This window comes from Anopheles cruzii, chromosome 3, assembly GCF_943734635.1.
Source record: "Anopheles cruzii chromosome 3, idAnoCruzAS_RS32_06, whole genome shotgun sequence".
Classification (NCBI taxonomy): domain Eukaryota; kingdom Metazoa; phylum Arthropoda; class Insecta; order Diptera; family Culicidae; genus Anopheles; species Anopheles cruzii.
In genome coordinates, this window is record NC_069145.1 from 47,103,537 (window position 1) to 47,247,715 (window position 144,179).

General features: G+C 47.5%; 2 protein-coding genes across 2 annotated transcripts; one reads left to right on the forward strand and one right to left on the reverse strand.

Moving 5' to 3' along the window:
* Positions 1–19,430: 19,430 nt before the first annotated feature.
* Positions 19,431–109,354, reverse strand: LOC128270493 (B-cell receptor CD22). The gene is made up of 11 exons (XM_053007898.1): positions 109,285–109,354; positions 33,053–33,385; positions 32,721–32,864; positions 30,145–30,339; positions 28,700–28,960; positions 28,492–28,612; positions 26,888–27,228; positions 26,525–26,698; positions 25,672–25,788; positions 25,488–25,521; positions 19,431–19,653 (listed from the first exon to the last, which is right to left on the reverse strand). Exons 1-11 carry the CDS (start codon positions 109,352–109,354, stop codon positions 19,431–19,433), a joined length of 2,013 nt encoding a protein of 670 aa, XP_052863858.1.
* A 400-nt stretch (positions 109,355–109,754) lies between these two features.
* Positions 109,755–110,613, forward strand: LOC128270494 (uncharacterized). The gene is made up of 4 exons (XM_053007899.1): positions 109,755–109,805; positions 109,896–110,042; positions 110,111–110,281; positions 110,437–110,613. Exons 1-4 carry the CDS (start codon positions 109,755–109,757, stop codon positions 110,611–110,613), a joined length of 546 nt encoding a protein of 181 aa, XP_052863859.1.
* The last annotated feature ends 33,566 nt before the right edge of the window (positions 110,614–144,179 follow it).

Genomic DNA, 144,179 nt, shown 5'->3' on the forward strand with positions numbered 1-144,179 from the left:
AGCAGAGAGCAGCACGCAAGCAGCGCAAGTAAACGCAAAATCGCTATACAGGACACAACCGTCGCAAGCAGGCAAAAGGCAGCCGGAACGGCCAACACGGTTGGGGTGCAGCTAGACTTAGAAACTAGGCTTAGAAAATGGATGTGGAACGGAACAGAAACGGGTGCAAAAGGTATCAAACAGATGAACTAATAAATGCTAGTGTGTGTGTGTGGAGAGCAAAAACGTGCACCAATTGCTCACGTGCGTGTGTGTGTGTGTGGAAATAGTATCATCCTCCGCCCGGGTGGAGCCATATCTTGAATATCTGAACGTGACCCGTGATGTAATGGCTATCAAATTCCGACCCAATTTGATTGGCCACCATAGCCTGTCAAAAACCCGAACCCGTTTCACGAGAGAAGAGTTGGCGCCCCGCACGGCAAATGCAGCACTTTGTTACATACTAGGTTGTTTACTAAGTTTTGCGGGTCGATAAGAAGGACACATTTTTATGGTTTGAGACACACTTTTTTTATTCAGTATGACGTCCCTGAACATCAATACTCTTGTTTCAACGAGTCTCCAATTTATAAATTCCATCCCTGAAGTGAAAAACTGGAAAGGCTTCAAAATACGCTTCCGCAGCTGTTATGACGTCATCATTTGATGGAAAACGTTTTTCGCGCATGATTTTTTGGGTCTAAAAACAGATGGAAGTCGCTAGGGGCTAAATCTGGTAAATATATTGGTGGATACTCCAAAAATTCATGGATTTTTTCCATTTTCAAAATGCTCTTGTGACGGTGTTCATTTCCCTGATGAAAGAGGATGTTTTTCTTCTTTAAACAGGGTCTTTTTTCACGAATTTTCTCTTTCAGTAAGTTTAAAATGTTATAACAATAATTAAAATTTATTGTTTTACTAGTTTGCAAGTAATCTGCTAACAAAATTCCATTCGCATCGCACAAAACGGATGCTAACATCTTTTAAGGCGATTTCTGGACGAATTCGTCACGGAACCAAAGTAAACGGTTCGAGAGCTGGTTACTCTTTAGCCTCTTGTTTTGATTTAGGATCATGGTGATAGACCCAAAACTCATCCACAGTGATGATTCGAGGCAAAAGATCCACTTACCCTTTCCAAAAAGCTCAAAATGTTGCCGAGAAACTTGCTTTCGAATTCGGTTTTGTTCTATTTTTAGCGAATGCGGCATCCATTTTGCACAAAGCTTTCTGAAATCCAATACTTTAGTCAAAATATTGGTTATACTGCTCCATGAGATGGCTAGGCCTTATATTAAATCTCTTTCAGTGATTCGATGATTTTCCAATTCGGGTACGTTTGGGTTGGGTACGTTTTTTGACGTTTTTGACATGGATCGTCTTGAAGGCTACTACGATCACGTTTAAACTCAGAAACCCCCCTTTCTGAATTTTCTAATTGAAGGTGTAGAGTTCTCATAGACTTTCAACATTCGTTCATAAATTTCTTTTGCTTTTGAACCATTCAAAAATAAAACTCTGACCAAAACCTAAAAAAATAAATCACTGCACGATACATGATTTTTTCGATTGTAAAAAATACCGTAACACGTCGATACTAAATGGTTTGTAAAAAAAAATTAAGTGATCGATTGAAATGAAACTTCACATACGTTCATATGAAGAATGTACCAATACCAGAAAAAACTTAGGCTCGCAGCAGCGCCCTCTGGTGTAGACCCGCAAAACTTAGTAAACAACCTAGTATTTCAAGCTATGCGCCCGCTACGTGGCCAAATCGCGTCACTTTATCGCCACGTTCACACCATCGGTTGGTGCGCCGGCATCTCAGTTGCCACCGATTATGGCCCCGTCAGTCAGTGTGAAGCGCCGACACGTTCACCGGATGTGACGTGTGCCCGTTATTTTCGCCGCCGACGACGGAACACGGAACTGCGACTACTAGTGTCGGCCCGTAATGCATTCAGCATTGACGTGAGCGTACAGTGGCATCGTCATCCTCATCACCATCGTCATCATTCCCCCCCCGCGAGGACACGGCTCCGTCGAGGGGTTCTCGATCAACGTCTTCGGTACCGACAGTCGTACGCCGACCGATCGGAGCGTACGATTCCTTCATGGCGTCTATTTGAAAACCGATTTCAACCGGAGGTCCTGGTGCTGCCGAAACCCTTCCCCGGGGCGGCTAACTGCGAAACAATATCGCCTTCGCATTCGGCCACCGGAGGAACGCAACATCTGGTAAGTTGTTTAGCAATTTCGTTATTCCACCGAGCATCGAGTGTGGCCACCACGAGGCACGATGGAACGGTGCTTTTAAGAATATTGACTTCCGTTTCGATCGCCCCGCCCCGGGCGGTGTTGGGGGGTCGAGAGGCTGCCCCGATGCTCGAAACTTTTTTGCACCACACTCTGCGCCCGAACGCACACAACTCAATTTGTGGCCCACCCACCGCCGCCGGTGGGTGGGTGGTGTACATTCTTTTCAATTGCCAGTTTGATCGTTTACGGTAAAGTTTCCCACGGCCCCGGCTCTCGAGCTTCCCGGAACTTCCGGGTCCGTGCCACCAAAATTTTAACGATTCCATCTGTGCGCCACGCGTGCGCCCTGAGTGTGTGTGTTATTGCGTTCGATTTCCTTGCTTTCGATCCTGTCTCACCGAATTCCGAATTTCTGCTAGATGCTCTCACTTTAACGTACTCTTTCTTCGAATCACCTCGCCAGTGCCGGAAGTTGCCTTCGATCTGGGGCTGGGGCTTCCGGAAAAGAGAAGGACCCAAACCCATACGGCGTACGATCATTTCATTTTTCATCCTTCACTCACAGTCAGCTTTTCCCCGTCCGCCGTATCAAATCTCCAACACACACGGACACGACGACGGCGGTGAAAAGTGAATTAAATCTGATGACGGCCCCGTTTGCACGCCTGCCACGTCGAGCCCGAGCCCCGGGATTCGATACATGATGCTTATGATTATTGGGGCGGAAATTATGCCCAAGCCACCACGTCGAGCGCCGCGACGGTCAAACAATGCGACAGGATGTCCGTGAAACAAACGGGACTCGGTCCCGAAAGAGGGACCCGGAAAAAAGTGTGTCCGGAAATGGACTTTTTTATCGATCTCTCGGGCGGTTCCGGGCACATGACGCATGTAGGTGGGAAAAGGTTATTAAATTCATCTGTTTTATTGCCATCGGCACGCTAAATGGAACCGTTGCGGACGATTTAACTTCCAATTCGTCCCGGCCCGGGGGGTCGGGATCTTAGGGATGCTGCGAACCGTAGCGTCCGGAGCCATTTAGCCGTAGCGGTTGTGCTTAGTTCTCGTGCGTGGCAACCTTTTCGGTTCGGATTGGACTCGCTCGCTGGCTTCTTTTGCGCCATTATTATTTACCATTAATTTTCAGGGCTACTACGCGGATACTGGGGCGTGGGTCTCAACCGTCAAAACCGAAACCGGAGGCCGAGTTGAGTTGAATGTTGGAATATTGCACAAGTGATTGTTTCTGTTTCGCATTCTCAAGACATTGCAAATGTCGAGAATGGGATTAAAGTGAAACAATATAGCAATGGCCAAACAAACAAACTTTGTTACAAATGATTGAGGATTCCTCATTGTCAGTACAAGTGTTTCCAGCCTATTGAACACTGTTAAGCCCATTAGGCACCTCTAAAGCGGATTAGTGCCTAATAAAACACTCTCTCCTTCTGTGGTTCATCTTGCTCGGCACACAGAAAATAACACACACAACTGAGCTACTTTAAAAACGCTATAAACGAAAGATTTGTGAGCTGTGGAGTATGGAGGACCTCCCATCCATTTCGACCAAACGCGCGGGAGGCTCGCGGCAACCCGGCCGAGCCTCGCACTGTCTCGCACACTGTCAAAAAGTTAATTCAAAAATAATTGCTTAATTTACACGACGCCCTTCGCCGTCTTCGACCGAGCTCGACGCCGGGGCAGAGCTTATGGCCAAATAAGATTATGGTTTATCTGGAAGCCCTCCTTAACGATGGCGGCAAACATTAGCTGCCGCTCCGGAGAAAAACGAACGCCACGTCCTCCCCGGCTCCGGAGGACAGCGCAGCATAATGGGGCGGCCGAGTGGCGTGAAACACGATTATAAAACGCGCACCGTTTACATGTGTACGTTAAAAACCCTGTAACCCCACGCTCAAGGGGCATGTTTTTCTCAACGTCGGTTTTTTTTGCTACACAACGAACGAAGAAACAGACGGAAAAAAAATTCAAAAGAAAATGCGATGTTTTGGAGCATTGACTTTGTCTGAACGGGGGGGAACCATAAAATTAAAAAAGAAAACCCACTTGTCCAAAGTGTGCTGTAGTGGGGCCACACAAACAGCGGCCCAAACCACGAACCACGGGTGAGGAAACAAAACCGAATCATTTCCAGCATAAAAAAACATGAACACACACACGCGGCGCGGTGGTCCAATTGTGATAATAATCGTAAAGGAGCAAGAATCCGATGCAAACTCTTTCGCGCTCGTTTTCTGTAATGTGTTTTTAAATAGCAATTCATCTTCAGCGCGAAAGTGGTAAATCTATCGCAAACGTGATTGCAGTCGGGAGGTTTTTTTTTATTGTCTCGGTTTCTGCTGGGTAAGCCTTATAAATTGTGGCCACAGCATTACGGCGAATACAACGACCGTGACGTTTGCCATTTTTTGTGGGTTCGGTGTGTGGTTCACGCGGTGTGAGGATTCCGGCTGAGGACGATCCACTGGACGTTCCGTTCGGACCAGTTGTGCTTAGTTTCGCAGTAAAACTTTACTTTTATTGTTTACTCTAACCCGTTTTGCTGTACAGCATAATTCGAAGACTGCCCAACCCAATGGTGTAAAGGAATGAATTGCTAAAGTGCGTGTTCTACGTAATGCATTAGCAAATAACTACAATGTGAGAAGAAAAGATGTAAGTTAAGGTTTTTAGATAGGACACATACAACAGTTTCAGCCCGTTTTGTTGTGAGTGACGAGTTACAACTAAAAACCGAAACTAAAATCACACAAAGATTCGAAATCGAACACTCTAGATTGTGATAGGAGCTTAAATCACCGTTTAACAAACGCATAAACTAATAAGGCTTGTGCTTACGGACAACGTGAATGTTTGAAAAAAGTACAACCGAAATTCGAAGGAAACTCGTCATGTAAGGTGTCGTGCGTTTCTCCTTAGTCCCCGTTTATCTGAAGCCCGAGAAGCGAGTGGTTTTGTTCGAACGCGCGTTTGTGACGAGTGACGAGCTATTCTTTGGTCGGTTTTGGTCTCAATAGTCCTTTTACAACATGATTTTGCTATTCGCCTTAGGGCTCGCCGTTGTACTCCCTCTCGGCTGGGGAGATGCAATTCTTTTCCAGTGCGTTCATTTCGTGCTATCATGAGTATGGCTTGGTGTTTTGAGGTGGAAAACGGTGCACTGTTAAACACATACAGCAATATGGGTCTATGGTAGCAAAACCGGAAACAAGAAACAGAAATGTGTAACGAAACGACAGCAAGATGCAAACATGTGTATGTTCTGTAATGCTATATGATGTGTGTAGCAATAGAATGTGTGGATGTGAAAAGAAAGTACGTTCACTAGGTATAAGGAGAGTAATAAACAATACCTTCAGCATCACTCATCAAGACCGTTAGCCAAAAGATGGGGAATATAGAAATGAGAACGTTTCGAAAGTAAACGAAAATCGAACAAAAGTATGCGAAAGGGGCTTGAGCATTAGCTTTTTTGTTTGTTATCTGGAAAGCTAGAAAGTTCATTCGCTATATAAAACAAAAAAGTTGGAAACATTTTAGAGCACCAGAGAAAAGAAAACCAATCACGTTCACCAATCCAATGCCAACAGGAAGGAAGGATAAAGAATATTATTGTTCACATTTCACCAGCTACGCTGTTACGCACACGAAAACATAAATTAACGGATTAATAGTGTATGCGTCACCGAAATAGTAGTAAACGACCTATCCAGGTAATCAACCCGTCCGATGCAGAACAAAATCAAATCGTACTCATATAAGAAGGTGCAAAGTGGTGCAGTCAAACGGTTTACAGACATTCAAATCATTTCCAACGAACCCGTTCAATGTGATTGCGCGCTTTGTCGGCGGCAGTGTGGTTGAAAGCGGGCTTTCAACTGCGCGCGTAACCAACATTTTCCGTACCATAACAGCATGATGCATCGTTCGACATATAAGTGTAAATCAAAAGTATCTCAACAACTCAAAAAAAGATTAAACAGTGAAACAGAACAGAGCAACAGGAACAAGACAAAACTCATCGAGCAGCAGCATTTCCATCATCAATCACCAATAACCAATAAGTAAACATCAGCATCACCATTACCAGCGCCAGAATCATCATCATCACCATCGTCATTAGTAGTCACTTTTGTCGGTCAGCATCGCACGATCAGGTGAAATTTGTTGCAATTTGAAACACACCGCTAAATCAAAGACAACCACAGCATGTCACAGAACTCGGACTAAACCGAAACGAAACGAAACGAAACGGAAGAGAAATGTTGAAAGAAAAACGGGCAATCAACCAAACGGAACAGAAAACAGAATGCAACCATTAGGGGGCAACCGTTTGAAGAGATGCATTGCGCTAGAAGATCAAAATAAACTTCATTCAAAAGTAAAATGCTGGTGTTTGCAGACTATTGAAACAAACAAACGAATCGAAAAAAAATCGAATCAATCGCAGCCCATATGAATGGTAGAACACAGTCCAGTAACGGAATCGTAACAGAAAAGAGTGTAGAGCTAAACCAAAGTGACGGGCAACATTCTAGTGGTGACAGTGGCGGGACCGAAAACCATCCCGCCCCTTTTTCAAGGATCAACGGAATTGCCAGGTGGGTGATGGTGGACAACAAAAGAATGTAGAAAGAAGAGAGTACGGGACAGTTGGTTAGATGAGGGAATAAGTACCAAACCAAACACGAAAGAGGCTCATATCATGTGACAAAGAAAAAACTAAAATGCTATCAATCAATCAATCAATCAATCAGTCAGATATCATAACAAACGGATGCTCGGCAGCAGGATGCGGTTTTCATATCATACCATGTATATATATATAGAGACTCAAACCCTGAACAATCCATTCACATGAACAATTACGTATATGTAGGTATATAGAGGTATACGTAGAATCACAAACGTAAACAGAGGACTTTGAAGGGGGTTTGAACGTCAAGCCAACTTGTAGAGGAAAACGGTAGAAATGAGGAATTAAAAGGCCATTCTAATACAGTTCGCAATCATGTTGTCACAGTCTTTAATTATTCAACTATATATTATATAGATGTGTTTGTATATATATACGTATAAATTTGATATACTTCCATACTCAAATAAATTCATCAGATTTGTTCGTTTGTTTGTTGTTGGGTTTCTTGTTTGGTTGTTTTGTCTGCGCTAATCATCAACTTTTCATCCCGTTTCGTTTCGTCAGCTTTACAGCGTTACAGCGTAATGTCGATCTTGTCAGCGTGAACTAGTTCTAGTTTCGTTGTAGTGGCTCGATCGTGGGTGATAGGAATATAGTTACGTGTTGGTGCCTTGTAGCCTATGATGCTACAACATGCATGTTGTAAGATATGTTACCTTTTACGTGTACGTGTATATTCGAATATTCTATGTTGAAAAATGTCAGTGTAACAGAGGGGAAGAGAAAAACTAAAAGAAAAAGGGCGTTGTTCGTGTAAATTCGTAATGATTTGCTATGCATTTGAACCATTCATCAGGCCAGACGGGAGCTCAAAATAACAAACGTTCAGAAGTACGAGATGCTTTGGAAAACACATAAAAATGTTTGGAAAAAATATGAAAGAAGAACAAATACAGTATAGTTTCTTCGGGCTACTAAAAAAATAAAGACACAAGAACCGTTGCGACACGTTTCATCAAAGCCGTTTAACTATGAAAGTATCGTACCATACATGTAAAAAAGATCGATAAAGTGTCCGTCTATGATAAAGGATGCGTGAATAGTAGAGTCGAAAACTGTGGATCAAACATAACGGACGGTATGCGCCATAAAGTATCTCTCAAAATGCTAAAAACTCATCGAAATAAAGAATTGAATTGAGAGTCAGCCAGCACACCAGACGCGAGGGAATGAACGAATATATTAGTTGTTTTTACAGACAGACAACGGATTGCTAGCCATTGCCAGTGCTAGCAATTGGAAAAATTAAATCCCTTGATTTCTGCTTCGAAAATGCATTCCCTTTCCAGATTGTTTTTCAAAAGATGCAGCGCAGAGTACGAACTCAAAACTATTGCACTATTCAACGCGTTGAACCAAGCCCATACTGATACTACACACGTTAGGAAGCTACTCGCTGTGCTATATGAAAGTGCCGTAATCACCATTCACAGTGTCACGACCATTCACAGTCAAGCACACCCAAGGTCATGATGGTTTCCTTTTTATCGCTTCTGCTCTTTCACCGTCAGCTCACACTTTCTGCACAACATCAATGGAAAAGTAATCGTTTTGCGGTGGACGTCCTTGTTGCACGCTTCTCTTGGCTCACTGATTTATGTGAACCTAAGCCATGGGGTGTCAGCTTTTGAAGGCGGAACAGGGAAATATGCCTGGAGTTTACATATTGAAAAGTTAATCAGGTTTTAACTTCTACGCTGCCAGACCCGACCGCCAGACGCGGTCAAATCCTGCGAAAGACACGCGAAACACTGGGACATGAAAATTCATTTCCTGCAATCCTGTTTGCCTGGACGCATCTCCAGAGCATCGCTCCGGGGAATGCTCGTGAGTGCAGGCCCATGTGGCCCGCTAGGCTCTTGCAAACGCAGTGACACCACGGCCACCACCAACGAAAACGGAAAAGAGGAAGAAGTTAACAGCGTGTCGATGGGCGTTGGGCCCGGGGCTAACTTTTGCCCACCAGCGTAGTCCGTTGGCCGAGAGACGTGTACATACGCGCGCGTTATAATCTCGCTTTATTTATGCTGACACTCGATGTCATAAATTTAAGTCTTAGCACGCGAGAGCTCAGCCACGGCCACGGCTACGGTTCGGTTTCGGTCGGGGAGTTGATGGGTTCTTTCACCGGTACGACTCTATTCATTTCCTCTGCCCTCTTTGCAATCGACCAAAGTCGACCAAATCAACTCCTACCCGTCGGCGGCCTACAGATGGTGAGCACGGATGCCGCTAGAGAGGAAGCGGCATCTAAAGTGTTGAAGATTGGCTTTTTTTTATTTCTAGCGTATGCTTATGGACCAAGTGACTCGCCGAGCGTCGAAAACCAGCCCGTCGCGGAAGTTTATTGCCATGGAACGGGTAAAACACACAGCGCAGTAGGATTGATGCCGTGGAACTGACGCTGGAAGGAGCGGAAATCGAAACACAGTGTCCCGAATGTTGTGAATATGTGTTTTCCTTTTTATAGGTTATGTGGCGGCAGTTACAACCGTTTTCCGTGCGCCTGTTTCACTCGCAGTTTGGCAACATCTGGCCGATGGGTCTACCCTCCTGGTCTTCTCCGTCTTCAAAGCTGTTTTCCCCCCCGTATACATTGCATCACGGTTTACGGTTAACATCTGTCATGCAAAGCAATAAAAATTTAAATCTGTCAAAGTTCCATTTTTCCTGTTCTCTGATCTTGCCCCTCTTTCTACCTCATTCTTGGTGACGCATGAACTGCCACTCGAATCGCCCGCTGGCCAATGTGTTAAGGTGACGCATCGGGAAACTCCGATAGCGGTGGAGACGCCTGGTGCCTGACGCCGAAGGAGGCGCTTGGTCGCTTGTGTCGTGGCCTTCAAACGGACCACTCGCACGGCCGGCACTGCTCGTAGCATAGCGTAGCATGCTAAGGTACAAAACTTTTTCCATCACATCAGCAGAATGACGTGCATAAACGGTGCTGCGACGCCCAAGACGGGAGGGAATATTGATCGCAACGTCGCTCGGATTGTAGAATTTAAGAGCAGCGGCGAGAGCGATGAATAGTAAGTTCAAATATGCCGCACCCGCAGCTCGGTGTTCATGTAAAATTGGTCGAAGAAAGTAATTTGAATAATCTCGTTAGCGGGGCGCGTTGTTGAGTTTTTCGTGCTGTCCCAACCAAGTTTTGGCAGCGACAGCTTGTACTCGCAATTATGGATGCTGTTCGCTCGCTGTTTACTGGTTTGCCATCGACAAACGTGCTACAACGACGCTATTTTGCTCAACAAGGATCGATTGCTGCGCGCCACTGAAGCGTGGGTTTAAAAATGTGTTCTACCCATATCCTCTACCCATATCAGACGTTCCACCGAAATCAGACGTTCCACCGGTCGACGCGTACAATTTCCTTAGCGCCTACTAGCCTACAACGGGTATCGCCTGAATCGCCAGCTGTCCGTCATGCGCGGTTCCCCTCGACGACTCCTCTAGCCTGGCGATTCGGCTAGAAGGGGAGTAATGTAGCGACCTCGTCGTAGCAACATCTTTTCGAAAAAGTACGCGTATACGAATTCGAGCAGTCGAGTAACATTGTCGAGCAGTGTTTACAAAAAATCGTCAAGTATTCATTGACAAAGTTTTCTCCGCACAATCGGAGATTACTCAAGTTAGTTCATGTGTGACACTCAACGCAATCAGAAGCACGAAACGATATCTCCCGATCACAAATATTAAAAATAAAGAAATATACTAGATTTCTACATATCTATCCTTTCGCTTCCGATATTAATGTTGTTCCCGAAATGCTGCTTTGCTACAAACGCACGATGCGTGAATGCTGGCTGGCTGAACACAAACAGATTAATCGATGGAAGGGCGGCAACAAGGTGAGGAAACGAACCAACTTCTAATCATTCCACCTCTCGCCGGTGTGCGCGGTCTCATTGAAAGCACGGGTACGGGTGGTGCAACAAACCGGTATGCAACGAGATGAGAAAAGGAAACAAAACGGGCACGCAACGCAACTAAATAGAAGAAAATAAAACAAACCGATCGGCTAAGTTCCGGAACAGGACAGGCACAGAAATGTGGGTGCTGACTACCGGATCAGGAGGGTAGGGTGGGACGCAAAACGGGACAAACACAACACTCACACACACATACACGCACTCGCACAAATGCACATGAACCGACGAAACAAACAAACAGTGAAACAATACGTAACAGGAGCCAAGGTAGATACCGTTGTTAGTGGGCGATGATGGTGGTAGAGTAGTGGGATGTTGTGGCGGATTGTGGGTGATTGGGTTGCGTTGCGTTGGTTGCTAGTCATTGTTGTAGTCCTTCGTGGTGTTGTTGGTGGTTTCTATTGATGGCTAGAGCCGCCGGAGCTAGAGCCAGCCACCGTCAGCCATCGGTCGTGATTGGTAATGAGAGTCTTCGTGGTGGTTCGCCATCGGTTGGATTATCGGGTCTGATTGAGAAACGGGCATTGTGCAGACGGACGGTTTCGTGGGCCACAGCCACAGCAGGTTGCAATCACGGCGTTGATTGCAATGTTGTCATTTGACGAACGGATTCAAGGCGGGGAAAGAAAAGACAATCGTTTCGGTTCGGTCAGAAACAAACAAACAGAGAGGCGGAGGGGAGAGAATGTGGAAATATGGCAGTTTTGTTATCGACGGCGCAATAGACGGTCCCGCAACAATGGAGTGGTTTACAGACATGCAATGGACGACCGACGGATCCAGTACGGATGCCGGAAGTTTCCACCAAAACCTCCATTCGGGGTTAGCGCAAAAGAGAAAGAGAGAGAGAGAGAAACCGAGCGAGGAATAGGATGAAGAGTGATCTAAAATGGACCATTCGGATAGGAAACAAAAGGCCAACCGGCAAAGAACAATGGAGCTTCCGATCCGTAATTGGAACCCCGACAAACGAACCGAAAGAAGATCGTTTAATTTTCTTCCCAAGTACCAAGCCCGAAGGCCGTTTCTTTGGACCTCGAACCTCGCTGTGTCCCTCTCTGTCCCTCTCTTTCACCCGCCCGCCAAAATGGGTGTATCATTGTCGGCGATGCGCGCTCAACGACCGTCCGTATTCCAATCTTCCAATCACTATCGGCGGCGGGGGGGTGGCCCACCATTTTATTAGTCTGATTGCAATCCGATTGCACAAGCAGCCATTATCGGTGCGAGGAGCAAGAAACAAAAAAAGCAGGGCAAGAATGAGGAAAACGAAAAGGTTTTTCCGGCTGTTAGTGTGAACGCTTAATTGCATTAGCTGACGCGATCGGCGCGGGGTCACCAGGCTTTCCGTCCTCCCCCTGACCCGGGTTTGCAATCTCGTGGCCGAATACATACACGTCCCGTGAAGTTTTGGTCCGTTCAAACAACTGGTCGTGAACTGGTCGAAACACAAACAAGGGTAAAAAAAACCTAGGGATAGTATTAAGAGAAAATGGGGAAACAAACAAACCAAAAAAGAGAAAACAAAACGCTCACAAACACACACACACACACACACACACACACACACACACACAGATGGCTCGAGAACACTGTAAAAGATGATTAACATGAATGTACCCGGGCTTCCGGAGGATACTCGATCTCACATACAGTACAGTGCATGTGTGTGTGTGTGGGTGTGTGTGCGTCTGTGTGTGTGCGAAACAGGGCGGATGAGGTACTCGTGCTGGTTGGTTTCGAATGTATAACAGAAGAACAAAAAAACGAAAACGAAACGTAATAGTGTAGTCAGTGATTCAGTACGGGATGAAGTGGATCGCACTCTGTGGTGTGTGTGTGTGTGTGTGTGAAATGAAAACGTTCAACGTGGTGGTGTGTGTTCTGTTTATTCGTATTTTCCGTCAAACTTCGATCACTCCGCATTTCAACGGCTCAGCGCCTTCAAATGATAAGCCCGTGAAACTCTAACCTAAAACCCATACAGAAGACCTTCGGTAAGCACTCGTTAAAAACTAAATCTACGATTAGCTTATCAACCAAAAAAACACGCAAAGAACGTAAAACGTAATGCATATGTGTGTGTTAGATTAAAATCGGCAACCTCGGGGGCCGGTCTAGCAAACGAAAGCGCGCACTAAAACTGATTAATAAATAGACTAAGTGGTTTGGGGCTTTGAATGGGACAAAGTACAACTAAATACCACGTAAGATGAAACCAAACGAAACAAAATGGCGAACGAAATTTAGGGTCGAGTATCAAAACGGCAGGAGCACAGCTAGTAACAGGATCAGGAAGCAAGAAGTGTAGATTATTCGTGTATATGTGTGTGTGGTTCGATAGTTGATAGTAACGGTTGGCTAGTTTCTGCTGCTCGGTGTATGGTTTGTGTGTGTTCGAGTTTCGTTTGTTTCCGTTTGTCCGTTCGGTTGGTTGTTTGATTCGGTTTCTTTTTTTTTGGTATTGCTTAAGTACTAAAGAAGGGTGTGAAATCTGTTATCATGTCTTTGATTTTTTTGTTTTGCGTTGTTGATTTTCGAGGCGTTTCAAGTATCGGTCGGCAACGCGTCGGTGAAATCTTTCGAAACGAGGAGCAAAAACGGAAAACGGAGCTCGATTCAAGGGCCCTAGTATCGCCCGTGGTGTGGCTCCTGCTGCCGCTGGTTTCCTTCGCCGGAGCTAGCAGGCAGATCGATCGGACGAGGACGAGTGATTATGGTTTGAAGTACAGATTACCGGCCGGTACCGTGGACTCCCGTGGTAGCTTTCGTTACGGCCCAACGAAAGTGTCCCGAAACAGAAACGATTTGCAAGCCGCACTACCGCGCCGATGTGTGTTTGGTTTGGAAGCTCAAATTTTTTCGCTTGCTGATGTGCGTTTATGCTACATTCTCGACTTCTCTCGAGCTACACTCACGGCATGACGGTGCTAATTGATGAGATTGGTTACTGTCTAGCTAAATCCTTCGCCGAGGGCAACAACAATAAACGTAACCTTTGGTCGCAAAGCGCAAACAGTCAAATTTACAGCTTACGACAAACTTTATGTATGCGCTTTTTACAGCCTTTACGCCCCTAACAAGAGTTCTGCGCGTATTAATCCTAAACTAGACTTCGTTACCCTAGCAGCCCCTAGTTACAATATTTCATATGCTCAGTGTTTTCGTTTAATTGCGATAGCTTGCGTCTTTCGAAAGGTTTCGTGTTTCGACTGCGAGGCTTTCTTTGCCTTCCTGTGGAGTAGTTTAGCAGCTTAGCTAATCGTATGTGTGTTTTGTCTAACGAATGATCTCCCTTGTCCGTGGCCAAGGCTCGTATTCTACTCTCAAATCTTCGATATTTTCTCCTTCGATAACTGCAACGTGATACTTTCTGGGCTTTGGTCTGTTTACCACCACTTCAATTGACTGCTATGGATCCGAACGGAAAGAAAACTAACAATCGAGACGGCGAGCTCCACCAGGCGATCTGCCGAATGTCCTATCTACACATACATACACACACACACATACTTGAACACGCACATACAGTGGATGGCGAAAAGAAGTTTAGCTCCTGAACATTTGAATAATATGTGAAAATATGAATGCCTCTTCCTTTTGAATCGCTCTTTTGAGACGTTGTATGTTAGTTTGACGTTCTATGAGCAAAATTTGAGCGATAAAATGAGGTTTAGATGTAGTGTAGTAGACTGATGCGGCCATTTGTGGCCAAAGGTCAATTTGAGCACGGCGAAAACAAGTTTGGTTTAAGTTGGAAGCTTGAAGTTTTCAGTTTTTCATATCAATTTTCTTTTGTTTTGCTCGGTAATAAAGCAACTAGAGAACATTTTTTAATTTATGAGCAATAAAAACGTGTTTTTTACATGTTTCATATTCAAAATGCAGAATTAAGGCTGAGAAACGCATGGTGCAGAATCACAAGACATTATGCTGTTTCTCAGCGTCTACGATGGCAGAAACATCGAAATATTGTAAACTAACCAATGAAAAACGTTAAATGATCGAAAATATGAGTTTTAGTGGTGAAACAAACAATTAAATTTGGCAAAATAGTCGACCAAAGGTTAAATAATCGAGGTTTATGAAAACGAAGCATGGCGCAAGAAATTAATACCCAAACGGGTTGATAAACGTATACTGAACATCTTCTCCACAAACCCTTTTCAATCCGCCTAAAGTATTGGCCAAAAACAAACGGCAATCTTTGAAACCTCGCTTATTTTGAGGAAAGCTGGCCTGGAGTGATGAATTTTGGTTGTGACTCAACTATCATTGTGAGGACTTGAAATTTTCTGCTATATGCGATCTAAATCATCATTAGGAAACAAATTTCAACGGCATTCCAGGGATGCATTATTTACATGAATCCTACAAGTTGGTGAACTTTCCTGGTGATGGTGACTCGAAAGCTGGCCAAAACTTGATGAAAGCAAAAAACATTCATGAATGAACAAGTCTTATTGGTGAAGATTTCCCCGCACCACAGGATAGTGCCGCAATCTACATGTCATTTCGTGCAATATCTCGTGGACAATAATATCAAAGATTTAGACTATTAACATCTTTGTCCAGATCAGCAAACTATTCAGAACATATTACCATTCATGAACCTTGGAGTATGCGAAAAGATCCCACTAAATTCAACAGAATTGACAAAATTAATCAAACCAATCTGTACCAAAATAATATGTGAGGACTTTAGAAAAGGCCACATAACAAAACCAGGATGTTTGGCTACACTGCCTGGGCGGAATGGTATATATTGCGGATACTAAACTTGTTTTCGCCTAAGTGGAATTTGCCTTGTTCTAAATATGTTTGGCCTAAAATTTGTCTCTTGTATCACTCATCTTTTACAATGTTTTTGATTGATTTTAAGTTGATTAAAGCAAATCTCGCATCCTCGTATTCGCTAAAATCTTTTGTGTTCTTCAACTAAACTTCTTTTCGCCATCCACTGTATCTCAGACTCCGGTGTCCCTCCCTCAGCCGGCATCGGACGAACACCCCAGCGCTGCCGCTGATCGGAGTTCGGGCGAGTGAGCTAAATCGGCTTAAATCGGCGCCTACATGTCTACATATGATCCTTACGTGGCTATTTATTGTCGGTATCACGAAGATTTACATTTTACACGCAACGGACAAAACAAAAGAGCACGAGGGACGGGGGGTGGTGAACCAGCGGCGGGCCTCTAGAGCATCAGCATCTTGACTCCTGCTGCCTTCGGCCGGAGTCCGAAGTCGGAGTCCGGGCCCTGCTAACACTCGTACTCGAGTACCAGCTCGCCGTGATCCTTGCGCGACTGGGACACGATAACACGGTGGGGTCCATAGTTCAGGTAGTTGTTGGGCGGTGTCGGTTTGGGCACCGCGGACACCTTCACCTTCTGCTTGCGCACCCGCTGAGTCCCCTGGGCATCGTTCGGGAAGCGAAGTCCGGAGCCGACGTTGTGGATGCTCTTCCGGTCCGCGGCAGTCTCATTATCGGCCCGGCGAGCTATCGCAAGGCGGGCCGGACCATCGTCCTCGGAGTTGTCGGACGTTAGCTCGTTAGGTGACGCATTGTTGCCGTGGTACGGTGGCGGCCCACTGCCACTTCGGCTGCGGCCAGGCAGATAGGAGGACATCAGGGTGGTCGGGTCGGCCGCGTCCAGTCGGCCACAATCGCCCACCACCAGGGCCGCCACCTGCTGATAGTGCTCCAGATAGTTCTCCTGCTGCAAGCTGACGTCGACCGCCACCACGGGTGGTGCTGCCATCTGGCGGTGCGGTTTCGCCTGCACCCGATAATCGTACCGGTCCGAAGCGGGGCGCCCCCCTACCATCCGCAGGCGCTGATTCTTTTCGCCAAGCACGGGCCCAGGACCCGGGGGACCGTCGAGAAAATTGTTATAGATCCGTGTGTGCAGTTTCGCTCGCAGCGCCCTCTGTCCACTGGTGCTGGCCGTTGTTGGTGCAACCACAGGACCTCCTCCGCTGGGTGTCCGGCCACCGTTGTTTCCACCGCTCGAGGTGGCACTGTAGACGGACGCGTAATCGCTGCTACTCAGCGAACTGGACGTGGCGTTATTTTTGCCGCTCCGCTCCACCAGCGCCTCGGGCCCCCGGGTGAACTCGTGGATTGGACCATTGCCCGTTGCCACGGCGTACAGCAGCATCCGGTCGTCGTCCGTGCCGGGCTCGTCGTCCTCGTCGTACCGTATGTCCTCCTCCTCCTCCTCGTCCTCCTCTTCATCCTCATCATCATCATCATCGTCGTCGACGGGATATGCGTCGGCATCGAGCAGCAGGAAGTCCTTCAATTTGCCCACCGAGCCGGTCGGGGCGACGTGGTTATTGCGCAGCGCTTCGCTCGAACTGGAACTGGTGTTGTTGTTGGTGGTCCACGTGCGGGGCTCCCCTCCGTTCGTGTCCCGGGACGCCCATACATCCTCCAGCTGGATCAGATTCACCGGGACCGCCGGGTGGTGCCTACGATGGTTGCTGGGCGCAAACTCGGCCGTACTGTCCGTGGTAGCGTCCTCGTCAGGACCGACCGCGGACAAGGGTTTCGAGCAGGATTTGGCCCGCTTGTGACGCACCGCCGGAGGCGCTTGATCCCGTCGTTGGCCGCCATCGAACGCTTCGTTCAGGAAGCTATCCAGGTAGGCCAAGTTCTTCGTTAGGTCCAACTCCGACTGGTAGCTCTTGTAGAGCAGCTTCTGACTGGCCATCAGATTGGCCACCTCGTTCCGCTCGTACCGGTGCGTGGCCTTGATCAGATCGTCCAGATTGTAGGAGCTGATGCCGGTCTCCATCGCCGCCGCCGCCGCCTCGGTTCCCTCACCTCTAGGACTTCGACTACGGGGCCGCTTCGCCGAACCGCCCAAAAGACGACACTTTTGGCCGAGCCGCACGAAGTGGGATTTCGCCTTCGTCAAGTACGTCCGTTCGCCGTCAGGACGTGGTCCGAGCGGCACCAGTTGCTGGTACGTCTCGGCTACGGCCGCCGCCCCGCCCTGAGTCTTGTTGGGGAAATGAAGATTCATGTTTTTCAACTGCGGCGGCAACTTCTCCGCGTCTTCGCCGCCATCCGGGAAGAATCCGGGTGCCGGGACGTTCGGCGTGGGTTGGCTTGCTTTCCGGTGACCTCCACTCAGCCAGCGTCGCTTACCGTGCGGCCGTTTGCTGCTCCGGACGTCCTCCACTGCGGGGAAATCAGTTCCCGGCGGCAGAGCGTAGTCCTGGCGCTGGAAGAAGCGTGTCGGAACGGCACCCGGAGCCCGCTGCCAGTGCAACGGAGCGGCCTCGGACTGCGGCAAACTAACGCTCAACCGATGCGCCACTTCGTCGCTCCAATCTCCGGCTTCGTCCCGGTTCGATTTCCGCCGACCGCTCGATGGCTTCCGGTAGGAGTGGCCCAGTGTCCGGCTGCCGGCCACCGCCGCCGATGGTCGCCGGATGTTTTCGTAATTGTTCGGCGTGGGGGAAGTGAACTTCCGGGGACTCCGGGTCCGGTCTCCGGGGACCAGCAGCTGTTTACCGGGTCCGCCGCCGCCGCCACCGCCGGAACCGGAATCGGTATCGAACACTTCCGGCGCCCGATCGGCAGCATTTCCGTCGCTCGGTTTCGCATCCTCGCCGCCGCCCGCCAGATCCGGGTCTGCCGATGCACCGGTGCCGCTCGTTGGCTCCTTTTTCCCCACATCCCCGGCCTCGTCCTGGCTCGCCAACTGATAGATGCCGGTGCTGGAGTTGGCCTTTACGATGATGCCTCCCCGCGCACGCCCCGGATTTCCAGCGCGCAGTGAGCCACCCATCGGCCCATCCGTTCCAGGAGTTCCCGTGCGCCGCCAGTCCAACCCCCCAGCGGTGGAGGAGGGAGCGGTGCCACTGCTGTGGCTGCTGTTACTGTTGCTACCACTTCCCTGGCCGACCTTCGGTCGCTCGTTCGGGACGCTCGTGCTTGCCGTGCTCGTCGTGCCGCTGCCCTCCGCCTCGATCCCCCCGCCCCCGGACGCTGGCGACCGGCCACCGGAACCGGTCGAAGCGCGCGACATCAGGATCAGCGAGTAGGACTTCTTAAAGCTAGATCGGATCAAAAAGTGCCCCCTATCGAGCCGGTCCAGCAACCGGTTGAACCGTTCCAAACCATAATCACTCGCCTTCGCCGCCGTGGCCGCCATTTTGCTTGACGCTTGCTCCTGCCCCTGCCCCTGCCCCTTTTCCTGCTCCTGCTGCTGCTCCTGTTGTTGTTGTTGCTGTGGGTTCGGCCGGGCCGACTGCTGCTGCTGCTGCTGACCCGGAGATTGCTCCGGTTCAGACGCGCCCGATAACCTAGACGCCTGACCCTGGGTGCGGTCGAGCGACCGCCTGAGACCGCCGACGGGCGACTCTGCGGAGGCGTCGGAGCCCGGCTCGCGGACGATGGCCCCGACGGTCGACGAGCGATCCGAGCGCGGGCACGGATCGGCCGCCGACGCGTCCTCGTCGTCGTCCGTGAGCGACTCCTTCACCGTGCCGTCGGTCTCACTGTTTGGCGTCTGCTAAACCCTTGTCGGTGGCTGCAATATCATCGCAGCCATGCGTACCTTCATTGCTTCCGGCGAACCGGGCGTCCCGTTCGGTTGCTGCGCGTGATGGTGCGCGGCGTGGTGCGGATGGTGCGGGTGGTGCTGGTGGTGATGGAACCCGGTCGGTGTCGTGTAGATCGAGTCCAGCGGCGGCCCGCTCAAGCTGTCCGAGCGTGACTTCAGGTCGGCTTTTTCGCTGCAAGAAAAACAACAACGCGGCCCATTAGCAGAGAGTCGTCAGAGAGAAATCTTGACCGCCCCCGGGAGTGGCCGTCGATGGCACAGAAGGATGTCCACAGCAGCACATTTACCGGTTGCCGGGCGAAGAGCGTCTGAGGATCGATCTGAGCGTTCAACTTTAAGTTGCTGCTAATGCGGCTCTAATAGTTCGAATAATAATAGATGGTGGGGATCTGGCAACTAGGACGAATTGAGGTCTGGTTCGACCAGGAGTGATTTACTGCATTAACTGCACGTTCCCAAAATAAGTGCATCTTGTCCGGGGACTTTCATAATCTCTCGAGAGAGTTCTGAGGGTTCTTTCCAAAGTCCACAGATCGGTTTTGTTGGATGGATTAATTGTAAAATCGTTCTTTTTCGCGGATGTGAGAGATTTTTAAATAGTCTTAACTGATGATTGCCTTAGAAGGAGAAATAAATCACACACAGCTACGGCAGGATGCCAGGACGGGCATGCTTCTCGACGCTTTCCAAGAACGCACCGAGGTACACCGAGCGGAATCGAAACGAACCGGGCAACAATGGTGGGTATTATTTATGATAACGATTAAGGAAACATTTCATTCCACTTAAACCGCATTCACTTTATTTTCTCCAGAAGTCGGCATTTTTCTTCAGCCGGCATCTCGGTCGAAGGTACTCTGTTCGCAGGGTATTCTCGCGGCCAAAGCTTTGACCTGTGGTGTTTGGCCAAATTTTATGTTGTCGATGACGTACCTCACCTTAAAAAATACTACGTGGCAGAAACGTCATGCGGCTTCCTGACCAAGCGAGAGCAGAAGCGTCACAAGTCCCATTATTTTGTTTGCCACCCGAAAATACGCACCCTCGGAGCGGTGGGTGCGCCAGTTCCGTGGGACGGGAAAACATGAACCAAAGCGTCGGCTTTATGCAGCACAAGAAAATTTTGCCTCCCTTTTCAAACGTCCAGCAGTGAGTGAGGCCTCTGGCGAAGAAAATTGCGGAAAGTAAAATATTGCCCGAAATTTGTTTAGATTTCTTCCGTTGCTATCTGTAATTCCGTCCATCCATCAAAGCGACCGGAAGCGACGCCGTCCACCCGGCTCCGGGAGGGCCAAAGCCGAAAGCCGGGCAGGCAGTGCGACAAGCACCCAAAAGGTCCCGAGAAGCAGCATGAAAAATGACCACTCATTCGGAGGCTACCGGGGCCGGGATACGTAGTCGATCCGGGTTGAGTCGGTTGTAGCGAACGAGGAGACGAGGAGAAACCAATTCGATCAAGGTTCTGGAGAAACGGGTTCCAAATCGGTCCAGGCCTTTGTTTTGGGGTATTGTTTTTCATGGACAAATTGGTTCACAATTAATTCGATTCTCGTGCCCTCTCGCGCGCAACTTAAGGCGCTATATTCTGCATAGAACCCTTTAAAATATGAGTTCTTCTTTCGCTACTTTGACCTTGAGCTATTAAATCTTGACGAGACGGGTACGTTCGCTTCACGTGACCGAAGTGGTACCAAACTTATCGTTGATGCCAACGGAGAGCAATCCAAAGCCCCGCTCGAACAAATCACCTTTACGGTGTCATCAGTCGTCTGAAACCGCCGGACAACAAACTGACCACCACGACACCATAATGGGCCACAAAATGGCTGAAGGATGTGTGACGGACGGACGGACGGACGGACGGACGGTGGAGTGCGCGTTGATGAGACTCGAAATCCTTCCGAATCAACCTTCTACGCAAGTGTCTGTGCTCGGTTAGTCTGCCGATACGGGGGTGCATTTGGTCTGGTCCGGAATTTTGGACCGGACAACCGTGCGGTGCTCGTATTTTTATCGTCCAGTCGGCAAAGAAAATGTGACCTACAAGGAAGCATCTTCCGACGAGCCATCGGACAACGGAACGATTCACCGAGTAGCACCGAGCCGGTTGACCGAGGGATTGTTGAAAATTCTTTGTGGTTTTAATTGGATTACCCCTTTGTGATTTGGGATTTCATCAGAAATCCCATTCGGGCTCGTTAACTCTCCCCGGCAAGGACCTCAGCCCGCAGGTGTGTTCCCGGAAGTGTGCTAGTGGCAGCACCGGTATCTGTTCGGTATCGGTTCTCCAATTTGTGTTTAAGAAATTGCTTTTGTTCCTTAGATACATTGTTGCGTTTGGTGTCAAACATGGGCGAATTTGATAGCTATTGTATGTAGAGGTTCAAGAACCACAACAGAATCAATTGCTGTAAAACATTATCGACTAAAATCTGTCGCCGACTGCGAAGCTTTCATGCAAAACTCTTATGAAGAAAGGATCACCTCGACGCAACACAAGAACGCGCTAAACGAGGAAGAATTTGCATAGCAAGCGACAGTTCCTCCGACCGGAACAATGGCTTCCTGACAAACAATTTTACATATTTTAAGTGAATAAATAATCCATCCTCCCGTCAACGTCGAAACATTGAAGAGGAGAAACTTAAAATTTCCATGAACTGCAGAGGGATTTACTTCGGACAATTTTCGCTTAAATTTCCATGCAAATGTTTAGCCTACGGTTTCGAAAGCCTTTTCAGGCGGGGGCCTTGTCCAAGCTCCAGGGGCATCTTCCAAAAGCCGCGCCGTGCGCAGCGGTTTCCTTATGAATAGAGAGCAAAAGTTGTTCCATTCGTCGAACGACACCATTTACTTTCGTAATGGATTCTTTATCTCGAGGATTTAAAGATGTCGCCAGGGACCGGGCCCGTCCATTACACTAAAGCACCAAACGGGCCAGGTTGCTCATACGCTCATACAGCAAGTCAGTCAGTCAGGCGACCAGGCAATACCGCATGCGGAATAATCACGAAACCTCGAAAACGGTCACATTCTGTTGTTGTAATAGAAAAATTGCACATTACAGTGACGCTTTATTTTAACGGCGTGCTCGTGGGCTTATTGAATTTTTATTATTTACAACATAAAAACGGAACACTAAGAAGAAACAAAGATAAGAACTCACACCGACGGGTGACGCAGCCATGAAGCTGAAGTAAAATTTCCAATATTCGGTCGGCAGATCGCACGGCACCACTTTGCGGTTCTTACACGCTCGAGATGCTGTGCCGGTTGCTGGTGTCTTTGATCGCAAGCAGCAAAAGACCAGGCCTTTGGGGAGAACCGAGACGGGACGTTGGAAAACATTGTTATCGTAAGGATGCCGGCCGGGTTGGCAAACAATATAAATCCCCAGGAATGGTCCGAAGCAGAGGCCGCAGTGCCCCGTTGCGAACTCAATATGCCATCCAGGAGAGATGGCTGCATTTTAATAGGATTTAATAAGAGATTTGCGTCGCTTTCGTATTGTTTTGCTCCGATCGAATGCTGTGTACGCGCCCGTGTGTGTGTGTGCGTATTGTGTATCCACTTCCACTTGGTTTCCGTTTCCTTCATGCCGGCTTTGTTTGCATACTTTCAGGCGTTTACGACATAAAAACCATCGGTTGGTCAATCTGCCATCTACTTCCTGATTCTACCGCCAAGGCAAGGCTAAGGTTTGGTCATTTTCTTTGCAAAGGCTAGGCACACACCAACGTCGTTACCAAAACCGACTCTTTCCGTGAATGTGTCGCGAAGGTCGATCGTAAAACGCGCGTAAAATGCTGATGAAATTGAAATATTGATATTGATGGAATTTTTCAGTTCATGGCGCAACAGAATTGAAACATTCTGCTTTTCCCAAGTTCCGACCACCGTCCCACTCATCCGCGGAAGCTTATTATAGCATTAAAATCCAAACCTAGGCAGCTGATATCCTTAAGCGTTCGAAAACGGAATATTTGGAGATCATTAACATGCAACGCTGCGAGTTCCTTGAATAACAGCACGCCATGGCGCCACACTGCCTTTGAATTCTAATGTGCTCCATCCTTGAAACTGATCCGCCTCGAATTGATTACCGTGTGGCTTTCGATCAAAGCGTTCGTTTGAGTAACTGGATAAGTTTCGGCGTGTCGCTGTGCGTCGCTGAATGGGAAAATCTATTGGACCCGCTGTTGTTCCTGGCGTATCCGGTTTCTCGCCACCCGGGCGCGGCAATGAAGAGGGCTTTGGGGTGCCGTCGTCTTCCTTTTTCCCACTGGCCCGGGCCGATGTGCCTTAAAAGATAGCTGCTCAAAATCCAATTTTCCCAAAACCTTTCATCCGTGTTCGGTTGTTGGGCCTTTGGCGTTGGTGATCCCACATCGGCATCGGCGCCACATCCGTGTGAACATGAAAAATGGTCCATCGTCGGACGTTATTTGTCATGTGATATTTTCAATTTTCAGTGTCAAATGTGCAAGATTTATTGTCAATAGGATACTCCGCCGGCTGGCCGTTACGGGGACAGTTTCGCAAGCTTCCCATATATTACCCACCAAAATGTGAACCGAGAAAGAGAGATCCGGGTGGCGGTTCCTGCTCGAATAGCGGTCATTGTGAACCGGTGAAACTAGCAAAAAAGATTGCAAGGACCAAGTTTCTTCGAAGCCGTTTGTCAATTCGCCTCGACTCATCAGGGCGCAGCATCTTACGCTGGCCCCTGCCTTCAGCGCCATTGTTTTTCTTCCCCCGTAGGGTCCGCCTTTCGAGTCATAAAAAAAATGTTGGTGAAATTATTTTTTAATTTATAACCAAATTGTTTTCATCGCCACGGGTGCTAAGAAATTCGGGATTAACACCGCCCGCCTTTTTTGGCCCCTTTTAACGTAGGGTCATTGTGGTGCACCTTTTTTCCAACCATCTTTTGTTGCTTAAAAGCGTAGCTCCGCGTGTGTTGTTTGAGGACCGTTTCAAACAAGCGGCCCCTAAGATGGTGGAACCGTAAACCGTCGGTGGCCATCGGTGAGTCCCCTCGCATGCTAAGATGGTATGCAAAAATGGGGCCAGGAAAGGATTTGTTCGGCGAAAGTAAGCGGGCAGAAAAACTCAACCACGATACGCCACACTGTTTAAGAGGCTGTTTGTTTTTGTTTTCAGCTCAATACTTTCGAGGCCCAGCGCGGCGGTTCCCTCGGCTCGGCATCTTGGCTGCAGCAAGCCGAGGCGCTGTAAAATTCGCTTCAGACCACTTCCAAGATTAAAAGCTGCCGCACACTGCTTCAAAGCGTGCACCTGGTTCTTGAGGGGCAAAAAAAGCGGCAACTCAGGCCGTATATTTCTTCCGCTGCTGTCGCATAACTTTGCGGTTAGCAAGACAGACTCCACCACATCCCGGCAGAATGGCAGAAACCAGTGCTCCGGCGAACGGCAGGGCACGGCACAAGTGGAATTTTTGTATTTTAATATTGGCGATGGCTGTGCATATTTTAGTTGCCCGTGTTCCGTGAGCACGACACAAACCCAACAACGGCACAACAGGTTCGGTGTAAAAATAATGCATTCCCGGAGTGCGACAAAAAGTGTCGAATCAGAAAACCGCAACAGCTTACGTCAAATCGATGTGCTGTCCCACCCCGTCCAAGAGGGCTCAAACACGCCCACGAAACATCGCCACCCGGACTCTGCATGCATAAAATCGGGATCATATTGAGCGGTTCCGCCGGCAGAGGGGCCGGCAGAGTCCGCTCTCAGCCCCGTCATGCATATTCAGAACAGGCAACGGCACCATCTCAAGATGGCGCCTACAAAACTTGATCGTTGTAACGACGTTTGACAGAATTTTAAGTTTCCACCAACCAACCTCCCAAGGCTCGCCAAGCTCCTGAGCCGTGGTGGTGGTGCTTGGAAAGTATAATTAGATTTCTACCCAGCGCGAACGTTGAACGACGTCCTGGATCCGGGACACTGCCTGGATCACGCTTCCAACCTGCCAATACTTACCTATCCTTTTCCGATGTCTTGTAGTTGTTGCGATCTGCGAAGGAAAGAGCACGTCCAACAAAGAACGACATGTGAATGCCAGCTCGGCTTTGGGTGTCTCGGATCCCGCAAGAACCAGAAGTAATGAAACCACACCACAGCCCAGCGCCAGTGTCAAGTTCTGGGGCGTCCCCGATATACTTACTTCTGAAGCAGCACTTCCTCGCCCGGACCACGTAGATGCAGAGACAGATGAGTATGAGGAAGGCCGCCAGGCACCCGCCGGCAATGCCGAGCAGATAGCTCAGTTCCAGCGGTTCCACTACTTCGGGGCCACCGTCGGTCGGTCGGTCGGGATGTGTGTCGTGTTCCGGGGGTGAGCATGGAATGGCAAAAATTAATTAAAGCTTAGTTACGCGGACGCGGTCTCTCTGGCGGGTTAAGAAACGCGCCGGGCACCACCCCCCCAGCGGGATGTGAAAAACTTTTGGATGATGTTTTCAAACCGGCGCTCACCGGGAAAACTTTGACAACGCGCCGCTTACTTTGCGTACGCGTAATGGCTTAATTATGATCATTTGTAATGGCCGTAATGAAGGAAAAAGTTGCACCACGGTATCATTCTTTGACAACATTCTCCTTTGGCCCGAAGATGTCCCGCCCCGGGGTGAGCCGGAACAACAACAATTCACTCACGCAAACCAGTGGCAAGCAAACAAAATGTCGCGCGTCACGTAGAGCCCGTCAAGGGTTCGAAAAATGAAACCTTTTCCAAGGAAAGACTCACTCACAGAAAGTCCGGGCAATTAGGGAAACTTTTTCGGGCAAACGAGATTCAAATCGAGATCACATAAATCGTTAATCGCACGCCCCTATTAGCGGAGCATGGAGCAAAGATGAATCATTTCCAGCCCGGCAGGCACATTCCTATCATACCGGTCTGCCAAGACCCGGGGGCCATTTGTCGAGCAACTGGTAATTTGTTCCGACGGAGTAACAATACGTGCGCGAATGGCGGAATGTGACCACCGGCAGTGAACCCGCAGCCCGAGCCTCACCTGAGAACATTCCTTCGACGCGAAGATTGATGGCGTGCCGATCGGTGCCCCGCTCGTTTTCGACCACCAGATAGTACGGGCGCTGATCCTGCAGGTCCGCCGCTTCGATGTGCAGCGTCGCCAGATAGCAATCTTCGCGGCTATCCTGCGTCACGTCGTCCACTCGATAGCGCCCTGGAGAGATGGTTTATGGGACGAAAACGTAGAATGAATCAAGCGATCAAGCCACTACCAGACTGGCGCGTTTCTCGACAACTAGCGTAACGGTTCTTCAAGAATCGTACAGAATTCGTGCTCGTTTGAAAACCGACATGAATGCTTGCTGACGATAGCAAAGCAACGGGCACGGAGCAAGATAATTACCTATCCCAGAGCCAGCTTCCAGTCGCAGCGAACCCCACTCCCAGGCGACGTGGCGTGGCCGCGGATCGGCACACACGATCAGCGACAGGGTGGCCGAGTCACCCTTCTTGACCGACACCGAGTGACCGATGGCTCCGCCCGATGCCGAGGTGGTCCGCAGGACCTGCGGGGCACCGACGACCTGGAGCGCGATCGGATCGGACGTGGCCGTCCGTTCCTGGCCGTTGATGAAGTTGGTCGCCCGACACTCGTACTCGCCCTGGTAGTCGTACGTGACGTTGTCTATCACCAGCCGCGACTCGCGCCCTCGGTCCAGAAAGGGCTTCCCTTGCGAGGAGATTCTGGGGGAAGAGAGAAAAAAAGCCGCGAACCGCGTGAATGTGTTGGATAATGAACGTAGCGAACGAAAAACATACAAACAAAAAAAAAAAGGACATCAACACGCGCCAGGTCTGTTGAAGGTTGAAAATCAAATGAAAAATTGCCGCAAAGACACAGCGTCAAAGACTGGTTGGGTTCCGGCGGGGGGAGGACGGCATACAAAGTTGCAAACAAAATATGCTGACGACGGGGTGCTCCGGGAACTGTGTGTGTGTGCAGTGCAAGATGATGGTGAGCATCTTGTTTTTTGTTCAACTTTCATAATACACTGAGCAGAATGACGTTAATGAATTTTAATTAAAAATATGGTACCCCGGCATCAAGCGACCGACCGACCGGGAGGATGGTAGGTGAACCGTCCTGCAACGGTCCTGGCTTGGCGCATTGCCATTGCCGCTGGATCACCGCAGCAAAACATATGAAAAACTCGTCGCTGATAAGCACTCGTCGTAGATTTTTCTGTTGTGCACTTTCTCGAATCTCCCCCAACGAGAGATATAATCCTCTTTAGCCTAGAATTTTATCACTCTCTGCAGCACACGGCACAGCATTCACACTGCAAAACACGCGCCTGTTTGCGTGCCAAGTGAAGAACTGTACTTTTTGCACGGGTGGAGTGTTACATCGTATTATTAGCAACGCGAAATGAGCGCATGATATGCTCGACGCCGTATGAATGGATGCTGCTTTCTGCACAATTTGTGCCGAGCGAGCTCATAAACGGTGTTTCACGAAACGGTGTTTTAATTGCACTTTCGCGGCCCGGGAACCTAGATTGGATTACGCCTTTCCAGATGGAATGGGCTGTGCTGGACCTCAACGTTTTCAACTTTCCCGAAGGACCCGAAACGAAATGCGAAATGGCCACTAAAGTTAAAGCCTTAAACTCACTTAGGATCCACTTGTCTGCGCTTTTGCCTACCAAACATTGGGATTAACAATAGTCGACAACAGTTGAGCAGTTTATAATATCTTTTAACTTCTAATTTATCAACTCGTTACTGATAACGGTTGTCGAGGTTTTAGAGGACAATTCGATTGCGATTTGATCACTGTATTTTAGATTGGACATGCCACAGCAATCTTTATATAAAGACCTTAAATATAAAGGGTAGGCCTTATGATTTAAGGATAAATTCTAAGCATTATTGTATATCTGGATCAGGTGTCTAATAAAATTGAAGGCTCTAATTAAGAACCATTCTTCACAAATCGGATCTTACCTCTGCACCCACTTGTAAGTCGGTGCCGGATTTCCCTCGGCCACACACTCGAACGCAGCGGGGCTAAACAGCGGCGCTGTTGTGAGCCGGTCCGGCCCAGCGGACAGTATTTTCGGAGCATCTGTTTGCGAACAGGATGGTAGAGAAAAAAGAACGTTATTTTCCCCGGAAACCGGCGAGCCAGGCGAACCGCTGGCCGTCAACTCACATTTTACGTCCAGTTGCACGGACATCGTGTCGGAGGTGCCGACCGAGTTCTGGGCCTGGCACGTGTAGAGCCCGGCATCGCGTCGCCCGACCGGACGCAGCTGGAGAGACTCCTGCAGGCTGGCAATCTCGGACCGGCCGGCCCGTCGCCATACGATGCTGGCCGGAGGGTTGGCGTCCGCAACGCATCGTAGGATCAGGGAGTCTTTGCCCTCCTCCAGGTCGATCTGTGGCGCCCCCAGCAGTCTTACCGTCGGAGCATCTGCGAAGTGAATCAAGAACAGCAAGTAGTCGAGCGTCGATATGTATTTCTGCATCTTCGGGCATGTGAAGCGTCCGGGCGAAATGTTATTTATCGTCAATATTGCGCCAACGCAACCGTATATCTGACAATCATTTACAAACACACTCGGTCGCGAGTAACACCCACTAAGGATGCTAGACCCAAACCGATTCGGTACAGTTTTGTACGACGTTTTCTCTCCTCATTAATTTTAAACAAGCGCCTCTTCCGCAGTCGCCATATATTTCCATTGCCAACGGGAAATGGAAATATAAAAACCGGCTAGTTCGTGACCCCGTTTCGCCTGGCCGGAACAGACGGGAATTTTCAATATGGGGTCAACTTGTCGCCCCAAACCATGTTTACCCAAACGGGAGGAGCACCGTTGAAATGATTGAAAAAATACAGGTTCCATTCGATTTTTCCCCGGTCGCTACTGTGACCGATTTACCATTTTCCACCTTTGGCTACGACCGGTAGCGGGAAAGTGTCCGACCGTTGCATTTAAATGCCAGCGAAAGCAATGCAACCCGAGAGACTAAAGGCATCAACTGCACTGATCGAATGCATTCTATAAATATTTATTGTCGTTAATAAAACAATGTTAATTGAGGGCGACTCTTGCGGGGTACTTCAGTAGCGCACACAGACCACTGTTCTGGCCGCGTCAGACAAGGACTAGGAGAAATGCATTCGGCTGCGTCCAGCTTTTGCAACTAAATTCCGGTGCTAGAAAAAAATCAATTGAGTCTGCCAATCTGTTTCAATACAGTAAAGGGAGATAGCAACTACGCTCCCGATCGTTACTAACACGTTTTGAGCTCGCTGCAAGGATAACACACGGTGCAGCGCAAAAAACAGAAAGTCATAGTGACGGTAATTTTATGAATATCAAAATCTATTGCTCATCAATTAGTCACAAAATCGGACGGACAGTTCTTATATTTTACCAACATATTTTTATTCATCGAACGGTCGGTAGGTTTATTTTCAACTAATCAAAATTTTATGCCGAAAATGCGAAGAATTAAATATTTGAAAATTATAAATTATTCATCTTAAGTTGGCGAACAATAAATATGGGTTTCTATGTAACATAACTTTGCGATTTTGAAAAGTAAAATGACATTTTGACACACATTGCTATTAGTTATCATACTTACATTTTACATCTAAACGTCCCTCAACCGCCACGGAGCGCGCGGCGTAAGATTCGTGCAACGCCAGGCACTTGAGCATGGCACCGTGGCGATCTTTGTTGGCCGGAATCTGCACAACGGAAGCGGCCGACCATGTTCGCGGATTGTCTGGTTCCGTCGAGTTTGTTTGTGGATGAATCGGAGAAATTTCTTGGTCACCTTTGGGAAGAAAAAAAGGGTCAGAAAATTAGCTCTTTGGTTCACTAAAGTCTAAAAAAAGAACCCCGAAACGTTAAGGATGTAGTAGCAATGAAAAAGCCCAGCGATGAGGCAACGTTGTTTTGAGTTGATATGAAAACCCGGAAATCATGACCATCGAGATGCCTTTTTGCTTCCATCATCGGCAACGTCCCAGCCCCACTATCTGTATATAGCAAAACAGCAGCAAGTAATAAAGCTTCCTCGTTTTTACGAAAAATCCATTACGGCCCAGCGAAAATGTTGCTTTGATGTTTGAACGATGTTGCAGATTAAATAGAACAAAAATTACACTCTGCAGAGAAGCGAGCTGTCGACGCTGGCCCGTGCGATCCTACGAAGCCCGTCCTAGTTTGATAGTTGGGCTGAATGTAATATTAACACGGCCACCGACGCCCAGACACTCAGCTCGGCGAAAACCGGCAGTTCAAAGTGCGGAAACCCTTTCCGCGGACTGAGTAATATTTACGAAGAGGCTCAGATTTTCATTTTAAAATTCCATACAACTGCATTTAATATTCGCCCGCACGCTCTCCATCAACCGGAAGCGCAGTGCATCCGCCGCCATCATACGTACACGGAAGCGCTTTTGACGTAAACAAAAATCTTATTAGCGTTCTTTGGTGAAGGAATTGTATATTGCATTTTCGCATGGTATTAAACCACGCAATCATGCTGAGTCGACGTGACGCTGTGTTGAACTTTTTCTTGCAGCGCGAAAGTTTGGCCGGCTGTCGTAGGTTAGCGCACATCCTTGCGTGCCCTGCACTACTTCAAGCTCCGGGTGGCTTATGAGCATTTATTAGGAATGTCAAAGTACGGTGCCATTCGTCAATCGTAGGGTACCTACAACACATGGACTGAAAAGTCTCGGGTCTATCACTCGGGGTTTTCCAGTTAGTGTTAACCTTTCTAAGAAAGCTGTTAAAATTTCATAAATAATTTAGAAGTGAGCAAAGTGTGTAGAAGCAAAACAGAAAACAGCTTAAAAAGGAAACCATAAAAGACTATACTTAAAGAACCATCCTTAGGTCGTCCCAAGATTTAAGCCCTTTCAAATTACGGCTTTTTGTGCCACCAACGCAGCATCATTGAATTCTGGAGCAAATAGCCGCCACATGAACGATTGAGTGGTTGCCCTCTCATACACTCCACACTAACTGATGCTAATTTGTTGAAGGTAAATTAAATCTGTTAATGGAACTACATTTTGAAAAAAAAAACACACACACACACATCCAATACCTCCAAGCATTGGCTTTTATGCGACCATTTTCGTTTTTGCTTCCTTTGCTGGCTGGCATAAAATAAAACATATCAACAAACGGCGCGGCATGGAAAACTGCTTAAAAGCTCAGCGACCCATGAGCCGTCTGTTGCGAGTTACCCTGATCCTGATGGAACCGAGTTGATGGAGTGATGTTTGCTTTATTTTTACCTCTTTATTGTACTCCACGAATGAGCGGTCTACACTTTCAGTGACCCTACTGTTCCTCCGGCACTGCGCCAACCGGACCGACCGGTCGGTCGGCCGGGTTTGAGGAACTGGCTCGTGGGCTCGAGCATAAAAAAATCACATCCTGCGCGAGTCGAAATTTGCATATCACTTCAGCATCCCACGGATTCGAGCGTTGCGCACTCGATTATGCTTCCAAAACAGCATGCTCGCGGCAGAAGTTTCGGCGCGGCAATGCAGTGGTGGATTGATAAGGAACAAAAAAAAAACACACACACCCGGAAACCCCGGATGGTGGATTTAAATTTTAAGCTTATTTACGGAACCCATCGTTCGGCCTACCCCCCGGAAAAACCCGTGGATAACAACTGCCGAGGTGGAAACATTGGGCCTCGACTTCTGGATGGTGGCTGCTATTTGCATTCTACCGAATCTAGCATTTTTCCGTGCACGGTCCACGGTTTTTGCCCGTCCAGTTGCTGAGAGCATTATGCTCTACCGTTGCAGTTCTGTTTCGGGCCCAAAGTCCGGTAGTATCGCCGTATTTATGATGTTGCCAAGCTGACGCATTGAGTGCATGCAATTCCCCCTGATGGGTCCTTCGATAGCGGCTGGCAAATACGGCGATACGCGGCAGTAATCAAAACCTAACTGCGGACTGTGAAGCGAGCACAGGCGGAGAGTTTTATCACCACACCAGAATCGCAACACCGCCGGAAGCCGCCGGTGTTGGCAGATCGGCGCCGCATCGGAAACGTGGCCGCATTTATCGCGAGAACAGTCCGATTTCAGTCCGTGAGGTGGGGGCGTTGGAATTAAAAGTTGCCAACCGCCGGTCGGTGGGCCCGATGGCGATAAAAAGTGACGATGGCACTAAAGTACTTACCGAGGAACCACTTCAGCAGCGCCGGTGGATTTCCGTAGTGTGAGACACACTTCACCGTGGCCACGGCCCCGGAATCTACTGTCACGTTGTGGCCGGGAGGAACGTGGACGCCTTCGTGCTCTAATCTAGGTCGCTGCGGTGGCACTGTCGGGGAGAGTCGGTCGGAAAAAATGCGTCAATCGTGGTGCGTTTGGTGCGATGCGGACATTGCTGTTCCAGACAAATCGGTACACTCCCAGGAGCAATCCCAGGAGCTGTTACGTCATTTAACCATTCGCTGAAGATCAAATACCAAACAAGTATTTGCCTACAACGATCGTCTGCCAACTTACCTCTCACAACTAACCGCACCGGCTGGCTGGTCAGTGCGTCCTGCGTCGTGAAGTCGCTGGCCGTCACCTGGCACTCCCAGAGCCCGTCGTCGAACTCCAGCTGGGCGGCCCTGACCCACAGCGAGCAGTCGCCGCCGACGTGCGCGGTCTGCCCGATGCCGTACTGGCTGGCCCATTCATACTTTTTCGGGTAGATGCCGACCGGTTTGTTGTCCTTCTGCCACGAGCAGACGCCCCGCTTGTCTATTACCTTGCACACCAGCAGCGCATCCTGGCCCGGGTTCACCTCGGTGTACTTCGGCTGCTCGGCGAACCGCTGCAGCCCGACGGAGACTGTGGAGAAAATCCGGCGAAAAACTGTCAGTGAAAAACAGATCGAACTGGGTGGACGGTGGGAAACGGGGACAGAACGGGGACGGACCCGTGGTGGTGGTACCCCCCGGAGCGCAACGCTATTAGCATCGCAATTAGTTGGGACCCTCTGGTCCTGGGGCTTGGTTTAATGTGGCACAGCGAGCCGTCCAGAGATACGAGACCACCATATGTCTTGCTCCGAGCGAGCGGCTGACAGCTTGTGGTTTTGTGAAATATGACTTATCTTGCCTCGGAGAAGCTGGGTGAGCTGAAAACAAAGAGAAACCGTTCCCAAATCCCTTCTGGCCGTGCGCCAGCAGGCTACGTAAAGGCTCTTAAAGCCATCTGGCTGGCTGGCTGGCTGGCCGGCTGGCTGGGGTGATAGGGATCGCTCGATAGTCGGCTGTGCTTTGGTCGATGGCCCGAGAGAGCATAATCTGTAGTAGTTTGCCAGCCCTCGATGATAGTGAACCGTTAGCAGTTTGCCGTTACGAACCTCTACCGATCCCGGGAACCTAGCGTTCACATGTAAATTAAAGCCTGCGCCTTATGTAGGCAATGGGAAAAGTTTGCCCTGTACCATGTAGTATAGTAGTTTGCTTGAGTACATTGTTAAACATTTTAGAAAAATGAGGCCTATTATAACTTTTTGGGCTCAGCTTGTGCCGACTTGCCGACAGAGACTCGTTCTACCTCGTTGTTGAGTTAATTGAGGTAATTACTTGAGCAGGACATAGAAGAACCCACCACTGTAATTCATTTCTCCATAGCAAGTTTTAACGAAACCAAACGAAGGTGCGCCAACTCCAGGAGCAGATTATGGGCATGCTTATCTGGGGAGTTTGATTGCTCACAACTCGGCAGGAAGGTGTGCCCTGCACACTTGGCAGCAAATTAAAAATGATATTTCGCAAAACTCGGAGCGGCAGCCGGTGACCGCAAACTCAGTTAACTAAAAGTCCAGTCATTTCGCCCAAAACCGACCCGCGATGCGATATTAATGCTCATAATAAAAGTAAATTAATCATGAAATAAACATCCTTGCCCCGGGCCCGGGCGGCCCGAGTTTCAGTTAAAAAAGGCCCGATTAGGTTTAATTTACGCTCCGCATATTTATAATCCTTGCCAAAGTTTCCGGTCAGTAAATCAGGCGAACACTACGGCGGGAAGCCAATGGATGCCATTATTCAAATTGCCTTTCACCAGGAAAAACATGCCGGCGGCCGGCGGGATGGCGGCCATTTCCGGTGCCCTCTTGAGACCCAGCGTCGGCGAAGGAACGCCTTCACGGCGGCTTCTTGGTCGGCAGGCCAGCTTCAGACCCAACTGGGGTCAGCCGGAGTTGCAGCAGGATTTCAGGACCTAGCCTCGAGTGCCTAGGCCCAATCGCCCGCAGTCCGCAGCGCCCGGGCCCCGGATAATGAGTTTCTCAAGAATTAATTAATCATTGATACACCCTGACATGAACGATTTATTTAAACGTCCTGCTCCGCGGCCGGTCGGCCAAAGTAAAATGGCCGACAGTATCGCCGGGACGCCGCCGGGACGATTGCATTCGCCCACCGGAAACGCCAAGAGAGAGAGCGAATTCGCCAACGGCAATCATTTGGGGTTTTCTCGTCGCCCCTTTTTTTCTTGTGGCCCGCCTCACGATTGGGTGCAACTTTTGTGTGCTCCACTTTTGTGTGTGTGTGTGGTGGTTCCGAAATGGATCACGGTACGATGCTGAGCCCATAAATCGCTTAAACAATAGCGGGGCAGGGCGATGGAAACTCGCGGCGAGTGTGGCACGGAGTATTGATGGGGCGAAAGTGCCATTTTTAAGGACAACGCACCGTGAACGCTCGATGATTGTCAAAATGAAAATTAAGGCCCGTGGTCTACCGTAATGTTGCAATAATACGCTCGATCTCTCGGGCTCTCTCTCTCTCTCTCTGTCACTCTTCGCTTGCCCTCTCTCTCTCTGTCTGTCACATTCGTTCCGTTGTTCCTTAATTCAAATTGTTATCGTTGCGGCGCGATCGCGTCATTTGGACCGTTGGAATGGAATCGTTCTCTATCGAAAGATTATTCTTTCATTTCCTTTGCCAGGCGCCCCCGGGTGCCGCCGGGCATGAAAACATTAGCGGCAACCGAAGGCGATGCGGGCGAATGATTCAAGTGCGGAAAGTAGGGACCCGAAAGAGATGGCTCCGTAAGCGCGACAAACAGGAACGGATCGGGTGGGATCCTTTTGAATGGAAGGACATTATTATTAGTTGCTTGGCCTTTATTTTCCTCGGTTTCATTAGCCGCCAGCGAGCGAAAACTGTTCCGCACAACGTAAAGAAAATGGTGCCCTATCGAGGGTGGGTTTGAGGATTCCCCGGGAATAGCGTAACAAACATGGTTTGCTCTTTCTCTGTTCCTCATCTGTTTGTTTCAGTCTTACGGTGCGTCTTTTGTGCTTCAATCACACACCGTTATGAGAAGAAGCCGTGCGTCACTCGCAAAAGTAATGAGGCACGTCTATTTGTTTTGTACTGTGCAATGAAAAATGGTTTTCCGGGCCTCTTTCCGGGTCCCGCGAAGTCCAAGATTTACTGTAAAGGTCACGCATTAAAACCACAAATGTCTCCGTGAAGCGTAAACTGCGTTTTTATATTAAATCTACAAATTCTCTATGCTGACGCAAAACATCTAGTTTGGTGTTGCTTTTTTGTTGGCAGATCCTTACTGTGTAACCACTTCAAACAAGTTGCGCCTTCCAAGAAGCCGGCCTTTTGTCTCTATGCGCCCATCGGCTTTAATTCAGAAATGCTAATCAAAAGGACGGAAATGGGAAATATTCGAGCAAACAAAACAACTTTGCTTTCATGGTTTCGGGCCGAATGGTCCGAGTACGGGAAGCCCCTCAGTTCGGCCAAGGATTCGGCTCACCTTGGGCCCGGAACAAGCGCCTCCGGAGAAACAGTAAAGTTGCCTGAACTCGCACGCGCCACGTTGTGCGTAAGCTGCCACCCGAAGGACTCACCCGCCCGAAGGAGTGCGAAAAGTTGTAAAGTTATTTTTATCGAATTTCTTCAAAGCTCTTCGGGGCTGCTCAGGACTCAGAGGACCGGACTCAGAAAGCTGATGAAATTATTTATTAATTGTTGTCGGATGAAGTGGATGAAGTTTTCCGGCATTCTGCCGCGAGTGGAAACGCACGGTTCAGCTGTTTTGCCCATCGATGAACAAATGTTTTGCCAAGCTGAACAGTTGGGTGGGCTGTTTAGTCTCGATACGTTGAGTCACACAAAGCTTCAGGATCAATCTGTTGTAAAAGGTTGCTCAATGCCAAATTACTCGTAAGAATTGGAACCGTGCAATGGAATTGAAACGTTGTGGACCCGTGGACATAATAGAGCCGCCTGCATAGTTCAGTGTATTCATTCTGCTAGTTAGCTGGTGAATAAAAAAAATATTTGCCCATCAAATGCACTGCAAGTCTACAGAAAATGACTTCACTCCAAACACCACCGAAAACACCGATTCCGCTCGATTCCTAATAACTCACCACGTACTCCGCGAAAGAAAAAAACCGCGACAGGAAACTGCAATCTGCAACACTGGATTCATTTCACGTTCCCCCGCACGCGGCATCCTCCGCGCCCGTTTCTGGGGGTGGCTCGCAAAATCAGAACCAAAATCCTGAACGCTTAGCTAGGAGAGAGATTGCATTTTTTTGGCCTCAGCCTCAGGCAACTCCAGCGCAGAAGCCCCCGCACGAGATACGGTTTGGCCATTCTCAACACACAGACACACAAACTTCCTAAACAACTTTCAAAGCACCGCACAAAACTGTGTACAGGACCCTACTTCGGAGCAGTGCACCGGATGGTCCCGGAACCGGAAAAGGGATAACAATAACAGCCAGCGAAACCGTCCCGGCCCACAGGGGGCCGGTACGGCGCCCAAGGACTCGGCTTTTTGTGGCGTCGAAAGATTGCGAACGCACCGAGGCTCCATCAACATCATCAACGGCACGGTTCCATCTATTTGCTGTTGAACGGAACGGTGCGCGGTGCTGATTTCGCGGCCCATACGGCCAAACGCCACGCCCGGAAGTAGTAAAACATAAAACATAAAGCCCAACCGTTACCGTGAGAGGAGGTGACGACGGAAACGCAATCGGAAAACGATGCGCCTGGGAGTCCGGTTGCCACGGATTCCCGGCCACGGACCGGCAGGAGCATCCGGGCAGTCCGGTGTTCATTAATGGCCGCTTCCGGTTGCCGAAACAGTTACCGAAGGCGGTGGAGTTCGATTTTTCGAGTTTCTTTTTTGCCAAGTGGGTCCATTCCGGGCAGGGCAGAGCCTCAGATATCGACGCACCAGTGCGCTATCAACAACACACGCTGAACCGGAATCTACACACCGGCACACACAGGATCGTCATTTCATCGCCATGCCCCATAAAATCGCACAAAACGCACGCCTGTCTATCATTTGCCTGCGCACGCTGACCCGGTCAGCTAGCCACCGCCATGCTTTATTTCTGTGGTCTTCCACATCCGTCCACTACGCCGACACGTAAAACCGTTCCGACCGCAGGACGCTGTTCCGTGTTGGGCGTTGGGCCAGTTTTTGGCAAACTTTTGGCGCGCAATGGCCACCGACTTTTTTGGGAGGTTCCAGCCAGGCAGCCCCCCGCCCCTCCCTGCCACCGAAACCGGCAGCAACATAACTTTGCACGAGCCGCGTTGTTGGTCTGTTTGCCGATCGCCCGATAGCCATTGCGGGACTCGGGTGCAGCAAATGACTTTCGAGGTCGACGCTACCCAATCTGCAGCAGTAGTTTCCCTTGGTGGCCAGCAAGTGCTTGGTGCCATCGTCACTTCGCCGGGCAGACTCCAACACGGTCACCGCGTTTCCGGTTGCGGTGTTATCGAGAAACGGGCCAACGGCCAAACCAAATCTAGCGCGACCGCGCCGCGACTCGGACTGTTTGCTCGGAAAGTTATTTAACGCAATCCCCCGAATTTCCCGGCCCCGGGAACACCGAACACGCGCGACGACAACACGCTCAATGGCCAATCGAATGGCATCGGATACGCGAAAAGTGTCGGAAAATCGGTTTGATTCAATTACTTTTATTCGCTTTTTGCTCGCCCGGTGTTGGCCGCGGCCGACGGATGTGTTTGTTTTTTTTTTTGCTTTCTCGGCTCGCGGTCGGGACCACCTTTTTGTGACACCCCCGCTGTGTTTGAATAATAATCGCAAACGGGGAAGGGGAGCGGAGTTGCCGACTTCCGGTACGATTTGGAGGTTTACGTTTGATTGGAAAAGTTTGCTCCTGTGTCGATCGGTGCGCGAGTGGGGAAGAAATCGGAACGGTGGCGAATAAATCTGAGTGCGTAAAGTGAGAAGTGTGTGGACTACCAGGTATGGTAGCGAGATGGCACAGAGTCATGAAGATTACGCAGTTTGGCTGACCTCAGAAGATGGTGCAGAAAGTGACGGATTTTTAAGTCTGATCCACAAACCTTGTCCAAATACTCTAAGCAATAAAACCTTACTTACTTTTCGGTCTTACTCTCTTATCGACCAAGCGGTCTTGGTCTGCATCAAAGACTTCTTCCACCGCTCGCGGTCGAGCGCCTTCGGACACTGTATCCCGATGCTGCCGCTCTTGCATCCTTATCGACGCATTCCCGCCATCTCAAGCTGTCTTTCTAGACGGTCTAAAGAGACTTTGCGGGCCGATATATCGTCTGCCATTCTCACGACATGACCAGCCCACCGGAGCCTGGCGAGGCGTATACGGACTGTAGCGGATTCTCCATTGAACCTCCACACATACGGGGCCAAATATCAATCTGAGCATCTAAGAAGGTAGCATCAGTTTTGATCAGAGTTCGTCTATCAGCTACTGTTCTGTACAACCGTCTTCGACCCACCTTCGACCGTCTTGACACGAGATGAAGCCGAAATAGTTCCCTCAGACTGCTAACCTTTGATCCTAGATAGCTGAAGTTTGAGACGACTTCGAACTGTCGGTCACCTGTTAGTACGTCACCCAAATGTATACTTTCCGATGTTGTTGGTAGACAAGTTGACGGTGGCCCCACCATTAATTTGGTATTGTTTTCGTTTATCTGCAGACCCAGATTATCCGCCGCTTGCTCAATCTCTATGCAAGTCTGAGCTACATCGGAGAGCCATCGACCTATAATATCTATGTCAACAGCACAGGCCAGTATCTGGCTGGACTTGAAGTAGATGGTCACAGAGGTCTCCAGAGTCTCCAGAGTTTCCAGGAGCGGCTCGCTCCAGCGAGATGTTGAAGAGGAGACAGACAGTGCTAGCTTAGCGATTAGGGAGTTATCCATCCACCTTCACCTGGTTTGTGACGTTGGTCATGGTCGTGCTAAGTAAGTCTGGTAAGTTTGGCCGATATTCCGAAACTAGTCATGGTCTCCTTACAGTTCTACTCTGCCTATGTTATTATATGCGGCATTGAAATCGATGAAGAAGTGGTAAGTGTTCTGTACTGAATCATTTAAAAAAATAAAACCTTACCGTAAACTGAATGTAAACTTAGTAGTACGGCCGCTAAGAAGGCCGTATCAAGCTAGCACGGAACACGCGGTCCAAAAACGTTTCGGTACTCTTCCCTTAAAACGGAGCCCACTTTACTGCTTCATGGCTAAAGTTTAATAAATAAATTAACTTCCCAAGGCTGCCGGGGCCGCGTTCTGGCTGGGCAGCAGAGAAGATTCATTCCCTGTTAAGCCCTCGTTAAAATCTGCTCTTGACTTACAAATCCCCACTTTCGTCGCGTATAAGCTTTGCCGCGTGCCGCAACATTACAAACTCCGAACAACGTCTCACGTAATAACGTTAGCGTCCTGCTCCGTGGCGTACGGCTTCTCGGTTTAAGTTTCGCAACAAAAGACGCTGTGATCCTACCACCGCCACGCAACCACGCCCATCGGCCGCGAGGGAACCAGAACAGACCTCCCGCGAACAGCGAGCTGGCCTCTGGCGAAGTTAGCTAAACCAGAAGGTGTCGTTGTGCATTAAGCAGGAATTAAGTCACAACTGTGATGTGGTTCCCGTGCTGCCCGTGATTGTTGGCGGGTGTGGTCGACCAACTTTGGATAAATATATTCGACACCCGAGAGCGCCGCCTTGTGCGTGAGTTTTGCATCAACTCCGAAAGTAACCTCATCGGCCACAGGATCCACGGTGCCGCTGCTCCCGCTCTAAACGCAGGGTCTAAGGAGGACAATTTGCTTGCGCTGTCGCGCTACCTTCCGGGAATTCCGCAACAATACTTCGGCCATAACTTCGACACGTAGCCACTTTGTCCGGAGCCAGTCCTGCCCGCATCACCGCAATCACGTGCCGTGCCTTGAGCGGTGAGGCTGGGTCGCACACGGCAACCCAGACATAAAAGCGGAAACCATCAACGAAGTGACACCTAATATCGTGATGAACTTCATTAGCGCATGAGATACGCACGCGTTGTCGGCAAGGTGTCGTAAAACTCGAGAACAACCGGCGAGTACATAAAACCTACAGGCAAACCCTTGGCACTAGCCCTCAGCACAGGCAACAGAGTATCCAAATTTGGCCTCTTATGCTACGGCCCCGTTGCAATCAGTCGTAAAACATCGAAAAGAAGCTGAGTGGCAGACGGGTGCCAAAATCGTTCAGAAAATCAGTGAACCATAATTTAGCGAGGCACCATTTTCCCGTCCAACGGCAGGAGTCCCTAGCGTGCCGGAAAGGATTCCGGATGGGATGGTGTTGGAAAGATGATGACGGGGTAACGGCGGGGTTGCTGCTGCTGCTGCTGCTGCTGGCCAAACAGCTAAAGCCCTGAGGTATCATAAATTCCATTTCAACACCCACGAGAGATTGCAGAGGGCGAAGTGCGAACGCCATTTCCCTCCAGCTGTTCCACTGCAAGGACCGGCTTCAAATGTTTGGCAGTCTGAACGGCACTCCTCTGAACGACAGGTAGTCCGTTACCGGTGCATGAAGATGTTACACGGCAGGTCTGTGAAGAGGCGAAATTTTACTAACGGATAATCACATGTGTTCGCTTAAAAACCGAGTGGAAAAGCTTGTGAGGCTCTAAATCGATTGAAGCCATGAGCTTTACTTGGAACTAGATTCAGTTGTGTGTGGATCTAATACCATCCCCGCCGAACGCTCTGTTTCGCTCCAATGTGAAGGATCGCTCAACATATTTTCAACCCCCGACTCATAATGTTGTCTGTTCAGCTAGGTGAGTATTTTCTACAACTGAGCTTTTCTACCAAAAGACGAAAAGTTACAATGTGCATTGGTTTGTAAATATTTTCATGCAATATATGAATAGCGTACGGGGTCAAATCAGGAACCGACCCATCATGCGCCGTCAGATCGACTAAACCGACAACGCTGGCCGACGAATGTTGACCGTTCAGCAACCGCAATGTCGAGGATATTAATGATAACATTTATGGGAAAAGTTTACCGTTGATCCAACCGACGTCCGACCGGCCGTAGTACTGAGATGGTTACGGTTGCCACCACGTCGACACTCAGGATTGCGCCAATGTGACCCCATTTATATAACGACAGTAGTTATGATTCGGTTGCAGAAAAGGCGCTCGGATATGTGTTTGAATTCAGAAGTTGTCGTTGCTTGAGGTACACTTTTTAAACGCCGTGCAACTTTTCTGGACCAGCCATATTTGTATGGTAACCACCGAAGCACAAGAATGTCATAATTTCAGTACCCCAATGAGGGCCTGCGTATTTTGCCCAAAACAGAAAATTGCTTCTTTCGACCCAACGGTCGAATGCACGAAATCGTTCGCTTCAGAAACATATTTCAGATACGGTAGACTCCTGCCTAACCTAGCCTTTTGCATCCTGTCAGTCTGGCTCTCATTATCGCAGGATCGCTAGCACGTAGCCATTTTCGACCCGGACGACACGGAGATACGTAGCACCAATATTTGAAAAATCAAACTAATCACATTCCACTCCGGCTTGGTACTTCCGCTACGTATCCGTTTTATACGTTCCACCCCAAAAAGGGTCACAACGTACACGGAATTCCTCATAAGTGTGCTCTGTCATCCTGCAGCACGGGCACGGCAAAACACACGGGGGCTCGAGCTTCGATTGTTGAAGCAACACCGGCAACGGTATTTGCCGTAATCAATCAGCATTAGCAAATTCAATAATACCGCTTGAAAGTAAGCTACCCCAATTTGCGCCACTTCCCCGGGTGGCTGGCTGCCGACACCGGAAGTTGTTCCGCCAAATTGCCAGATTCCAGTCAGTGGCATGACGACGGTAGCTACGCACCACAGGCAGGTGTAGATATCACGTCGGGATGGGCAAATGACATTTCCGTAAATTTGTCAAGTACACTCGAGGTCCTTTCAAGCACGATAAAAATGCGATCCTTCGTGAGTTGCTACCGGCCGATAATCATGAGCGCATAATGAGGGAAATAAACCATCAATGCGGGTTGGCATTGGAGCAGTCAGCTGGTGGAATCTGCAAATTGATACCTAAGATCAAGGTTGCGCGTATGGGTTAATTTAATTATTTAGGGCTCAGTTTTAGCTCTTTGTGTATTTCGTTGCTGATTTCAATTTGAATTAATCTAATAAAATCTGGTAGAAATCGATGTTTTATGAAAACATCATTTGAATGCTTTAGAATCATGCTCATTTTTTCTGCAGAACATTTTAAAACATCTTTATCGAACAGATTATAATGCAATCGAACCTAGTAGTTTAAAAAGAAACGTTACTCTCATCATCGTTAATCTTTGACAAGATTGAGCGATGATAATGGCTGTGGGAGAAAATCTCAAAATGCTGGACCGTAGGCAGAAAAAGTTTTGAAAATTGATCGATGCTTCATCGCGATGATTACCTTCTAATAGTCGATCTGAGCGAACGAATGAAATCGTTTTATCATCGGTTCTCTTTTTTAAGGCAATGTGATACAACGGCTCGACATCATAACTTTCTTTTGTGTGTTGGGTAACATGAAAAGTATTTGCCAGTTTCAACAACTTCAAAGCTATAAATACGACCCGGTCAGTTCTTCTAAGATTAAAAAAACAACTTCAAAGCCGATACGACTATTAACATTGACACTGACTTGGTCTTGTAAAATAGGCTCATATCTAAAAAGCAATAGTTAAGAATGCAACTTTATAACAATAGCAGATCGCTTGTGGAATCTCTTGGTGTCCAATTTCTTAGCCACAGGTTTGGGATTTCTTAGCCCATTTGATCACCAAAATCTGAAACACATGACATCGACTTCGATTAAATTATTCAAGAAATTTAAAACTGATTTTCAATTACGAAAAATGAGTTTCATAAATTGAACGAAAACCAATTAAACTTTTCAAACCACCTCATACAATTACGATTAGCCGATGCGTTGAAGATAATTGAGCCATAATAGCAACCACCATACTACATCATGCTCGTATCTATCGTATATAAGCATTTGGTTCCATGGGGAAGAGATTGGATATCAAAAGCTTCACTGTGGAGGATGCTAAGCTCCTGGGTTTTGGCAGTGGAAAAGCATGAAAATCACCCACCAGCGAGCCTGCCTCATTCGTCATTGTTTCAGTAGCTTCGGAGGAGTAATTTTTTCAATCGGTGAAAAGTTTACGCCATAAACCGACGCGCAAGTACGCATCAACCAACAAACGCCATTAGGACGATTTGGAGAATGGCAACTTTTGTTGATTGCTTTACCGGTGCTCGCGGCGCTCGTCAATGGAGCAAAAATGCAACTGAAGTAGAAGAGTTTACCGAAAGTATTCCCTCGTCCGCAGAGCAGCGATTGAAGTTGATGAAATTTGACATTACGGCTTGTGCCGGAGAATGTGCCGGATCGTACGCGTCGCTCCCGGAGTCAGCGGAATTAACTACGCGTCCGCGCGCATCAACGCTGGTGAAAAGTTATTATCATAAATTTATCTACCAAGGTAAATTTAAACCTTCTTCTACTCCCCTGCACACGCTCCCAACGCGGTGGCTGCAAGACGAGGCTCATTGGTGACTGCTCGGTCCCTTCCGCACACCGGATCGGTAAAAAGATTATGCTCCAGATTTCTAGACTGATTGAATATTCGTAACTTTTTCCATCTCAAAAAAATCGGCTTTGCCCGTTCGCCCCAAGTTGGCCGTAAGTACGTTAAGGTAGAGTTGCGCTTCGCACTTCCCGTCGACTATTTCGGGGATAAAACCGAGGCAATCCGCGCCACGCGAAATTGGCGCTCACAACCCCCGTGGAGAGTTGACAGCAAATTCAGCCGGTCCAGCCGAGAGCATGGTAGAAAAGGGAGATCAAAGATGAAAATCCTTCGGTTCGCGAAGGAAGGATTACTTTGCCATGCGCTCCGCTCGTTTGCTCGTTTGCTGCGCACTAATTTTGCAGCCGATAAGCGCAAGGGACGCCAGCAAATCCCCGGCCCAACCTCCTGGCCGCCGACGGAGAGAGAAGATGAGAAGTTAATTTTAACTTTCGGCTAATTTACGTGACTAACGAGAGGCCGTTGTTTGAAGTGAAAGAAAAATGAGGCAAACTTCTGCAGGGGTGCGCGGCGAGGGCCACGGAAATGGTCGCGGAAAAGTGCATTCTCCAACGACGCTCGAATTCGGAGGCGACCGAAAGGCAAGACTTGACGCTACAAACGTCAACTTAAATATTAAACCAATCCATCCGGGGGACAGTTTATAGCCGTGGCGCGCCAGGCGCCTGGCAGGTTACAAGTTTTACGAGTACAACATCACCGCCGATGAGAAGCGAGATGATAATTGCGTCGAATAAAGTTGTTTACGAACTTATTTCTCGATGCAAGCCGGAAAGTTTGCTCTAAACGCCACAGCACTGCATAATTAGCTTCCAACGGTGCAATACGGCCAACTGCTAACGGGCAATACGGACTTTAAAAGCAGGACATTGAAGTAAGGGACTTAACGGTAGGTTACATTGTTTAATGGAAATTCTATTGATTTCAAATAATTGACATTCCTTTCAAAACCTTTCTGAAGTTGACTTATGTATTTATGTAAATAGGTAATTTATTTATTTATTATACTGTCAATGGCAAACAGTGACTAACCTAATGTTAGTCCGACGTTTAAAATAACGCACAAGTGCAACCATGTCTAATTGAGCAAGAAGGCTAATTGATATCGAATGTGGAACGAGCGAACAAGTGAACAAATCAGCTTGAAAAAAGGACCAAAAAATAAGAATGCAATTGTCGGGCACTGAAGTGCACTTAGCAGTGCTGATCCTGCTTTAAAATAACGGAAAAATGGCAGCCGGAGCAAGTGTAAATTCCGAATGAAACAAATTAGGTTGATGAAAATGTGAACGTCTACAAAAAAAAAACACCTACCGAATCTAATTATAAATCAATTAAAAACTTTTCGTCAAGCCGAGTGCATTTGGCGGGAAGATACGTTCTTCCATATTCTGGCAGTGACTAAGTGACTTTCGGCGAGCTCCACGATTCTGAGTTAAACATGCAGCATCGCGGACTTCACAGCGCTACGGCAATCCGATGCATTTAAGCTAATTTTCCACCCCCATTTGCATAGACAGCATAGCATAAGGGGGGAATAAAATCGTGCCACTTGCATAACGGTTTCTGGAACATAGCCAGGGCGAAACAAAAAAAAAACGCTCGCAGCAGCTATGCGCGTGTGCGCGTGTTTTTCCGCGTTTTCATGCTCCTTTCGGCGGCGAACAGCCTTTGAAGATGATAGAACGACAGGACTTTCAATATTTTGATCACCAATAAAGACCACACTAACCGGATCAGTTAGCTGCGGCTCTCGGACCGCTTCCGTTCGGTTAGTGGCTGCCGAAATTGGCTGCGGTTGCAGCCGCCCCCCGGCCGGTCGATCCCTTGCACCACGCCGGCGCATCCATCCGTCGGTGAGTGCCTTCTCGAGTGGCGGCTAAAATTGACTCCTCCATCGTGCCGGCGCGTCGGCAAACACCGAGGGGAGAAATGAATAAATTAGCATAACACATGTACATAAGCTTCTTCGCTTAGCGCACGTTTCCGGTCCCGAGCCAGCGCCAAACTCGCCCGTTTTGCGGTGGCCACCACCACCACCGGTTGGCAGAGGTTAATGTACTGTTTTCGTTCGTGAAGCAATGCGGCCGGTTCCGGTCCAATAACCACGGCCACGGCTGCTCGACCCATAAAAGTGTCGCCCGAGCGCATAAGATAAGCTTCAGTGCTCCACGCCAATGTTGTTGTTCGAGTGTGCCAGAAATCCCCTGTCTGGACTCTTAAAGCCCGGCGGCGGCGGCGGCGGCGGAGAAGCTCCAGAAGCTCGTCGATGCAGCGTGGCACCCGGTCGATTGTGGTTGTAGATAAAGTTTTCCGATTGCGAGGTAGCGTGGTCCAAAATCAACATGCACATTCGGGGACGCGTCGAGACAAACATCGAGAGAGGACACAGTTTCAAACTGCCTCGCATCCGCTTCCGGTACGGAACGTGCCAATGTGCCGATGTCTTGTTCGCCACGCTTGCCATTTTCACGCAAAACTCTCCGAACTGCTGCTTTCGGTCGAACATGGCCCATTGAGGGCTTTGCGGGCAGGAAACTTTTCTGTTCGCCCGAGTTGGAGTTCCCTTTTTTTTTGCTACCAAAATCCTACCGACAAAACATTTTAATTATTGTACGATCGATTTGCAGTTGGCCAAATGGTAAAAGTTTCGTCAAATCGTTTCGCCTTTTTCCGTGACGACAGATGGGTAATTTGGATAAATTTTATTAAAAAGTTACCACTACCATATAAAGTGTAGGTACTGCAGATGCTTTGGCAACTTCAGTATTTTCCACAAAATACCATTAAACTATTATCAGTCACAATGATAATATGTTATAATTGATATGTGAAGAGGTCTCGAGAAAATGATTAAATCATTGTATCTAATTGAACTAATTAAACGAAAATTTGCATTATCCCAACGTGTCACGATTATGGAAATGTTTTTTATGGATGACACAATTGAAAAGGATATTGGCAGCATAATTGCAACTCTTTTGAAACTGAACCCTCATAAGCATATCGATCAATAAGTGAATGCCAACAAAAAGGACCTTTTTTAAACTCCTTCCCTATACCTTTCCCTAGCTGCAATAGCGAATTTTCAATACTAGGAACACATTCGCAGGAAAGGATGTGTAACGAGGTACTAGCAGGTGCTGCTGCAGCAAACAGCAAAGCTGCCACCCATGTTAAACACTATCTAGCAGCGGGTACCACATAATAAAGTCATTTATTTCGTCCTTCTTGTCCGCAGACTCATCGCGCGCCCGTCCGTCGGTTGTGTGACGCATTAATCCTATGCTCGACCCAGAGCACCCACATCACACACACACACTAATGCCAGCGGAAAAGATTAGCGATGACATGTTGGTAGAATCCCGCTTCGCGACCGGCGGTCTGTCTTCTCGCCCGGATCCTGGCGTTAGTTTAACAATTACGTCCGGATGCCCGCTTTCTCACGCCCCACTCAGGCCCGCCGTCAACATTTCGTTGACAGTTGGTACTGATGGAACACATGTCCCGGAGGCGTCAGTCGAATGTCCTGCCAAAATGGAGGATGTAACGTAATACATTCCTTTAGCGCCCAACCCAACCCAATAACGTGCCACCCGGAAGACGGAAATCAAAGCGAAACTCAAAGCGGGGCGCACCTACTGCCACCCACTCAATCGCACCCGGTGGCGGGTGGGTTTTTGGGGGCGAAAGAAAATTAAATTAGGATGCTTTCATTTGTTTATGATTTCGGGGCATATATTTTCATTCAATTTCCTGTCCCTCACGTGCCGCATCCGGTCGTGCGTGTGTGTGTGTGTCCTGCTGTTGTGCTGTGATTTGCATGCGTGCTTGCCGCCGTCTTATCGGGTCGCTTCCAGCGAATGTGTTGGATTAAATCTGAATCACGCGCAGCATCTTCGACCCACCTCCTCGGAGCGTCGGAAGGCAGCGACCGTCTTAAGCTGCCGGTCTACGGGTGTCCTTGTGTGCGCCTGTCTGCTTTTTGTCTGCCTGTCCTGTGTATTTCTACAAACTTCTGGCGCATTCGGTTTGACAAACGTGGCGCGATACACGCCACTCATCTGCTTCGAATCTCGCACGCAACAACAATTTCCAGCGATAGCGAAGGAGCACCGGATCACCGTTGGCCGGCCGGCCCTGTTGGTGGCTGGACGGAATCTAATTTTAATCAAGATTTTAGGCTGAATAATAAATATGCTCGCCGGGGGCTCCCGCTACGCATCGGAACGATCATTGCCCGCATCGTGCGCGAATCCTTTCCAGTCCGAAGAAGGGTCCAGGCCAGAAAGGTATAAGCTTTTGAGACAACGGTGTCCTACAAAAGGGGGTCAGCGAGCTCCCGAGAACACGGTCTGCGCCAACGGGACTCCACTCTGTGCTCCGTTGTCGAAACATCTGCTCCTCGGGGTGGCTAACGGTTTTCCGGTCCAAAACAGATTTCTCGTCTCGTCTAATTCGGGTACGCTATCGCCTACTAGAGCATGTTGTGGTGTGTTCTCTATGCTGTCCGGAACGTCCATATGCTTGCCACCCGGATCTCTCGAGGGCCCTCCCCCCCTGTACAGTGAAGTAGTACACTGTATGCCGTATGTATTGTTCTTTTTTGTGTGGCTTGCTTTACTTTCTCGCACCGCACCGAATTAGGGGCCGAGATGTGAAACAAAAAGCGAACGTGACATCACGCATGAGATCCCAAATGGCGGTAGCTCACCACGCGTTCCGGATGACGTACGCTCTCTCTCGGTTTGCTATGGATTCTGTATTGTTTATTTTTTGTTTCGGGGTTTTTGTTTTCCCTTCTGCCTTCGGTGACAATGTATAGCCGCCGGGGCGTGCCCCGAAAGCTTCAAAATCACAGTGTCAATCAACGGGCATGCCGGATCCGGTTATGCCGTGCGCTTCCGGCCACTGGTAGCTGCCTCCCTGTAGTAGCTGCCAGCTCCCCGAGACCACATTTTTCTCGGATGGAAATAAATGTGCCACGGTGTCACCGAAACCGAAACGGGTTTTTTTCTGCGGGTTTTGCGGCCGACCTTTTCGCTGCGTGCCGGTTTTCGGGGGCCGGAAATTGAACGGTTGCTAAGACCCCCGCTGCACGGCAACATCTTGCCAGACGGGGAAAACACCAAGCACGACCCCCATTGTTGTGGCGTGATGATTTTTACAAATGACACCTTGGTCCTTGGTCGTGACCGGTAGCTGGGCTGGAGATTAGTACGCCTGGTAGCCGAGGCGGAAGATGCGGACCCGAGAAACGGGACTGTGTTGCCACAAGAAACACACAACAATAAGACATAGATCGGCGTTCGTGCGGAACAGGCATTTCCAGCCTTCTGCCCCGCAAAGGGTTGACAGTTTTTATCTATTCAATTTTTCACATTTATCAGGCAAAACGACCCAGTGGCTGGGAGGGGCGGCGAAAAGGTTGTCTTCAGAACGCAGTGTTTAACGCTGCGGCATTGCTGTGGCATTTATGGTGCATTCGTGCGGAAAATATGATTTCCCTCGTTCCCTCGTTGGGGATACGCATTCTCGGACGGATTTTTTTGTACATCTAATATCCGTAACCTGTCAACCGAATCGAAGGGCCACAGAAGGGCACGGGAAATGTTCTACGGTGCGGACTGTTCAACTGGTACCTCGATTGTTTAGGGCCAGTGTTTTAACCGTTTGACAGTTGCATCGACCGTAAAAAAGAAAGAAACGACTTCACTCCTCATCGGTTGCCGATGCGTGAGTGGTGTTTTACGGAACCTAAATTGAAGACGACGCACGCGATGGTGCGTGAAGCGATGCTCTGAGATCGCGCAGTTTGTTGGCCAGCGAGCCGTTAAGAAATCGGGCCCGCATCGGGTGGAGCAATGGGGCTGAAAATGTTCACCACGAATCGTGTCACCAGCGGTTTCGGATGTATCGTCAAATGATTCGTCTCTTGTAGACGATCTGTTGCCATGTTTGTGGAATTTGGCGTTTTTGTTGGTGTACACAGTCTTTGCCAAAAAGTTGGGCTCCAACGAGCGGCGGTTACATCGGGACTTGAACATCTCATTGAATTCGATCGAACATACGGTGATTTATGCTCCTCCAAATCGGTTACCCGGTACGGTTCGCTTGGTGGTGATCGAACTGTAAACCGCAACGAACCAACCCCCACTCGGCCCCCATCGTTTTGATCGTCGAACGTCATCGGACGCTGGCAACATGGTACGGGGTTCGGAACGAATGTCAAACGAGTGTCATCCACCGAATCGAACCGGTTCGGTTCCCTTCGCTTCGATGCTCGATTTGCTCAATATTTCATTACCGGCAACTTGCGTCGCCGAATCGTCAATCCGTCATATGGAACGGTTCTAGGTTTGATTGGCACCCCGGCGCGTTTGGGTCAGCGAAGGAACCCACGGCCCGGTAGACAAACATGCTAGACAGAATTACGATGGAAGCAGCGAGGTTTAGGTAGCGTATCGAATGCCGCGAGTGAGCCGCTTGCAAATTAATATTCTATCATTACACACAATAATTACACCACACGAAATGGATTAAGTATGCGCGGTGATGCTGGGGCTTCCGGTGAACGGGACAGCTGGCGGAGCCTCCGCCAGCTGTCCCGTTCACTGGGTAAACATCCCCTTTTAATCATTTCCGATGGTAGGCCTAAGCGATGATTATTTAATGACCGCCGGTAGACAGCATTAACTAAGGGTATGCAAACATTCACCATAGGCTGTGAAAGTCTGTATGATTCTAGCTTTCTAGTTGAGAAAGTTAATCAATAGTCTTCAACAAACTATTAGGTCTGCAAATTAATTCGTGTTGGTTTAGCACAAGCGTGTGCTAAATTTGCTACGTGGGCCGCCGCGACTGACAGCGCGTGTCAGTTACGGTGGTATCGGTCAAACGTCATTGCGAACACGCAATGACCGGAAGTACGGCCCTGGTGAGCCCCGAGTGCCCTCCGTGGGTGCCTCGGGATGAACCAATTATCGGGTATATAAGATCGGCCCCACGACCGATCGCTCTCTTCATCATCGTTCGACATGTAAAGCCCAGACGTGTAAAACCTTGACGGTTGTATAGTTGCGAATAAACGTTGGAATAAAGTTAAAGTAGACGTTACGTTGCTTCGTGCAAAATCACGTGTCGTTTTTATTCAGCATTTTTTACCAAAACAACAACAAAACGTATGAGCTACTACTTTCTGCCATCGTTTAGGTAGTTCCTCGATTCCGTGTCGATAGAACTTCTTATGTTTGGGAGCGATCCCCTCAGAGACCCATTTTTCAATACTTTTATAAGAAGTGAACCGCTGTGTTGCCAAATCGTTACACATGTAACGGAACAAATACTAGCCCGAAAGAGCAACATCTGGTGAATACAGCGGGGGGTTTAACAATTCCCATCCGACATATTCGAGATAGGTTTTGACCGGTTTTGCGATCTGTGGTCGAGCGTTGTCATTTTGAAAAATCAGTTTATCATGACTTTTATCCCATTTTCGTCGTTTTTTGCGCATAGCTTTGCTTCGAATGCATTCATTGTTGTTTAGGGGATTGTCCTTCAATAATTTCATTAGGTTCTGAAAGCTCATAGTGCACCACACCTTTCGTATCCCACCATATGCACAGCATAACCTTTGCGCAGTGAATATTTCGCTTTCGTTGCGGTGGACCTGGTTTACTAGGCTCTATCCAGGGCTTTTTGCGTCTAGGATTATTATACTAACTTTCCTTTTCATCACCGGTGACGATTCGGTACCAGAATCCCTTTTTTGTGCCGTGTAAGCAGTAATGAAAAAGTACTCCCCGCAAAAACGCTTTACCAGGAACAAAACTTGACATGTTCAAATGCTTAAAACAGGTGTTGTTTACACTGTTAACAATAAAAACCTATACTGCGTTAGATGCGTAATGACAGTAGCTGTCAAACACATATCTCATAAAAAACAAAATTTGCTACATTTAATGAGTACCGCCATCTATTGTAAAACGGCACGAATTAATTTGCAGACCTAATACATCTAATGCCAAAAATTGTTTGCCAAAGAGTTCCTTTTAGTCACATATTCCTACAAATTCGCTGACATCAAACCATTTAGAGTGGAGAAACAAGTCAAGAATGATCCAATAACAGTTTGGTTTCGTTTCAATTCGGTAGTTAAACAAAGTGTCTTGAATCATTTACAACCCCGCTACATTGAGACTCCTTTTAGCCAGAGTCCTTTTAATATCCGAACATAATGTTTATGGTAAGCATAATGAAAAATGAGACTCATTTCGGAGCTTCCTGTGTCATTACTTTCACCGTTCGCCCTTGTCATTTCCGAGTTTCGTTTTGAACTTTCCACATTTTCACGACATTAGGGTCACGACGCCTAGAATTGCATCATCGCCGCTGTTTCCGCGACCGGGAGAAAAGCAAACCACCAAAGCCGGTCGCCGGTAACAGGTGCTGCGCTGCAAGTCGGAGCCCGGCCAGGTCCCGGCAATGCCAACTACAAAAACGGTGTCAGACACGAACATGTTCGTGCGGGACAAATATAAATTCGCCAATTCTGTTTTTTTTGTTTTCCTTCGGTTTCGCTTTTTACGTACTTGTGTATTTCCCTTTGCACCGAAGCATCGGGGGGCGCTAATGGACGCTTAAAAAGAATAGAAAAATTTACATAAAAAAACGAAACACATTAAGAAACTAACAAACTACACGACACAACGGTCGACTCGAAGTTGCAGGTGGTGCCTCGTCCCCCTCGTGGACCTCCCCCGTCTTTCTTTCGGTCGGCTTTGCAATTTGTTAGTTTTATTCCATTCCCAGGGCTATGCTTTCCGGAGTTTCATTGCGTTTCGGTTGATCCCCCGTTACGTAAAGGGGGGGGAGCCCGCCAAGATGACGATGCGGAACATCCCAAGCGTAACCCACAGCCCACCGGCGCCCTCTGCACGCGGCAGTCATTGTAGGGGAATAGTTTAATTAATTGCACACTCCACGGTAGGCCATCTACGGCTTCGGGGTGGCGGTCGAGGCGGGATCGCAAGAATTTGTCCAACGCCTTCCGAACACGCCAAGAATGCCACGCAAAGAAGGCGGCCATTTTTATCACCTTCTGTCGTGACAAACCCGTTGCATAGTTTTGCATCGTTGCGTCCGCGACAGAACGCGGCAGCGGGGAACGTTAGTTATGCTGAGCTTTTTTGTGTTTGCTTTCGATAGCATCTTACGACTGAGCACAGTGCGTAAAAAGGCAATAAAAAGTGCAGGCGTGACGAGCGCTGTCAATTAGCTTCAAGGCACGGGCACCGATCCTGACGATGACATGCAATATCAAAATCATAAACGCGATCTTTAATTAGGTCAACGTTTGGCGATGAGTTTGCTGGAATGGGTACCCATTATCAAAGCTGCTGAAGCAATTCCTCGTTGCTGTTGGCCTATTATTGCTTCTTCAAATACATTAAATTAAAACAATATCAAAAAGCATCCCGACACACAGTGCAGCATAAATGCCAACGTTGGGAAAACCTTATTACCATTACAACACGATGCACAATTGTAGGGGCGATTGGGCGATCAGTTTCATCGCTGTTCTGGCGCCATTACGGGTGCCATCGTCGACATAAAATAAAACCCTTACCATCGCTTCCAAGCACTCTCGAGATGAATGTTGAAGGGTAAACGAAAATTTCAAAGCCAAATTACAAAATGGCATCGGAATCGTTGGTACCAAACAGCCCTTCTAGTAACAGCCGAGCAAACAGCAAGTTAGAGCTAGATCCGCACCTCGTCTCACACGCCGAGCTGGGCTAGGTTTCGCTGGCAATTCGATGTAACATGTGAGGGTGGCATGTCCTCGTAAAAGGGAAAATCTGCTGAACGACGCCATATTCGGCCACTGACCAGCAAGTGTTCGATCATTCGAACAACGCCCAGCGCCGGAGCAGCATCGGACTGGATTGAAACTGGCAGCCGAGAATGGCCAAATAGGCGCATAAATGGATACGATCGTGGCCCCAGCTGCGGAACACCCGGGATGGAGGAAAACAACATCCCGGGCGATGTAATATGGCCACGACCAACACTTTCCACCGCACACACAGAGTTGGTCGGGCCGACTCCTAGCAGATCAAGATACGCGATACGGCCCGGAGAGCTCTTATCACAACTTTCATAGCTCATAAACTTTTATTTCTTATCATCGTCCATTTGCCCACTCCTGTTCGGTCCTGCCCTACGGCTAGGCGTGGGCTGCTGTTGTTGTGTTAGTGCGTGAAGCACGGAGCGTCCTCCACGGACGCAGCTACTGGACCAACACGTTTGCTGACCAACAAGCGCGTTCGCAGCCTTCTTGGCCGGCCGGAACGCGGAAAGCCAACGAGAGAGATTTGCGACTGGTCAGCAGAAAACCGCCCATCGCTAGGAGCAACCTTCAGACTCCCGTACACCCGGTGGGCCGGAAACGTGGAAACCGTTGGCACCATACGAGTGCGCTGAAGTCAGCTGAAAGCGAAGAAATATGCGTCCGGAAAGCGATAGCTTGCGGCCGGCGAAAGATGGCGGCGTGCGTGTTACGGTGTTACGGAGGTGTGCAGTCCATTCGCTCGCTCCCGATTGCCCCAAGCAACAGCTCAAGCATCCCGCGCACATCATCATGGCGGCTTGTGGTGGGCAGCAAATTAGGGCAGCTTCATATGGTGCCTCTGGCGCCTCGTATTGTTCCGGGTAGAATATTTTCCCGGATTCCGGCGCGACATGTAACGCGACGTTTCGGCTGTCATGCCGAAACCACGGCTTTCGCTACCGTAACTAGCATGAGACGCAGTTTTGCGTAGCTCGCAGTGTTAAGTATGACGTCGCTTCCGCTACATCAAATATTTCTATGTTTCTTGTAATCAAATTTTGGGCAAAGTATTATGTTTTAAGAATGGGCCACACCGTCGATTTCTATTCTTCTTCTTCACCGCTGATTTCTAGTACTTCTATTAAGACTACCGATTACTTGACATTTAAAACGTCAAACTTGATTCTGGAAGTTGTAAACTATTAGTAGAAACTTTCACATTTAAGAAATGGGACCCTAGACGCTTGCAGAAAATTGAGAAATATTATAACTTATTTCCAAAGTGGTTAGTCTTCAACTTAAACTGTATGAAATTTAAAACAAATGACAAAAGCCGTATAAAGTTCAATTCGTGCAGCAGCACCAATGACCATCCTAGCAGTCAACGCAAATCAGGCAAAAGGACGATTGATGAATTTTACCGAAAAGTTAGCTTTTCTGACGAAGCTAATTTCCACCTCGGTGGCTATGTTAATAAGCAGAATTGCCGTATTTGGAACTCAGAAAACCCACACGTCGTGCAAGAGAAGCCAATGCACCCACAACGAGTGACTATCTGGTGCGGACTTGGTTTTCTGGCGGCACATTTTTCTTCGAAAATGAAGAAGGAACCACCATAACCGTTAATGTAACCGTACGCTAACGAGAAATATTGGGTGATTGTTTCTTTGGCGAAATTGAAGCTGAAAACTTGGACGACAATTGGTTTCAATAGGACAGCGCTACGTACCATACGTTGTTCTGAACACAAAACAACACTTCAAATTACAAAAATGAAACTCCATTCTATACTCCGTCTTCCCGTTTTAACGGTTGGTTGTCGTTGGCAGCATTCGAAGTGAGATGAGTTCCAAACAACTCAACCAAACAACTCAGCCCAGCTCGCTATCCACACCTAAAACGCCGAAACCAAAAAGGCAACGCATTGACAAAAACTAATGTGACTTTAATGTTCCGTAACCGAACCATTCCAGAAACTAGGCCAGCACCAGCCACCAGCCCACCCGGTTCGGGGGGGGGGGGGCGTATGAGAAATAGTCGAATGTGTATGATTGGAGACGAAGTTGGGAGGTCGTTAGGCAAATTCTTCGACGTCGCGACCCCCCCTCGGTGCCGGTACCGCGTCCCGTTGCAAACAATAACGAACCGAGGTGGAAAAAGACGCTCCTTCTCGACAAACAATAGTCAATTCATACTTCTTCTGAAGATGATTTGCGTTTTCGTTCTTTGGGTTCGTTCTGATTGGCCCCCCACCCGGGTTGGCCGCGCAGACCAGTTTGGGCCACGGATTGTGGCAAACAATAAAATAGTAGTTAATATGAGCGCCGAAAGCCGAGAAAAAAAAATCCGCCCTCCATTAAATCAAATTCCAATCAATCGGACAGTTTTCTTGTGCCAGCCACCCCGTTCTTTCGTCTCGCGCTTTGATCAAAGTCGGTGCAGCAGAGCATAAAGCCGGCTGGAGTGGATGGAAGACAAATTGAAAAGTGTCCTCGTTTGCGCAGTCCGCGCTTTGAAGTCGCTTAACGATTTTCAAATAATAACCCTCCACCGGCTCATTTCGATAGGCACCGGCCCCGCCGGGGAGTGGGATCGGCAAGCGGCCGTCGGCGCAGACCCGAGTCCGTTTCGGGTGCTGGCAGTTCGTCCAACCGTCGACCGACTCGCGGATCGAAAGATGTGACTTTGATAATCTTGCCATTCCCATTCGGTGCACGCCGCCGGAAAAGTTCGAGCGCAGGGCGCAGTAGAGGCTCGTAATTAAATATTCATTTTTTGCTGCCACCCCCCACGGGTCCGGATCGCTCCGCGATTTACGGTTCGTGGGTACTTTCAATGGTTCAATTTTTTTCCACCCATTTTTTCGGCTCCTCGCCGTTAGTGGGCACCTTTTTTTGTGTGCCTTGAACGGCAACTTCCGTTCGGTACGGGCAACTGTCATCGATGGGTAACCGTCGCCACGTTTATGCAAACGATGGATAGTGGGCGAAGAAGTATTACATTCGAAGGTGGCGGCAAAAACGGAACGGAACACTACCGAACGAAGTTGGATAACGGCACAGAGACGGACAAAAGAAGTGTGGCAAAATTGTAAACCTTTTGCAGCGTAGAGATGAAATGTGGGTAGCAATAGGAGATGACAGTTTGGAAAACTACGAACGAGCTCTGTAGTGAATATTTAATCTGATAAAGTTCATGGTTTGGGTTCACCAACATACTACTGTGGGCAAAATATATCGGGAATTCGCTTAAAACTGTAAAACACTTTCATTATTCTTCTAAAAATTATGTCGTTTCCTTTGAAGTACTCGGTTTTCTATACAATACATCTATATGTCTACATTTGTTCCTATTTCTGACGTCCGAGAATTTCAGTTTAGGAATAGCCTTCAACACATTCTTCGTTTTGGCTCCGGCTTCGGCTCAACTATTGACTGCAAAAGGATCCTCGGATCGGTCGTTTGAGCTTAGCGAATAGCCAGAAGTCGCATGGTTCTTAGTCAGGCGAATACGGTGGTTGTGGAATAATCTGGGTCGAGTATGCGTCGAAATGATCACGAATTGATCACGAAAATGTGATGCTTCCTCGTCATACCAGTACAAGAACCAAGAATTGTCTCTCCACTAATCCGGTCTTTTTGTCAGCATTGCGCAAACGACGCATAACATTTAAATCGTATTCTTTGTTTAGAATTTAACCGATTGAAATGCATTAATTGTTTTTGGTAACAGCAGTACGTTTAAAAGCCGTTAGCAGAACATTGTTTTGAGTGTTTTCTATTATCTATTTCACATATACCTACTCAACTAAATCTTTTAAATGTGTTCAATGTTTATATTCTATCCCAATCAATATTGATCAGCCATTGTTCAATCTTTGCCACAAAATAATGCAATATTGTGAAGGCCATCTTGGAATCGGACCAAATATTCCTTAGACGAACCGACCAGTGGCCGACTGAGTATCATTTCCATCACGCACTGTGCCCCGCGGAAAGCCAACTCACCGTTCCGCGGGCGTGAATTGTAGCGAACCGTACCATACACTTCACATCGTCACGATTGTTCCAAAACAATCGCTCGTGGCTCAGTTGGCCGACTTTGCGAGGCGGGGACCATCTGCAGTCGTACGCCGTAACGGTGGCCAATAAGTCGTCGCGCAGAGACCGGCTTAGCTCCTCCGGGTTCGGCGTTGGGGCAGCTGGCCACGGACGTGCCAAAACGTTCGGCTTCGTAAGAATGAACAAACCCGGATTGAATCTTTCACGCGGCTCCGGCCCCCGGGCGGGTTGGGGAAACCACGGTTGACTGAGAAGACGGATCGCTTATTCAAATGAGCTGGCTAATTGAATTTTTATGACCGACCGACCGGCCAGCCAGCCGTCCCCGCTTCACTCCGGCCTCTACGAAAAGGCCTCTAAGCATGTTTTTCACCACCGTTCGTCAGTTCGTCACCGACGAGAGAAGTGCGCTGCATCAGCTGCGGCAACAACGGTGCCACGTAACGCGCGCGGGCTTTGTTTGCGCATTAAATTTAAATTTTGGAAACGCGTGAAAAGCATGGCTTCACCCACGCACCCGATGCTACGCACCCCTTTCAGGCCAAAGCGGACCGGGCGACCGGATGAGTCAGCTGCGATTCGAAGCGTGCTAAATGGTTTTATGAGCCGAAGCACGGCCGGTCGAAGGAGACGGATGCAGGGTGCGTTTCGTTAACGCCTTCTCTATTGGATGACACCGTTATGAAGCGCTTTGTTCGACCGTTGTGGATCTTGCGTTGTGGTGGATCGTTCACTCTCGCCGGTTCGGTTTATGGTTGGCTCATTGCACATAACTTCACGTTCGTTCGTGGTTTGGTTGCATCGGATTCAGAGTGACCACAACCTTAGCTATCTGTTTTTTGGGCGCAAAGTTTTCCAATGGTTTGTGACTTTCAACAATGATGCATCGCACAGCATTGACCGTTTCCGTACAACTTACTACTGTGGCCAAACATTATCAGGAATTCACATAAGCTGAAAGTCTCGAAATGGTTCGAAGAGACTTTCTTTACTATTTTCAATCTATAGCCTTACCTTTTGAATAATCCTTACTCTACTGGGTTGTTCAATAAGTTTTCTGCCTCGATACCAGAGGGCGCTGCTACGAGCCTAATTTTTTTTTTATATATTGGTACACTCTTCATATGAACGTATGTAAAGTGTCATTTCAATCGGTGACCTAATTTTTTTCTACAAGCATTTAGTATCACGTGTCACAGTATTTTTACAATGGAAAAAATCAAGTATCGTGCAGTGATTTAATTTTTATTTTTGAAAAGTTTAAAAGCAAAGGAAAATTATGAACGAATGTTGAACGTGTATAAGGACTCTTCGCCTTCAATTAGGGGATTAAAAGGGGGTTTCTAAGTTTAAACGCAGTTTTCAAGACGATCTACGTCAAAACGTAAAAAAACAGTCACAACACCTGAAATCGTATAAAATACAGGATATCATATTGGAAAATCGTCGAATCACTTCAAGAGATTTAGTATAAGGCCTAGCCATCTCATTGAGCAGTACAACCAATATTATGACTGAAGTATTGGATTTCAGAAAGCTCTGTGCAAAACGGATGCCGTATTTGCTAAAAATGGAACAATGCACCTCTTCACAAGAGCGTTTTGAAAATGGGAAAAATCCATAAATTAAAGGCCATACTGAATAATCAAGTGTATTTCACAACATAAAAATGTGTCCTTCTTATCGAGACAAAAACTTTTTGAACAACCTAGTATGCAATAGCCACAAGTCACAACCGAAGACCAATGGTTCCCGTTATTTTTCGGACCACAGTAGCATTTGTTTAATACCTGCTTACTGAAAATAATTGGCAAAGCAAACCACGGGAAGCAACAGAACCGAGCCGTCAGCAGCTAATGTGTCCCGTTAGCAATCATCAGAGCAACGTGAATTCCGACAGTATACAAACATGCAAACGGAACGGTAATTTGATTTGTTTCACCGCCTCACTTACTATTCGGCGCAGGTACCAATCACCGTGAGCCACGTCCAATTGCCTACTTAAGAGTTTCCGTCCTCGAAACACCGTCCTGCCACGAACCGTCACGTGCGCCGAGTAGTAGTACCGTGCAAAAGGAGCTCAAAGCCGGAAGCTAGCTCCCGCCGCTACCTCTCGAGAGACGTTACGGGTGCTCGCTCCAACCGACAGGAGAGTTTGTACCCCAACTCGGACTAGGTCTAGGATAATTGCACGCGGTACGTCTACTGGCGGAGCGTACAGGATTCCATTTCTTTTGATACCCATCCCGGCGGTGGCGCCCGTCATTTCTGTGCCCTCTGTCCTAAGAAATCTTCGTTTCCGGCCTAAGGACGCCAAGAGAAGCACACGGCGTTAGCAGCGGGCGTTCCACCGGGAGCCAAGAAAATCCGAGCATCAGCATCTGCACCGGAGCCTGATGATAGAATGTCCTTCAGTCATGATTTTCCGCCGGAAGACTCTCACTACTGAACCCGGACCCACCGGACCTAAACGGTTTGGCTGGCGAAAGGGCGAATGATTGAAGCATTATCTTTATCACCGTGTCACCCTTTGGCATGATCCTGGCGCGCTCACTGGCCCCCCGACTGGCGTAAGCCGTCTGCCTATACCGCAGAAAGCCCCAGGTCCCGGGCAAGGCAATACGGGACGGGAGTTGGCGGGACCAGCCAAAATGGAATGCCCCGTTCTGAGCCCGGGGCTGCTAACGCCCGTCGGAGGGGCAAAAACTTGCAGATAGTAAAAATCCTTACGGGCGGTCCGGCAGGCCGCAAGAAGAAGGAACTTTCCGTTAAAGCTCAGAATTATTTTCCTTAGCCTTTCGCAGAGCAGAAACCTCCTCCGTGGGGGTTGCTATGCTATTATTATTTTGTTTTTTTCCCCGCTTAGCTATGTCGGGTTCTTCCAGCCAACGGAAGCAGAAGCGGCGAGAGTTTTCTTATGTTGCTTTCTTATCTCTTCGCCGTTGTTGGGACGGGTCTGGACCCTGGAACTGGACCGCGACGGTGTTGGTTCTCGTCTCGGTTTGACTCTCTTTTCGGTGCCGCCCCCTCCCGCTACCCCTACATCCGGCTGTGTCACTCTGCCGATGACGTTGGCCGGGAGCGTAGGGCTGCGAATGATTTTATGAATAAATACATTAACAGTTAAGTGGAAAGTTCAGCCACCGGGCCTCCGGCTGCACGGTACATCATCAATGTTTCAGGAAGGAAGGTTCAAGGAAAAGTTGATCGCTTGGAACGGATAAGTGGTACACGTACCGTAATTTCGGCAAACATTATGATTAGTACAGTTATTGGTGAACTATTAAAACGCTGCAAAGCTCGAGTTCATCCGGTTGGTCTCATAAATTGGGACCAAAAGGGAGTAGAATTCAAACTTATTCTGTAAAACTATCGTTTGGTACGTTCAAGTGTCCCAAAGGACACCGTGCCGTCCACACGGCGAAACGGCGAAAAAAATCGCTCGCTGCTCGCCAAACGGCATCCTTTTAGTAGCATTCCAGTTGCCGTGCTGCCATTAATCAACCTAATGAACTGGCAATCAACTTTCCTGCCAACCTGCACCATCCAGAGGGGCCAGATTGCAAATTTTCTGCAAGATGTTCGACGGCTTAGAACGCGCTGCAGAAGGCAAACTCGGCGACCGGGCACCGGGCGGTCTGCTAGCGGCATTAGAAGTGGAGAGAAAAAGAGGGAAAAAGGAACCCTAACCCCTGCAGCTGCAGCTACTGCCGCAATATCGCTAAGACAATGATGGTGAGGTGGATGGGACTTCTTGAACTTTAAGCCACGGCGGGTGGGACCATATTGGCGGGTGGAAACGTACTGCACGGACTGCGCGCGCCGCCTCCCGATGGCCGGTGGGTAAAGTTTTTCGGTGGCTCGTAAATTACTTTCCATCAACTTTAACAGGGTCTACCTGGCCCGGGGGGTGGGATTTTCTGGCCGAAGGTGCGCTTAACTGCACCGGAAGTGGCTCCAGTTAGCGCTTGCCGGCGTTTTTCCGGCAACTCTTACCGACCCGATTCCGGCTACCTGACGGGCGGGATACTACCACTGGGGAGGGGCGGGGTTTGGGTGCCGGAAATTGCGCACCGCGGCGCACTGAGCAGTGTAAACGTGTCGATGTTGCCGCTACACAGAGAGCCACATATTGCACATGCACTTGCTGGCGTGTGTGGGTTCCGGTGATGGTTTGATCCGGTGGTAGTGGGTAGAGTGTCCAGCACCGTTCCACCGTCCGCCGCCGCCGCCGCCACCGGGTGCCGATTATCGTCGACCCCGTTGCCCCGTTGTTTATGCAAATTACGAGCGCTTGGCCCGGTGCACCACCGTTCCGCACCTGATGGGCCAAATTGCGGAACTGCGTTGGCAATAGCACGAAAGCACGCCATTCGTTGTTTCGTGCCGACAAACGACCTGCTGATGGCATTTTGTCAGCAGCGAAGCGATAGCGATTTCTTTCAACGGGCGCTATTTTGTTTCGGGATCATGTGTCCGCGAAGGCGCATGCAAGGGTACCATTTGCACGAACTGGCGAAAAAAGAAACATGTCAAGGACCCGGGGACCATTCACGAAAGTTGCTCGAAGTGTAGAATAATTTTGGAGCATTGTCTGAACGCCAGATGGGATAAAATGATGACAAATTATTATTATATCCATTGTAAAAATTGCTATACATGTGTGTATTGTGTGTGCTACTGCCATTATGCATCTAACGCAGTATAGGTATTTTTGTTGCTAAAGTGTAAGCAACACCTTTTTTAAGCATTTGAACATGTCAAGACCAAGAACGACCTGAACAGTCAAAAAAGGATGATCATGAAGAATTGGTTGCATTGCTCAATCGGAATGCATTTCAAATGCAAAAAAACTTGCAGAAATGTTAGAAGTTCACCACACGACCGTTTTCCATCGCCTGAGTGCCGTGGGAACTATTAAAAAAATGTCTTATGGGTTCCACAAGAATTGAAAAAAGAGACGTTGAAAGAAGAAAGGATGATGTTAAGTTATAGTTATTGAGGGAGTTATTACATGAATCCTAAGCGCAAAAATCCCTGGATAGAGCCTGGTGAACCAGGTTCATCGCAACCAAAGCGAAATACCACTATTCTAAATACTAATACCGGTATTCACTGTGCAAAGGTTATGATGTGCATATGGTGGGATATGAAAGGTGTGGTGCTATGGTGCTATGAGCTTTTAAAACCTAATGAAATTATTGAAGGACAATCCCATCGACAACAATTAATGCGTTTGAAACAAGCTTTGGCTATAAAACGACCAGAATGGGATAAAAGACATAAAAATCTGATTTTGCACATGACAACGCTCGACCCCACATCGCAAAACCGGTCAAAAACAATCCTGAAAATATCGGATGGGAACTGTTGACACCTCCCTCTTCCCCACGTGTATTCACCAGATGTTGCTATTGTGGACTACTATTAATTCTGTTGTATGAGTAACGATTTGGCAGTTGGAGGTTTACTTCTTATGAAAGTACTAGCAGGCCCGGCGAACTCTGTTTCGCCCCAGAGGCAATGGGCCCCCGGTGATAGGAGCAGTCGGTAACGCTCGTCCCTGTATCGCAGCTGGCCATGGGTTCGATTCCCGATTCCGGCGTTCCAGGGGGGTTGGCGCGGGACTAACAACCCGGCCCGTAAAAACGAACGTTTAGAAAGAGTATCAGAGATTAACATTGTCGCTGGTTGGTGCAGGCTAAAACCGTTCAACGGTCGTTGTCCAATAAGAAGAGAAGAACTTCATTTCGTCAGCTGATCTTGGAATTACTGGCAGTGTTTGGCGGAAATTTCAGGACAGTAAAATCATTGCCCTCCAAAACTTCTCGCAACATGCACCAAACATCTCGATTATATGCGTCATTCATTTCACGTTTTGGCGCTGGCATTCTTAACTGTAAGCTGGTATCTCCTCACTTATCTCAAGATCAGGATTTCTGGAATTGACACGAATTTAACCCTTCATTACTTTTCCCAAACAACAAAAATCCAAACATTCGAACCCATCTCAAATGAAACACGGTACGGTACAATGGTTGGACACGGTACGGTACAATGGACCATTGTAGTGTACCATTGTACGGTACAATTTCACTATTTTTAAGTAAATACTTACTGATAAATGTTTCCCTACGATTAAAATTACTCATCGAAATAAGAAAGTGCTTAAAAATAATGTATTCAATATTATTTCCACGCACGTTAATTTTTTTACGACGCGAAGGATGAAAGGAGATATGAGAGCCGTCGAATTGTCGAACTGCGAGAATTCTGGCCTTTGTCGCTAAACAATTGCTCGCAGTGGTTCGCGAGAATAACTTGGAGACTCTCTCACTGGCTGACAATTTGCCAAACTATTCGGCGTTCGTGAGAGAGAGTGTAAGCATACGCAAGAGAGAGACAATTGCTTGCTGTTTCGCTCTCTGTCTATCGTTTGTCGATGCCGCCTCAGTGGAAGAGATCGCGCGACCTTATTTGGATGGGGAAAGGGGGCGGGGGGACCTTGCATCAGCGAAAAAGAGAAGCCAACAATTGTTTGCTGTTGCGTGCTCTGTCTGTCCCGTTGCATATGAAAAAAAACACATTGTGCGTATTGTGGCTTCATTGTGACGCGATCGGATTATAAAAAGTATCCTATGTTACCCCCTTTGATCTAAGCTACCTCCACACCAATTTTCAGCCAAATCGGTTCAGCCGTTCTTGAGTTCTGAAAAGAAAACCAATAACGCGGTACTCTTTTATATATATAGATTGAAAAATGAGTATCTAAGTGGATCGCTGATAAAGATAAGAAGTTCTATCGACACGGAATCGAGGAAATACCTAAAAGATGGCAGAAAGTAGTAGCTAACGACGGACAATACTTTCATTAAGGTAGTCATACGTTTTGTTATAGTTAGGTCACAAACGTCGAATAAAAACCGAACTAAGTAATTTGCTGACCTAATACTTATCAACGAACTAATTTTTAGTCAATTCGATTTCTGACTTTCCATAGCCCATTAATGGTCCATTCCTGTGCGTTGGCGTAATAATGCTAACGGATTCTTCAATGGTTGACATACGCTAAGCACACTCGAAGCTGAACATAAGTTGAACACTTCATACTGCCCAAAAAATAAAGTCGTTACCAAGGCAAGTTGTTCCGCGCTACAAAACACTGTGACAGTTACGAAACTGAAGCTCTTACCATCACAATGGAACCCCAGAAACTCTAGTACTTTATTGTCGCGTGTGGTGCGAATACCCGTAAGGAAAATCCAATAGCTGCGGATATCTGTTTGGGAAAACTAAATAACACACCGCCTACACCGCACGCCAAATCTCCCAACGCATGTTTAGGCGAATACGGCTTTTAAGACTTCCGCGGAGTTGCTTTTGGCCAGAGTGTCCTTCCAAATGTAGAATCCAGAGGCCACATGTTATATTATTGAACAATCAATAGATGGATGCGCGTTCGGCAAGATTTCCCTGGAGATTTCACACCACCGGACATGGCAACATGTGTTGTATTTTTTCCTACAATTTTCTCCCAGCAAACTCACACGCTCCAGCACGCTCGTCGCAAAGGTCCACGGCGTCTGACTGGTGGTTTACGGTGGAAAAGTTATTTCCAGACCCAAATGTACTGCAAAATCAAAATGATTATTATCGCCAACTTTTCGCTGCCAAGTCCGCCGGCTTGCCGGGTTGCCGCCGGGCTGCGACCCAGTTAACCGTCATACCCCAGCGCCCCAGTCGGTCCGGACATCATTGGCATCCGCGACGCGGTTTGGGATTCAAAAGTTGATTTCTTGCTACCCGTCACGTGTGCGGCATTAAGCTGTCGAAAGGAGTTAAGCACGTAGCCAGCGCCGCGCGCAAGAGGACGCAGAAAACTTTACTTTGGTCATGTTCACACTTGGGAGATACCGAAAGTTCGTCGTTACGAGGCAACGTGTCACGATTCCGCAGCACCAGCACCAGATGGGGCGCCCTTTCGGTTGTAGCCCTTGCGAGTTCTAGGCCACACAGCTTCTGATGCATATCAGCGTTGAATGAAAAGGGACAACGGTTGAGAAATACGAAAGAAAACTCTTACAACAGGAGCCTCCCGTACGCGCGTGTCTCTCGCGAATCGTATCGCGGACCATTCCTAGTCTTGTTGAAAAGGGATGTTCCGCCTTCGAGCATCTGATACACTAAATTCTTCTCCCGATGGTGTGATGCGAGGCCGAAAAAAATCTCTTCAGCTCCAGCCGGCAGGTAACGGTCCAATCCGTTTTCCCAAATAAACTTCAACATTCCGTCCGATGGGTTTGGGAATAACTGAGTTAGGAGGCCGCACCCGCAGTCGGTAAATTCCGGTAGGGTGTATGATAATTAGAAAACTTGCTGCAGTTATCAGCATTGTGGTGGCGTCTGGAAGTTTGAACTTTTCCCTGCAATCCGCATTTCCCATTGCCCCCCGTGAGCTGTTCCCAAAAACCTTCAGCGGCAGCTTTGATTTTATGCAGCCTTTTGGTTTCGGAGTCTCTTCATGTGGCAAGCAGGTTTTCTTTTTGGTGTATGGTATCTTGGTCGATCTGCAGAAAAGTTGGAGCGGCCTCTGTCACCCGATACTGGCACTGATGTACTCAGTTATGCAAACGAGTTAATCCAAAAACCCGAGCAAGCAGAGCTCCTTCTCATTCTAGCCGTGCCTTCTGCCCCATGATAGTGTAGACAGGGGTATTGTTCCTCTGCCTTCCATCCTTGGTCGCAGAAGTTGAACCGAAGTTGTGTCAGTTTGTCGAGCCGTGCTGCTCTTTCAACAATGCGTGAAGTGCTGGGTTCTTTAAGAACCCACTCTCTAGAGAATTTAGAATGTGTAGTGGTATGTTGTGTGCATTTTTTCTTCGGAATTCATGTTCCAATCCTCGTTATCGCCAACAGTACAGGACCTCTTGAGCGACAAAGAATGGTGATAGCCCCGTGTTCATAAGAGCACTTATAACTGAACATTGTACACGGCTTAGATTGGCAATTAACCCCTTATTTCAGTTGTTTTTCAAACCGATGACAATATAACACGCATTAACTAAATGCTAAACATTGCACTCACTCGAAGGGAAACATTTTTGTCTAGATTAGATCTGCCAAAATCTCAAAACAGTGTCTACCGCACAGTCGTGCAAGCCTTTAAAAACAATCTTGAAGTACATAAATATGCAATCTTTATGCCTATTCTTTTGCTTATCTGCTTTTACACGCTATGTTTATCCGATGGCTTTTAATCCTTTTTTTATCTTTAAAATATTCTATACTTCAAAATACTTCTATAGCTCAAAGTTCTATACTATCGTTGCCTGCCTAAGGTTTGCTCGAGAGACTTCTAAACTTCTAAAGACGAAAGAAGTCTAAACAAAAATAGAAAATTGTTATAGGCATTGGATAGAGGTGCTTCCAAAAAACAGGTGAGATATTGAGAAAATGAGAAATCAAATCAAGTATACGATCAGGGACAGATCACTTTCCAGCTCAACACTTCAGGAACATGTAAGTTATCGATTTACAGGAAGCTCCCTTTGTAAACCCTCCATCCAGCTAACTGGACGATATCAAGCCCTGTAAACAAAATCCAGCCTCCATGAAGCTTAAGCTCTGTTCACTAGGTTGTTTGGAAGGCCGTACTGCTTTGCTTCCTTCTCAGGATACAGATTTGTGACGACCCTATGCCAAGCTCAAAGACAAACAACCGCCCTGATGAATACCAGTGATGACGATGATGGCCGGTGGTCCTGCTGCCAGCAGACGTCTGCCAAGTTTGCTGGCAACAATGGCACAACGTTCGGCCTGAGCTGAGCCGACTGCGGACACACTGTAACTTCCGCAAACGAGCAGTTCTTTCTGGCAAGTACCGAACCTTTACTTATCTCGAACCACATGGAGTTGAACTCACTGTTTGCACGGACATCACGAATATGTGGCCCTTTTTTCGTGCACATTTCCTGTACGCGTCGTTTGAAGCGCATAAAGGATAACATCAAGGCGGAAGCATCAGAAAAACATCCTGCATAGTTCGCCGTTGCAAGATGCAAACATTTTCTGCGGAACAACGGTGTAAACCATGTGGCCCAAACAATAGAACGTGCCGAGGAAAAACGAGAAACTAAAGTTCTTCACTGAGCAAAAAACAAGACAGGAAAACACCCGTAACATCCGGTGCAGCAACAAAAAAAGCTTTCCCATCATATCCTGAAATGCAGTGCGCGGCAGCAACAAAAACTGACCACATTTTTTGAACAAAACTGAAAAAAATCCACACAACCATCGCATGTGTCTGATGGAAAAAAAACTTTGTTGCTCAATAAATCTCTGTCCGACCAAGGAAGGGCCAAAGCTGAGTAGCTGTCGACAGACACCGGCTCGTGCCAGTAAGAGATATGCCTAGCAGCCGCCCATCATATGTCGGAAAAGATGAGTGCTGAGAGCTGGAAAGTAGAATGGTTGACGTTGAAGATAAGTAGATATTGTTTGGGCAAATAAAACGGGTACTCTCCTAGTGGTCACGAGTGGCATACATTCTGGACTCTCCACTACCTAGAGCAGCTTATTATGCCCGGCCTCTGATGTAGTGGGACCGCAATAATATAATAAAGAACAACTTTTCATTTAGAATAAACGTACTGATCGTACTGTTGCTTAGTTAGCACCGAAGTGTCTATCAAATCCAACCACAACCCAGCCATTGTGGGGAGTGAGTGACATCCACAATTTCAATTGTTTTCGATTAACCTCAAATGCTCTTTCTGTTGGCATGAAGCACTCTACAAAGTCCAGAAAACCCCAAGCGGTTATTGCAAATTTACTACCGAGTCACCTCCTGACCACAGAAGACCACAGGGCCACATACCATTTTTATTAGAAACACATACACTTGGGTCGGACACTTGGTCCCAGATGGACGATACATTTTCCAGCTGACCTTTATTACCGTTTCTAGTATGCTCAACAGCTCGGTAGGGAAGTTCCGTTCTGTTTCCTCGCAGAAAGAAAATTATGGTATCAACAAGACTTGACAGAGGTAACAGTATTTCATAGTAATAAAACCCAATATGAGCTAAAACTTAACTGTACAAGACTTGTGCAGTATTTGCAATTCAATATACCTTATTAGTCCACTTAAAAGAAAAAAAAAAAAGAAAAAAAAAAAAAAAAAAAACAAAAAAAATATTGGAAAAATTGGTTACATGACATCGTGCTCAGCTCAGTCGTGCTTATTTATTATAAACATCTTCTTCACTAAGTCTGATTCTCAAACATTTTTATCCACTTACGCTTGAGGTGTACGAGACACTGAATAAACAAAAATAGCATCCAGGCGATCTCAGCCAGTAAGTCATTAACCAGAGCGGGTGTAAAAATTACATTTATGGCTTACTTCACTCGCCGTCACTGTGGAAACGTCCATTAAAGCATCCTATTGACATGTATCGCACTGAGTGAACGCATTTTCAAGACGACGTTCCTGGACGCGAAAGCGTGCCTTGTGCGAGCTTCTTCCGTCTGGTATGTGACTATAAAGATTAACGGCGTTATGCGACCCCAAATGTCTTTTGCGGACACACGAAGGTGGATCCACTCGGGACTGTCCCGCCATAAAAAGATACTCCCCCCGGCGGTGGAAGGACATTTAATGCTGCATCGGACCAGTCCCAGCAGGTTGCCTGGTGAGTGAGAACATACTTAGATTCAGCCAGTAATTCGGTGAACCATAAAAATCGTATTTGGAGCGCATAATTACTGGCTCAAGCGTCGCCTCGAACTTCCCCTTCAATGCTACTGCTCATCTTTACGAGGTCCGAGCACATCGTTTCTACGCGGAAGTTTTATCGCTGATGAGGTCTTTAAAAACGATAGATAGACCTCGCGAGTACAGCGGCCATTAATGCATGTCTTTGCCCTTGGCACCACAAAAGGTGGGCACAGTTTTGGTACAAAGCTGCTGGGCGGGCACCCAGTTTGGTTCGTGTGAACGGAGAAAAGTCGGTTGAGCTGAAGTCAACCGACAACAACTGAGCGCTGTTACGCCACCGCCATCCAGCGAGGGCCGCCGATAATAATCATCAAAGCGAAAGGGCATTCGGTGAAGCGAAGCTTATGGTGGAAACGATTTGATCCTCTCGTAAATAAGCTACACGCGAAACGGGAGGCTGCTTTGACAGTCTCCTGCTACACTAACCCTACCACCACCACCAGCGTACGCCCGGGCGTCGTTCAAGAAGCCCGGGCAAGCGTCCACTGAAGTGGAAAATGTTCCGCCCATTCCGGCAGGATACGGTCGAGTTAATTTAAGTGTAATATTTATTGCCGTGAATGCCCAAAATAGCGTAGCGGTTGGCAGAACAAACTTGCGGTGCTGAAGGATACTCTCTCGTATGAGGTGAGGCTCACATAAGGACCAGCCAATGTTCTTTCTTGGTGCAGAAAAACGTTCGTGTGCTGAGAAAGTTTCTGACATGGCCATGGCAATATTTTCTACAAAGTCTCATATTTATGTTCACAAGTAGTTCACAAGTATGAACCATAACATAATAATTGCAGTAGTAGTCACCGCAGAAGGTTTGTATTCGTTTAATTCGTTTCGTGCGTTTAATATCTATCTCGACGCTAATTGCGATTTGATCATTAGTATGGAAAACTCGATTGCTATTGACTCTGATGGTATTATTTAATCATTTTCTAGGGGTTGATTCAATTTCACTCCCACCGACCTTTTTAATATGCACAGGACTCGACAAACAATCACATGAAATGGATATCAAAATATGCATGAAACCTTGGTCATGCATTGCGCCTAGAATGGTTTGAATGTTAATTGCGTATGTGATTTGCAACACGATTGTGGGAATAGAAAAGATCCTTCCGGGAATCCTTCGCCAAGCATTACCACTTCTGCTACAAACATTCAGTCGACGATAGTGCAATAATCTTGTGATTCTTAGGGCGGATTTGCGAACCAATAAATGATGCAGTCTGTCCGTGCCGTTCCGTGCTTGATCCTTACAAATCTATGGCAGACGGATGAAAGCTTCTTTCTGACTCTTGCCTAACCCGATTACGAGCCCGGTTAGGATATCCTTACTGCTGCATGCTGCCGGACCATGTTTCCGGCTTACGCTGCACTATTTGGCAAGCAAAGATATAAATTAATTTGATTCACTCAGCACAGGAACAACAAAAATCCCTGTAATACCATCAACCGATTGATGTAGGATGATGCGAATGCCGTTCTTTACGCTTTGAGAGCATACCTTGCGCTGGGTGATAGATGCTTAAGCACCTTCTTGCATCATAATTGGATTGACATCCAAGAACGTCGTTCTACGAGAATGTCGAACGTTAAAAAGCAAGATATTGGCGGTTCATGCTTTCAGCAATCGATTGGCTCTAATCGAATAAATGGCACACCCTAAGGACAAGAATGCATGCCTTCTGAATCGCCAATAAACCACCTCCATTTTATTCTGAAGCATATTCTGCTCCAATGGCCCCGCCCGACAGGCGTAGGGATCGCTGGTTGAATTAATGTAATTTTATGTTGCTTACCTTTCACGTAGATTGGTAATATAATTAGAACAATTAATTTCCAATAATCCATTTTACGGTCCCTGCTTCGCACGTTCTGTCACCGTCCTGCAGGAAGTGTGGGGAGCCCCTGGCCGGCTCCTGCTGTCGTTGTGCGGATATTGGAACAGAGCACCGGGGAAACGGAACTAAACGATGCTACCACTCTGCTGTGTCTATGTATCTGCCTCTGTCTCTATGTTGTAGAGCCCATTAAAGCTACGCCCGGTGACAGGGATTTTGCCCTACACTCTGCATCACTGCTCTCTCGGACACTTGATGCACTACTATCCTGTGAAACACTGCATGGCACTGCAAAGAGGAAAACAAACATGAACACGAAGCCAACGGCCGGATACAACAACACCACCAGTACACACACAGCATTCACAAAAATGTTGGCCCGATTCTCGGGTTGGTTGCGCGAAACGGGCGGATGTAGCTAGGTTCCGTTGTGCGCTTTTGTTGGCGTTTAATTAAATTTTATAATTTCAATTAGCACTCCCGTTTTCTCACTCAACTCAACCGTCAATGATGGTCGATATTTATTGGCACAGTCTCTAATGAACGAACCCAACACGGCGATTGGCTTTTATTATGCACAGATTACTACAATCTGTCACTTCTAACGTTTGCGGTGACGCTACGGATAAGTGTAACATTTTTTCTTTCAAGATTGCTACCAAGAGATTTTAAGATGTTCTCAATTAACAACCGTTGACAAGCATTATAAAATGATATTGAATTCAATCAAAACTGTTTCGATCTAACACCACAATAACACAATCTGTTATATTCTGAAAACACTTATTACACTCTGGCATTCACGGTAAACGCGCTCCATAGAGTGACATTCACCAAGCAGCCTACTAGATCTGAACCAGCGCAAGGAGCAACCGGCAGCACCTAGCACTACGGCAACGCTTGCCTGCATCCTTTTAAAATTCTCGACACAACACCGTTTAAAACTCCGGACACCGTCTCGGCCTGGCGCCGTGGCACTGTAACGGTTCCTTTGATCCTTCTAAATATGTTCCGGTGGTATGCTTTTCACAGGCACGAGCACCGTACCGCATTCGCTGGGCCCGATCGTTGCAGGCTTATGCTAGGCCGGAGCAGTTGCCGTGTTGCCGTGTTGCCATGTTTATGCAAAACAAATTTATTATCGTAATGGCCGTCGCCAGCCAGCATGGTGTTGCGAATGTTATTGTTGCCTGTTATTTGCACCTCGCGCGTTTTATCTCGTTACTCGCGCGAAACCGGCACCGTTGCTCTACCGGAGTGCTGTAGCTGTTTGATGTTTATTCTAGCATTAAGCGGCACATAATTACTCAATTCCGATGGTAACGGCTCGGCAGGTTTTGTAGTGAGGGAGCTTTGGCTATTCGCCGGCTGCCTCGGCCTGAACTCCGCAACGTACTTAGCCACAAGAAACTAACACGTCATTGAGAAACGAAGCATTTGACTGCAGTGCTCAGCCTTTTTCATCGTATTTTCCGTTATTTGAACAGATTTGTATGGAGCATTTTACATAACCAGCAGCTAGAAACTAGCAGTAAATTGATGGAGAGTAACAATCTGAAAAGAAACAAAACAAAATAGGAACGTTATTCAATCAGTGTGAGCTACATTAAAGTATACAGAATATATTGTGGTTTTTGTAACCATTTTCAAAAGGAAACCTTTAGTAATCTAGCATTTGTTCGAGGCTAACCTGTATAAATATACTTAAGTCAAAAATTCGTACTTGGATACTATTTAGAGAGTTATAGTGGCGCCCCGTTACTGATTTCCATTATCCGGCATACAATGGCCCTATTCGTTCGAACTTTATCCTTAGTCGCCACCGTTCATTGACCAGCCACATCATAAATAGCCACCGAATGTGTTTCAGAAAGCCGGCCTCTTGGCGCGCACGCCGCGGAGGGATGCCATCCTTAGGAAGGTTTCAGCTGAAATATTGCCAGCCATTACGGTTGCGAAATAACGTTCAACACCGGGTATCCCGAAAAGCTTCACGTTTCAGAGCCGCGTTAGACTCCCGAATGGGCTCCGGCAATTTGGGCTTTTAATTAAATTGAGCAGCAATGAGAGAGCGAGGGCGAAAAAAGAGGCAAAAATCAAAATAAACGATGTGTTTAAGCGCTTGATTCGGGCTGCGCTAAAATACACTGTCGACGCTCATTTGGAAAGCATTTGTTTGCTGGTCAGGTTTTAATTACCATTTTCAGCGCCACGGTACGGCCCGGGTCCTGCCGCCGATGGTAGTTCATTCATTCCGCGCGAATTAAAGAAGAGGAAATTAAATCTAGATGGTTACGGCGCGCGGCGGAAGTTCGAGAGCGGTTTATTTATGTTGCCACCTACATTGAAATAAATACTAATTCGATCAGGATCAGGGACGGAAAAGACAGGAGGCGGTACGCATAAAATTGGGGCTCCAACTTTTAAATAAATTAATCCCAAAATTATTCAATTTGCACTAACGCTTAGTACTTTTTTTTAGATCGGAGCGCAACCGTGGACAATCATGATAATACTAAGAGTGCTAAAAGGACTTAGAAAACATTGTGCCATTACCAAGTGATATAAAAACCCAAATTTTGTTTCCGTTTTCAATATATTATGTTAGATTTAGCATACACAATTTTTATACATTAATTTCACAATCACATACCAAATGCGCATAGTTATTTGTGAAAAACATTTCTCAATAAGTAAGTTCAAATTTCTTCAAAAACTTCCCTTTGGTGGTTTTGCTATAAATAATACCAACAGCACAATACAGCAACAACATAAATAATAGCAACAGCATTACAGCATTTGAGTAAAAAATCAGGATTTACAATTCATTTAAAAGAGCTCTTTTGAATTAATACAGGGTGGCCCATTTGGCGCTCTTTTTTTGAACTTCCAATTACTTCATGTTTAAGACGTCAAACTTTATTCTGCAAATTGTAATCATTAGTATACACTTTGAAATTGACGAAATGAGACGTTTTACTCTTGAAGAAAGCTGGGAAATATTAAAAATTTATTTCCAAAGTGGTAGGTCGTCAAATTATTTGTCAAAAACACATTTCATTGAAGCTCATTTTCACCTAGGTGGCTTGTTAATAAGCAGTATTGTGGGTTGGAAAACCCACATATCGTGCAAGAGAAGCCAATGCACCCACAACGAGTGACTGTTTGGTGCGGATTTTGTATGATTGGTTTTTCGGCTAAATTGAAGCTGAGAACTTGTACGGCGTTTGGTTTGAACAGGACGGCGCTACGTGCCATACAGTGACAGCCACAATCAATATTTATGTTATGTGAACATACCAGCAGTTGTTGACAACCTTAAGACCGAAATTCAAGTTGCTATTGACGAATTAGGACCAGGTACAATCGAAAACGTACTCAAAAATAGGTCAACCGAATGGGCTACTGCCAAACCAATTGTGGTAGACATTTGACCAAAATTGTTTTACATAAAACAAAATTTAAGAATCAACCTTTCAAATAAAAGTTCTAGCATCGAAAAATTCTAAGCCGTTTTTATTTTATAAGCAAATGGAAAAAAGAATTCGGGCTGGGCCACCCTGTACTTATACCAAAGTTTTCGTAAGGACTCGCTCGGGTTATTTTGCTTTTCTTCAACTGTCAATCCATCTAAATTTTGTTTAAATTAACTGTGGAAGGAAAAACATAAATATGTTTCCCATTTACACAGATGTTTACGAATTTATTTCACCATCGAACCACCAATCGATGAAGCGTTCGTACGTCGTAGTCTCACATGTTTTCTTCCATGTCAAATTTATATGCAAAAGAAAGGAGCATCCATCCCTCCGACGGTCGAGCACGGAAACCGAGCATCAATATTTCTCAGAACGATTTCCTACCACCATCAACGCCAATAAACCTGTCAATAGTACAGGTGATAAAAGCATTACGGCGATGGCACCGATGAAGACGTCGGGCGTTGGTGATGATTATGCTGGTGATGTGGCTCTTTTTTCCTCGCCAGCATTGTGTGCCCTTTCGATGCCTGCTCGAAGCACGTGTGTGGGGCTGTCTTTTCCGAAACTTCACACGATACCCGGGAACGGAACGGATATCTTCGGTGCTAGCGATTCGGGCGTGTCATTCGGTGGGCCGAGAAGGTGGAAAAGCCGTACCGCCAGGCTTACCGGAATAAGAAAATATCCTTTTCAGATCAGCCCTCCCGATTCCGTTCTTTGGGCCTGCAAATTTCATTATTTTCGCAGCGTGTGCTGATAATAATTTCATCCTTTTCGCGCATCATCCTGCATGGCGTAGCCACGAACAATGAAGGACCACCCGGCTCCCGGCACCACACACTCACACGCTCCGTCGTTTGGCCAGCTAAGCAACTGAGGTCGAATACAAAATTTTCTACACGCTGCTCCGTTTGGCAACATTCGGCTAGCTTCGGTCCGGTTCCCGACGGTTAATCCGGTCGTTACGTATTCTTTTCGTTTTTTTCCTCCAGAATCCTTCTTTATTATTGTGCCCGTCTAGGATAAAGGACTTCGAAATATTGCTCATCTTTGTCACTGGACACTCTGCTCACTGGCCGAACTGGCGGACCTGAAGCGTATGGAGCGGAGCTGGCTGACCAAAAGAAAATGCTCACTGAAGCAGCATGGAAGCGGTGCGCACTTCGAGAGCACTTCGACCAGCGATGTGTTTGCTGATTTGTAAAACAAGTCTCATCTTGCTAATATAATTTAGCTCAGGCTTTGTCGAGCGGAAATTCGATTTTCCCAGCGCGCTACCCGCTACCATGGGCTCTGCAAAGCCAAGCTCATTTTTCTTCCCATTCATTTGTTTTTTTTTATGCTTCCCGGCACATCTCATGGAGGACGATTCTCGCTTCATGACCCAGGTGTGTGTTAGGGTGTCCGTAGGAGAGATGTTGCTGATTCAAGCGTTTTCGAAAAAAAACTTTCACCGTCCAATGTCAAGTTGAATACAGTCCTTAATCATAAGTAAGACAAGCCAATATTACCCTCTATCGCTCTCTTTCTCTCGCTGGGGCTTCACCATCAACTGAAGGCACATCGCAGAAATCCAGCGGAAGCAATTCAACTAATCAATCATACACTTGTTTCAAGCATGCCAATCAACTGGCCAGTTCTTATCGTGTAATGGCCAAATTGAAAGGTTGCTCTGGCCCAGCAACTCACTATCTACCATTTTTCTTATCATCGCTCGCTCGCTTTTCTTATGACCTAGTCTTTATCTTGTTGCCATAAAATCTATCGAAAATCTCCACGGCTCGGGAACGCTTGGTTTTGAAAAATGCCCCGACGAACATAATAAGGCGCTTGGCTACTACGCCGAGCTACTTCGTTATCGCGAACGAAGATGAAATTCATCAATATTAGGACGTTTTTTCGTGTCTTTCGGAGGAAAGACTTTTTCTTCTTTTTCATTATTTCCATCTTATCTTTCCATGCTACTTTCTTGGTACATGGTCTCCGGGCACATCCAACAACACTCCGTCTTGAGGGTCCGTCTTTTCAGGGCACCACAGCATCCGTCATCGTACGTCATCGGTGGAGTGTCATTGCTATCTAATGACGTACGGCCGTGTACTTTCGACTTCTGAACTCGAGGACCTCGGCAGCGTCGGTCACTAAGCCGCCATTATCATCGGCACCATTACTCGGAGCAGCACCTCGGAGCCACCTCAGAATGGTTCGCTTTTCCGTTACGCCACAGATAATGGATACGCACGTACATGATTCATTTCTGTTTCGCCGTTTCTTCCTTTTTGCCAGTGGCTGTCGTGCAAGATTTAGGATTTTTCGTCAATGATTTACGTAAAGCTTGGGTGGCACCAAAATGATTTGCGCATAATGTTTAACTTCAACAGTAGATTTGTGGATGATATTGCATCAAGAAGGACGATCGTTTTAAAACAGTGTCCACTGAAGTCGATAACCAGATGTTGGAAGGAGACCAACATCAAGAATACCAATATCAAAATACTAAGAAGCATGACGTATTTTGAGCAAATAAATTCCTTAAGTTATGCGTTGAAAGGTGGATTTAAAATTTGGTGTCTCATTATCGGTATACAATCAAAACAAATATTAATTTAAAAACTCATATTTACCTTCATGCAGCCAGTTGCTAGGGCCGAAAAATAATTCTTTTAATTGTTTGTCCCATGTTTTAGGCATCTTTTGATAGACTTTCTGAAGAATGGTCAACGCAGCGGCCAACAGAAAAACCTGTCAACCCAATTCCAGCGCTAACGAAGTCCTGCCGAACGTTCGAGAGACGATACAACCGGGTGCCGTTTACACGGCACGGTCCTTGGGTCCGGCCGTGGCACTCTTCGGTGTCGTGGATACTGGCTGGCGGTGATACAAAAATCGTCATCGACGTAGCCGATGTCGACCGCAAGGAGCGATCCTATCTCGGGCAGGGTAAACGAGAAGATTTACTTTTTTCGGGCATTATCTGTCCCGGCGCTGACGAGCTGCGCGGCTTCGTTCGTGTGGAGCAATAGAAGGCAGTTGAAAGGCGAAACATCGGGCCCAGGAGACTCCGCGCCATGTTTGTGCAGCGAGCTTTCCATTGTGCTTTCCCATCGCTGCGAAGGATGTGTCCTTCGGCTTACTGGCGCACAGGAATTACAAATAGAACTCCGGAAGAAGCGAAACGAGCGAACCGGATGATGTACGACAGGGCGGACGAACGAACGACGGGGAACGACGGGGACCCGGTCGACAATGTGGGACCGAATCGGGAAAAAATCTGAGTCGTATCGCGCGCCCGGTTCTTTGCCATTTGCGATCACGGGCTAGTTACGGACCGCCGTGTAATGGAACTAGCAAAGTGGCGCAAATAAAAGTAACGGAGAAAAAAAATCTCTCCGCGTGGCAAATAGATGAACACGGAACGGAACGAAACGGAACGCAGCAGGGCGGGGCGGGAAATTCGATAGCTTAGGGGACGGTGGGAAAAATAACAAACTCTCCGCGGGTGGGACGCGGCGGTGAGCGCAAAATTGATTTTTACGTTCTGTTTGCGTCTATCAACGTGAATTATTTTCAAAGGAAAATTCAATAAGCGAAAAAGACGCTTTCGAGGTCGCCTTTTTTTCCTCTATATTTTGCTGTTTGACCATCGGACACGACAGTCAGTGGTGATGGCCGTGGTGGACAATGCCGGTTTGCGGTTGAAACAGCATAACCTGTGCCGCGGGTGGGAAAGATGCTCGGTGGCCTCGTGGTGTGTGATTCGATTTGCTACTCGTTTGTGGTCCCGGCTGCTGGAAGTGCCTCAGCGGTGGCAACTGCATCTTCGCGCAAGATGAACATCGTTAGATGCGTATCAAGAAACCTGCGTCTAAGTAGAGTACTAGAAGAATGTTATAGTTCGTGAAATTTTCATTGAAAAATCTTCAGTTAAGTAGACGCCGGCATCATCGTACTGGGCTTGGTGTTTCGGAATTATTTTCCACATTTACCATGGAGGACAATTGCAAATAAATGCGCGGTTCCGTAATTCCGGTTCCACAAAGACCGCGCCGGTACCGAAGGCTAATAAAGAATGCTTCCAGGTACCCAATGTTTTGGCCGAGAATTTCCAGACGACGGTTTTTGGGAATGTGTCGAAGGAACACCTTCGGGTAAGCGCATGACCGCCGCAAGCATTTAACGAGACTGTGGGTGATTTATGTTCTCGTCGCGTCGTGTTTATGTTGCTCTTATTTCGCAACCGCAATCAATTTATTACCGGAAAGCTCGGCCCAAAAACCTCAGGCAGCTACCGAGGCCCGGGAGCATTCCTGGCCCGGGACCCAAAAATGGACGCCAAATAATTGCTAGTGAGTAATGTTGTCGCAAACACGTTTCGATATAAAATAGAGATTTATGTGGATTTCGTTTGTTTAAACTTCGCCATGGTATTCCACTGGCGAATGCACATTATTATGGCGCACCGTCAACCGCAGGTAATCACAGGTTTCTGTTTCTGTTGTGGGCAATCCGGGGACGGTAATTCGCTTGCTGGTCTGGTTTGGAAACTGCTAGAAATAATTTGACAAGTCGGGACTGTCAAGGATCTAATAGGATTGTGCAAAAACATTTTACGATTGTTTGCCTCCATCGTTTTACACAATATACGAATAGAATTATATATATACTATTTTAATAGAAAATGCAGCGAGCCACTAACTGCTAAGTGACATAGTTTGAAAGGTGCGTTCTTCCTCTTTCTAACGCCTCTAGTTTTATGCAAATCGACAGATGATAGATTAAAAAGTTGGGCGCATCTATGTGTCAGTAGATTTAGTGTCCGTGTTACAATCACTTGAATCATTGGAATGTCGTCATATAAGAATCCTTTCCTGGCCAATTTGAGCTTAGGAAATAGAAAATTGTCGCATTGTGATAGATCAGGAGAATACGGAGCGTTGTTGTCATTTTCTGGGGACAACAACCTTCCGTCTTTCCTGTCTCTTGAATGTGTTACACGAGCGTCTTTTTTGGTCGTCTGTTAATTCATGCGGAACAAAACGAATACAAACTTGTCTTTTCAAATCATTACGTAAAATTTTCCATTTAGTGTTTTTACATGTATTACATCCTTCAACATCCTTTCATTGAAATTTCATCCACAGCAATGATTTCACGAACTTTTCCCACCAATTCTGAGGTCTTTCACCGTCTTCCAAATCCTCACGATTTTACAAGTATTTAACTAGTTTATGCGAAACCAAAACTCTTACTCTACTCATTCACTCATCAACATAAACTGGTAACAAACTATAGATCTCAGCACATGTTTTACCAATGTTAAAAACAAAATTTAATATTGCCTCCTTGTTCTATGTTTACGGTTTGTAACAGACTGTCATCCGATTTGCATGAAATAGGATGCGTTTGAAAGAGAAAGAATTTACCTCATAAACGTTTCTAAAAAGTAATGCATATAGCAGCATTTGATTTTTTTCTAATAAAATCTTGTTATAAATCGAACACACGGTGTACGGAAAATGTTTGCGAAGCCACCTAGGCGGAACACTAGTGGGCGGAACACTTTGAGCTTGTCGATCAACAAACGTCTTAGATCAATCTTTAGTGGGCTGGCAGTTAAACGCTGTCCATCATGATGGCCATCGATACATACGGTGCTTCGCTCCGATCGCTTCGGCACCCATCAATTTAAAACCCACCGAGCCAATCACTTATGGCTACCGCAAAACCGAAAGAAAGCCGACGCAATTTGTTAGAGAGCCACTTCAGCCAACCGGCTAGAGGATCTTCGCCGACCCCTGCGACACATTTCGGCCCGGCCGGACTCGCCGGTGGCCGGGCTTTACAAAATTAATAAAATCCCACAAACCACTCCGATTCAGCCCGACCAAGCGGAACGGTCCGGCACCGGTCCGGTCCGGTACATTTTCTTAGATCTCCTGCGGCGGTGACCGAGACCGAGACCACCGCTCCACTGCCGCAACGGCCACGAAGTCGACGCAGCCGGCCCTGGAAGTGATGCGCCTGGCTGGAGGGCGTTTTAATGAAAATATATCAAACCGATGAAAAATATTATTTCCCCCTCCGTCCTCCGACCGCCCCGGGAAAACGGCTCACCCCGGATCCGTGGACCGGAGAGCTTCCCCGGAGTGTGTGCTGCTCATGAAAGGCACTCAGTTTTCGGTTTTTTTCTTCTCTCTAACCACAATTTATCTAGCATCGAGCACCGGGTGATGCTCGGAATTGTTTTCCCTCCCCGGAGTGTTTGGAGAAAAGTTTACGATCTGCCAAGCATCCGGCCGCGAGGTGGGCAGAAGGGGCCACTCCCACGATATAACAGTAACGTTAATGGGCTCCAGAGGCGGTACGAAATACCGCCATCACGTATGGTGACAAGTTTGTGGTTACTTTATGCGGCGAAATATGCTGCTGCGGTGTGCCGTGCTGCTGTTTCCCGGCAAGCCTTGACGCGTCGAAGAATGCCCTTTACCCTTTTACCCCTCGGTCCTGTCTGTTGCGGCTGGCCCGTCACCCGGCCGCCCGACGTCGCCCGTCCAACGTTGTATGAATAATTAATGACTTAATTTGAATTTTTATTAAATCATTATTAGTATGGGCCCGGTTCACCCCGGGTCCGGAATTAAGGGCCCGACCGTCGGTTGGATGGTGAAGCGATCGTATCATACACCTGACTGGCCGCATGCTAGTGGCACGGGACCGTGCGTTGCTGCCCTATATCACGATCGGAGTGTATGCACGGAGCGAGCTGACATTTATTGAAAAATGAGGTGCCTCACCCAACTGCCAGGACTTGGGTTCACACGCTTCCGATTGGCTGACATGAAAGGAAATCAGACCTCGGCAAGGAATGGGTGAACACCTCTCGCCTGCAGCCCTTCACACCGGAGCTTATTAACTTCACACTCTAAAGCGCAGGACATCGATGTCCTGTAGTGGGTATGGTTTCCGTGTGGCTTATCGTCCATCTCGAAGCGTTCCTGACAGCCTTTGTTGCTACCTCCCGAACCAGAAATGCAGGAAGTTTCACCCGTTGCCCATTTCAAACGACCTCCTGTGCCACGCCAGGGTCGAAGTTTTTGAAATCTGGAAACGGGTCCAGAGCAACGGCCGGGGTACGGGGCTACTAGCCTGTCCGAGCTCATCCGGGCCCTAGTGGACCTATTCACTCTCGGCTCGGTGCTAGTTCCTGGGCCCCCTCGTAGTCGTTGCTGAGGTTCAATAAAAGGGTTAACAGCGATACCGATCTTGACAAGTCTATTACAGGTGGGGCGGGCTTCCGGTTCCGGGAGTCCGGCCCCTTTCCGGCCGCCTCCCAGGTCCGTGCCGGTCCGAAGAATCTAGATGAGCGCACCGGCATGAATAAAAGAAGCTAATTTTGGGTCAGCCAGGAGTTCCGAACCGACTTTCGGAACGTTCCAGGAACCCTAGTTAACTCCCGAAGGCCGTATGTGGTCCCGAAATGGTTCCCCGAGGATTACCTCGGTGGCCGGTGTCTCCGGCAGGCTTCGTCGCTGATTATTGAATACCAACAATCTCGATCCACGGGCCGGGGTACCTTGGTCCGTGCTCCGTGGCGCAGGTATGGGTTTGCCCAAGTTACTCGACTCGATGAATTTTATCTTTGGCCCTCCTGCCGATGATAAGTGAGTAGCTTTTTTTGTTAGTTTTTCATTGGCCACGTCTCTTTCTTTCTCTCTTTCTTTCGCCCATGAACCCTACTCATGGCAAGGAATGTTCTCGGAACTGCGGCACAGGATATTCCCGTCTTTCGTGGCGTCCTGTAGTACCGGTTCGCGCTGTACAGGTGATCAATATATTTGCCCAAGCAGCCTAATGGTGAAACGATACCGGAAGCGAAACGGGACGCCTTGGGACCCCGGCCCAGGATATGAATGTATAATACCGAGCGCCACGGGTTGGTTCCCTTTTTTCTTTGCCTCGACTTCGGTTTCTCCAGTGCGCCACCGTCTCCAATATCCAATATCGCAAACATAAAGAACCGAAAGTCGAAATTTGGTCGTTGTACTTGGCGCTGGGAGCAAGAAATACGACGTTTGCCCAAATACCACCATTCATGCAAGTGCAGTGCGGCCGCCGCCGTCTGCCATCGGTTCTGGGCAGGGCATTTTTCCTGTCACGCCATGGGACGATCAGATATGAGTATATTTTGTGGTGCTTTGTTCGACACACTTCGGTGGCACTTCTCCTTCTTCGAAACGCGCCCGAACGAACGACGCTGGGCCGGGCGAAGTGATCAAGAGTTTTCCATATGCTCCAACCGTTTGTCGTAAACATTTATCTTGTCTCCATCGCCAACGGGTCCCCGCCCGGCGAAGGACACACTAAACCGCTCCCGGGCACGTCTAGCTGACCTTTTCGAAGCGAACGACGCCCAACGGTTGACCAGCAACCGCTCGGTGGCTTATCGGAAAGTAACCTCAATGCGTCATACGGACGCAACCATCGAGACTCCTTCGCAAGAATCTTTACCGTTCTTCGTTGGCAACGGTCGGAAATCGCTGAGCAGTACGCTCTAGTTTATCAGACAGACTGTGGCCTTTTTTTCGTATAATTTTCTTACGAAAACTGCACCACCGCACCATCGGGTGATCACCGTAAATTCCTGTAATTCCGATATTTAGTGCTCCCTGGTACGGGTGGAGTATAGTACTTTACAGCGCAGATATAATCATACCACTTCCGCTTATCTTTCGACCAACAGTGGGTGGCAATACGGCCGTGTTCTCGAAGTGATCTGATGTTTGGACCGTGGTTCTTGGCAATGAATTTACATATTACAATTATTCAACATCGAGTGTGTGTACTAGTGTGTTCAATAAGTTCGCAGTCTCGATATCAGAGGGCGCTGCTACGAGCCTAATTTTTGTCTTGTTAAATTGGTACACTCTTCATATGAACGTATGTTTCGTTCGTATGAAGTTTCATTTCAATCGGTCGGTAAATTTTTAAAATAATAAAATAACATTTTTAACAAGCCATTTTGCATCGGAATGTCACAGTATTTTTTGCAATGGAAACAATCAAGTATCGTGCAGTGATTTAAGTTTTATTTTTGAAAGGTTTGAAAGCAAAGTTTTGAACGAATGAACGAATGTTGAACGTGTATAAGGACTCTTCAACTTTAATAAGGGGGTTTAAAGGGGGTTTCTGAGTTTAAAGCCTTCAAGACGATCCATGTCAAAAACGTCAAAAATAGACACAACACCTCAAATCATAGTAAAAATACAGGATATCGTATTCATTGGAATATCATCGAATCACTGAAAGAGATTAAGTATAAAGCCTAGCCATCTCCAATATTTTGACTAAAGTATAGTATTGAGAAAGCTGTTTGCAGAATGTGTTCCGCATTCGCTAAAACTGAAACATAGACGCATTCGAATGCAACTTTCTTGGCAACATTTAGAGCTTTTTCGAAAGGATAAAATGGATTTTGTGCATCGAATCATTATGTTATGTTCATTTTATCAGGTTTAAGGTTCCGTTAGTATTGAAAACTTTAAGTTTTGCAACGGTACAAAACAACGGATTTGGTCCAGTTACATCTCTAATATTAAGTTTCTTCAAGGTAAATTGAGAACTTCTTCTTTAATCCTCCGCAGTGATACGTAATTCTTATCCGGCAATTACAACCGCCGAGCGCTCCTGCAACAGACACAATATTAACCTCTGTTGCTTACTGTAACACCGGGACCGGACCAGGCCTTGAGTCAATCGATATCGGAATTCGAACCCAAGCCAAGCGTGACGACGGGCGTAACCGACTAGAAGAGTCAACGAGGACAAATTGAGAACACAATAATTATATTACCTTTTTTGAGACATTAGACTTATTAACAAGCTCTACAAACAAACGTTCCGTGTTCGTTGCTCAATGTTTGATGCGAATCGTTTTGGTAAACGTCGTTATGAATGTTTATGCTTTACAAATAGAAATTGAACCCCTTGTCCGTTCAATAACAATGCCAAAAAACACAAATGTACGCATGAAGGGGTTTGTTGAACGCAATGAAGTTGCTTGCTCGGTGTGCTTCGTTTCTGTATTCATATTTTGCCCACAATTTTCCGCTGCAAAGTCCCAACAACCGACCACTTGATTTTCAAGTAGGTCAACTTCACCGGTCGGTTGAGCAAATCGTGATAAAAAGTGACAAAGTTGCCCGACAGTCAACACTCAGCAACACCGAAGCGCAGTGATACATCGGCAACAAATAGAAGCATTTGCAGAAGGATTCCCGTTCGTCGTGGCATTCCTCTCGAATCCGTTTCCCAAAGCGCATTATGTTCTTACTTTTCGTCCTTGTGTTCGCCGGGTGCGGGACCAGCATCCTCTCCTGACGCACCGCATAAATCATGTATTTGCATCGAAACACATGCACGTGCCCGGAGGAGAGCGCCAAGCGATCACCGAAGAAACGGATCACCAAGAATGGAACGGACTTCCTTTTGCACTGAATTTCCCCCCTCCACACACACACACGCCGTAGCAAAGTGAATTGTGAAGGCAGCTAAGCTATCTTTCGGTTTCGCTCCCTGGGCACAGCATGGTTATTCGACGTTGGTTTGTTCTTTTTGTTGTTGTTTGTTTTACTTTTCATGTTGCCAACATCTCAAGCCACCATCCGAAGGCTCTCCCCGTAGCGGTTCCGCTTCATCGGGCACCGAGCTCTCGGTTGGACAAAGAGCATTACAAACAAGCAAACAACGGGCAAAAACCCACGCGCCCAGACCGAGCCCCTTCCGGTGGCTGGGACTTTTCTTTGGCAATCCTTTTTTCCGGTTCCTTTTTTTTTGTCCGCTCTCTTTTGTGCATCATGGCATCGAGCCATATCAATTAGGACAAGCACGACCCTTTGGCTGGCTCGGTAGTCGCCTCTCGGTCGGTCCGGTACTTACAGCCAGTGCGCCCGAGCTGCCCGAGAACTGACGCAAATAGACTTTGCGCTTTAAATCCTGGTTTGTTTTTGCCTCACCATTGCTGCTGCTGGCTGGCTTAATTTTGAATCCCGGTTCTTATGCATTTCCACTTCCGCCTTGCGATACGGCACGAACGAAACCTGCCTGCCTGCCCCCGGGGATGAGTTTTATGAGCCAGATCTTTCTTTTCGCCCCCTCCGCTCCGGGGGCTGGACAGTCCGAGCCGGCCATTATTTGCTGCTGCTGCCGCTTCTTTAAACATATCTTCAAACCGATCACTCCGGGGAATGCCGCTGCGTGAAGGGGGGTGCACACGGGGAAGCATGCCTGCAGACGACGGTAGCGTTGGTATTTAAACTAAGAATCCTTCCACAGCCCGCCGGGCACTTGTCGGACGGAAAAGGCGACCACCGCGCGCTGCCGCAACCGAAACCGCTCCTCTCGAGTGTGTCCTTGCGTCAACTCGAGTTACAGCACAAACAAACCGAGTACCGGGGGCGGGCGGGGACCCTTGAGGTGCTGCAGCGCCAGGTGCCGCCTTAATGCTGATGTGCATTGTTACCGGACGTTTCGTATGTGTGTGTGTGTGTGTTTGCTTTTTTCAATGTATTCGCTCGTGCACACGTGTTGCAAGTTGCAGTTCGCTAACTAGAAACACGGACCAACTCACGGAGTAGCCAGTGCCAGAAGGAAGTGGTCGCATTGTTTTACCAGGCTGCAGCATCCACTTCACTGCTCGAGGGAGTTGCTTTTTACAAGAATTTAATTACATCTCAAGAGGTTTTTCGTCGCCCGGAACGTGGCGCATAGTAGACAGTGGTCAGTGCACAGTGCTTCCGGGACTTCTCCGTCATCCTTGCGGTGGCAATGGTTGTGCCAGTGCCAGAAAGACGTAGCAAGAAATGTTTACAAATACAAGCCAAAAGCAACAATTTCCTTGCGGGCGCACATGTTAGTCCTGCAGTCCGTCCGAGAGCGAGAGAGAGTGTCATTCGTTAAGTCATATTGTTTCCGCTCATTTAATTGATACCGACCCCAACAGCAGCAGCATAATGAACACTTTCCGTGTTCCGTCGTGATATACGAGTTTGTCTCGAAACCTTCAGTAGATCGCATGCGGTCAATCTCCAGCCGCCATTGAGACAACCAAAAACTGGCTCCCACTTCAAGGAATGTAGCAAACTTCGCAGGCGATAACTCGGCCAACTCGGAACAGATTCGCAACGCAGCAGTTCAACTTTGGCTGGGGGCCGAGTAATATGATTAAATTCGGGCGCCACACGAAGCTCACCCCTGGACGGCCTGGTTTCGGGTCTCTGATGAGTTCCGAAAAGTGGACCATACTATCTGGCACGTGACCGTACTTCGAAATGATTGATTGGTTTACGTGGCAGGATATAGGTCTTAATTTCAGCCCGACTCGAAGACGTTCAAAATGTTCCACACGGTCACGGCCCCGTCGTCCGATCTACGCAACCACTTGAAGTGTAACTCAATTTGGTACACCGTGAATTTGACGTTGTCGCTCCTGTTGCCAATTGCCCGCCATCCAGTCCAGTCCAGGGTGCCGTTGTTTGTTTGTCCAAAAGAAAAAGCTCTCTAAATTATCTCCGGCCGTAATTGGTGATGTGGAACACACTTAAAACAGCGAGCGCTCACCTTTCGCTTTTTTGCTGGGTCCGATTGCTTACAACAAGCTGTGGAAAGTTTCTCTCGGAAGTTATTTGATACATCAAGTGGTCTAGACAGAAAATCAAAAGCTCAATTCTCAGCACTAGCAATGGAATTCGTAACGTAAGATCGTTTGTGACGCGGTGAAATTTCTTGTTTGATCAACTTTCAAGGCTTTTCCATAATGCACAGAAAATGGGTATACCGACTGCCTTCAATGTGCAGTAAAATTCATCTTAAATCAATGCTATAGGGTGGTCAAAAAAGTGTTTCTTATTTTCATTTGGTTATAATAAAAAATCTGCTTAATATTTTTCGATGCTTAAAACTTTATTTGAAATGTTGATTCATTATTTTTTTTTTTTAAACAATTTTGGTCTAAAGGCTACCACAACTGGCTTCGCAGTAGCCCATTCGATCAACCTATTTTTGAGTACATTTTTGACTATCTGCGGTCCTATCTCGGCAATGGCAATATGAATATCGGTCTTAAGGTTGTCAATAGTTGCTGGATTGCTGTCTTTTACCGATCCCCAAAGATAACAGTAAAATGGTGCCAAATCGCAGCTTCTTGGAGGCCAATCCACAACACCATTTCTGTTGGTTATTCGATGTCCGAAGATGCGACGCAAAATATCGAATGTGGCTGACCCTGTATGGCAGATAGCACTATCATGTTGAAACCAAATGTTGGCTAAGTTCTCAGCTTCAATTTCGCCAAAGAACCAACCAGCCAGCCTTCTTCATTCATTGATACGGCGGCCGATGATGCCGCCAGACCAAATTTCGAACCAAACAGTCACTCGTTTTGGGTGCATTGGCTTCACTTGCACGACGTGTGGGTTTTCTGAACCCAAAAACGACAATTCTGCTAATTAACATAGCCACTGAGATGGAAACGAGCTTCAATGAAATGTGCTTTTCAAATATCGTTCAAACAGAACGGTTGAGACCTACCACTTTAAAAATAAATACCCTACCAAATAAAAATTAAAACAAAAATTACATAAAATAATTAATTACATTAATTATAGCATTAGCATAACGTGTGAAAAACAGTCTTACAGCATTGAAACATTATAATAAACATCTTGAAACAGTACCAGTTCCACTTTATGGCCAGTTACCATCGCTATTCGAATGTAATATGACTCCACACAATACCTTCCCATTGTTCTAACGAATGTGCCACACCAAACACCGGCAAAGTGGAGAGTCGTTAGGAACTCGAAAGGAAGCGAATAGCCCAAAGCAACACATGTAGCCGGGATTATCTGGACCGGGACCAGAGACAGCATCGCGATGGATACGGGATCCGGGATGTGTCTAATCTATGCCGTAACTTCTTCGCACGGCAGCTTAACCACCGTGGCTTACTCCCGCTCATTTCATTACAAAGGATTAAGGATCGCTTCCGTGCACTGCACCCACGGTCGAAAGGTGGGCCGACTTCGTCCTGGCCTCGTCCAAAGCGTGCTTTTGCTGCACAATCAACGATAAATAGGCGGATGCACTCCCCGGGACGGGCTCTACCCCCAGGCCCTCCCCCCGGGGATAAATCTTCTGAGGTTAGCAACCCTCCGATGGCTCCGTTCGCAGAAGAGATCCTTTACCGATGCGCTACACCACGAAGCGCTCGCAACAGCATGCCAAACACGGCAAACCGAATCCCCTTCTCGGGAGCTTCGGGGCGCGTAAAAACCATCCCCCGTATTGTTGTCCCGCGCCAGACAGCCTCCTCGCTTCCGGTCTGAGTGCAACCACGAACCGCAAGTCTTGTCCTCTGCGCACGGATATGCACGAACAGATGATGCTCTCGCCATTTGCCGGTGCGTATCGTGCCGATACGGACCCCGTACACACACACCTATCCATCGCGAAACGTCTGCATTCATCGCCCACCGCGGCTGCCACGCCAAAACAATCCACACAACCGGCGGCCATATTTCACGCAGGGTTCGCCGGTTGGGTCCTAAAAATTTCTTCTTCCCCATCCGAACGAACGTTTATGTTTCGCCAACGTACCAAAAGTGTTGGCACTTTCGGTGGCTCCATGACCATATGCACCACCACCACCACCACCACCGGCGCCACTTTACGTTGCGCTCCACGATACCCGATTCGTTGGATTGGCCGCTTTTCGTCGCTCCGCGCAACCGGGAGCATACATTAAATCATACAAATGTTTATAGGAAATGAATGAAACCCGGGCCCGGAACTGAGGATGAGAGATTTTTCATTCCGTCCCTTCGCTCTCCGCCCCGCCGGGGAACGGGTTTATGGGGCACCGTTGGCATGGCGGTGTCGGGTCTGGTTCTCTCGGGGCCGGGCCGGGCTGGGTGAACCGGAGCGTAAGGCCGGAGTTCAATTTATGAGCGAAAGTAGCAGAAGTTTGGCCGATCTGTTTCGGATGGTGGAAAAATTCAGACTCAGGAGCCGCCCCTACGGTTCCTTGGGTTCAATTCCAAGTTTACGGAAACGCGTCCTTTTGGGATCGTATTTTAAAACGGTTTAATTCTTTCATTTAATGTAGAGGGTTTTAAAAAATACGTAAACAGCTCACCGATATGGGTGAATGGTGCGTTTGGTGGGAAACATTCGAATCAACCAATGGACCAATCTTCATCGAACCGTCGTTGCATCATTTTGTTTCAATAAAAAGCTTGTTGATTTCACAAACAAGCGCCACATTGCAACGGGGCGAAGTTCGCCGAACAAACTCCAACGTGGCGGGGCTGTTTCGATGTGTTTGTTCCATAACATTTCTGTTTTTTGTGGTACTAAAATTATGCAACGCAAAACACGCGCCCTACGGTAGCAAAGGTTCTGCTGTAACGATTCCGGTGGCCACCATCGTGGCCATCGTAGCGTTTCCAGGGAATCACTTTTGTTATTACGAAAGGCGAGCCATTTTTGTTTTACCTTTCATTTCCGTTCGGAGATTCACGCTTTACGCGAGGGACCATTTGGCTTATTTTCATTTCCAGTTTGGGGCGCGCAGGCGACGCCGCTCCAGCGCCACATTTCCATTTTTCTGTACAAACTGATAATTTTTTCTTCACCATCTTCCGGGGGCACCCGCGGGTTCCGGAAAACGGAAGTGGAACATTTTTCTGCCCTTAGAGCGACTCCGCCGCCGCCAGCCCGTCGGAGCAGACGTACAGAGAGCCGTGGCCATCTATCACCGCACAGAATCCAGAATTCCGAGCCCAATTTGTGCTGTTCTGCCGTCCTGCGGTTTTGTACTGTCGACAGCTTCGCTCTCTTTTGCTCTTTTCTTCCTTGCCACTCGTGCAGGTCCTCCTCACTTAGCCTTACTTTGGCTGGCAACGGATCTCGTTCCGGTTTTTTTGCTGCTCCTTCCGCAAGCTTCCGGAGCCGAGAATTGCAACGATTCATTTTATTTTGCTCTCACGTTTTGCCGTAACCTTTTCAGCACCCTAAAGGACTCGAGTTTCTCGCTAGGCGCCGCCGCCAGCCTTGCACCTTCGGCCGAACCAATAGAACCGTTCGGTTGTGGTGGTGGTATCGTTGGAGTTTTGAGAGATTTTATCGTGTTTACATTTTGCTTTACCACACACCCAGCTTGTTTTTCTCTATTCGCGCAACAGTGCCTGTGGCAGTAATTGGACAGCGGGGAACAACGGAGCACCGCCGAAGACAGAGAGAAACAATCTGCCATGTAATCATCATAAAATTCAATTAAACAGCCATTGTTTTTGTCTAAAAATGCTTTTCCTGGCGCATGTTACTGCCGGGGTGCGGTACCAGCCAGAAGTCCATACTTTCATGCTTCAACTTTTATATTAACACAATTGGCCTGACCTATTTCATCTTCGACGAATAATAGCAATTTTTAAATGATGAACTTCACAATCATAAAGCGTGTTCTTCGGCGCCGGGTTTTATCGAAAAAACGGTGGCCAACCAGTCCGGCCAACCAACCCGGTACAGTAAGCTTAACCCCGAGTGTTTATTGCAGCGTGTAACTTATGATAATTGCAAAACGCTTGCTCCTTGTTTACTGTTCTCCGTCCAGCCGACCAGCGAAAGCGACACGGCGCGTATCCTGATTCGCGCCAGTAGAAGCGGTAGTAACATCGTGTGCCACGGAGTTGCGGTCGCCTATCGCGATGCAGGATTATCGCTAATCCGTCGACGAACGGCAGCGGCGGCCCCGAAATAATAACACTGTCCACCCGTTAAGACCACGCGCGTAATGCCAGGACGCGGCCGGTCGAGCCGAAAAACCCACAACGCATTATCCTGCCTTTCGGCCACCAACCACCAACAATGGTGGACCGGACCCGGGTGGGGGATTAGAACAAGTGGCAGTTGTTCTACTTAATTAAGCTCGATAATGTTTATATTCAATTAGGCTAATGACATGATGAGCAGCAGCGGCAGCATCGTCAGCGTTTGAAGATGAATTTCAGCAGCCTGGCGGTGGCAGAATTTCGCAGTCAGCGCCAACGCCGGCCGTCCGACGAGGAGCCTATCCAATCCTGCTACGACACGGCTATAAATGTGCAATAAACTGATCGAACATTAGGACCCGATTCATAAATCCGTGCCACCGCCAACAAACGCATCCACAAACACCGCGTTTTTGTGGAACCGCACAGACGGAGTAGACACGGAGGGACAGAGTTATGGTTTTATGCGTTTCTTCTTTTCATCCTCCGAATGTCGTAATTAAGTAAAACCTTGAACCCTACCACAATGAAACGCGCGTCTTTCACGGTGTGATAAACATCACCGACTGCGCTCGTCCGCCGATGATTTTTGGAGCAGGACTCTTCTGTCAGAGTAATTAATGCACAACCACCCAAAGCGTGAAGAGTGTCTTCAGTGACCCGAGCCTGTTTTTGGACGTATCCGACTGACTGCCTCATTCGTCAAAGTTGCATATGTGGATCACATCCCAACACTGGGTGTCTGTTGGCCAAAAGGTTCCATTCGGTAGGCCAATCATTTAGCAGGTTCATAAAATTAGACTACTTAACAATATTAAATTGTCGCCACAATATAATGTTGACTATTGCATCATAGAAAGCTCAAACTAACGCTTCCCGGCTTCGTGTGCAAAGTGCATAAAATTAGCGCAAAATGGAGGCAGTCCCTGGGACCAATCACCATGCTCGCCTGTCGCCCGACTCCTACGGGAAAACGTGGCGACCGTGTCCCGGACCCCAATCCTCCATCAAAACTTAATTTCCTTTGGCAACCACCGACCGACCGATCGACCGGGGACCAGCTCGCTGATTAAAAACCACAGAAAGCAATTCAATTAAACGTCACTAAAAACGGGTTCCCCCAACGAGGGCTGGCGCCGAAAGGGTCCCGCGCGCCCCGGTCCCACCCAAAAACCGACCAAATCGATTAGCGCAATACATCGATGGGATGTATGGAAGTGAGCTAAATTTTAGCACGACCGGCAAAAAAAAGAGATGAAATAAATAACTTTGTCATCACGTTCATAGCCAACGGTTCGGCGGTGGCCATTCGATTTGCGGCACGTGGTCTCTCAGCCGGAACGATGCACTGGCTTCTTGTCTGCTGCGGAGGCGAAGAAACACAGTTTCACATTGCGTCACAATCTATAACATAAAACGTGAACCACCCACCCCGGGCAGTCAATCACGTTTTTAGGCCATTTTTTCGACGGTACTTTCTCTGCTACAGTAAGTGGCAATATCTCCTGCTTGCTGTTTAAAGTTAAACGCTAGCAATTGAAGCATTATCGGCGGACCGTTCCGAGTGTAGCACCATCCTCCGGTATCCGGTCTTTCGATGAATTGTAACAAACAAATAATTAAACCAAAATGTGCAAGATTAAGATGTCTACGGCCTGTCAGCCGGCTGCAAGCGAAAGCGATTACTTCAAAACTCCCCACGACAACAGCAGCAGCGGCGCCAATGGAAAGCTGAATGGCAAAAAAGGAAAACGCCGTTTTATGGCTGGCTTTTCTCTTGCACCGAAACGAAAATCAACGTCCCTGTTTTTACTGTGCACTTTCCACCACCGCCGAAGCGGACTTTTCCGCCCAACCGGTTCACGGTTGTGCGGTCCATTGGTCCTCTCGCCACTGGACCGACCGCGGCACCCGGTAACTTGCAACACGAACCGACACGGCGGCTGCATGGCTGTCGAAAATTGAACAATCGCATGTCATCCGATTGTTTTTCGCCCCCTTTCCGCCGGCCACCGTGGCCGTAGCAAAAACAGACACAAACAAAAATCTCAATTCCTCCCGGCACACATCAAACCAACGCCGGCCCCACGGCGATGTTGAAGATGATGACGATGATGATGATGATGATAAATGATGGCCGTGTCTGTTTCATGGATAGTTTTTCTTTTTTCGCACACTTCGTTGGCATTTTTACTTTGTTGAATTCCATTCCAATCGGAAAAGGAACAACATTTATTGATCCCGTTTCGATTGTTGTATCGTTAGGAGCAGCTTTTCCGATGCGATGCCGGAGCGGCAAAAAAACAAAACCGGCGGCCACCAAAGAGCTTAGCAATACCGTTCGCATTTCCGTGGAAAACCCCGTAAGTACCACGGTGCGTTGGGAAGGTTGATACTGGTGTGTCATCAGGATCGCACAGGAAAATTAAAGTTTTGTTTTCATGTTTTGCTTTGTCTCGTTTCGGTTGGCAAATGTTTGAAAGTATCATTAAATCATTAGCGCGCGAGTGCAGACTGCTAAATAATATAAATTTCACGTAAAATCGTCATTGAAAATCATCATCACCTGCAGCAATTGGGTCTACGACAGGGAAATCATTATTCATATTCATATTTTATTCCAGTTGTTGGAAAAGGCATTCTTTTTGGTCGGTTTTTTGTTTCAAATAGAATAAATTAATCTTTAAACATCTAGCAAGATATCACCATCATCAAAAAGTTCCCGGAATTATTTTATAAAATGTACGATATCTGTTTATTGCTCAAAATAGATATTGTCTTCATCAAATTAGTCCCCATGGTCTGCAACGCACTTATGCCAACGCTTGATCCAGTCCTTAAAACGCCTTTCAAACCGTATGTTTGGTATCCTCTCAGCGGTTTTTTGATTCGATTGAACAAGAAGCAGACTCAGGGGGCCGAATTAGGTGAATTCCGTGGTTGTTGGGTTTGCGTTGTTGTGTTTTTGACAAAACACCCAAATAGGACTCCTTGTTAACCGACTTACCTTGTGGCTAGAATTCACTATGCACCACAACGTAGTAATCCACGAAAACCGTGAGCCTTCTGTGCCTTTTTTGCGACAATTGTTTGTGCTTTCCTCAAAGCCCCATTGCGGAAACACTTTTCCAATATTTGCAAGGTTTTCAAAACCTTGAAATTGTTTTTAACACAAATTTAATTGTTGTTGCTCTCTCAAATTCATTCTAAGAATTCTCAAAAATCGCCAAAACGCTCAGAGAGCCATGAACTTAACTCGACATAACATTCACAACTGAGGACAAGGCAGTTGAGCAACGAACAAATATCCTAGCAGCGACGAGTGCCAGAAGCGCCACACGGCGATCCTTCTGGGAATTTTGTGATCAAGCTGGTAGATATTTTCATGCTTTTATCGTTTCAGTTTGACTGTTTGAAATTACTACTTCATACACTCGAATGGTAATGAATATAATCATCATCGGCATCACTCCACTGGAGCCGTTTGATTTAATAACAATCTCTCTTATTTGGGGCGTCCTGTGATTCCGAAGAAATGAGCCCCCACGATGGAAGTGTTTAATAAATGATGCACTAATGGCTCCTTCGTCATGCCGGCATGCATACATCCTGTGGCAATTACGGCGACCCCGCACGATGGTGGATCGCAAATTGGTCGCCAAAATTCTCGGAACACTTCACGTCTTCACAACCGTTTGCGGCCAACGCAAGACCTCATGGCATCGATTGCAAAAGGCTGTCGTTTCAAGTGAGTGAAATATTCATCGAATTGGTCGAGACTTTCCGGCACCAAAGATAATCGTCTCCATCGCCGACATTGTCGCTTGTCGGCCGCGAAAAAATATACTTTGTAATCGCTGCGCGTCGGTTGGTTAACGTCTTATCGAGCGACCGCATCGATCACCGAGCGAATGGTCGTCGTCCCGTCGCCGGACATCGCGAGCACATTTTCCACGGAACGCTGGGTGAGTGGGAAAAGAAAACTCCGTGTTTAGCGAGCCAACACGGGAGCCTTCAAGTGTTTCATCGTTCACCGACGCAACCGACCACAGAGAAGATAGTCAATAGAAAGTAATTAAATTGCAGGTCGGCTCCCAAATCGATCCACTGGCGACAGTCGTCGTGTGACCGGCTCCCAGGACCGCGAGTTAAGGCTGCGAAACACTCAGCCGGGGGGTGGGGGGCGCTTCTTGTGAAATATCTATTTCTTCCGTTCTGGCGGGAAATCAATTTCAGGCGCGATCCACCGAAATTCAATCAAATTCGATTCCCTTTCCGGGTGCTTTCCTTCCCCCCGACGAGCCCCCCTCGGTGACAGATGAATGTGTTCGGAACTTACCGACATTCCTTACCGCGGCAGGGCCTCCCGGGGCCGTCCAGGGACAGCGCGCACCGTGGCCGATTTGTGAAAGCCGCAGGGGGGGTCCCCGGGGGCAACCAAACGGAGGGCAAACAAACGGACAAAACAATCATTCGATGACATGACGCGGCCGTTCGAAATTCTTCGGCAAAAGCATAAGCTCCAGGGAAAAGTTAGCCCCAAAACGTTGCCGAGTTGTTGCCCGACACCACGCGGTCCGATCGAAACGACACAATCGTCTCATCGAGTGGATGTAAACGTTGCTCTCAAGGACACCGCGTGCCCGGGAGCCAGGAAGGACAAGGGGGGCGGGCGAGCGCCCCCGGAAGAAAGATTTGGAATTATTTTTCGAAGGCAAACAAACGGAACCGGGCACGATTGACGACGATACCGGCGGCGATGGTTCCTACGTGTCATCCATTTTGTTTTTTTTTTCTTGGCTATTTCCTGTCATTTGGCAAACTTGAAGCAATCACCATGCGGCGTCAAACGGCGGTTAGATTAATCGCGACGAAGTCCTTTGTCCAATCCTTTCGTTGGTTATTGTGCTTTAATCTTCTTTTTCCGTTCACATTCAAACATTTATCTAATAACCCGTAGTTGCCGTTTTTGTTTTCGTTACTATTTTACATCTTTGCTTTTCTTTGTTGTTACATTGCTGAACACAAAAATGGCTTAATGCATTAGTTGCCTTTTTGTTATAGTTAACAAGAAGGGCTGTTGCAATTTATTTCTGTGCAAAGTTCTTCCAGCTGTTCATTCATTTCTTTTTCCATTTTTTTCGGTAAAGCACGAACACGTCAACAACAGCTTAGCGTCGTTCTTCGCGTGCCTATAATTCCTTGGCTAAACGGAACTAAAATCTTCAGCAAACTTTGTCGCCATCGGTTGCCGGCAGCCTCGAGACAGCCCTGGGCCTGCCCTGCGCTCCATCCGGTAAACTACATCTTCTCCAACATTTTTCCACGACCTTCCGGTTTCGTAAAACCCGGAGATTTATGGGCACAGCGTAACCGGACCCACTCCGGGCAGCTTTCCGGAGGCAAACCAGAAACGAATAATTACGGAAACGAATCCGGATGAGGATGAGCGGGCGTAGGGCGCAGTTCCCTAAAGTCCGTTCTCCGTACTCCGTTCGCTGTCCTGTCGGCAACGGCCGTAGCACAACGGCGACCTACAAAATTGCAAATGCGCGAATATTACGCTGAATCTAATTGCGCTTGGAGCGCAAAAACATTAAACTTCACTCTCGTTTAACACTCACCCGAGAAGCTCGCCCAACGTTCGGGCTCCTCAAGGGGACAGTGCGTTCTCGGTTTAATATTGCTGCCCGGCCTGGCCCGTCTTGATGAGCTCTCCCAGCTGGGGGAGTTTCTAATTTGCCGGAGAAGGTTTAACGGCCGTCTGTAAAGCAGATGGCAAAGCCCGGCGCCTTACGACGGGAGCCGGATTTCAGCAGCCAGGCGAAAATGCTCTTCATCCTTCACAGCGCCCGTTTTGGGACGACGTCGTCCACTGGGCGTTGTCCAAGTTGATTACTGAAGATGGTGTGCCTCGAGCCCTTAACACACAGCAACAGTCGCAACAGCAATACACAGCCACCACCGAGGAGAGGTTATAAAAAATGGTTTCCCCAAATGGATGTCACCTTGGGTTAGTGTTAGTCGGCTTGAGACGGCCGGCACGGATTCGCACGGAGCGCTCGTCGTCGTGTCCGGGCTGTGTGAGTTGTTTTCTTCCTGTTCACCATAATTATCGATAATCCCGGCAGCCGGCGACATCGCTTCCGGGGCCATTAATCAGTTTGAGCGCTTGCGGGAGGCTTTCGTCCCGAGCTAGAATTCAGGACAATCCGCATTCAGTTCCGGCCACTGTTACAGCTGTGGTGGAATGTGGGTGGGATGTGTTTCTCAAAATGACGCCCGATAACATGGACAACCGGGGGACAACCCCAAGCTAATCGAATTCTTTGAACCGACAGCATTTTTCCACTATTTTATTCTTGACCTTTAACCAGGAACCCAAAACTAGAGTCCTGCGAAGAAGGACCTTTCTTGTCCGCATCGAAAAAATTCTCCCCGCAGTCCGATGGGTCCCATGGGTCTCCCATCTCGAAATGTCACGCAGCAATAGTGGCATTCCACAGTGCGCTACAGTGCAGGACGACGACCACCAGCCGGCCCCGGCCCGGGTTTCCGCCAGTTGGTCGGAGAAACAAAGATGTTAATCTATTTCTGGTGGTGTTCCGAAAATCGGATTACTAATCGGATCTCGATCGAAACATCATCCGAACTCCGGACGATGGCGTGCCGGATCGGATCGCATCGCAGATTATTGGCCGAACTTTAGGAGTGACATTTCACTCGCATTAAATTGAATTCGTTTTTGGCGGCTACTGTGCAGTAGCGCACTGTTCGTGCTTTTCGTTACAAAATAAGTACGCCAATCCCAACAACTGTCGGAATTGCGCGACGTGCGGTTCAGAATCATGCTGAGGTCGGTACACCAAGAATTTTCGGTGTGGTCGTGGTCCCGTTTCTTAGCCCAAGATATGAAAATGGTTCAGCTCGAACCCTTCGTGTGGCTTCGACATTGTTGTTCATTCAATGCCCACGTGAGCTACTAACTCGGGCCAACAACCGGGCAGACGTTGTGATCCTCAGGGTGATTGTGATTTAACCAGCCCGGCCCCTTTCGGTAGACATTTTTCCAAATTTCCATTCCCAAACCTAAGCCCACCTACTCAAATCCGAATCCCAAAAGCCACATAATGGCCCCGGGCCCGGGGATTGGAGCGGAAAATTTTTCAACATAAGTGTAAGCAAACGGGTGTTCCCCTTGCGGGCGCGCGTCATTGTGCGGGATTCGTGGAGCCTGCTCCTGGTACTTCGGAAATCGATATCACATTTGCAATTGCTCAACCGATAAATTCGATACGCTTTCCACCGACAACAAGGACCCGCGGTCTGGCAGCATTTTGGTTCGTTCGACGCGACGCCCAAGATCCTTACGGTCCCGCAGTGCTCGAAGCTGTTTAAACATCAATTTATTTATTTCCTCTACAATTCCTTCTCAGCGCCCAGACTCCCTGAAGGATCGAAGCCGGCACGCACGGGCAATCCTTTCGCAGTGACACTACGCGAAACGCACGTGGCTGCGGGCGAAATCAGCCGTCATCCGTCGATGGCGCACAACAACATCCACAACGGTGCCCGTTTTCGTTTGTGATCGGAAAACATGTCCCCTTCCGTACCGTACACGTGTGTGAGCATGATGTTTGTGGTTTGTTTGCTATTTCGGCGGCGTTCCCGGCGTACGCTACGGGTAAACTTTTTAACGTCTTAACGTTCACTACGAACAATGTTGTGGCCTTTTTTTGTCGGTATATTTTTCACATTACTGCCACATTCCGCAATCCGAAATAATTGTTTTAACCCGAACCTTCATTCCTCGGTTGGGTTGCTTCGTCCCGGTATCACCACAATGAAACGCCCTGAATTTCCATACAAAGAACCGCCCCAACCTGACCGCGTGCCAGGGACTCATGAATTTATGGACGTTCCAGGCCTTAGTGAGTTTTTTTTCTTCCTTTCGCCCTCGTAACAGAAAACATAGTTTCGGAATGCTTTTAAATTTGATAAAACCACCCGAGACTCACTGGTGTTAGGGATGCCTTTGGGGCCTTTACGTGGACTATCGTCCACAAGAAATGTAACATTGTCAGCATGGAGCCAAAATGAGTTTTCAATAAAAAATAGTTCTAACAACATTCACTAACGAATGTGAAGTTGGCCGCACAGACTATTCAAACACCGGAAAGGTTAGCGACTTTAGTTTATCAACAACTTGTTCGAAAAAGGCAAACAACTGCTCTCCGTGTCACGACCCTTTGGCTAATGTTCCGTTGGGTCCCGGGCCCATCCGTTGCCTTCCGTGCGTGAAACAATAATTCTTCGTCCTTCTCCACCGCAGGCCCGCAATCAATCGGGCGAAAGTTCTTCGACCAGAGCGAGAAGCAGTCCCTTTTGCCAAACCCTTTTTCGAACGCCCGTTTCTACAACCGAAAGAGTTTTCACATTTTTTGCCCTCTCTCTCTCTCGCTCTCCTATGAGGTTGGTCTACGGATGATGCTGCCGAAAACTCCGAAGGCACACCCCGTGGCAGGGTTTCTTTGGCTTAAATATTTATCGAACACAATCAAACCGGCGACAACTTCACTTTTCAAAGTGTCGAATTTTAAGTACGCCCCGAGCCCCGAGCCGCGGCATGTTCCGGAGGGGTGTACGTGTGGAGGGGGACGGGTCGGGAAAAAGGATCTCCCGGCTTGACACGATTACGAAGCAGATTCCTCGCGTAGCGGTGTCGGCGGCGTCGACGAAAGCCACTTACGAGCCAAGGAACCCGAGGACCCCGGTGGAAGTTGCTCGAGGACGAGGTCCCGTGCCTCCGTGTCACCGGGGGTGGAAAGTTTGTAAATTTGGGACGCCCCAGCACCTCGCGCAGGTGTTGGAGGTGGCGACCTCCCGTGGAAGTGGAATTACGGCACAACAGTTTGGTCACTTACGCTTATGTTCGTCCGTGCCGTGCCGAGCCTCGAAAGCCTTTGTTTGCAAGGTCAGCCACAATTGGTAAAACTTGTTCCCTGCAGCGTGGCCCTCGTGTCTAGCGATTCCCATCTGCAACCACATTCCCGAATCTTCCTTCGTGCTTCATCTTCATCACCAACGGTTTCCGAACCGGATTTTCTCACAAGGAACCCGGGTCACTCATTGGCACCGACTACCGAATTCTCTTTTTCGTGCTCGCACACACAAACACACACACACACCCACTGTCGGTCGCACTAATGGCACAATTAATTATGCCACACTTCCGCACTCACTGTGGGGCTGCAACCCCTTGACTTTACGCCGAGGATTACGCCGAATGCCGATGAAGGATAATTTCACGGGATAAACTTGAGCGGACGTTAACGACTCGTGCTCGTTAAGTAGCTTCCAGTGCTTGGCAGGACTTTAACGACTAACTGGTCCCCCCCCCGCCCGGTTTGGGACACTCCAGCTAGAGGTGAATTTGACACTCTCACAGGCACACACTAATCCGGCAACAGCGGATTTTATAGAGTGGCACCGGAGCCGTTAATCCGCAATTTTATTCTGGGACACACTCAGGAGGGTATTCCAGTGCCCCCGGGGGTTGGTGCCGTGCCTTCACTTTAGGTAGCTAGTAATTCGAGATGGAATTGAAAGTGCATCAAGTCAACTCAAACCGTGTTCACTTCGTTGCAAATTTGATCACCAAAACACAGACACAGATCCAGAATCAGGCCCATTCAGTCGGGCTCCACGTTAAACAGCAACAGGATGTGTCTGGGCGTGTAAAACGTTGCATATTTTCATCGAAGTGACCCTTGAGACATGTTATAATTTCACTTTTACGCAACCGGTGCTTCGTTTGACGTCACATTTTTGTGTGGTAAATTTGGTGGCCCCAAAATTAGGGGACCCCACCGGGCACACGACTCGCTTTATTTACCACCCCAAAAACGCACTCTCCATCGAACCGTATCGCACAAAGCTTTTTACCTTCGCCACACTCACTCGGTGGTCCGCGCTAAAACCGAAAACCAAAACACAACGACGAAGGAAGCCGTGATCACTGTGACGGTGAAAATCGGCGTTCGACACACTGTTTCGCTTCACGCACGCCACTCACTCACACGCTGCGTGCGGATGTTTCGCGTGAATGATGACAACCCGCAACGACGACGTCTCTAATCGCTAATGCCGATTTCTTATGCTACTGCTGCTCTTCGTGCGCTATTCGAACGCGACCAACGCGACAACCCGACTGAACCGAAAAACGGTCCAACCATTTCCAAGTATCAAGTCTCCGATGTTGTGCTTGGCTTTTCGGGCACCGCTCGCGGTTCGGTCGTCGTGTCGGTAGGTTCCGCCGTCGTAAATGGGTCCCTTTTTTCTGCCGGTTCCCTTTTGCCCGTACCAGCAGCAGCAGTCTCTCTCTCTCTTCGGTTTTCGGCTCTCCGCGGTGCTTTTCCTTCCCCTGTGGCACTCGGGCAGAGAGAGCATGATGTGGGTGTTGAACGCGAAACACCATAAAAAGCATAACAGAGAGCCGGGCCGCCGACGCACTACAAGCATCCACGGACGACGGACGATGGCGACGCATATCTCACATTCCGATGCGACTCACAGTGAGAACGCGGAGTGAGAGCGAGATGTCTTCTCGGTTCCGCTCACGATGAGCCGGGTGCAGGCATGTGTATCGAGTCATAACGAAAATCGGCTCATTCGAAAATTCATCGTTCGCAGCTCGTCCAACAGCGGCGATAGCAGCGGGGCCGTCAACCGTGACACGCGAGGGTGCCTTTACGCACGCACGCGTTCACTATTTTTGCTTCCAAAGTGAAGATATAATTTGACGAAAGCTTAAATGTGTGGTTGCTTTTAAAAGTCTGTGAGTTTGCAACCTTTCTACTCCTTGTGGTTATGCGTTTCTCTATCCTTTGACGTTAGATTTTAACCACTAACGCGAATGTAATGAACTTCTTTTTTACTACAGAAACAATAATAATAAATTTCATTTCACCATCCATAGCGAGAAAGGAGAAAAAGCCGCGTGGCGTGAGCGACAGTGAGCTGAGATGCGCGAGTTGCTTCACCCACTTCACTGCGTGAAACATTTTCTCACTCACCGGTAGTGAGAAGAAAATGGAGAAAAGCGCGCGCATGGGGTGGAAAAGCTGGGGAAATGGCGTTCTGCTCACTGCTCACGACGCTCTCATCGCTCATCGCACGCTCTCATCTCACGGCTATTTCGAAGCGAACCTCACTTTCGTTACGCTTGCTCGCCCATGTGCCCGTTTTTCGGCTGGCTCAACTCGTTACACGCTGGGCAGAGGCAACGAGGAAGTGCTAGGAAGGGTCGCCCTACACCCCCCGATGAAACCCCCGGTCCAGTGGCAGTGGCTCTTGCGTCCGAATCGAAACGGTGTGGCGCTATTGTGTTCAAAACATTATGCTGCCGCCGTGAGGCGGAGACACAAAGAGGACGGCACAAACAGAGAGAGAACGAGAGAAAGAGAACGAAATAAGGGCCAAGGTGAGTGAAAGGAAGCGAAAGCATCGTCCGGCCAGCGTAACTAAACCATGCAAACCACGACACGCCGGTCCGTGACGTTACGATTTCCAGTCAACGGCCGTCCCAGCAGCAGCCCCGCCGCCGCTCCCGGCCGGCACCCCGGGGCATCGTGACTCGGCCGGTTCTCGGCGGGGACGGCATTGCGCGAAACTCGAAAAAGTAAAGCCCCCGTCGAACGGGAAACTCCACGGGTAGGCCACGGATCTGGACACCCGAATCAGCGCTGGGCTGTGGGACGAGAGGGGTTTCCCCCAAACCTGGGGAATGCTGTTGTTCATTGTGTTGCAAAAGTCAAGCCCGCCAGCGCGCCGGCCTCTTTAACGGAGTCACGTTTCGCCCGTGAGCCGAACGCGGTGAGTTTCAATCAAACAACATCGAACCACCAGGAACGACGTCGTTGACTCACCCAACCCACTGCGGAGCGCAACAACGAAATTCACTCTCCACGGGTCGCTCCGTTCCACCGGAAATGGTCCACCGGAAGAACGCTTGATGACGCATCGCGCGCCGGTCGCCGCGGAGGGCCGACCGTGATGCTTTTCGATAAGAGTAATGCATCCACGGGGACCGCACCGGTCGGTGGCCACCGAGTGCAACCGAACAATGGAGCATATTTTTGAAATATTTACATCACAACCGGGAAGGTTCCGGGCGGGGTGGCCTGTAAGTGCCCTCGCTCGCGTTGGGGTCGTACGGACCGCGTTTGTTTAATTATTTCGTGGCACCGTTGCTAGAAATAAGCACAAATCTGAGGTCGGATTCCGGTTCCAAAACGGAGTGGACGGTACTCCAAGTACTGGTCCAACAAGAATTGAGCGACGAATCGAAAACAGTGCCGTTGTTAAGCAGCGAGTAAACTTAATAATCAATTGTTTACGCGGTCTTGAATTCGCGGGGCGCTAAATACATAAACTGGTTGACACCCTTGAAAACCAGCCGTTATTAACGGACGAAACGGGCACAGTTTACACGCTTTACAACCGCACCGCCATTGCCGTTGATATCTTAAAAATTTGTTGCTTTTCATCAACATGCTGCGCACTCTCTCGTGCGCTGCAGCTTCGTTTTAAATTTATAAACAGCAATCATGCAAATTGATAACCTCAGTTAACGATATTAAGCAACGCGCAAGATCATTAAATTACTCCCCAAGACGATCTGCGCGGCTCAGCCAACTCAGCCCGTTCCAGAACGGCGCCTTGACCCTTGCACGGCGCGGCCAAACAAAGGTTGATGTGCTCTCCCACACACCCAAACCGATCTGCAGATCTGCCCGGTGGAGCAATTAGCAATAATTCATCACGCGGTACTGCCCAGTCCAGTCCAGTCCAGTCCAGAGTTCAGTTTGTGGCCAGCTCGAAGGCCGTAGTCGTCGTAAATTATCGACGAATAGCTCACCCGGAGAGCACTCCGGATTCGAGCGGTGTCAGATTTCGTGAGATAATCTTTGTGCGTTCGCTGGCGCGTCGTCTCGTGCACTTCGTCGTTGCGCAACAATGGCAATGGCGGGACCCCGTTTTGATGCACTGACCTGACCGCGGTGGAGCCAACCGCCAACCCAGCCAACCCAAGAAGCAGCTGGCCGCCGGCGAACGGCCTTCCCACGGCGTAATCCGAAACCGCGGCGCGACATCGCGATAACAATGGTGCACACAATGCACACAACCAAACAAGTGCCCAGCATCTCGACGGCGGGTCGGGGGGAAAGAAAATCAGATGGCAAAATCGCCGGTGACCTCGCCCCTGACAAGAAAGACCAACTTGCTGCTGCCCGCCTTTGTTCGATCCGTGACAATGGTTCCGCGAGGGATTAGCGTAGGCTTGAATGAAACTTGTCTGATAACCCGCGCTAACCCGAGGTGAGCGGCGCCTTGACCACGTCGCCGGGGTGGAAGAATTAGAAATTTAAAACAATCTTTTTCCGACAATGTTTGGATGTACCTTTTTTGTTAGTGAAGATTCCTTGAAGCATTTCCGGTGAAAAATTCTAAAATAATTTCATTCTTTGTCATATTTATGTCATATTTCTAACTACTCTTAACGTTTTAGTTTTTGGAGTGTTTTCGATTTTCTAATTCGTGACAGTAACTGTGAAAGTTCCACGTTTCCCGCCCAAAACTATCGGTGAATTTAATTTCCATTTCCAGTTTTCAAAACATGCAGAAAATTCTTCCTCTAGGATAGCCTTCCATGAGTTCTTCGTTTCTATTTCTTTCATAGATTCAAAATATTGACCACGGAGCGGCCTCTCGAGTTTAGCGAATAGTCAGAAGTTACATGCTGTTAAGTCACACGAATACGGTGATTGCGTAACAATATTAGGTCGAGTTTGTGGAGAAATGATCACGAAAATGTGACGCAAAAACATCACGTTTTTGGCACCAATAGCCATTTCACTTTTCTGAGGCCCAAATGGTCACTCAAAATAGATTCCACTAATCCTTTCGATATTCCAACAAGGTCAGAAAAATTTCGGACTATCAATCATGGTTTTGGAACACTTTTTTTTATTGACGTGTCATCAGGTCATCAGGTCATCAGGTTTTCAACCTTTTTGGAAACAGAAATTTCATTACATACCCAAATTTAATGGAACTGCGTTGTTGAATAGTTTCTAAAATTATGAAAACTGAAGAATTAACTTTTAACTGTTTACAAAGTGTTGTTAAAAAATTTACCCAACACAGAAGTTAGTGTTACCAACATAAAAATAAAATCATTTGTCCCTATCAGAATCATAAGTTACAGTTTAAAATCAATATTTCCTTGAATGTGTTTCCTTGATTTTTGGCCACAGTGTTATATAATTTTGGAAGTTAATCTTATGGTGTTTTGGAATATTGTATCCTTTACATTGACACTGTATTTTGTGGCTCGATCTACAAACAAGACACTGCATTGTTTCGGTGTAACTGCCAACAATATGTTAAACATTCAGCCCGTTCCAATGCTGCCTAGGTTCACGCGACCTGCATTTAACCCACCGCATTGAGTTACTTCAGAAGACAATTGAACAGAGGCATCGTTCAGGCCGAACAGTCGCAGCCGGTTGTCTTCCGGAAATCGTCACAATTTCGAGGTGTCAGATTCACTGCCACCGCCCTGTCCTATGCCGAAGAAATCGTGACAAAAACATCTTCTTCCTCTGGCGGGGCACTCCAACAACGGACCGGCAGTCGCTACGGAATGTGAATACAAACCGCAGCCTCGCCGCATCCCGACACACACACACCCCTGAGTCGCTGGCGATTTCGCCAACCAACGGGGCGAAAACGGTTCCTGGCCCAATACCCTCTCCAATCCTTCATGGCCATGGCCAGAGCATCGTCGCCGTGACGTCGTTTGGGACAGAGAGAACATACTTCACGGAGACGGGCGGCGCCGGGCAAGTGTCGTGGTGGCGGTGGTGGGCTTTACATTTCCGAAACAGCCCGGCAGCCCTGGGCTGGGGCGGTTTACATAAAAATTGCTCTGTTTCACAATCGTACCTTTTTATTGTTTGCAGATAAAAAGAGCTCACCGTTTCCGTTGCCGCCTGTCTGGCCAACTTCACGGCGGATTCAGCCCGGGACGACGGACGACGGATTGCCAAGCCGGACTGCTAGTATGCTGGTGATGGAACCTTCCAACTTTCCGACGCGAACTTAACCAATATCCCGGGGAGGAAAGTTCCGTCCGCAGCAAGAAATGGCGTCTTTTGAACAGAGATTCTTACACGATTGTCGTTCACAAAACATGCCGCCGCACAAGTATCTGTTTCGCTTGTAGGACACACTGTATCCTTCTGTTTTTCCCTGGATTCTAAGCTGGTGACGTGAGGTTACTGTATCAGTTTTGTTAATTAACGGTTTTGTTTTTTTCAAATCTATTATGCTATTGTCTCACGAAACTAACTTTCTCCTACTTTCGCTACTACACGGAAACTTTCATTGAATCCACTCAGCCATTCGTGTTTCACCGTGATGCCTGGAAGAACTTTTATTTATTCGACCTCAGGAATTCAGCTCACGAACGTAACGGTGGCACGATATGTGTGCAAAGAAATTGTGTGATATGCGTGCACAACATCGCCTCCTTAGGTCGATGTAACTGGTGATCAATATTGGGTCAATTTTGGTCATGGAACATGCCACGGTATCCTGCCCTCTGCCAGAACCTTTGTTCCGTGTGCCATACTTGACCGACCTGGCCGTGGTCGGGCAGAATTATCGGGCTTCGCCGAAACACCGGCCGAAATGACGGTGCTTAGCCTTTGGACCAACTCTGCGGTGGCGCCTCATTAAAACCTTTCCGAAAAACCCAAACATTTCGGTCGCACGCGCCACATGCAGCCACTCCGTGCAGGGTCAACCTACGCGACCTCCCTACCTGCTGGCGAGCTGACAGGTATCCTGGAACACCCGCCTCGCGCCATCGATCTCTCCCGTCTCTCCGGTCTCCGTACGTTATCCGACGGCGTAATCTTTTCCAATATTTGTCCCGCTCGTAAGCATGTTTGTCCTGGCGTCCCGAAACGTCAACAGCCATAAACATAAACAGTCTTCCGGGTCCGGGCCCTTGCCGGGTCACCGGACCATCTTCGGGCGGGCTGGATGATGAACAACCGGCGTTGCGTTGGATACGACTGTGCCGCGTTTCGATACTCGCCGTTTCCTACCTGCGGCACCGTCGTACTTTGGGCGCCTGGTCCAGAAACCCGAAAAACCTGCCTAATGTAGGCCGTCCGTCGGGAGCGTCGAAGATATAATCTTACAACTGGCTGTCTCCTGCGTCAGGTAGAATCAGAAGCTAATTACCGGACAGACGACTGCGAGAGTGGCGACGAAATGTGTCGTCCCGGTGTAGCCGAGAATCCTTCAGGGCTTAGGCTAGCCGCGGGGTGACAGTCGCGCCGAAAGTCTTAGGCCGTGGTCCGTTTACCGTATGGTGTAATGCCCCAGACACTGGCGCGGAGTGTTCGTTTACATCAGATTAAACATTGATGAAATAAATTTACAATCCTTCGGGAAGGAATCCTCTTTAGGTGGACCATAAATACCGGGGCATTTTGAACGATGACGGTCTTGGTATTCCCTTCCCTTCTTCCGTGACCCATCCGGGTTGGCGTTTGTCGGCGTTTAGTTGCGGAGCCGGTAGTTTATGCCGCCACTCATTTCGGATTAAACACATACGTTCGGGACTCTGGGGCGTCGCGTATTCTCAAGAGCTGTGAGGATTAGCCTCCGTCAGGATAAATGACAAGCGGGGATCGTGTTGGATTCTGATAGCGGCAGATTGACCCCGCAAAGAGATAGACCGTTGGCCCGTTGTTTATTTGCCTGGAAACACGTTCCACGATTGACAAATTTTATAGCTTTCGGATGGAGGAACCATTTGGACCACAAGATGGACTGCGTCGGTAACCGAGTGGCGTATTAAAACTTGTTCATTTAATTTATTTTTCTCACTCCGCAGTAAACTACACTGGAAGCTGGAACTGGAACCACTCTGACCATATTTGGCCCATTCGGAAAACATGACCTAATCTCGGTAAACGTAAGGCTCAAAAGTGATCATTGATTAAAGGCAAATTTAGTCCATAATTTACAAACCATGATAACCTTAAGGTCACCTATATTTAGATACTTCAAATGAAATATGAAAGATCCGTGCTATGTCAACAACATTTATTGCAATTTCACTATTTGATTGATGCTCGATGATAACGCATCAATCAAATAGTGTTTCCGTGGAGCAATTTAAAATAGTTAAGTCATTAGTTCAAGCAGCATGTATTATATTTCTCCAATTATTGTTTCCTTATCACAATGCCCGGATCGGTATTCTTGTGGTATAAATAAATCGCCTGCCAGAACCAAACTCAGCCACAGTGGTCTGGTGATTGGGTAGTGTTCGTCTTCTCGCTGCTATCTACAACATGTTCAAGTCTGTCGCTTTCGTCCTGGTGCTGGTGCTGGTGATTGACACGGTGAGCAACAACGGCCAAGCTAGGGCATACTGCGTATAGTTTACTTTTATCCATGCGATTAATTTTTCTCTTTGATTCCCTACTCGGCAGAGCTTGGCTGTGGTGAAGTTTGAAAATTTAATGTACAACTTGAACAAGGACTACATGCACGGCAAAGTGTTCATCAAGAACGAGGGCGACAAGTACATGTTCAACGCCGACGTTGAGGTGACGAAGAAGATCGAGGGTAGCGTCATGGTGAGTAGCCCTGCCGTGCGGTAAAGAAAGCGGAACAACGATCGGCTAATGCAATGGTTCTGCCGTAGGTTACTCCGATTTTGCAGCATTTGATCAAAGGCGAGTACCAGACGTTGGTAAACATTGACCTGGACACCTGTAAAGTCGACCCCACAATGTCGGAGAACAGCATTGTACGTGCGATTGCGAAGGAATCGACACGGTTCATCAATTTCTCACTAATGTGTCCCTACAACCCGGTAAGACTTGCTCGCTGAAGGCGCTCCCACATCTAAATCGTCCCGCCGCCAGTGCGGTGGTTTCCTCAGATGTTTGTTTGCCACCGACAGCAGCAGTGTCCCAACAGACCGATGGAGAAAAATCATTAATTATTCCATCCCGAATTACTTCACAGGGACACTATTTGTTGAATGATTTTACACTCGACTCCGACAGTCCGTTGCTGAAGCTGCTCGCAAGCGGTAAATATCGAATGCAGCTCTCGGCTAACCACTTCCCGACCCCAGCTGCAACCCCCGCAGAAATGTTTTCGTATTCGATTGATTTCGAACTCTATCCAACGACCGCCTAAGGGAAACGGCTGAGTTAAGCGAAAATTGGCTTTTAATATGAAAGCCATTTTGGAATCACAGATACTTTGAACATAACCATTTATTTGCAGTGGCATGCTTTGGTGCGATGGAAATAAAATGAAAAATAAATCGACAGCAAAGCTTAGCATTTGTTAAAGAATTAACTAAACGATTATTTTATGAGTTTCACGCGATTTATTTATAATACTTTCGCAATGTGTCTATTGCGGGCCGGGACCGCTCGATGATTGAAGTACCCAACGTAAGTAAAACAGATTCCAAAATTTCGAATTAAACAAAACCCAGGAATGTAACCTGAACGACTAGCAAGCGTCGGGCTAGACGCCAACACAACACAAGCAAAACAAAATTCATTCAAAAAAAGTGTTGCAACTACGAACCGGAAACCCTGTCATCACCGATCATCGCCAGAGTCGCAGATGGTGTAGCATTTCATCTTGCGAACCATAATTTCCCGAAAATCCACAAACGATAATTGAAAGCTAACGCCGACGGTTCCCCACGACCGGCGGGTTGGCGGCCCTCTGCCCGCAGGGGTTTCCGCCGAAAGCGTTCCAGTTGACTACTCTTTAATCAGCAGTCAAACGAACTTTTTCCGTCCTCTGACGCCGTTAATTACCATGCAAAAAACCGTCAATCATAAACCATCAGATATGGGGGGAAGGAGGGTTCGAGGCTGAGGCGGCGAGGGTCGCAGCATCAACACTTTCTCCAGCGAGCATAGACCCCATTTGCCTCGACGATGGGATTCGGTGGCGAAGGATAGCTTGTAAAGCTATGATAAATAATCCTTGGGTTTGAATAATTGATTACATCGGCCGAATCGTCATGGATGGTTTTCAAGTAGTGTGGTGATTGCAATCACGGGCATAATAATACAATCATCAAAAAATGGTGTAAAATAATCATGGCTTATCTCGGTTTTTACCTTTTTTGCTTCAAAATATTTGGCACAGAAAAAGGTAACACGAAAACCGGTAAGGTCAGAAGCAATCCATCATAGTAGAGGGAATTTTAAAAGCACTGAAACAACTCGAAATCACGCTGAAAGGCAAACTAGGGAACATTAACAAGCAGATACAAATAAAAAATTTAAAAAGTATACAATTACATTAACCATAAGCACTTTAGTGCGAATCAATTACAAGTGTACAGAAAATAAACTAGAAAGAATGAAATGATTCATATCCGAGATTTTCGAAATAAATCGGTGCACAAAGGATGCTTCCTTGTTTAACGATTTCAGGAAACCGTTCAAAAATGACATAAAAGACTTAGAAAGGACGCCCTAAGCGCTTTCCTTTCCGGGAAAGGAAAGCCAAAGCGACTGGACCACAACATCTACAAATGATATCAAACGAAGCAAAAAAAATCAAACAGATTACATTCAATAGCCACAAGAACAAGATGGAGGCAATAAAATTTTACAGAAATGTTTTCGAATCAAAAGATTAGCCCGATTAATTTATGGCGGTTTTCCTCTTATTACAAATTCTTGGCTATCGGTAATTTATCAATTCTGGCAGCACTTCAAATGTTGTCGTTCTTGATTATTGATTTCTACCCATTAACTAACGCTACCGCAATGCACGTTCTTGGGCGTACATTCTTTGCGGACTTTTCTACAAGCGAAATAGATTAGTTTCACCATTTCCACAGTCGTTCAAGAGACGAAAGAAACAAATATCTTAAACTTAAAAAAAGTCCACCAAAGCTCGACATGGCCACGGCCGAGCTGGCTGTCCGCGCCGAAGGAATAAATCACTTGTTCGCGGTTGTGGTTCAGTATTGCTGCCCACTGAGCTTGCTTCTTTTGTTTACGATGTCGCGAAGACGACAGTCTTGCCACTTCCCAACACCCTGGGCTCCCTGGCGTCTGCAAAGTGTTGTTTGGTTTCCTGTTCCAGTTTTTATTGGGACAAGGATAATTTCAACCATCGATTTTCCAACCTGAACCATCGGAACGAGAACGAACAAGATGTTCCGGGTCCGACCCGGAAGCAATGGGCAAAAAATTTAATGAAAATAAATTAACGCCAACCCGGAAATCCAGCAGCGAATCGAACATAGTTGCCACAAACCAGTTGGCAGGATGGATCGACGCAAAAGTCACAAAAAGCTCCATCATTGCCCAATGATTGCCGGTATTGTTGTAAGTTTATTGCTACATTTGCCGCACGCGACCAGCCCGCCGCGCGGCGACGGTTTCACGCGGAAAGGATAATAAATAAAGATAATTTCTTTCATAAATAATTGAAATCCAACTACACGATCCAACCCAGCCCGGTTGCGCGCGAAGCCAGTACACGGGTGGCCACAAAACCGGCCCCGCGGCTCCACTCAAACGCCGGAACAGGAAATTAGGCCGGGAATCAGCTTGGCGAAGAATGTCGCCCGTGCAACGGCGAAGTTTGTATTGCTGAGCTGGATCCGTGTCAATGCGGCGCCACCACCGCCAGAGACCAGAGAGCTATTACTCCTTGTTTGTGTCTTCCCCAAAGTGACAGCATTAGCAAAACATTCCCACCGGGCGTGTCACGCTGGGACTATGGGATCCGTCGACAGTATGCAAAAAGATCAAGAAAAGATTTATATGTCGATGCTTCAACCGATCATTTCAATCATTCTTGTTAGATGCTAAACACAAACGCTCGTCACAGTTTTAAGAGAAATTATAAAAGACGCTCAAACTATCTGGAAGAACTGAGATTTGCATGACATGACGAAACACCGTTCAGGTCCTTCCCATAACATGTTAGTTTACTAAATACTTACATTTATGTTTTTATGTAGCACAAATTAAACAGCATCAAACATCAAGCATACATAAAAAATCGAACAAAGAAAATACTCCTTTGAATCTGCTTCCTTAGCAGACCAATAGCCAAGGTCAGGCAAGGACATACTAGTGTGGCCAAAAATAACGGTAATGTGCTTATAACTCAAAAACTCTTTATGTAGTCTTCTGAATAGCCAGAAGTTACTTGTCACTCAAATGCGGTAGATGTGGAACAATATGGGTCGAGTTTACGTCGAAATTATCACGAAAATGTGATGCAAAAACCACACGTTTTCGGCACCAATCGACATTTGACTTTTCTAAGGTGATCACTGATCAAATGGTCACTCAAAATGAATTCCGATATTACAACAAGGTCAGTAAGATCTTTGACTGTCATTCGTCGAATTTGGAGCACAACTTCTTTGATTTTATTGACTTGTAGCTTATTGATGGTTGATGTTGATGGTTGTCCTGGCCGTGCCTCGTTTTCAACGCTTTCCCGACACTCCTTGAGCATTTTGTACCACTTGCGATAGAGCGAAATTTTCAACCTTTTTGGCGGAAGAAATTTCATTCCACACACAAAATGGAACTGCGTTGTTGAATAGTTTTCAAAATTATGAAAACCGAAGAATTCACTTGTAACTGTTTTTAAAAGGACCCGTATCGCAAACACTAATTAGTATTTTGAAGACAGTATTACCAACTTAGAAATAAAAACATTTGCCCTTATCGGAATCCCAAATCACAGTTCAAAATAAAAATTCTTCTTACTTTTTGGCCACAATATTATTTCCGACGCGTATTATATTTTATTTCTCTATTTATTTATCTATATGTCATCGCCAGAAACTTTTTATCCTACCCACGTACATCATTTAGATGCCAAACGGAACGACCCCAAATATCCTTTTTGTCCTCGCTACACATAGGACCATCCCGCAGTGCGACCATCGGTTCAATTAAGCGCCGTATTGTGTGCATGTGTCGTAGAAAAGATTGAGCGTGACACTCGGGGAGGTGTTAAGCCATCCGGGCATTACCATTACCCGCCGACCATCAGCGGCAATGGATCATGCTTAGCTTCGCTTCCGGCTCATCGACCAGGCCGACCATCATTTGCCCGGCCGCTCCGGAGGTAGGTAGTGATCGGAGCCACCCCGGTGCGCTTCCAAACTTCACAAGCTCTGGCGCACTGCTCCGGAGATGGTATGATTTATTTATGACATGCTGCCCACCCCCACCAGCGGCTGAAGGAGCAGGAACATTGAAGGAAAGCAAACAGGACAAGTTCACGTTTTCTCGGTACAGTCTTTTCCGTCCCCAAAACGAGCGACGACGGACTGGATATTCCCCAATGAAGGATTTAAGAGAGCTAAGAAAGAGAATGAAAATATGCATCAGAGAGAAAGAGAGAGAGAGAGAGAGAGAGAGAGAGAAAGAGAGAGAGCAGAGTGTTAAACAGAAGAGTGTTGCGAAGATTTTATGATGATTGATGAGCCAATTCCGCATAATTGAATTGAAGGAAAAACTTTCTTCCGAAGTAACTGGCGGCCGGCCCGATTTTTGTAGTGGCCGACGACAGCGCCACCCGGGCTCTTCACTTTTGATTTGTGTCCTCTTAGTGCCCGATTCCCTTGTCCCGTCCTCGAGGACCTCGAGGATATCGCCTACGACGCCATGCTGGTGGGCGAGGACGCGGCTACGACGCTACACTTCCGTGGCGCTGTTTTACTGAGCAAAGTTTTATTGCTGTTCAGCGTAGGTCGACATGATCCAGTCCGTTGAGCCCGTGGCACGGGGGCTAAAGGACACCGTACGCACCAGCACCAGGATCCACCGAGAAACAATAAACCCAACACTCGTGGGGCGAGGGACGCTCAGCGCAACCGAACGAATGAATCGGAAAGTAGGTAGTATATCAGAAATGACAAATTGCTTAGATGACCGGAAGGAACGGACTGCCTGCCTGCCTGCCTGCCTGACTGGGAGCCGGACCCTGCTGCCACATGCCAGCCCCAGGTGGCCCACTCTTGGTCGAATGGAGGCAAACATGGAAAAAAGGCTTACCGAGGCTGCCAAGTGGCTTCATCGGACGGGCCTGCCAGCTTCGTACCTTTTCATTTGACTGATGAGTTTTGTTGAGGGTTGGCGTGCCGGAGCCTGGCGGACAGGACCCTCGCGGGAGGGGGAGAATTACGACGACAGCCAATCGCCGGGAGTGGGAAATTAGCTCACTTTGCAAACATGAATGCCAGCCCGTTTTGATTTGTCGTGGTACACGTCAGGTTCGCCCGGTACACGCCGGGAAGCCACACTCGAGAGGTGATTGTTGGCCCGCAGCTACCTAACACTCAAACGCGGTGCATAATTAATTGTGGCACGTGTAATTGAAGGGCTTTGGGATTCACCCGTTCGGGCTGGTGCCACAGTCCTTCGGAACAACAGGCTTGCCGGCTGGCGGGAACCGAGCCGGTGCTGGACGTCAAATTTACGTTGGCATGATGTCAAAGCGACTGGTACTTGCGCTATGATGTTCAGCTAATGGTGCTCATCTATTAAGTACAAGGTGGTCAATGCAAAATGGTGCCTCTATTGAAACTTCAATAACTCTTCGCCCGCGGCTGATGTTTGCCACTATTCACAGCAGATCAAAGCGAACAATGTAATAATAGATCTTCTAGTTTGTTGACTTTTGTACCTTGGCCTAATACTCCTAACAAACAGCACCGGAAGTAGTAAAACTTTCATCGGGATAAGTATTAGTTTTTTTACATGCTGATAGCGTTGTTCCTTGGCTCATGCATGTCACATTAACTCTTTGCTCCACGCTTCTTCCTGGAACTGCCGATGATCTTTTCTTTTTCGGGGCGCAGCACCGCTACTTAGTCACACGTCGGTCTAAAATCAGCGACATTGTTATGAGACCAGCATCGCAACATAAACATTCCTGCGGAATGTGTAATTCTCAGCACAGAACCTTCTAGTCGCTGCGCTAATGGACTTTGTTCATTGTGCGCCCAATGCCTGCTCCCGATCAAGTATGTGTCCCTGCGCGCCTTTTTGAAAATCATATCCCCAGCTCGAGCTATAAACATGCAGCAATTGTGAGGTCCAGCATCGCTACTTAGTTGCACTTCGGTTAATAACGTAAACATAAGCGACATCGTGCTATCGCCACATAATCTGGATGTCCGCGCTGTGTTCAATGTGCATATTCCGATGCCACTTGAGAATTTATTTTTGTAAGTCGCGCCTTTGCGTTCGAATTTTGTTATAGCTTTACTCCGTGGGTGTCGAGTTCGTGATATGACCGATACATCAGCCCAAACAATGTTTAATTCTGATGCGTGTGGCAATGCTTACAGTTCCATTAGCGGATGTTGTTCTTCTCGAAACGATAAAGCACGATGTTGATTATTTAAAATGATTATTATTTAGCCAAATCACTCGTGGACTGTCGAGGATTCGCTGATCGGTTCTAAGTTGCCTTGAACGGGGTTGTGACCCTCTTGGACATACTTGCATTCAAGGTTCAGTTTTCTTCTTGCCGTTATGTTTGTTTACGCCGATTTGGGCGCACACAAACCCCCGGACCAACAACACCAACTGATGAGCAACACATCAAACAAACCCAAGGAATTGACCCACCGAAATCGTAGATTAAAAATATCACAACGGCATCTGAATATATTTTTTATGCACAAAGCTTACGCTGGACAACGTTTTGAGTCGAGAGAGAAGCCTAACGAGACACATCGAAGAAGGTGTCGATGGCCATCACAAAAAGGACTCTTAGACTAACACTAGAATTGGAGAAAGCGTTGGAATAGTTATATGGGCTCGGATGGGTAATTCCTTCAATTCCTTTCAGTTTCATCTTTTATCTTATCAATCACCAGTATGTTTCCAAAAGCTAGACCTAAAGAACATCATACGTCAAGTTGACCGCTTTGTGGAATAGAAACCCTAGGCCCAACCGCTGGATTGTTACGAAACATGGAATTCATTTTACTTCGCCTCCCTCTACCCCGAACCGCACTTGCACACCACAACCGAAACACAACCGATACTTGGTGACAAAGGTTCCGCAGGAAAAAAAAACAACTTTTCCAACCAACTTCGGGCAATAAAACAGGAAAATCACTTTTAACGACCCCCAATCGATCTCGGTGGTCAGCTCTTCGCTCACAAGCCTCGACGAGTCGAGACGTCGGATCATTTCCGGCCACTTCCGGGCCCGGCGAAATAGTTACCTAATTACTTTTGCTCGTTCCTTCGGCCACTTCCGGACACTTGCGGGCGTCGTCCGAAATGATCGACATTTGCATCGTCGTGCTTACTTTTTCAATTTAAAATACTTTATTGACACCGATCCCTCCGCGGGCGGGGCTGGGGACGAGTGTGGGAGGCTGGACCATCCGTCGCCGACGGTAGCGGGTGTTGCACTGGCACTGGCCACCCTGTGTTGACGGATTTCCCCGAGGGGTCCTGGGGAGCAAATCCTCCGACCCGTGGAAGTGGAATGACAAAATCGCACCGGACCGAAACCGCCCCGGCAATCAACTCGGTTACAGCAGCAGCACCAGCATGGCCACGTATACCCCCACCCCTCTACACACGCCCAAAATACCCCCAAAAGCAACCCCGAGGCCCGCCTCAGTGTCGAGGAGGGAAAAGTTTGTTCATTTGAATACATCTCCCAGAAAAATGGCAGCAATTTGACGCCGACCGAGCGAGCGACGGATAGCGGTGGACCGTGGGTGGGTGGAAATGGGTGGGTCAGCAAAAGGCACACCAAACGTCTCGATGGGGTGAACCGGGCCCGGGGGTGCCTGCGAGCCCACTGATTCTTGTCGAAATTGAAATTGTTTCAGTTGTGGAGCGGCAACATTTTTGCCGAGGAATTTTAATTTAATACCATCCCGCGGAACCAGCCCGAACTGGCGAACCTCATTTGCTGCTCTGTGGGATCCGTACCAGAGCGGAATCGCTCGTCCGCTCTCTCTCGCTCGCGCTCAGTCTGTATAAAAGTCCCCCGGGCAAAGAGGCCTGATTGATCGTGGAAACGGGCCACTTGTCCACCTCGCATGCTCGATGTCCTTTGGCTGGCAGTAAAAAGTACAAACTATAGACCAAACATATAAACAATTGGTGGTGCAGTTCAAATGATGGAATCGAGTCCAATCCTTCGAATCTATCAAACTATCGAATTCTGGTTGATAGACCAGAAAACCCAATCGAAATCGCTACAACCGATCCTTGAACTCGCCGAGATCTCTACTGCGGCTCATCGAAGGGGACGAGTCGGGATACCGCGTCGGTGATAATGACGTGATTTCACGAGCACCTCACCAAAGTTCGTCTTTTTGTTTTGGACTCCGCAACAACGCCTTTTCACAACACCTTGCCGGAACGGGTATCTTCAGGAGCACTCGCGTGGCGCCACTCGACGCCGAGGCCGGAGCGCTCAATCCTGCGGAAGCATAAGCGATGTTCATTATGCTAATGCTGAAATAGCGCTACGCATCGCACCCCGCTCAGGGTTGTAACGTCACCCACCCCCCGCGGAGAAGCGCGGAGAATGTGAAAGAATGCACAAAATGGTGTAGCGCCGAGATTAGAGACCCGCCAATGGGAAGCACACCAACTGCAGCATAGCAACGCAAAAAAAAATCACTTACCCACACGCCACGCCCGGGCCGTCGTCCTCGCGCCAGGCCAGGAACGACCAGGCGGATGCTGCGGAGGAGATAAAACATACCGCAGCGCGCCGCACGCGGCCCGCAAAGGATCAAAGACATTTTTTCGCTAGCTACCTTGGGTTTTTTTTAACGAACCAGTAGTCGAAATTGAAGCGAGAAGCTGCACAAGTTCCACCGTGACGCGCTCCAGCGAAGTAATCCCGAGGAAAACGTTCCCGTTCCGTGCGCGTTCCGCCGTTGCATGGCTGGGGCCTCCTGGAGGCTTGCCTGGGTAGAGCTGGCCTGGCCTCCTGGAGGGTGTCGGTGAGGCGGTTCGAATTTTTGTGGCGCATTTCGGTAATGTTTGTTATTCCGAGTGCTAGGCGAGCGCCCCACCGAAGGCGACCGTCTGAAGTGGCGGGGCAGCCCGGAGCATAATGAAGTACTTGATGCAGTGTTATGCCATTCGCGACTCGCGCGGAACCCACTTTGGTCGGTTCGATGTTACGTGTTACGCACAGGTCCTTGGTAGCGCACGAAGTTGCTTCGTGAAAAATTTTCGTTTTCGATTGTTTCGTGTTTACGTTTACATATTTACATATCTTAAGTATCGCACGGTAACTCATGAAAACCGAATTCAATTAAAAGTGTGTTTTTCGAATATTCGAGTGTATTTTTCGAACGAATGCTGGATATGGATAGATTTTTTGTTATCCAATAATTAATTCTCAGAAAATGTTTAAGATTGGATTAGGACAGTTAGCGTATTAATTAGTGTAACTCACGCCCAGTAACGTTCGCAAGCCAATGAGTGTAGGTACTTTAAGTTGATCGTATCTTTTTTACTTGGGTGGGTTGAAAAATTTCCGACCTAACAAAGATGTAAGCTTTTTCTGAATTTTATTTTACATCTCAACGATGCTCCTGTCGTTGAAACTAATACAGGGTGGCCAAAAAAGCGTGGACTGTTTCATTTGGCCATAAAACAAAAGCGGCTCAATATTTTTCTATCGACAATAGCAACTTGAATTTGGGTCTTGAGATTGTCAATAGTTGCTGCTTTATTCGCATGACATAAATATCGATTGTGGCTATTGCTGTATGGCACGTAGCGCCGTCCTGTTGAAAGCAAATGCCGTCCAAGTTCTCAGCTTCAATTTCGCCGAAGAACCAACCAATCACAAAACAGTCACTCGTTTCTCTTGCACGATATGTGGGTTTTTTAAGCACAATCCTGCTTATTAACAAAGCTACCGAGTTGGAAATGAGCTTCAATGAAATGTGCTATTGACGAATGAGTTGACAGCCTACCACTTTGGAAATAAATTTTCCATAAATGTGAAGAATCTACCTGTTGGCGTTAAACGCTTTCTTTCTTCTAAAGGACTTTATGAAACCTTTTTTAGCTCCTTCGCAAACTATATTTTACTATTTGGAAGCGCTGAAAAACGTGTTCCACTTTCCTTTGTTCTCTACTGACTCCCCGACTCACTGCCAGGCCGTTTGACAGTTCCCTTTTGGGCCGTTTCTTTGGGCCTTTTTTGGGTCGATCACAGGGTGACCCGAACTTGTTTGGTGATTTATCTTTCAATTTAATTTATCCTCCTAACACTACCTTTCAAATAAAAGTTCAAGCATCGAGAAATATTCAGCCGTTTTGTTTTTAAAACCAAAAGAAAAAGTGCACGCATTTTTCACCACCCTGTAGTACTTAGTACTAGGTCTATACGTTGAGAAGTGAACTGTTTTAACACACACAAAATGTTTATAAATTTTTTATGCGATTTTCTATTTTATTCAAAGTATGTGCCATCGCTAGCTATACATTTTCCCTATCTCTCTGCTAAATCATGGATTCCCAGTCGAAAGAATTCCTCGACTTTTCAAGAAAACTAATTAGTCATCCCATTTCGAGTTCCTCGTAGAAAAACGAAGGGCTGCTCAGCCAATACGTGTCCCATCGATGAAAAAAATGATATTCGGAAAGAACCAAGTCTGGTGAATAACGCGGGGAGGGATAGCAGCTTCCATCCAAGTGATTTAATAGTTTCCTGAAACTGTTTTGCTTTTTGGGACTTGGAAGTGCCTGGCCATGAGGGACTAGGCGCCTCCATTGAAAAACTCTAGAATTGTGTTTTGGTCGTTTTTTCGATCAATGCATGGTTCAAATTGATCATTTGTTGTCAGTAGCGATCGGAATTAACGTTTGCATCAGGTTTTAGGAGCTTGTGAAACATCACACCTTTCTGTCCCACCAGAAAGTCCGTTTTTTTAAGTCCTTCGACGCTTTCTTTTGTTAAGTCAAAATCGCCATTTTGGAATTTTTTAAACCTCTTAAAGCACTGCGATCTTTCAAACACAAGTCCCGACAAGCATTTGGTGAAATTCCGAAGCAGCTTTCTTCAAGAGGAGCAGAAAAATAATAATCCCCGCAAAACGTCATTTTCAGGCACAAAAGTGGACATAGCTTAAGCCTTTTATTGATGGGTTGCACACCGAAATAATTTTTGTTTCGACCTGAAATCATTTACCTGTTGTCAAAACAAGGTAATGATGAATGAACAGCAAAACTGGGAAGTTCCAATCGGCAGGTACAGCCATCTTTTTAACAGTTCACATCTCAACGTATAGACCTAGTAAAATCAAAATTTTCAATCAGTAAAATCAGTACTTTTTTTTTCAAAAATATTTGTCCACGAAGCTGATTGATTCTTTATTGACGAAAGATTTTGTCCTTCGTGCGAAATTTTCAGATATGAGTACAAAACGAAATTTCTTGATCTGTTAAATAAGGCAGATAGTAGGCGGAAGTAGTTCAAACCGATTAATTAGCGGATTGTTGCCATGACAACCACTGAGGTGTGACAACACGGTTTTGGTCTGAAGTGAAGTCAACTTTCTCATGCCCAAATGTTGATTTTTAAACGTTACAAACACACTTTTTTATGTGGTCATAACCTCTGCTATCTTTCTAACTTGTTCGAAGGTTTTACTAGTCCCATTTGGTGAACTTTGCCATGGTTTTTGAAGGTAGTTGCAGTTTTTGGACGTTCCGAACGTTTATCGATTTCAATCGCTATTACGGACACGTTTAAATTTGGTCGCTCAACATTTTACAGTGGTAAATGACAGAGTACCCACACACCAAACCCAATTGTTTGATGTTTGATTTACGTAGGTGTATTGACTTTGGAAAACAAATATTTAATAAAACCTCGATTCTCGAGTTTGTCCAGTTTAACAACCATGCTGAAACTTTGGTCCGTAACTGTCAGTAGCCCACGTTTGTTGGGGTAGGTATGCACAAAACTTTATTATTATTGCCGAAGAAAAATGCAGAAACTAGAAAACTAGACAAAATTCTCTTCTCAACATTACGATAATGTATTACATTACAAAGTTTGGTAGACTGATAAACTGATAAAATGAGATAAAACAGAGACAACGCCACGTATCACAAGTACATTGTTAGAATGATTGAAATATGAAAGAATAAAAGCTTAATTTTCGTTAATACTTATTCGGCCAACCTTCCACATTGCTGTTCCATCCTGCAAGCCAAAAGCTGTATTTAGATACGGCTTTGCTACCTTCTGCCACTTGAGCTCGATCTCTTTCACCTTCTTTCTTATGAGGCCTACAATGCATGGAACATTTTTATCCAATCACAATAAATTCTACACAAAAGCATTAACTACAAGACGGCCACTTTTCGTCCTTTCGTTTACAACCACCGTTCATGCATTTTAAAAAGGCGTTTTTCGGAAACAAATTTGACATAATTTGTGTCGCGAGCATCGTCACATAAAATGCCATTCGTATGTAAAAACATGCTCACCCCATCGTAGACTCCGTTGTTTAGTGGCAGACTTTGGTGGCGTTTTAAATCAGCTCACCGCCCTTTCTGCGACCAATATTTGGTTTGAACACTCATTATGGGTAAGAATTTACAGTATCAAACACCTCTCGAGCTGTTTACCGAAAACATCGGTAGGTATCGGAAACGTATTCCGCTCATGGCTGCAAACCCTTGGTTCGTCACAGAATTTCCGATTTCCGTTGATGACCCGCTGACGGTGGCCACGGTGATGGAAAATCCTGATGGTGCTTCGACAGCGGCGCATTTTTACATCCCCATCCGTTGAACCCACCTAATGCTCAGTTTTGTAAAAGATATAATCTGCTTTGCGCCGTATTTCACCTGAACCAACGGAAGCCAAACATAATTTTCAATCCCACGGTTGCAGCTTTGAAGAGCGCGACGCCAGCTCCCGTTCCCGCGCCTGCTCATGGTTCCGATGACAGCTTTCGCCAACGCTGCTGCTCGAACTGCTCGAAATAATGCATTCACCGTGGAGCAGAAGGTCTCTTCGGTGCGACACCCGCCCACCACCACAGCGTACGCATACACGACAAACACGAACTCAAAGCAAACCAATCAACCAGATTAAAATGTTCGTTTGTTTTAATCCGAGCTACTGAACCGTGGCACCGCTCGTTCAGCACTTTCACACGGCCGACACGGAACGGATCCATATTCTCGTTGTGTGGTAGTTGCCGAGCCGAGGCGAACCCACCTCTTGTGAACCGACCTGAAACGGATTGGCACCGGATCCCTGCGATGGGATTTGCCCGCACGTTCCTGACTCGAAACCCATCGCTCCCATAGCTGCTGCTTCGTTGCACGACGAATGTGGGTTTCGTGAACGGCTCCAGTTTGTCAATCCTTAGCCAGGGCCGACCGACCGACGGCGGGTGGCATCGCCTCCCCTCGGCTCAAGAGTGGGCTACATCTTTGGGGCCCCTGGTGCCGGTCCGTGCTGAAGTTAACCGGGGGTGAACCTAACACTAACCTACGGATTGACTTGCTTCCGATAGTGCAACTCAGGTCGGAGACTTCAGGTCGGAATAAGGTGGCCACACCATATGGCCCGGCCGGGCACATCGGGCGAAAAATGTTAATTTATGAGCTTTTCTCCCCTAATTTACAACTCCATCGCAGGGACGCAGCACATTGCCTAAGCACCGAGAAGTTAATCCCCATAAATAGGACATTCATTGCTCGTCGCAATCACTCCGTCCGGTCGCCCCGGTGATAGTGGTACTTGCGTCCATCATTCTGGAGCTTTCAAACCGCCTTATCCGTCTATCGATGGTGCGGTGTGCCTTTCGCTGACTGCCGGGAGCCACCGAGGCCCGCCCGGCTGGACACTACCCCGGGAACGATTATCCTGCGGACGCTTACTCGGGACCTTTATCGTGGCCGGCATATTACGCTACCGTGCTGGATGGGCCATGATTTATGATATCTTTTCCTTGAATAAATATGTAAACAACGTCAACCGGAACTTCACTCCCACACACCGTCGTCACCCTTTCTGGACCGTCGGGTGCCTCGGTTTGAACAACTTTATGTCCAGCCCGGTCCAGAAAGACCATGCAAAGATGGTTGCTTTAAGTGAGTTTGCTGGGTCAGCCTTGGTCATAGGTCCTCGATAAACGGCTCCCGGGAACCGTTCGGTTGGCCAGCTCATGTAACGACCAGCAAGTCCGAATAGACCGTTCCACTTTCTTCACCCAATATGACTCATGATTCGGTGCACCCCCGAAATCGCCCCGAAAGAGACGTAAAATGGACAGCTGATGACGAAAAACATCCGCTTAAGCTCACGTTAGAGGCTCACATTAGAGAATGAAATGTACTTTATTCGTTCATACATCAAAGTTTAAAAATAAAACCCTTTTTGCTTAGCTTTTTATTAACTATTACGCTATCCGAATGGCGGATACCCCACCAGGGATGTTTTAATCCGATAACAAAATGCATATGAAAAGGTAATAGCATCAGTACACCCCGGGACATAGACCAAAAGCACCCATCAAAACGCTTAGCTGCTCAACAAAACGTACCCAGAAAGTTACCGCGAAACAATTTAATTGTAAGACCAACAGAAGCTCCCTAGCAGGCTGGCTGTCGTGACCTAACCGAGGTGACTCCACATCCAGGTAACGGCCACACTTCCAGCCACCATCCGCATTCGAATGAACGTGTACACATTGCTTGGTTGCGTGCTGGGTGACTATAACGGATAAAAAGTAATTAACATGTTTTTTTCCAAAACCTGGCCCCCAGCGACACTCCATCAGCTGAAAGGGCGCTAGGGCCACAGTCCGGCTTTTATCGGCGCCGACCGAAAGAGATAAACTTTGGCGCGTAACGTTTGAGGAAAGGAGGCTCCGTTCGGGGAACATTAGAAACCCGGCCGGCCCGGAAGACCTTGAGAAGGAAAGCGGTATGAATTATTAATATCATTCAACGATTTTGCTGTTCGACTTCCCCAAAAAGCTACTCTCGCTCGGAGCTTAGCACTCAGCCGCCATCCCTATAAAGGGGACCAGAAAGGGATCAGTACGTTGCGGACGTTTGGTAGCCTCCCGAAGCTCCAAGCTCTTCCGAACATCCGTACGCAAGGTACGCAAGGTCGGGCCGCCGTGCACAGTCGAGGTGTGGATTGGGTCAATTAAAATTTTCTTGTTTTCTTCGTTCACGTTTTTGTTACTCTTGTTTTTCGAGATCACTTAAAAGTTAACAGATAAAACCATGGGGCTGGAGAAGATATTCATAAGCATTTTTTTAATTCCTAGAGCCTGTACGGTCGAACGTGAAGCTTAAACTTTAAATGAAAATACCTTAAGACACGAAATGAATGAAAATGTTGGGTCCGCGAGGAAACATGGTATTTCGTTCCTCTAGCAAAGTTGAGATAATCCTCCCCGACCAAACTCAAACAGGTCATCGGGACCAACTATTTGTTGCGTAAGTCGGGTCTTGCCCGAGCACTTACTGGAAACTCGAACAGATGTTTGAACTATCGAGCTACTTGTATGATTTGTCCAAGGCTTAAGGCTAATGCCTAAGCTCCAAGGCTTTAATTTTTAAAGCACTGTCGATAACCGTAAAGTCCGTACTTCAGCTTGCCCTATAACTAGTGTCCATACATGTAAGGAACCACGAACCGATTATTTATCAGTGTGTCACAACGATAATTTCCACTACTTCGAGACCGCGGTTCACATCAAAGTCAATCGCTCGTTCGCTACCGACGGCCACGACCAGACGGCCACACGCTGTTAGTGATGCCAAGGGTTCTCACTCGAGACGCTCGTCAATTGATTGCACTCCACACTTGCATCCATCCAGCTAAGCAAACCAGGCTGCCCGATGATGACGTTGGCATCGCGAAATGGTGCATCGATTGGTTACCGTCGAGTGCAATCGTCGTTCTGTCGTGGCGGATGCAACCGATGTGTCAGTCAGCCTCAAGGACCTTCTCGTCCTATCGACCGCTCGTTCGCTCGTCCGTTCGCGGAGCACATTGTCCTCACCTCACGCACGCCGGTCGGAGGGAAAACGGGGGAAAGCTAACAACAAACAATGTCTAAATCACCATCAACAGGAGAAGCAAGTGGTCGTGGCCAACACAACGTTTGGCAACACTTCCAGACATCAGCGGACGCACCAATCACAACCCCCTGCCCCCCACCTTCCCACCGCCACCCACGGGGACACTTTCGAACGGTGTGGCTAGACCGAAACCGAACCTAATGGTTCGGTGGGTCGCGATGCACCACCACCGGCGTTGTCAGGGTGCACTGAAAGAGATTGACACATAATTTGCATATTTTAATGAGTTCTCATTAATTTCAATCGAATGTAGATCTGGCGCCGTACAACCACCGGTCGGAATTCGACGACCTTTCGCGTAGCCCGCGTGTCGTATCCTGCGGCCCGGTGTCGTACTTGTCACGTCGAGTGGCACGACGAGCTGCTTTACGCCGGGATCCTTTAGTCGAAGCGAACCACAAACCTTGGCGGGATGTGTCCGCAAATCATGACACTGCCGCCGTGCCGCACTTTTAAAGGTGCTGTCTGGTCAAATTAAAAGAACAATTCAAATGCTGCCATCGTTCGCCTTTCGCCATCGTAGCGATGCTCGCGGGCGTGTGACACTAATGCTATGGCGAACATCGAGCGCGGTCGACGGATCGCTCCAATTATTGCTCAATTAATGATCGACCATTCCCGGGGCTGTTCCGCTCGGTGGCGACGAGAATACGAATAAATGGGCTGGAGACGACCCATGTTCTGTACAATTGCCAATTGAATGCATTAAATAGAATCCGAACGAAGTGCGAATGTGTCACGGTGGAGGCGCCTGGTGTTCCTGATTTGCAAAGCACCACAATTGAGTTCTTTTAATCAACAGTTCGCTAGCAGCTTTAAGGAACTCTGACAGCCTCTGATCAAGTGGAAATTAAGTTTCTCTTTTGCCAGCAATAAAATTTCGTATTAACACGCATGCTTAAAGAAAACATATGTTTGCTCAACAACAACGTTGAATAGAATAATAGATTGAAACGCTGACGAACCTAATTAATCTGTTCATCAAACATTGATAACGGCTGAAGGTAAGGACAATTGATATGTGGTGCTTCTCATGTTTATGCTTCACATGAGACATTCCTCCATGGTTTCGCTTACTATCATTTGTGACACAAAAACCACAACATATGCCTTCCGTCAGATCCGAACGCAAATTTAATGCAACGAATTACCCATAAGCTATAAGTCGCCGATGCACTGAATCAAATCGAATAAAATTAAACAAAAAAAGCTCTACTTCCGCAACGCAACTGCGGGGTTCATAGGGCACCCCGAGCAACAGACCAGGACCTTCGTTAATGCGGTAGCGTCCGGGCGTCGCGGGATGATTTGGAGTGAATTGCTACGATAACATTGACGCTTCTGCAATCGCCCGGGGAAAGCGTGGGATTCTTTTCAAGCCCTCCCCACCCAGGGGGCGCTTTCATTGTGGAAAAACGTGAACAAACAGGCGAAACTTTTACACAAACCAGACCAACCGACCGAGCGTCCGCCCGGCCCGGGCCGTTCGGATGGCAACTGACTCGAAACCGCTGGGCCAATATTGAAAATTGAAATTTATTGATTTCACCAATGATCAAATTATTAAACTTTTACCACTCCTCTTTGGTGCTGGTTGTTTTCGGCCAAGACCAAAATTTATTGTCTAGCGATCGGCGTAAACGTTCAGTTTGTTGGCACTTGGTGCTGCGGACGTTGCTGATTGCCTCACGGCAAATCTTCAATTTCCTATCGTCCCGTTGAATGGGCGTGTTGGGCCAATATTTTCAGCTAGGAATGTGCTGAACCTTGAATGTGCCTATTGCGACGGTTTAATGGACTCACCAAGCTAGCTGGCGAATGAAGAACGAAACATTTTATTTATTACCGGATATCGAACCGCAAACAAACGCCGTTAAGACGGTGTGGTTACTTGGCAGCCATGGAAGCGGAAGCGAGCACGCATAAAACCAAAATCCTTCGCACGACCGTGATTGATTGATTTCCTGCGATAAATAGTGTGCCGAGGCGATAGGAACAGCCGGTTCTCGCCACCTGACGAACGGATGCACCGCCGCTGTGATGCACCCGCACCACCACGCCGCACCACACGTAAGTAGAGTGCAGCGAACCATGCTGCTGACCGCTCTCTGGCCGCACACTCATAAATCACTGGAAATGGAATATCGAGAATGTAATTAAGCAAAAGGTTATTGCTTCATAAATTTGAGCCCTGCCGACCGGATTTCGATCGATCGGAAAATTGTTCGAAATGGCACACACGGTTGGTTGCACGGCAAAATGGCCGCCAACACCCGTAGCAGGTTACCAGGGTAGCAGGTTCTGGAGATAAACACCGAATTTCTTCCGCTATCATATCACTTGAGTAGAATATTTTGAATTTTTGTACGATTTCGCCAAGCTTTATTAGAAGCTTTATTACTGCGCCTGAGCTACGTTAGTTTGCACTCAAACTCTCAATAGTAAGAGTAGATAGTTTCGAGTTTAAAGCCGAGCAACAGATCGTACGACCGCTTCGTTAACATCCATTTCAAACATCTCGTAAACCAAACTGCATATAGTTTATGCATCGACAAATTATTATTGCTTTGGCGAAACTTTACGATGCAGGACACATCCTGAAACTGGCGAAAGTAAACACAACCACACAGCCAATCATCTGCCGCTATCGTCACCGATGATCCCGCTGGCAAAGGAGTGCATCCGCGATGGAGCCAATCCCCCCCAAAAGGCTGCTCCGCCAAGAACTTACCCGCAGCCCGCCACGGTCCGCACGCACACGGCGATTTTAGTGTTTGGCTGGCAAAATTGTTTATGTCGCTTTTAAATGACGATGATTTAATAATAAGATTCCACTCATTATGCATTCAAACGGAAATTATCAACTAGAGCGATAACGCCACCGCTGACGGTGGCTTTTATTATGCACCGGCCACCCGGGTTGCCCCGTGGCTCCGTTGCACACCAAGCACCCCGGTTCGGGCCCCGCCCTCGGGGAACCCTCTCTTTTCGCAACCCCAGTGTGCGCCAGTGAATGATGAGCACGGCGGGCGCTAGTTTATCATTTTTATGGTTTACGATGAAAGCTATAAACGAAGCCCGTAAAAGCCCGGTTACTCCAAAGCACCCGGCGCCCTGCTTTCATTGCCCAAATGCACTCGTCCTGTGCCGTGCCTGAATGTGGGAATGTTTCATTTCACTCCGTTCCACGCGGAACGCGGACGAAATCGCAATCACTTCGTGACGGTCGTGTAGAAAACGGCTTAAGTGCGTCTTTTCTAAACGTTCGCCACGGTTCCACGCCCGAAAGCGGCGCAGGATAAGGGTTCGCCTCTCGTGAAAGCAGTTCGCCTTATGGCCAATTTTCCTACTCCTCCTCCCTGAGACTGGGGACTTATGGGTGTTTTATTTCTGCGCCCCCGGCGTTAGGCAGGATCCCAGATTTTGCGTCACTCGACTACGCGCGGCAGTACGCGGCAGATATTGATGCTTTGTTATGCAAAGGAACGAAGCTGGGGAAAGAATGCTGGGCCCGTGTGGACGTGTTTACTTTTTATGCCACTTTCTCGAGCACTGATTGCCCAGTGGAACGTTCCGCGAATTAGCATAGCTGTAAAGGGAAGGCACGCCACCGACTCACCTTTCGGCAACATTTCAATTTGCTCCGACCCGCGGTGCTGCTGGTGATGTTTTAAAACGAAAGGAGGACCCACCGAACCGGTACATCGCGTATACTTCAGTAGCTGCCAAAGAACCGCACTAAAGCCCTGTAAAATTGGCCATTTTTATGATCCTACGGCCGGTCTCGAGACCTGCCAACAGCGTGACTGCCGTTTGGCCACTCGAACAGCCCTGCCGGACGGGGCCCTTCCGAGTGGCAAAAAGAAAGCCCTCACACATCGTGAACGACGTCATTACGGCAAATTAGTGAGTGCCAGTGTGCCAGTAGAATGGCCGCCGGTGAATGGTGCGAAAACAAACAACATTCATTGTGCACAGTCCACGGACCGAAGTGTGTCGCTTGGCGTGCGCCAGAGGTCTTCTTCGCAGCCGCGAGATGCCGCGGCCCTGTCCTGTGGACGATGGCCTGTCAGACATGGGCCGTTTATGGAGCTGCGGTGACTGGTCGGGTGGCTCAACCCAACCCCAACTTGTATCGTAAAGCGTGAAGGGATAAAAATAAATGAGTTTTCGTATGCACATACGGTGGGGAAATAAAATTTATTTTTTATGCTATGCTCAGGCGCCGTTCACGTCCTCCCGCATTCGCAGCCTTTGCGTCACCAATACACACACACACGCTCGATTCAAGAAGACGGTCGAGAAGTGCGCTCACCGTCACCGACAGCCTCAACTGCAGCACTCGTCCGCCCACCAGGATTCCGCACCGCAACATTAATGCTGGGTCGCGCTGGGTGGGTGGCTCGGCGGTTGGAAATCCAGCCCACCCGTCCCGACCGAACCGAACTCCGGTCTACGGGCCCGCCATTCAGGTTAATGCTGAAAGTTCCACAGCAAGGCACTCCTGAAGCTAATGCGGAGCTATTATTGCCGGGCGAATATAAAACAACGATTTAGCATCACGACAAATGTAAACTTCCTGCATTAAGCTATAAACGTGTAATTATGATAGAAAGTGGTGCGCCAGCGCCGGGGAACGGAGCCCACGGTCGGGAAGGAAATCGTAGAGCTGCCACGCTCCGGACGGCTTTTCATTGTTGGGATTTGCGAAAAACGTACCCACACTTCAAAAGGAAATTAAATTTGTTGTGCAACAGTTTTGATTGTTGCGAGTGGCTTTTTTTTTGCTGTTGGCTTGGCGCCATAGCGCATAAAAGTAAGTTGCTTCCGTTGAGTCATTTCGCCGATTGGCCGTAAACGGGAAAAAATCCCTCAGAAAGTTCTCTCCAGCTTTATGATAAACTTGCCTTCAAATGCGACCATTTAATTTCACTCACTTCGTTTTAATCTAGAGAAAAGTAGGACAATAGCAGCTAGGAAGATGAAACTTGTAGGCTTGAGACAAAGAATAACATACTGAATTTTATGCTGTATATGTCGTACCTGGAGTTTTCCATAAATTCTACCCAAAACAAATTTATTAAAAAATATTTTCTTCAACAACAATAAACTATAATTATCATTTTCTTCACAAATTGCCTCATCACCGTCTCAGCCAGATTATTCAGAATTCCTGTCTTTTTAAAAGACCTAACAATGATATGTTTCTTGAGACTGTCCCAAGCATGAAGGACTCATCCACACACTTGCTTGATACTAACTCCTACTCAACCGGTTTTTCAGTCATTTTGTTGCCTTTCGCCTTGGCAAATTGTATTACTAATAATTTAAGACATGCGTTTACGCTTCGCATTCTTTTCGAGTTGCAGATAATCGCAATCTAAAGCTGGGAAAGAATAAAAGCACATTTTCTCCGAGTACAAGAACACAGGATAATCTAAGGTAATTCTTATTCAGGAAACAAACATTTAGTTTTATCGAGCAATATAAATTTCTCGTAAAATTTTAAATGGACCCTTACTAAGTATAAACCGGCACCAAGAGGACCATCTTAACCTTCGCAGCTACGAACGAGGATAGTTCAAACCCACCCGGTGTTCCTTTCCTTTTCAATTACAACTATTTCGACAAGATTTTGAACGCACAAAGAAAGGCCCCTTAGAAAGACATTACAGAAAAAGGAGCAATATCCTTGAATCGGCATAAATTGAATAAAAGTAAAAGGGTATTTTTCTCAAAAGGGTTTATTTCTACCATGCAATCATTGACCCAGCTTGTATGCTCCAACAGCGCAAGTACTCAAACCAACCAGTCCGCCGGCTCTGCCGAAATGCAAAAGAACATATAAATATGCATACCTTTTTTGGCGCAAGACAAGACTTGCGATTACCATTCGCTGCCTTGGTGGTTGGCCGGCAATGGAATTAACTGAAAATACAATCGCCAAAGCTACCTGTGGCGATGGCAAACTCTCCGCCGTCCGCATAAACAGAGCACAATCGGCCATGAAGTTTAACTAAACATTCCCCAAATTCGTTGGCGAATTAAAGTCGGTGCTCACTCTCCCTTGGCTGGATTACGCTTCCCTTCCAGTGGCCAAGGAGACTGGCCTTCCCAGCTCCGGTCGCTTCACCGGTCACCGTTCACGGGATGAAAAGTGTGCCGAGGAATGTTCTGGTGGCAGTGATTCCCCAGCCGGAATGCGAATTTATTTCCCCACCAACTCGTTTCACTCCTGGCGGGACTCGCTTCACGGACTACCCGGGCATTGGTCTAGCGGTAGCGCGGTCGACTTCCTCCAGCGGCCCCGAAGTCTCGTTCGTCATGACGGGTGTCCTCTGCGTCGGAGCGAAGGCTACGGTGGCCAGCGAAATCCTGCGGTGGGTTTACGCGTGGTCTCCCGAAAACGGCGTACCCGATGAACTTAGTTTATGTTTGCGGGGAGATTTGGGATTACAATATTGGCGAAAACATGGCTGTTAACCGGGAGCGGGCACTCTGCCACCGCACGAAATGTGGCGCACGTCGAGCAACGAAAGCAACCCACCGAGAAGAGGGACACCGTGCTCCGCGCCCGTTTGTTTGTCTCGATGACATCAATCCCCACCCGTATCCGTACTCTTGGCAAATTTTGGCAAAACTTGGCGTACCCCAAATGTCCTGCCTGCCTGCCTGCGTCCTTCACGGACGAGTGAACCACCACGGTGGCCGACGGTGTAACAAAAAAATCCTCCGGTCCGGATTTAGATCGCGCTACCAATATCTAACATGAGAGCATTTTCTATCTGGCGTGGGATTCCACCGGGGATTTAAAGGGCCCAGAACAGTTAAGACCCGCACTGGAGTGGAAACGTTGGAAAATCTCGATCTTCAAGTTCGTTTAGTCCGTTACGAAGATAAAGATGCAGCGCATATAAATTGCAGCTCCGGGCGCTGTGGCTGCAGAAGCCGCTGGTTTAGCATTATACGTCGGTGATTCGTTTAATCAGGCAGCTTTCTGTCTCTGTAAGTAGTGCTCTAGATTGCTCTATATCCATGCTGAGTGCACGAAAACTTCTTTTGTAGAGGTTTCGCATCTTAAACGAACTTTCAAACAACAGTAGGTGACAAACAAACAGTTCTGTTCAGGATACCCACAACTTTTTTTAAATGTGTACCCGAAATAAACCGTACCTATAAAATGTGTGTTTATAATAAACCGTACCCCAAATAAGTAAAGTGGTGCAAACCATTGCACCAAGGCACTATCGAATTACAAGTTGAATCGACTTAAACAAGGCACATTGAGTAAAGCATTTGAGCCAATCAGAATAAAACACAACATACTAAACGACCTACACTTAGCTCTCTCTAGTAACACAAATAAAATCAAAATTATTATACAATATCTAGAAGAAACCAACCATTATCACAAAATGGGAAGCAACAGACAAAACAATCAAAACTGACCAATAAACCAACAAACCCACTAAAAGAGATGAAAAAAGTCCTTGTCGAAAACCCTCACAAATGATACTAACAACAACAGCTACAACAGCTATCCAATGACTAAGTAAGAAGTGAATGAACCATAACACAGTGAGTGAACATGAGCATGCGCTGTAATCACTATGGGCATTTCCCCTTAAATGTTGACCGCAATATTTGACTATTGCTTCGAAACTTCTTCTCATCAACGGTCCTTCACACCGAAACTTCGTTTCTTAAAGTAAACACTCAGAAGGGCATAAGGTAAGCACTTTTCTTAATACGTATGTATGTATTTGTGTCCAACTTTCAATTTTTAACATCCAATTAATTTTCTGATTTAAGGTAATAAATGCGTCAAATGTTCATAAAACTATAAAATATACGATACTTTTAAAGAATATTAATTTTATTTATGTTTTGCGGACGGTGCATTCCAAATAGTTTTTGCTGTGGGATTTATGGAATTTTGAAAACCTGACCGAAACCAAGCACAACACCCAATCGTGAAGAACAACATTGACGTTAAAAATAACTTTTCCAACTTCTCGACTGCTCAATCAATACGATTGCAACCTTGTTTTCATTCTTCCTTAAATCACATTTCCATAAAGCAGAATTTATCCATTTATTTCCGGCAGCGTTCTGCAATAATCAACTTCCTTTGATCAACACTACACAGAGAATCGCCAAAAGAACTTCCTTTTTATGGATCGGCCAGTATCTATCGTAGCACATCAAACGTTGCCCGTTGATTCGCACAGCCAGAAGTCAACAAATCAAGTAAAGTAAACAAATTCCCTTTTTCGGCGACGCGAACTGTGCAGTGTGCAGTTTTAGTAAATAAAATGACAACCGTTTAACTACCGAGTGCTGTAACAGGCAGAAGCGATGATTTAATCAACATCCAAAAACGATAGTCGCCAGTTGATTTCGTTGCGCTATGAGGCACGGGCAGATTGTTCAGAAGTATCCATAATAGTTTCCAAGTTGGCAAAAACTCCAAATTTTCGCTTAACCCTACGGACGGTGCTCTCGTTCACGAACGACCACGGAAAAGAACGGAAATTTTATGTAAAAACACCGATCCGATGAGGGAAAATTAAACTTTAATCACATTTCATTGCGCGGGAGCTCAATTTGAACTCGTGCGTGCCCATTCGAGAGGACCGCTTTCCGCTCGGCTCCGCTCATACCTCCGCTCGGCTATCTCGTCGATAAAATGCGCTTGATTGATTTGATACGTAAATAACCTTAATATCTACTCTCAACCGTAACACCGCCAACGCCCCACGGGCCATTTCATTCCGGTGCTCCAGTGTGTGAAGTAAATTAGGGTTCTTGATCGCACATTTTCACGCAATCAAACTAACCGACAAGTCATCCCCCACATCCCCGCCGCGTCCGGTAAAACTCGCCAGCTCGCCCGGAAGCCTCCCTTAACGTCGATGAAAGTCAGCAAATTTCATCCACCAACCGAACCATCCGGCGTGAGATGAGCGTACGAATCCCGGCGAATCGGCGTGATTTTGTAACGACATCATGAACGGCACGCCCGGGCCCCCGGGTTCCGGTTATGGCCTTTTCCGGTTCCTAGATCTTTTTTTTTTTTGGCACCGTCCTTTCTTACCTTTTGCGACGGCCCACGACGCCGTCGCAATCCGATTGCTTGTGAACCGTGAAAAATTGAAGGAATCGGAGTAGGGCTTCGCTTCGTTCGGTGCCGTAACCAAAACCGAAACGGAAGAGCAAAATTTAAATGAAAAAATGCCTTCCACAACTGCCTCGCAACAGCCCCGCAGCCGTAAACGGCCTGGGGCCAGGTCGACCGCACGGGCCTCGTCTGGCGGCCTCTGCTGTCGGAGCCAATCGGAATGGGAAAGCTGATATTTGAGAAATAAATTAGCCTCTTCTCTCGTTCCGGGAAGTGGAAAGGAAGCAGTGCCCGCCCGGCCGGACTAGGAACTGCAAGGAACCGTCGCCACCTCGGTAGCAAATTTGAATATTTACAGTGCGTTCCTTACGTTTGCCGACAGGTCGGCCGGAAAATGTCTACGGCAACGTAACGAAGGTAGAGCTAATTCGATTCGATGTTTGGCGAGGTGTAACGAAATTGATAGCTTCTAAGAAGGTAAATTCTTTCGACCTTTTCCAATCGGACAACTCCGAAGGAAGGCCACCACGGCAGAAAACAATGGCTCCAGTGGAGTCCTTTTTGTGGTGTTCTTGTTGCGTCCGGTCCTTACGTTGCTTACTGCTTATCACTACAGAAATTTGAATACTACCCACTCGTCCTTTCTAGTCTATGTACCGTGTCCTTCCGTGGTCGGAACATAATTTGCACAGCGAGCTGCAACCCTTCAGCTTTTGTTTTGTGTTGTTTGTCTATTCGACCATACTTTATACAATGCCCTTGCTAATAGATGAACCACTAAGGATTCCTGGGCATTGATGGGAATGCAAAGCTATGGTTTAATTTGCTCTTTGGAAATCTAATCTCTATCTAGTAAAGAATATTCACATCTAAACTGTAGTCGTGGTCCGTCTGTAATGACAGTGAATTATGTCGCGCACTTGTTTTTCGCAAAAATTGCCCACCAGACGTTGACATCGTTTCGAAACTTTTGCGCCGAAATATGACACAAGCTTTCGAGCGGAAATCCCAAAACAATGGTTCGAAAATAACTACTCTGTCTATCGTCGATGTTCCGACGGTAGTTTTTGTTGGCTGCGGTCCTCTACGGTTTAGTGCCATCGGGGGGTCGAAAGTAGAGCTTAACTGTCGAATTTTAGCCCAGACATGGACGACGACGACGAATCGCCACGCAAATCTCTGGTCGCACGAACCACCCCATGAAGGAAGCGTCAGAACGGAACAAACTGCCACCAGTTCCGGGCGACTGGATTGCATTGCCTCATTCCCGCAGGAGCGCCGGGTGCCATTTAATTTTTTCGCCGATCATAAGCTGCCGGCAATGCCGGTTTGACTTACTCCTGCCGGGCTCGTACCACGCTCTAATGGCGCCAAAGTGGCCATGTTCGGAAGTTGCTCATCTTCAGCACCGTGGTGACGCCGAGCACCGAATTCCGGAGAAGTCGGAAAAAGAAGCACTTTTTCATCCACCATTCACCCGCATCGTTGTGGCTTCGTCAGCCCAGTCCCGGAGCCGGAAAAGCATTTTTTTCCACTTCCGCGCATCGCGTATTGCATTAGTGACACCATGTGGTCGGCGGTGTGGTTTTTCTACTCGGACTGTGACTTTTTAGAAGTTTTTCTGCCAAAAAAAATCAATTAAAAATTATTTTTGCCCAGCAAATGAGCACAAAATTAGCTGCGTATTCGAGTGACGCTGGCGGTATTCTGTTTCAAATTTGGATTTTGGGCTCCCTGTTCCCTAGCCACCGCATGAAAGATGGGTCCTTCTGATAAGTTCAATAAATCTTACCATTCGCTTGATGAGTTGGAACGCATTCTGGTTAGTGATTTTAGTGGTTAAAGCCATTCAGTCTATACTGGTTCAATAGAACTAAAGTCGGAGTCCTCATCCTACTAGGTGTTTGTCACGAGATTTCCCTCTTGATTAACTAACATCAAAACTTTGCCCAGGTACCTGCAAGACAAATCTGGTACTTATGTTTTAAGTTTTGAATTAGCTTTAAAATTAAATTAAAGTAGTTGTAGAAAAAGACGAATGTTAAGCTACTGCAGCTCAAAGTCTCTATAACCACAAGAATCAATCAATCAACATCAAAACCTAATTTTAGTCTTAGTCTTGAGTTAAAAAATAACATTACAGTCAAGTAAAAGTCTGCTACCGAAACACAAGAAAATTTCAAGTTAATCGAAACCTCGACAAAATGGTGGAAACAAAACAAATGGCCAAAACAAGACTTCTGAACCGTGTGCAGGGGGGGGCCCATGGTTTTAATCATTTTCACCGAAACGAACTTCGTGCAACGAAGCCCAAGCCTGGCCTAGCCGAGGCCAAATCACTTCTGGCCATAAATATGTTTATTCAAATTCCGGCAACGGCAATGAACGTGCGGAAGAGATGCCAAATTTTCAGAACATAATAAATGTGTGGAACAAACTGAATAAACATCTCTCGAAGACGGACACGTTGTGTACTTCCCGTGGTCCTCCGAGCTTCCGAGTTTCTTACTTGGGGTCAGAAAAAAATCTGCATGAAAAACATTTCCAAACGAGCTGGGTTCAATGCAAAATTAAGTTACGCTACCCACAACGATCGTACCCGGCGATGGCCTTTCTCATTCGCCCATTTCATCAACTTTGGTCTGCAAACTTCAACAAACACCGGCGGCTCTGGTCTGGGCTCCCTGTGTTTGAAATCTAAGGGAAAGAAAAAAGCAGATGAATCAGTATAACCGCAGGCGTTGCGTGTACGTGGCTCGGATGGAAAAGAAGTGATAGCGAAACCAACGCAAGTGTGCACACAGTCCTGCCTGCGGCCTTTCGGACGGATCGTGCTGCTCGAGCTACTATCATTACACCATCATATTTTCAGCTCATCTTATTGCCCGCCGCCCGACGATGAACGCCATTAATTTCTGCGCAAATCCTAGGACAGTCCCACGAACCGCCTCGGTCCGAGTACGAACGCATCGTAAGGCAAAGCTTACAGAATAAATAATAATTCTTTCGGCTGCACACGAACGCGATCCCCGTCGTCCTGCTATTAGGCGTCCGTCCGACATTCATCGCTGTCCAAACATCACGACGCCGTATCGCGTCCCGCCGTCGAAGTATCGCATTGCACGGAGCAGCATCAATCTCGATGTGCTTCACTTTATCATGCTCTCGCACCGGGCAGACATTTGATGCAGTTTGATTTACGATGCAACACATTGTGCGGCACAAGGAGCGCTGGAGATTGCGAAAGCGAAAGGCTATCGCTCGTTGTTGAACTGCATAAATTTCGTTCTCTTTTCTCCACCACTTGCAGCCTGTGGTGGTAGATAATTTCCATATCTAAAACAATGTTTAACACGTAAGCGCATTATGTAGAATGTCATCAAACTGTGGTTTCCTTAAGGACAAGATTCTCATTGTCACTTGATATTGCTGTCGGTCCCACCTGAAGCAATGGTTGGTGGAGCAATAATCTTTGTGTTTTATTCGAAGAACCTATAGATGCATTGAAAGTGGATTAAACACAATTCCGATTGTGACAACACGCAAATATTATTCGAAACCGGCTTCCGTTTCCCAACGGCCATACCGAACCGAAACTCGGTAAGCTCATTTGCATTCTCGGAACAACGGATCGTACGACGACTCGCAACACCCATCTGGGTCACTGGCTTATCGCCTCATTACAAGCCTTAACGATATCGAGCTTTTAACATTATTTGCCAAATGATAATCCCCATCTTTTTGCCTCATATGGTCGTTCGTGTAGACGATGAAAGTGGTAGGATTATTATGGCACAACCAATGGATCGTTTCGGGCCCACTTAATTTTAATTTCGCCGCAAATTTCAACTATCACACACCATCGAAAAGCAGCAGAAAAGGTATTCAGACTTCATTCAAGACTAGAATGAAACAAATTCTTGTTTCAATATTTTTCTCACTATTTTTATGATTGAAAATAAAAAATAAAATATCCTATTTAAATATCCTTCCAATAATAATATGCTGTAGTTGACCATATCATGCGCTTATTTGTTCACTCTTTTGAAGAAGAAGGCAAAGGTAGCAATTCAGATGGCTCCACCTATACTGCACTGGCACATCAAAGATAATCGTCCTGTTGGGGTGAATTGCGCTTCAACCCGCAATAGCTGATGGCGTAATGTGCTCCATCAATGGCAGCGTTATGAACACAGTTCGTTGTGGTTGCGGTCAGTCATAGTTGCGCAACGCATGATCAAATGAAGTGCAGTTTTCGATTTCTATTGGAAACTGTAGCATTTTTATTCCACTGACAGTAATCCCATAAACGTGTTGGTTTGTTGTAATTTCTGTTAGAAACATGGCTACCGCCAGTCACTTGCATTGATTTTCAACTAAATTTCCAATATTTCTAATTAAACTCCTTCGAAACAGTTACCAACGCAAGAATTTAGGCAACGACTTACACTTGCTGTCCACCAGACATAATCGCAACCTTTTATTTATTTGCACTTCTATTGAAAAAGGGCACATTGCAAATGTCGATTCCAAAACGGTCCAACAACGTCAAACATCCTTACAAACGTTTCAAACATTTAGAGAATAAAATGGTGCTTGGGGCAGAGCAACTTGACCACCGTCGATGTAACCGGTTGGTGATTTAGTTTTTCGCAATTTAACTAACATCATCACCAACATCACCATTCCTAGCCATTCGGTATTTGCTAGCATCAACCAGCCATCGTCACCATGGCCACAACGTGCGACGCGAAAGAGACAATTTCTGAAAAAGGACGAAAACCTTGAAAACCATCTGTACGGTTCAGCGAAAGTCTGGCCGGGACGTTGTTCGCTCCATACTGAAAACCTCGTCAGGGTAAGCAAACATATCGTCTAGAAAACGTAGAATCACCTTGCACTTGAGTCTCACAACCCACACTCCAGCGGTTCTGCAGCCGACCCGGTGAACGATGGTGGACATCTTGCAGCACATCACGGTTCCAATCAAACACACCACCGTTTGATGGTGACACTGATACGTTTTCGATAGCGGCAAAGTAGTTCTTCGTGCCCCCGCACAAGATATCTAATGATGTCGGCGAGAAGGTTGAGCGAAGTGATGGTTATTTACAGACGTCGGTTTTTAAGCAGTAATTATTTTTCCTTCCCATTTGTACATATCACACACACATACACACAGACACATGGTCCAATATTTATTTAAACCGCCAGCATGACACCAACGCGATGAGGATGTGGAAGCGAAATTGAAATGCAGGCTTGACGATGAACCACAGAACTGGTAGCTCAATGACTGCGAGATTATCTTACGCCCTCCTATCACACCAGGGTCGATTTGGCACCAGTTAGACGACCTGTTTGAACCGAGTTCAGACCAGTGGCATTAATACTAATACGCTGTCGCTGCTGATTGTTATGTGCCCGATGATGGGCGAAACAATTCGGTCGGTCTTGAAGTCGGAGACCAAAATTCCGCACAATCAATGTCTCGGAAGATGAAAGTGCAAGAGTGTGCTTTAAAGATCTTTGATGCTTGTATTATGCCCTTTGCTATGCTCCGTGGTTTGTCCGCCGTTTCAATCGCTGTGAGGTTGTCGTGCACTAAGGTTGCGCCTTATCGCAGGTTACACAACTGCCGTACACCAATTCCTCGTATGCAAAATCTAATGGCAAGTACATGAATATGGCTCCAATACCGTAGCATAGCGCATGGTAGACGTCCTCCTCGATTGGAATTATCGTAAAGGAGCACCAGCATCAGAGGCCAAGTGACAGAGCACATAAGCATCAATGTGTAGACATGGCGGAAAGACATCACCGAAAGCTTCGAAGGAAACTAGATGTTAATAATGGACTACCGAAAAGAAATGGCTTTATTAGTGATAAACATTTCTAGTTAGTAGAAACACACTAACAAAATGAAACTGTGATACACCGTCGTTCTGTTGACTTCTACAAACTCATTGAATACCAACTAAATGTTTCAAGCTGCGGTTTATTTTATTTATTTGAACAAGCACTATTGGATTCTTTCGGGTTCGCGAAATGAAATTATATCACCACGTTTTTTAACGCGTTATATTCGGTTACTTTTTCACTTTATTAAGCGGTAACGTTACTCGGAACGGAAGCGGTTAAAAAATTCCGTGGCTTCTCGCGATCGCTGTTGAATCCAAGTCCTCTTGTCCGATCACGCTTCCTGGCGCGCAGGCCGATCGGGCGAGGACCTTCACCCGGTCGGCCTGGTGGTATTGGTAGCGGCGTTCGAAGCGAGGTCGCTCTCCCGTGGCCGGTAGCGCAGTCGTTCCGACAGTTAAGCGGGCAGATCGATATTCTCGCCGCTTAGCTGACAAGCACACTATGATATGTGTTTGAACCTAAATTCATGTAAATAAAGCAATCGAAGCAAAGCCAATCAAAAATGATCCAAAACCCAAGGCCATCCGTTTCGGTTAGCAGAATGCTTTATGGAACATTTAAATACTTCTTCTGCTCTGTAATGGAGTAGGATTCCGACGCCTCCCACAGGATACATAGGCTCTCTTCCCCTACTCCTTCTAAACACGTTCTTAGCGTACGGAGTGTCAACATATTTCCCGAACATCCAAGCATGAGTATACGGGCTCGCCAACCCCTAGGCCGGAGGGTGAATATGGCTGAATTTAGAGGGGTCGGCGGCAACGTGGTCCTCTAAGTGTGTAAACCTTACACGTGTAGGGACCTTAAACATTACCGATAGAATGGCCTGTTAAACGTTCACGCTGTTGACGATGACAAAGCTTAAGAAAAAAGGACCACTTTATGGCATCCTTTACAAAAAACCTTGACCCCAGATGTGACCTAAATATCATTCTGCGGGACTTCAATGCTAATGTCGATGGTGATTGGAAGGAACTCCTCGCTCGTCGCTCCTGCAAAACATTCCACTATCAACAGGCAATTAACGAATAGAAAATTCATTTTTAGCTCAGCTCTTGACTACATCGCCGAATGAGATTGCCAACGCCATAGCACGGTAGAGCACGGCCTTTTGGTACGAGAAACACAACGAGTTGTAAAACAGCACGAAAAGCATCGTTATCAAATCGTGTTATTCGAATACATTCACACCAGAGTTAACGCTTGAGGTGAATTCGAGCTTTACTCATTTCACGTGAAAGTCAGCAGTGTAGCCACAGCCACGAGCCTGGCAGCATCAATTGCCTGCAACATCTATTCAGCGCCTAGAACACAACCATAAAAAAACCGGTAACAATATTTTCCGTCCGGTTCATTGCATTCCCGATGCCCGAATTGTGAATCCACTAACATCATTCAGCGGTTTGAAGCGCTGGCGCGGGGTTAGGTCCACCATAGTCCACGCGATCCTTCGTAAAGCGGCAAACCCAATCCCTTCCATCGGCCTGGCGTGATTAGATTTTCCCACAACCTCACCATTAAATATGTTCGCTGTGTCTGCGCGAAGCCATGCGCTTCGGGAGTTGGGAAGCACGGGTCTCACCAATCCCGAAAATACCTATCCGTCCCCGTTCCGTCGGTACCCGTGCGGTGTCCGGTGGTAACGTTTCCAACACAACCATCGCCTCGTGGTGGTTCCGTTTTTAAATGGGATTAAAAACGTAAAGCACATCCCTTCGGTAAAGGTTTCGCTGTACTCACCGTTTGTAGTCGGCGCGACGAGGGATTCCAATTAATAAGATTTATTTGACCACGTCCGAAACCCGGACGCCTCTGTTCCGCCACGCCACACGAACCGCGGCACCCGTTGCGGAGTATAAGGCAAAATGGCGAAAAAATGATTGCTCCGCCTGCTCACATGTTACGCTTTTTTTTTACTCAATACATTTTTGCTAACACCCTCGGCCCCATTTTCCTTCACTGGCGCTGATTTATTTAGTGGGCTCTTCGGGACCGCCTCCAGCCTCCAGCCTCCGGCACACAACCTTCGACGGGCGGACCGATTCCGCTAATGGAGATGCTGATGGTACAAGTGCAAAGCTCGGCCGAGGAGCGAGTTCTAATTTTTGGCCACCTTCTGGGCCGAATGTGTGCGCGAAGCCGCGATTCCCTTTTAGCGTAATTGGAACATGACTCCATGGCTTCCTGCCATATGGTGAGCCGGAATTTTCGGAGTCGGAGTCGTCGATGCAGGTCGAGATTTGAGCTAGTTCCTCACGCACAACGCATCAAGTCCACTGCCGGTAACCAGCGGACAGAAGTGCTTCATACCGATCATTTATACCAACTGGAATGCATCAGATGTAAACGAAGTTGCTGGGCAGCATTACTATACAGCATGCCAAAGTGGGCTTTAATTGCTCATTGGTGTTAATCGCTTATAAGGAACGTAGTTAGCTAAGCGTAATATCCCTTAGTTAAACTTTCCTTCTATTGATTTCACAAACAATTTTCCAACAAATTTCTTCTCTCTACAACCTATTGTACGAAAGACATTTATTATACTTTCATTAAATTCAAAACCAACAATA

What these genes read in the sequence shown, in the direction of transcription:
- LOC128270493 (XM_053007898.1), bottom strand. Translation starts at nt 109,354, where the DNA reads ATGTTTTCCGAATGGGCCAAATATGGTCAGAGTGGTTCCAGTTCCAGC. An exon ending in GGTGCGGTTAGTTGTGAGAG is followed by an intron (nt 32,865 to 33,052) that starts GTAAGTTGGCAG and finishes TCTCCCCGACAG; the next exon opens with TGCCACCGCAGCGACCTAGA. An exon ending in AAGACATCGGAAAAGGATAG is followed by an intron (nt 19,654 to 25,487) that starts GTAAGTATTGGC and finishes TTTTTCTTGCAG; the next exon opens with CGAAAAAGCCGACCTGAAGT.
- LOC128270494 (XM_053007899.1), top strand. Translation starts at nt 109,755, where the DNA reads ATGTTCAAGTCTGTCGCTTTCGTCCTGGTGCTGGTGCTGGTGATTGAC. An exon ending in AGATCGAGGGTAGCGTCATG is followed by an intron (nt 110,043 to 110,110) that starts GTGAGTAGCCCT and finishes GTTCTGCCGTAG; the next exon opens with GTTACTCCGATTTTGCAGCA. An exon ending in TAATGTGTCCCTACAACCCG is followed by an intron (nt 110,282 to 110,436) that starts GTAAGACTTGCT and finishes ATTACTTCACAG; the next exon opens with GGACACTATTTGTTGAATGA.